General features: G+C 46.6%; 2 protein-coding genes, 4 long non-coding RNA genes and 1 other non-coding gene across 24 annotated transcripts; 5 read left to right on the forward strand and 2 right to left on the reverse strand.

Annotated features, from left to right (window-relative positions):
- Positions 1 to 2,742: 2,742 nt before the first annotated feature.
- Positions 2,743 to 20,033, forward strand: LOC140421691 (uncharacterized). 12 transcript variants are annotated; one of them, XR_011947009.1, is made up of 6 exons: positions 2,743 to 2,819; positions 3,989 to 4,072; positions 8,824 to 8,928; positions 13,509 to 13,670; positions 17,783 to 17,937; positions 19,476 to 20,033. XR_011947009.1 is itself a non-coding variant. In XM_072506503.1 (2 exons), the coding sequence occupies exon 1, from the start codon at positions 13,883 to 13,885 to the stop codon at positions 15,056 to 15,058; it is 1,176 nt and encodes a 391-aa protein (XP_072362604.1). In that variant the 5' UTR covers positions 13,677 to 13,882; the 3' UTR covers positions 15,059 to 17,937; positions 19,476 to 20,033. The 12 variants fall into 12 exon arrangements, 1 of the variants encoding a protein (XP_072362604.1); XR_011947003.1 differs by having other exon boundaries at positions 2,783 to 3,096; XR_011947005.1 differs by having other exon boundaries at positions 2,783 to 3,038.
- A 6,674-nt stretch (positions 20,034 to 26,707) lies between these two features.
- On the forward strand, positions 26,708 to 55,926 carry LOC140421730 (uncharacterized). Its single transcript, XR_011947045.1, has 4 exons — positions 26,708 to 26,788; positions 38,320 to 38,400; positions 43,725 to 43,796; positions 55,236 to 55,926. It is a non-coding gene; the product is annotated as an uncharacterized lncRNA (long non-coding RNA).
- On the reverse strand, positions 38,293 to 90,017 carry LOC140421697 (uncharacterized). Of its 6 annotated transcripts, XR_011947015.1 has the most exons (4): positions 89,831 to 90,017; positions 71,383 to 71,440; positions 52,714 to 52,820; positions 51,796 to 52,157 (listed from the first exon to the last, which is right to left on the reverse strand). XR_011947015.1 is itself a non-coding variant. In XM_072506525.1 (3 exons), the coding sequence occupies exon 3, from the start codon at positions 39,466 to 39,468 to the stop codon at positions 38,470 to 38,472; it is 999 nt and encodes a 332-aa protein (XP_072362626.1). In that variant the 5' UTR covers positions 39,469 to 39,584; positions 52,714 to 52,820; positions 55,219 to 55,365; the 3' UTR covers positions 38,293 to 38,469. The 6 variants fall into 6 exon arrangements, 5 of the variants coding, with proteins under 5 accessions (XP_072362626.1, XP_072362627.1, XP_072362623.1 ...); XM_072506525.1 differs by lacking the exons at positions 51,796 to 52,157; positions 71,383 to 71,440; positions 89,831 to 90,017 and adding exons at positions 38,293 to 39,584; positions 55,219 to 55,365; XM_072506526.1 differs by lacking the exons at positions 51,796 to 52,157; positions 52,714 to 52,820; positions 71,383 to 71,440; positions 89,831 to 90,017 and adding exons at positions 38,293 to 39,584; positions 44,367 to 44,482; positions 51,071 to 51,496.
- trnak-cuu (transfer RNA lysine (anticodon CUU)) lies at positions 54,032 to 54,104 on the forward strand. Its single transcript has one exon. It is a non-coding gene; the product is annotated as a tRNA-Lys (tRNA).
- Positions 59,654 to 69,929, forward strand: LOC140421722 (uncharacterized). Its single transcript, XR_011947037.1, has 2 exons — positions 59,654 to 59,870; positions 62,011 to 69,929. It is a non-coding gene; the product is annotated as an uncharacterized lncRNA (long non-coding RNA).
- On the forward strand, positions 72,320 to 79,268 carry LOC140421731 (uncharacterized). Its single transcript, XR_011947046.1, has 2 exons — positions 72,320 to 72,732; positions 77,563 to 79,268. It is a non-coding gene; the product is annotated as an uncharacterized lncRNA (long non-coding RNA).
- Positions 90,018 to 93,633: 3,616 nt separating the features above from the next.
- LOC140419588 (uncharacterized) lies at positions 93,634 to 106,673 on the reverse strand. 2 transcript variants are annotated; one of them, XR_011945885.1, is made up of 4 exons: positions 106,567 to 106,673; positions 105,972 to 106,026; positions 105,338 to 105,429; positions 93,634 to 97,292 (listed from the first exon to the last, which is right to left on the reverse strand). It is a non-coding gene; the product is annotated as an uncharacterized lncRNA (long non-coding RNA). The 2 variants fall into 2 exon arrangements; XR_011945884.1 differs by lacking the exon at positions 105,338 to 105,429.
- Positions 106,674 to 111,739: the final 5,066 nt, after the last annotated feature.

Raw genomic sequence — 111,739 nt, forward strand, 5'->3', positions numbered from 1 at the left:
GCTAAACCTTTATTCCATTTTCAATATTTTTAAATCCACTGAAGAGAAATGTTCAAAAATCTTTTTGACTGTCCTAATGATTTTCCAGACACCCAAAATTAATATTTTTACTGTCCTAATCATGTTCCAGAGTCACAAAAATATTTTTTACTGTCCCAATGATTTTCCACATACCCAGACATGAATCTCACCAAGGCAGAAGGTAAAATTTGAATTCATTGAAAGTTTACTTTGTTTTAATAAATTTTGAGTACGCAATTCATTTTTTCCAATTAAGGGGCAATGTAGCATGGCCAATCCCCCTACCCTGCACGTCTTTTGGGGTGTGGGGGCGAAACCCACGCAAACGGGGAGAGAATGTGCACACTCCACACGGACAGTGACCCAGAGCCAGGATCGAACCTGGGACCTCGGCGCCGTGAGGCTGCAGGGCTACCACTGCGCCACCATGCTGCCCTCATTAAAAGTTTACTGATGACCATGAAACCATTGTCAATTGTTGCAAAGACCCATCTGGTTCACTCATGTCCTTCAGTGAAGGAAATCTTCTATCCTTACCTGGTCTGGCCTACATGTGATTCCAGTCAGCTGGTTGATCCTTAAAATGCCCTGAGATGCCCTCAGTTCAAGGGCAATTAGTGATGGGCAGTGAATGCTGGCCCAGCCAGCGACACCCACATCTTGTGAATGAAGAGAAAAGAAAATTTGCCATCCTTACCTGGTCTGGCCGACATGATTCCAAACCACAGCAATGTGGTTGATTCTTTAAATGCCCTCCGAGATGGCTGAGCAAGCCGCTCGGTTTAAGGGAAATTAGGGATGGGCAATAAATGTTGGCCCAGCCAGTGACTCCCACAAATGATTAAAATAAAATCCTGGAGACTCCAGTCAGTCAATCCGGGAGGGTTGGCATCCGGTCCAGACTCGCAGCGCATAATAATAATAATAATAATCACTTTCTGTCACAAGTAGGCTTTAATGAAGTTCCTGTGAAAAGCCCCTAGTCGCCACATTCCGGCACCTGTTCGGGGAGGCTGGAACGGGAATTGAACCCGCGCTGGTGGTCTTGTTCTGCATTACAAGCCAGCTGTCTTAGCCCACGTGCTAAACCAGCCCCTTGCCTGTGGCACCTTGTCCTCTGTAAAGATGGCGGCCAGTAACCCGGGCCTGTCACCGCTCAGCTCTCACTCTGTTTGGTGCTGTTTAAGACGGGTCCGTTAACATTTTACTCTGGAGTTGAAGCCTCCACGGGATATTTATGAAGCCTCCCGGCTCACTCTGCAGCTTCTACTGCTCCCTGGTCACCACCGGCTCCAATCCTGAAAGTCGCTCGATTGTTTCTTTCCCGCTTCAATTGGAGGAGACTTCAATTGTGTTCTGGACCCTAAATGGACTGGTCTAAGCTGATTCAGCCACAACAAAAACATGAAAAAGGAATGAAACCAGACGGACCACCCGGCATCGACCCAGGCACCAGAAATGACAATGGCAAACCCAGCAAAAGATTTTCAAAAACTGTTCCCATCAGTAGATTGTAAAAGGATTACGGGACACAGATTTAAGATTGTGAACAAGATCTACAGGGGAGATGGGAGGTAGACATTTTATACAGTGAGTGATAATGATATGGAACTCAATGCTTACACACAAATATCCAGGTCCTGATAACCCTAATGGTGCTGTCAGAATTTGATGTGAGGATTGGTTGTGGGTTTCGTGTCTGCGAATCCCTTTCTAAGCCCCTGTGAAAGAAGTTTACAAAGGCATCACTGTCAGTCCAGAAATAAAATTCGGGAAAGATAAACATTTCTCCTGGTGCTGTGAAGCAACTGTGCTACCGTGCCGCCCTAATGATGCTGTTTGATGCGCAACGTTGTCACGATAGTGACCGATTGGCAGCAACCTCTTCCCAGTCATTATGATCAATGCTTATTACATAAGTGGAGAATGAAAAGGACCGGAGTAAATTCAGAGACAGGCAAGGCAGCACCCAGTTACTAGCTTTGACCAGAACACCAGCTTTTTCAGCATTGTTTCTCCAAAGTTACAAAAGTTCTCGATTGTCTCACAGGAAGGAAACACAGGTTCAGGTGCTGATGGAGATCCCGGTGCATCCTCAGCCACCAATAGTAATTATATATAAAATCGAGGTTTTGAAATACGTGAAGGTAGGAGGTATGATCAATAAGTTTGCAGATGGAAAATTGTTGGTGTGGGAACTAGCAAGTACAAACGCCTTAAATTAAGGTATGGTACAGATGGGCTGGTCATATGGGCAGAACAGTGGCAAATGGAATTTAGCCAGGAAATCTGGTAGCTCTTGTACAGAGTCAGTACAGACATGGTGTGCCGAGTGACTTCCATCTGTGCTGGATCATTCTAGAAAACACTGAACATTAAGTATCACGAGCAAGAGGGCAGAAGATGGAGGAATTACTCATTCTGGGATTGAACCCAGCAAGAGTTTGCATCTTCTGGGGAGGAGAGAGGAAGGATCCATTGGCGAAAAAAACCACCTTAAGTTCTTCATTGTTCCACGGGAGAGCAGCATTTCATCATTTTGAGAAATGGAGACTAGCAGAAGACCCATTGACAATAATTTGTTTAATTATTTTTATCGATTGGGATCCAAGCTATTTTGTATTTATTGTTTGCGGTTTCAATGGTGCGGCTATTACCCAGCATTCCATGCGGCTGTGAAAGTGCCCTATTCACTCCACAGGAGCCCAGTGCGCAGACGCAATGCTGGGCGTATCAGGAGGATGCGTAGTGTCGCTTTGTTCGGAGGTGTGCGAGTGTGGGAGCGGCTGTTTCGGGCGGTGAGAGGAATGGAGACAAACGTCGGGATGGGGAGGGAGTGAAGGCTTCATAAACACCTGCTGGTCACAAGGCCGGAAGAAGACCCTGCAAATTCCGCGTTTGCAGCTGCGGAGCTTTTATCCGGCATCAGGCCCAGTTCCACGGCCGCCATCTTTGTTTAGCGGAGCTGCTGAGGGGCCACCTTGATGACGTAAGAGAGACGGTGCTTCAGGATCCCGGTGACCAGGAGAGAAAATCATTGTCTCGATGATTGACAGGCCCCTCCAGAGGGGAAAGGTGCTACTTCCATGTGTGGCAATCCGAAGAACAATATCAGAATTAGCAGCAGGAGTAGGCCATTCGGCCTATTGACCCTGTTCTGCCATTCAATAAAGGCATGGCTGATCCGAATGTGCCATTAATTACATTTTCCTGCCTTCCCCAAAAACCTTTGACCCCCCCAGTAGATTTTAAAAAAGACTAACTCAGCTCTGAGTATATTCAGTGACCCAGCACCACTGCTCTCTGGGAAAGAGAATTCCACAAACTCAGGTTTGACAAAGAGTCATCCAGACTCAAAACGTTAGCTCCCTTTTCTCTCCACAGATACTGTCAGACCTGCTGAGATTGTCCAGTATTTTCTGTTTTTGTTTCAGATTCCAGCATCTGCAGTAATTTGCTTTTATCCACAGACTAATGACCCTCTGAGGGAAGACATTTCTGCTTATCTCAGTGTCAAACTGGAGAACTCTTTAAACTGTCTCCCTTAGTTCTTGAATCCCATGTGGAAAAATATTCTTTCATCATCTATCTTATCAAAACCCCTCAGATGTTTAAATAAGATCACCTCTCATTCTTTGAAACTCCCATCAGGTACAGACCAAACAGGCTCAATCTTGCTCCATAAAACAAACTCTCCCATCCCAGGAATCAGACTAGTGAAACTTCACTGAACTTCTTCCAAAGCAAGTATAACCCTCATTAAATAATCCTGGAACAGGCAACAAGGGAAGAGAATGTTTGGAACTTCTATCCTGGACTCGGAAGAGTGATGGATTTTTGAAACTCCTTTTACCGGGGTTAGAAGGGGGGATTTACACCCAGCAAACTCAAACCAAGATAAATATTTGTCTGATCTTAATTTCTAACCTCGACTAACATTTCTGACCATTGTAATTTCCTTTTACAGCTGCTTCCAAAGCTTCTGATATCTTTCCAGCTGAAGATTGTAGCAGGAGATTGTAAACTTGAAAACACCAAAATTGTGACAGAGGTGAGTAATATTATTAATTATAAATTTAGAGTACCCAATTATTTGTTTCCAATTAAGGGGCAATTACCATGGCCAACCCGAAGCCAGAACTCCCAGTGCAGACTTTGGTGTTGTGAGGTTGTTGCTGTGATGAAGAGTGGCTGCTGCTGTTGCTGCTCTCTCTCTCTTTCTCTCTATTGCTGCTGCTGAGTTTGCTGCCTGAGTCCAGTGCTGGTTGCTGCCTGGAGGAAGGAGAGGAGAGAAGGACAACAACAAGGAGGTAACTTCAAAAACAAGATGGGACTGCTTGTTTGCTGGGCCCCTCCCGGGTTGAGGGCCCGGCCCTGCCCAGTTCTCCCAACTGATAACATCTGCCTTCAGCAAGGACAAAACCGTCCTTATTCTATCCGGTGTGCTTGTTCCGGGGCAGGGGGGTCGAGTGGGCAGTGTGTTTGCTGAGCCCTCTCCCAGCCTGAAGACTCCACACATCAGCAGGGAGGAGTTGGAGGTCAGTGGTCGTTTCAGAGTGGGAGCACGGACTGTGTTTTTGCTGAGTCCTACTTGGGCCGATGACCTCACGAACCAGCGCCACTTACCTCCTTGTGAACCTGCTTCTGGGCCTGGCGAAGCCTGTCATTTATAGGTCCAGGCAGCGGGCGACCGAGGGGGTCATCTGACCAGACTGTTTGCCCCTTTTACACGGCTACTTCGCAGCTGGGTGTCCCTAGAAAGGGAGGATGCAGTGTCCATGGGCACCAGCGAGGCCTTCCATGCCCGGTGGGCACCGCAGGGGTTGGGGTGCTTTATTGACCCCTTTAAATGCACTCTCATTAGATGTTTTTAAGTTTCTGCTGATCTTTGTTACATTCGGGCAGTGCCCCTAACTGGAGCGGCCCTATTGCTTTGTCCCTAAGTTTGTTTCCTTTGTTCTATTTTGGTGGTGGACCTCAAAAGAGTGGCCAATCCACCTAGCCTGCACATCTTTGGGATGTGGGGGTCAGACCCATGGAGACATGGGTAGAATGTGCAAACTCCACACAGCTGTGACCTGGGGCTGGGATTGAACCTGGGTCCTCAGCACCATGAGGCAGCAGTGCTAACCACTGCTACCGTGCTATCCTTTGTCATGATGTTTCCATTCCCATTTTATCACACACCTCCCAGTGACACGCACTGTAACACAGAGACTTCAAAATATCATTGCTACCTTGCATTTTGCCCTCCTATTAGTGTCTAATGATAACAGTAAAGGAGTAACACACCAGAATTGGAATAACAGGCAGGTTATTGTCTAATTGGGTTGGATTGGATTTGTTTATTGTCACGTGTACCTTGGTACAGTGAAAAGTATTTTTCTGCGAGCAGCTCGACAGATCGTTAAGTACATGGGAAGGAAAGGGAATAAAAGAAAATACAAAATAGGGCAACACAAGATATACAATGTAACTACATAAGCACCGGCATCGGATGAAGCATGCAGGGTGTAATGTTAATAAGGTCAGTCCATAAGAGGGTCATTTAGGAGTCTGGTGACAGTGGGGAAGAAGCTGTTTTTGAGTCTGTTCGTGTGTGTTCTCAGACTTCTGTATCTCCTGCCCGATGGAAGAAGTTGGAAGAGTGAGTCAGCCGGGTGGGAGGGATCTTTGATTATGCTGCCCGCTTTCCCCAGGCAGTGGGAGGTGTAGATGGAGTCAATGGATGGGAGGCAGGTTCATGTGATGGACTGGGCAGTGTTCACGACTCTCTGAAATGTCTTGCAGTCCTGGGCCGAGCAGTTGCCATACCAGGCTGTGATGCAGCTCGATAGGATGCTTTCTATGGTGCATCTGTAAAAGTTGGTAAGGGTTAATGTGGACATGCCGAATTTCCTTAGTTTCCTGAGGAAATATAGGCGCTGTTGTGCTTTCTTGGTGGTAGCATCGACGTGGGTGGACCAGGACCGATTTTTGGAGATGTGCACCCCTAGGAATTTGAAACTGCTAACCATCTCCACCTCAGCCCCGTTGATGCTGACAGGGGTGTGTACAGTACATTGCTTCCCGAAGTCAATGACCAGCTCTTTAGTTTTGCTGGCATTGAGGGAGAGATTGTTGTCGCTACACCACTCCACTAGGTTCTCTATCTCCCTCCTGTATTCTGACTCGTCGTTATTCGAGATCCGGCCCACTATGGACGTATCGTCAGCAAACTTGTCGATGGAGTTGGAACCAAATTTTGCCACTCAGTCATGTGTGTACAGGGAGTAGAGTAAGGGCTAAGTACGCAGCCTTGCGGGACGCCGGTGTTGAGGATTATTGTGGAGGAGGTGTTGTTGTTCATTCTTACTGACTGCTGTCTGTTTGTTCAGAAAATCGAGGATCCAATTGCAGAGTGGGTAGCCAAGTCCTAGGTTTTGGAATTTTGATATGAGCTTGGCTGGGATTATGGTGTTGAAGGCGGAGCTGTAGTCAATAAATAGGAGTCTGATGTAGGAGTCCTTGTTGTCCAGATGCTCTAGGGATGAGTGTAGGGCCAGGGAAATGGGGTCTGATGTGGACCGGTTGCAATGGTATCGAATTGCTGTGGATCAAGGCATTCTGGGAGTATGGAGGTGATGGGCTTCATGATCAACCTCTCGAAGCACTTCATTACGACTGAAGTCAGGGCCACTGGACGGTAGTCATTCAGGCACGTTGCCTGGTTCTTCTTTGGTACCGGTATGATGGTGGTCTTTTTGAAGCAGGTGGGGACCTCGGAGTGGAGTAGGGACAGGTTAAAAATGTCCGCGAATACCTCTGCCAGCTGGTCCGCGCAGGCTCTGAGTGCAGGGCCTGGGATCCCGTCCGGGCCCGTCGCCTTCCGAGGGCTCACTTTCAGGAAGGCCGATCTGATTTCGGAAGCTGTGATGTTGGGTATGGGTGAATTATTGGCTGCTGGGACACGCGACAGCGGATTGTTGGTTATCTGCTCGAACAGAGCATAGAATGCATTGAGTTAATTGGGATGGGGTGCGCTGCTGCCAGAGATACTGTTCGGCATCGCTTTGTAGCCTGTTACGCTGTTTAGTCCTTGCCACAACCGTCGAGAGTCTGTCTGTGACTCTAGATTGGTTTGATATTCTCTCTTGGCATATCGGATGGCTTTGCGGAGGATGACATCACGACAGAGTTACGGGGGTGGCTCGGTAGTTAGCACTGTTGCCTCAAGCACCAGGTACCTGGGTTCGAATCCGACCTTGGGTCACTGTCTGTGTGGAGTTTGCCCATTCTTCCCGTGGCTGCGAAGATTTCCTCCCACAGTCCAAAGATGTGCAGGTTAGGTGGATTGTCAGTGCTAAATTATCCCTTGGTGGGGTTAGGGTGGGGGATTGGCCAAGGTAGGGTGATCTTTCAGAGGGTCGGTGTCGATTCACTGGGCCGAATGGCCTCCTTCAGCACTGTCGGGATTCTATGATTCTACATTGGATCCAATGATACGTTCACTCACACACTGCAGCCTGACTTATTGGAGCAGACACTGTGTTTGTTCCTCTCAAAGTGAGTGAATCCTTTGCTGTTTCTCCTCTGGGCCCCATCTCCACTATTATTGTCTGATTGTCCCACTGAGACTCTCACTGTTATTATTGGACAATCAGCGAGTCAGCCTGAACCTGTGGCCGCTCTCACCATCTGGATGTCACAATGCCCGGGTGATTGACGGCAGCTCCGGACCAATAGGAAGAGGAGGGGCGGTACTGAAGGACCAACCGGGAGCAGGTAGTCCTCCAGCCAATCGGAGTGAATGAGGGGCGGGGTCCGCTGTGATTGAAGCATACGCGGTGTGGGTAATGGCGAAGGAGAAGTGCCTTATTCAGATCCGAAATTGGTGAGAGGCGTTTAACAATATGGAGGGAGCGAGAGATCTCGGGGATGGGCGGAAACGTTGTGTAAAGCTGTTGTGAGCTGCAGTCTTCAGAAAAGAGTTTCCGGGACCCCGTTTGTACCGAGCGGAGCTACAGCTCCTCATGTTCGGCTCGGGTTATCGGCCGCCATCTTTATTGGATGTGCATCACGGCGCATGCACGGTTGTCATCTTTGTCGGGGTGATGTTTCAATGAGTGGGAGGAGCTTGTTCCCCATTGTTCAGAATGGAGACAACTTGTCCATCAAACTGGATTAGTCTTTGAGTCCCAATGTCTTATTGATGAGGCAAAGCGGTGGCAAAGATGGAAAGAAAAGGAAGACAATCCTGCTCTCCGGATTTCACTGTCTTATTAGACATTCTGTCCCATGTATTCAAAGCTCTGCGGCTCTGTTCAGCCACATGAAGACCCAGGGTAGAAACTCACAACCCTGAGACAACATCACCCTCAAATCAGGGGACTGCTGACGACAAGAGGGTCAGTGTGCAGCGGGGGGGCCATGAGCGGTCATCCTGGACCAGGAAGCAGGAGGGGAGAATGTTGTGAATTTGAAAAAATGGAAATCGCTTCTTGTCACAAGTAGGCTTCAAATGAAGTTACTATGAAAAGCCCCTAGTCGCCACATTCTGGCGCCTGTTCAAGGAGGCTGGTATGGGACTTGAACCGTGCTGCTGGCCTGACTTGGTCTGCTTTTAAAAGCCAGTGATTTAGCCCAGTGTGCTAAACCAGCCCCTTTCAATACTTGACTGACTGATTAATTTTGGAAACTCCTTTTACAGGGGATTAGAAGCGGAGGATTTACACACATCAAATTCAAACCGGGAGAAAGGTTTATCTTTCCCGAATTTTATTTCTGGACTGACAGTGATGCCTTTGTAAACTTCTTTCACAGTCTTAGAAAGGGATTCGCAGACAGAAAACTCACAACCAATCCTCACATCAAATTCTGACAGCACCATTCGAGTTATCAGGACCTGGAGGTTATCAACATTTGTGTGTAAGCATTGAGTTCAGATCATTGTCGCTCACTGTATAAAATGTCTACCTCAGACCTCCCCCGTCGGTCTTGCTCACAATCTTAAATCTGTGTCCCGTAATCCTTTCACAATCTGCTGATGGGAACAGATTTCTTTATCTTTTGCCGGGTTTGCTGTTATCGTTTCCGATGCCTGGGGCGTGCCGGGTGGTCCGTCCAGATTTCACTCCATTTTTGTTTTTGTAGCGGTTGAATGGGCTTGGACCAGTCCATTTAGCATCCAGTACACAATTTGCCCCAAGAATCAATTTATGTGTAGTCAGGTCTGGGATGGATCCCAACAATTATTGTACAAATGACACATCGTCCCAGTTAGGGGCTTAGCCATTCACCAGCACCACCAATATACCCGCCAATGACCCACTGACCACCACGTATCTCCCATTAGTGTCCGCAATGATCCTAGTGACCGAAAGAGGGACCCGTTTATTGATTAGAATTGCAGCACCTCGAGCCCTTTGTCAAAGCCCGAGTAAAACACTTGGCTCACCCCTCCGCAGTCTGGTCAGATGTCTAACCCGCAAGTGAGTCTCCTGCAAGAACACCACACCAGAATTTAGAATCTTTAGGTGAGCAAAAACCCTCCACCTCTTCACTGGTCCACCCAATCCCCTTATGTTCCAGGTGACCAGCTGAATCAGGGGTCCCCCATCACTGAATCAGCCATGAGGGACTATCCAGTAAATCTTCAAAATGTGCAGGCCAAGAGTCCACCCAAGATGGCTGCCATACACGCACCCATACACTCTCAGAGTAAAACAAAAACAGTTCTTTAGTCATCAGTTAGCTCACCCGTCTCCACCTGCCCCCCCCCCCCCCCCCCCCACCCCACCCCCCCCTATATATATCTACATTGTGCTTCATAAAGAAAATCTCCCTTCACCCCGAACAGAAAAACAGATTTTATCACAAAATATCAAAACTATATAGAGGATATCACAACACCCATCCCACCCCACAGGCAATGTAGATCTTGTCCAATACAGATAACTGGACCCCAGTCCATGCTTTACAATGATCACCTCCTCTGGTCTATCAAAATGGATGTCTTTGGACTCGTGTGTGAGCCGCAGCTTTGCATGGTATACCGCCCCAAATCAAACTTCTTTCTTACACAGAGCAGCCTGAACCTTACTAAAGGCCACTCACTTCCTCACCAGCTCGACTCCCATATATTGGTAAATCCTCACTCGGATAACTGAGTGAGTCCCTTCCCACACTCAGTGAATGGTTTGTCGCCGGTGTGACTACGGTGATGAATCTCCAGCTCACATGGGGATCTGAATCCCTTCCCACAGTCCCCACATTTCCATGGTTTCAGCATGCTGCTGATGTCCTTGTCCCTCTCCACGTTTGACGATCAGTTTATGTCTTGTCCCCACAGAGAGCATGTGTACGGTCTCTCCCCGCTCTGAATAGTGTGATGTTTTTTCAGACTGTGTAACTGGTAAAAGCTCTTTCCACAGGCAGTTCACTGGAACACTCACTCGAGTTGAGTGTGTATTGGGTTTTTTTCAGTGACACTGATCATGAAAATGTTTTCCTGCAGACAGACCAGACAAACATTTCTTCTTAAATAAAAGCAAATTACAGCGGATGCTGGAATCTGAAACAAAAGAGAAAATGCTGGAAAATCTCAGCAGGTCTGGCAGCATCTGTTGGGAGAGAAAAGAGCTAATGTTTCGAGTCCGATGACTCTTTGTCAAAACTCAAACATTTCTTCTTCCACATTCACAGGCCAATGATATTCAGGTCCTGATGAATGGAGTGACTGTTAGATCTTGATGTGAAGTTTGATTTGAGTTTCCATCAGTAAATCCTCCCCTTGTAATATCCAGTAAAAGGAGTTTACAAAAGTCATCACTAGGGGCAGGTACAGTGGCTCAGTGGTTAGCCGAGGACCCGGGTGTGATCCCGGCCCCGGGTCACTGTCCGTATGGAGTTTGCACATTCTCCCCATGTCTGCGTGTGTCTGGCCCCCACAATCCAAAAAGATGTGCAGGGTAGGTGAATCGGCCACGCTAAAATTACTCTTTAATTGAGGAAAAAAAGAATTGGGTACTCTAAATTTATTTATTTTTTAATTTGAAAAAAAAATAAAAGTCATCACTGTCAGTACAGGATAGAAATTCTGAACAGACAATTCTAGTTTCTCTGGAACAGTTTTCCCTTTGCTCACACTCTCCCTCCTCCCTGGGCTGAAATCCAAACCCATCTCACCATCTGCACCATTTCTTTCCTTCACTCCCAGTTTTCTCCCTCCCTCTCCTCTGCCTGGGTTCCATTCTCCAGCTCCTGTCTGCAGACTGACAATAAAATCAATGGGTCTTATTGGGGGTTTGGGGCCTCCAGCGGGTGTTTGTGAATCCTCCCTGCCCACCTGCCAGGGTTTCCTTCCTTGCCAGAGATCAGAGTCCTCATTGATGATTTGAGCCCAACCTGGAACCACGCTAAATTGCCCCTTAATTAGGAGAAGAAAATTACATGAAGATTCGCGGCTCCACAAAGTGGTTCCAACTCCTCATACCTATCCCCTTAACACAGGCATTGTCAAAGTCGGGGGCGCGACCCGTGTGTGGGTCACGGGCAGGTGTCGGGTGTGTCGCGGAGCCGTCAGTCGCGGCGCTCCCGATTGCGCAAATCCGCACGCAGCAGCCGGCTTCTAATAATGCCGGCTGCAAGCGGCCTTCAAAATGGCCACGAACATATTTTAAAAATGCCCGCTCATCGGTACGCATGCTCAGAGTTTTGCGCCTGCTCAGAGTTTTGCGCATGCTCAGAGTTTTGCGCCTGCTCAGAGTTTTGCCGGCTGCAAAATGTTCGGGGGGGAATGATGTGATTGGTTGCTTTCTGAACTTTGAAGTCTCTTACTCCAAGAATGGTGAGTGATCCAACGATGGTTTCACCGCAGCTGTAACTTCAACAAAGAGATGTCAACGTTTTTAATCTTGAGTTTTAAACATTCCAAAACAAAATGCCTGCAGGTCGTATTTGGAAGCTTTCTCAATTAATTGATTTTTAAGTGTCTATTATTTTTTTAACGTTTTTAATTGTAATATTTCGGTGAAATGTGGGGAACCTCCAATTTGTAGAGGATGTAAACATTTTTTTCTGTTAAACTTTATCAAGTAAACCCCCCCACCCCGAACTTGTGAAAAAAAAAGCCGGCTGCTGCAGCTGTTGCCCGCGAATTTGCGCAATCGGAGACGCGGAAGATTTTTTCAAAAATTCTCTTGTTATCTTCCTGCCTGAAGGGAGGCAGAGAGCAGGTCACGCCCCCCGAACATCGACATCACGGGCTTTGGGCGCGATTGCGATTCCTCCATTTTGTCAGCAGCAAACAAAGTAAGAGAAAGTAGTGGGTCGCGAAGGTCGGACTGCGTGGGTCGTGAAATTCGGCCGGGTTGGAGCCTGAAGGTTGGCCGGTTGGGTCCCTGGAAAAAAAGTTTGAAAACCATTGCCTTAACAAGTTGACGCATTTAGTTGGCTGACTAAAAGCATGGTGCTTAGCATAGCTGCCTCACGGCGCCAAGGACCCGGGTTTGATCCCGGCCCCGGGTCACTGTCCCTGTGGAGTTTGCACATTCTCCCCGTTTCTGCATGGGTCTCAGCTCCACAACCCAAAGATATGCAGGGTAGGTGGATTGGCCACGCTAAACTGCACCTTAATTACTGTAAATTTATTTCAAAAAAGGATGGTCTCTTTCCTAATGTTCACAATTAAAGGGGTGGGTTCCCCAGGAGATGGCTGACATTTAAGGGCAATTAAATTAATAATGGACAGAGATATGTCTCGTGTTGTTGCATGGTCCAGATTTGATATATTATTTACCGTTCTGTAATAAAGTAAATGTATTATTATTTCTCGTAATATAAGACTGTAGCTCCGTTATAGATTTCCAGTCATCTCTTCCCTCAGAGCGTTGTTAGTCTTTGGATTTCTCTTCCACAGTGACCAGTTGTATCTGGGGGTCATTGAATATATTGAAGTACCAGGTTGACAGATATTCTATTGACAAAGGAGTTGAGGGTTATGCGGAACAGGTAGGAAAATAGAGAGAAAGCTGAGATGAGGAGGGATTTCTTCACTCGAGAATCTGTTGAAGCTTTGAAATTCTCTACCCCAGAGGAATGTGCAGCCTCAGTCATCAGGTATGTTCAAGACAAATGTTGACAGGTTTCCAGATACTGAAGATGTCGAGGGGTATGGGGAACTTGTGGAAAAGTGGTGCAGAGGTAGAACGGCCAAGGATCGCATTGAAATGTTGAGCAGACTCGGTGGCCGAATGGCCTACTCTTGCTGCTATTATACTCTGCCCCCTGGTCAGGAAACAGTGAGCTGAGCTTGGATCTGTCAATCAACATGAATCAGCACCTTCAGGAGAATTGGGAGGGTGAATATTGGATACAGCAGAGTGAGAATGGAGGGAGATTGTGTGGGATGGAGATTTACAGCTTTTGGAGAATGAGAGAGGAACTAGAAATGTCTGTTCTGAATTTCTATCCTGTACTAACATGACTTTTGTAAATTGTTTTGAAAGGATATTGGAAGAGGAGGAATTATAGACAGAAATCTCAAACATCACATCTCGATGTGACAAACTCACTCGATTCCTTCTGATCTGAATATCATCGGGCTCTGAATATCATCAGCGAGAAGGAGAAATGTTTGTCCGATCTGATGGCTTCAAAAGATTTTAAACGTGAGTGTGACTGGAAAAGCACCGAGACCCACACAACAGACACCCGAGTGAGAGTGTTTCTGTGAACTGACTGTGGAAAGAGCTTAAACCAATTACACAGCCTGAAAAAACATCACACCATTCACAGTGAGGAGAGACAGTGCACATGTTCTGTGTGTAGACAAGGCTTCCACTGATTGTCCAACCTGGAGAGACACAAGGAGACCCAAAACATGGAGGAACCGTCGATATGCGGGGACTCTGGGAAGGGATACAGAGTCCCATCAGAGCTGGAGACTCATCGACGCAGTCACACTGGGGAGAGGCCGTTCACCTGCTCTCAGTGTGGGAAGGGATTCATTGATTCATCCACCCTGCTGAGACACCAACGAGTTCACACTGGGGAGAGGCCGTTCACCTGCTCTCAGTGTTGGCAGAGATTCACTCAGTTATCCAGCCTGCAGAGACATCAGCAAATTCACACTGGGGAGAGGCCATTCAGCTGCTTTCAGTGTGGGAAGGGATTCACTCAGTTATCCAGTCTACAGACACACCAGCGAGTTCACACTGGGGAGAGGCCATTCATCTGCTCTCAGTGTGGGAAGGGATTCATTGATTCATCCATCCTGCGGAGACATCAGCGAGTTCACACTGGGGAGAGGCCATTCACCTGCTCTCAGTGTGGGAAGGGATTCATTGATTCATTCAACCTGTGGAAACATCAGCAAATTCACATTGGGGAGAGACCGTTCACCTGCTCTCAATGTGGGAAGGGATTCACGCAGTTATCCACCCTGCAGAGACATCAGCGAGTTCACGCTGTGGAGAGACCATTCACCTGCTCTCAGTGTGGGAAGGGATTCATTGATTCATCCACCCTGCTGAGACACCAGCGAGTTCACACTGGGGAGAGGCCATTCACCTGCTCTCAATGTGGGAAGGGATTCATTGATTCATCCACCTTGCTGAGACATCAGCGAGTTCACACTGGGGAGAGACCGTTCACCTGCTCTGTGTGGCAAGGGATTCACTCAGTTATCCAGTCTGCAGACACACCAGCGAGTTCACACTGGGGAGAGGCCATTCACCTGCTCTCAGTGTGGGAAGGGATTCACACAGTTAACCAATCTGCAGACACACCAGCGAGTTCACACTGGGGAGAGGCCATTCACCTGCTCTCAGTGTGGGGAGGGATTCATTCATTCATCCAACCTGCAGTCACACCAGCGAGTTCACACTGGGGAGAAGCCATTCACCTGCTCTCAGTGTGGGAAGGGATTCACTTGGTTATCCAGTCTGCAGAGACATCAGCGAGTTCACACTGGGGAGAGACCATTCACCTGCTCTCAGTGTGGGAAGGGATTCATTCATTCATCCAACCTGCAGAGACACCAGCGAGTTCACACTAGGGAGAAGCCATTCACACGCTCTTAGTGTGGGAAGGGATTACATCGCAAATAGGAGCAGGAAGAGACCATTTTGCCCTTAGTACTTGCTCTGCCATTCATTATGATCATGGCTTATCATCCAACTCAATAGCCTAATCCCGCTTTCCCCTCTATCTCCTTTGATCCCCTTCGCCCAAAGTGCTATATCTAACTGCTTCTTGAAAACATACAATGCATTGGCCTCAACTATTTCCTGTGGTAACAAATTCCACAGGCTCACCACTCTCTGGTTGAAGAAATTACTCCTTATCTCTGTCCTAAATGGTCTACCCCGTATCCTCAGACTGCGACCTTTGGTTCTGTACACTCCCACCCTCGGGAAAATCTTTCCTGCATCTCTCCTGTCAAGTCCTGTTAGAATATTCTAGGTTTCTATGAGATCCCCCCCGCATTCTTCTGAACTCCAGTGAATACAATCTTAACTGATTCAATCTCTCATACGTCAGTCCCACCATCCCAGGAATCAGTCTGGTAAACCTTCGCTGCTCTCCCTCTGGAGCAAGAACATCCTTCCTCAGATCAGGAGACCAAAACTGCACACAATATTCCAGGTACAGCCTCGCCAAGGCCCTGTATAATTGCAGCAAGATATCCGTGCTCCTGTACTCTAATCTGCTCGCAATGAAAGCTAGCATAGCATTTACCTTCTTTACCGCCTGCTGCAGCTGCATGCTTACCTTCAGTGGCTGGTGTACGAGGATACCCAGGTCTCGTTGCACATTCCCCCTCTCCTAATCTATGGTCGTTCAGATAATAGTCTGCCTTCTCATTTTGTTACCTTATCTAAATAGTTAATATATAGGGTAGCACAGTTGTTAGCACTGCTGCCTCACGGCACTGAGGATCAGTGTTCAATCCTACCCCGGGTCACTGCCTGTGTGGAGACAAGTTCTCCCTGTGTCTCTGTGGGTCTCACCCCCATAACCCAAAGATGTGCAGGGTAGGTGAATTGGCCACACTAAATTGCCCCTTAATTGGTAAAAAAGAATTGGGTACTTTAATTTTTTTTAAAAATCATTAATATATCATGTGAATATCTGGGGTCCGAGCACCGATCCCTGAGGTACCCCATTAATCACTGCCTGTCAATTTGAAAAAGACCCATTAATTCCTACTGTTTGTTTCCTGCCTGCCAACCAGTTTTCTATCCATCTCAATATACAACCCCGAATCCCATGTGCTTTTATTTTACGCACTAATCTCTTATGCGGGGCTTTGGTCAAAAGCCATCTGAAAGTCCAAATATGCCACATGCACTGGCTCTCCCTCGTCAACTCTACCAGTTACACCCTCAAAGAACTCCAGGAGATTTGTCAAGCATGGTTTCCCCTTTAAAGATCAATGCTGAGTCTGTCCAATCCTGCCCACTGTTTTCTAGGGCTGCACGGGAGTACTGTTGCTTTACAGCGCCAGGGTCCAAGGTTCGATTCCTGGCTTGGGTCACTGTCTGTCCGGAGTCTACATGTTCTCCCCGTGTCTGTGTGGGTTCCTCCGGCCCCTCCGGTTTCCTCCCGCAAGTCTCAAAAGACGTGCTGTTAGACAATTTGGACATTCTGAATTTTCCCTCTGTACCCGTACAGGCGCCGGAGTGTGACGACTCAGGGCTTTTCACAGGAACTTCATTGCAGTGTTAATGTAAGCCTACTTATGGCAGTAAAGATTATTATTATAAGTGCTTTGCTATAAAATCTTTGAGAATGGATTCTAGATTTTTCCTCTTGACGATATCAGGCTTACTGGTCTATAATTCCGTTTTCCCTCTATCCCTTTATAAATAGTGGAATTACATAAGGTACCTTCCAATCTGCAGGAATTGTTCCAGAGTCTATAGAATCCTGGAAGATGACCACCAATACATCCACTATTTCTCGAGCCATTTCTTTAAGTACTTTGGGATGCAAATTATCAGGCCCTGGGGATTTATCAGCCTTCAATCCCATCAATTTCCCCAACTCCATTTCTCTCCTAATATTGATCTCCTTCAGTTCCTCCCTCTCACTAAATCCTGTGTTCCCCAAATTTCTGGTGCTGATTTGTGCCCTCATTTGTGAAGACAGAACCAAAGTATTATTTATTTGCTCAGCCATTTCTTTGTTCCCTATTATACATTCCCCTGTTTCTGACTGTAAGGAACCTACATTTGTGTTCACCAATCTTTTTCTGTTCACATTCCTGTAGAAACTTTTACAATCAGCCTAATTTCCTGTTTTATGCCATTCCCAACATCACCACTGCAGTTTGCGGTCTATATACGATGCCCACTAATGCTTTTGCACCTTGGTGTTTCTCAGCTCTACCCATACAGATTCCACATTGTCGGAGCTAATATCCTTCCTCACTATTGCATTAATTTCCTCTTTAACCAGCACTGCCACTCCACTGCCTTTTCCTTTTTGTCTGTCCTTCCTAAATACTGAATATATTCAATTCCCATCCCTGGTCATCCTGCAGCCATGTCTCCATAATCCCCATTATCTCACACCCGTTTACGTCTATTTGCACGATTCACTTGGTTATGCCATCTGCAGTCGCACCAGGGGTTCATACTGGGAGGAGGCCATTCACCTGCCCTCAATGTGTGAAGAGATTTAGTAATTCATCGCACTTTCTGAGACACCAACAAGTTCACAACTGATTACAGGGATTGGCTTCTGCTGTTATTGTTTCTTTCTCAATTACATCCAGGACTGTTCATTCTGTTGGTCAATGGGGATGGTCAGAGGGTTTCTTTCTGCTGGACTGGCCGGTCTCACAACTTCGTCTCCAGTGGCCTGATTTGCTCTGAGCCTTCTTCCGAATATCTGGTTTCACATTTCGCAAGGATCAGAGTGAAAAGTGAGGTTAGCAAATGTTTCATTACCATTTCTGTTTGGAAACCTCAAAATCATGCCACGTTGTCATGAAGATGGGCTATGGTGGTTACATGGTTCTTTTGTTTAATTGACCTTGGTGCTTCTCATAGAAAAAAACTTCTATCAGGGTATGAGGGGCAAGTTGTCTGAGGTGCCCTGGGAAACTACATTAAATAGTATGGTGGGAGAAAGGCAATCACCAATATTGAAGGAATTATTACAGATTTACACGGGGATCGGTTAGCACATTTGGCTTGATGGCTGGTTTGTGCTGAGTGACACCAACAGCACAGATTAAATTCCCATATCGGGGGCAGCACGGTGGCGCAGTGGTAGCACGGGAGCCTCATGGTGCTGAGGTCCCAGGTTCGATCCCGGCTCTGGGTCACTGTCTGTGTGGAGTTTGCACATTCTTCCCGTGTTTGCGTGGGTTTCGCCCCCACAACCCAAAGATGTGCAGGGTAGGTAAATTGGCCACACGAAATTGCCCCTAAATTGGAAAAATGAATTGGGTACTCGAAAAAAAAATTTTTAATTGCCATATCGGCTGAGGTTAGCTGTGGTCTGTGTCGGTATTTATGCTCCACATGATCCTCCACCCGCCCCTCTACATCTCCCCCATCAGCATCTCCTTCTATTGTTTCTCTCTCATGTATGTATCTAGCTTCCTGTTCAATGGATTCATGCTGTTCACCTCAACCACTCGCTGTGAGAGTGAGTTCCACATTATCACCACTCGCTGGGTAAAGAGGTGTCTATTGAAATTCCTATTGGATTATTGAATCCCTTCATAATCTGAAAGACTTCCATCAGGTCACCCATCAGTCTTCGCTTTCCCAGAAAAAAGCAGCCCCAGCCTTTCCTGAGTGTTAAATGCTCTCAGTTCTGTATATTATGAATCTTTCTTGCACCTTCTCCAGTGCCTCTATTTCCTTTTTCTAAATGGAGATCACCAATGTTGACAGAGCTCCCAGTGTAGTCTAGCCCTGGTTCTAAACAAATTGGACATTTCCTCTGTGCTTTTCAATTCTATCCCTCTGGAATGGAACCCTATATATGGGCCTCACACTTTAGGAAAGATGTGAAGTTCTTGGAGAGGGTGTAAAGGGCATTAACGAGAATGGCACCAGAGATGAGGGACTCCAGTTAGTTGGAGGGACTGGAGCAGCTGAATTTCTCTCCTGAGATCACAGCATCTGGAGGGTGGGGAATGGGGCCATTCAGCCCTTTGAGACCCTGTCGGCTCCCTGTGGAGGAAGCCAGTCTGTCCATTGCCCCGTTCTATCTCCAAATCCCTGTGGGTTTATTTCTCTCAGTACCCGTCCAATTTCCGATTGAAATCCTTCCGTTGTCTCTGCATCTCCTACCCTCATAGGCAGTGGGTTCCAGGTTGTTACCACTCCCTTTACATGTACACAAGGCTGCGAGAGCACAGAGGAGTCTATTTGGCCCATTTTCCCTGTGCCAGCTCTTTGTACAGCGACCCACTTAATCCCAGATTTCGACTATTTTGTTTTCTTTTTCAGAATGCATCAAATTCCTTTTTGGAAGTTACAGTCCAATGAGATTCCAGCACCATTTATAGACCGTGCATTCCAAATCACAACAACTCGCTGTGTTTTAAAACAAATAATTGTGGATATGGTGTATCTGGAGGTTTACAGAGTGTCAATGACGTGGTTATTACACAAAATTAAGACTCAATCTTCATCACTGATTCTGGTGAGGACACCGAGTGTAAGATATCCTAGTTTGCGGACAATTAGTACAAATGTACATTTCTATAAAACCTCTCATGACTACTGGACCTCCTAAAGTGTTTTAAAGCCAATGGAGTACTTTTGAAACATATTCACTGTTGTAATGTAGGAAGCTGTAAGTGCACATGTGTAATCACATTTAATCTTAAAATTGTTATTTTCATAGTGTATTCACTCATTAATAACAAGGTCAAGGAAGCCCTTTTGTACCTTAAACATGTGGCTTCCTGCAGCCATTTCACCTTCTGTACCTTTTCTATATTAACTATGTATTGATTTCATAGCAAAAAACAACAAATAAATGAAAGATTATTCAGTCGTGAACATTGATTATCATTAGTGAATTGGTGTATGTGGTAATTATATTCCAAAGACGAGGGGCGAAATTCTCCCCCAACGGCGCGATGTCCGCCGACTGGCGCCAAAAACGGTGCCAATCAGACGGGCATCGCGCCGGCCCAAAGGTGCGCAATGCTCCGCATCTTTGGGGGCCGAGCCCCAACATTGAGGGGCTAGGCCGGCGCCGGAGGGATTTCCGCCCCGCCAGCTGGCGGAAATGGCGTTTGTTGCCCCGCCAGCTGGCGGAAATGGCGTTTGGTGCCCCGCCAGCTGGCGCGGAAATGCGGCGCATGCGCGGGAGCGTCAGCGGCCGCAGACAGTTTCCCGCGCATGCGCAGTGGGGAGAGTCTCTTCCACCTCCGCCATGGTGGAGGCCGGGGCGGAGGTGGAAGGGAAAGAGTACCCCCACGGCACAGTCCAGCCCGCGGATCGGTGGGCCCCGATCGCGGGCCAGGCCACCGTGGGGGCACCCCCGGGGTCAGATTGCCCCCACCCAGGACCCCGGAGCCCGCCCATGCCGCCTGGTCCCGCCGGTAAATACCAGCTTTGATTTACGCCGGCGGGGCAGGCAATTTCTGGGCGGGACTTCGGCCCATCCGGGCCAGAGAATTGAGCGGGGGGTCCCGCCAACCGGCGCGGCCCGATTCCCGCCCTCGCCCAATCTCCGGTACCGGAGACTTCGCCGGGGGCGGGATTCACGGCGGCCAACGGCCATTCTCCGACCCGGCGGGGAGTCGGAGAATGACGCCCTAGATCTTTATTTTAAAAAATAACACTATCACCAAAAATGTTTCCAGAAACTACAGAGCCATCAGAATTTGTTTGGAAAAAAAAAAATTCCTTTATAATTTTGAGATGTTACAAGACATCAAATTCTATCAAGACAATGTGGGCTAGGCAATGGGGTAATGGTATTGTTACTGGGCTAGTAATCCTGAGACCCAGGTTAATACTCTGGGGATCTGGGATCGAATCTGCCTATGGCAGATGCTGAAATTGAATAAAAGTCTTGAATTAAAAGTCTGATGATTGTTGTAATAACCGGTCTGGGTCACGAATGTCCTTTTGGAAATATGCTCTCCTTACGTGACCTAGCCTACATGTGACTCCCGATCCACAGTAATGTTGTGGTTAACTTGTAAGTGCTCTCTGAAATAGCCTCACAAGACATGCAGTTCAAGGGCAATTGGAATGAGCAGTAAATGCTGGCCCAGCCAGTGGCGCCCACCTCCCATGAATGAATAATTTTTAAGGCGGCTCATTGTTCAATTTGAAGCTTAGTAACAAACTGTCTCTTTGATTGGATTGGATTTATTGTCACGTGTACAGAGGTGCAGTGAAAAGTATTGTTCTGCGTACAGTCCAGACAGATCGTTCCATACATTAAAAAACAAAGTGCGGATCTTGGCAGTTTGCTCAGTTCACAAAAGAATTTAATGACTTTGTAGATGCAGATTAATATTTTAATCACCATCCAAAACATACCTAATGGTAATGTGTGCTCATATAGACAGACACAAACAATACTGTAACTGAATTCGAGGAAACGTCAGAGATGTAATTAAAACACCTTGAATAATTTGGCCTTAATGTTAGAGAAATAGGAAATTCATCACTCTGGGTGATGAGGAAATCCAGGCTCAGTGCGGATTTGCTGTCACCCCTCCTTTCTTATACATGAACGGGATTTAGGCTGCAGAATGTTTCTCACCAAAACACAGAGGGGTCAAATATAAGCAACTCATAATTCTCAATTCACTTCCATTTAACTATATAGGACTTTGTTTAAAATCTGACTGTGGTCAATCTCAACAAAGCACCATGGGATTTGTATTACCCAGTGAAACGCTTTCTTTTGTTGGTCAGTCATGTTTGCAATTCAATGGTGTATATTTCAGTTATTCAGGGTGAAGACTCGAGACCAATTCAATTCAAAATGAAGTCATATATAACAAATAAATATGTTCAACATTGAATAATGAAACAGATATTGAGTAAGCTGGTGGAAATTTTCTTTCGGAAGATAAGAATGATGCATTAATGATTGAACATTGTTCTGTTAGATATTTGCTGAACAAATGCTAAAGTTCAATATAAGTTCTATATCTTATGGTCTTATGAGGTAAGACATCTGTTTTAAAGAAACAGCTGTCTTCATGTAATCAGTGGCCTGGCCTCCCAGCTGAAAGCTGCAGCAAGACTGTGCAGTTGAATGGTGCACAGGGGCATTGGGTAATGTGCCGCCAGCTGTTTCTGTCGCGTAGAGGTTATCCCAGTCAGCTAACAAGCGAAAGGAGCCTGGTTAGAAACTGTTTCTCATTTATGATGTGGCGATGCCAGCGTTGGACTGGGGTGGGCACAGTAAGAAGTCTTACAACACCAGGTTAAAAGCCAACCGGTTTGATTTGAATCACTAGCTTTCGGAGTGCAGTTCCTTCCTCGGGTGAATGAAGAGGTGGGTTCCACGAACACATATATAGAAAAATTCAATGATGCAAAATGGTACTTTGAATGGGAGTCTTTGCAGATAATTAAGTCTTTACAGGTCCAGATGGTGAACTGGAGGGAGGGATAATCACAGATTAAAGAGGTGTGAATTGTCTCAAGCCAGGTCAGTTGGTAGGATTTTGCAAGCCCAGGCTAGATGGTGGGGGGTGAATGTAATGCGACATGAATCCAAGATCCCGGTTGAGGCCGTACTCGTGTGCGGAACTTGGCTATCAGTTTCTGCTCGGCGATTCTGTGCTGCCGCGCATCCTGAAGGCCGCCTTGGAGAACGCTTAACCGAAAATCAGAGACTGAATGCCCTTGACTGCTGAAGTGTTCCCCGACAAGAGGGGAACATTCCTGCCTGGCGATTGTTGCGCAATGTCCGTTCATCGGTTATCGCAGCGTCTGCATGGTCTCGCCAATGTACCACACCTCAGGACATCCTTTCCTGCAGTGTATGAGGTAGACAATGTTGGGTGAGTCGCACGAGTATGTACCCTGTACCTGGTGGGTGGTGTGCTCACATGTAATAGTGGTACCTATGCTGTGATCTGGCACGTCTTGCAGAGGTTGCCATCGCAGGGTTGTGTGATGTTGTGGTCGCTATTCTTCTGAAGGCTGGGTAGTTTGCTGCAAACAATGGTCTGTTTGAGGTTGCGCAGTTGTTTGAAGGAGGGGTGTGGGGATGGCCTTGGCAAGATGTTCGTCTTCATCGATGACATGTTGAAGGCTGCGAAGAAGATGTAGTTTTTCTGCTCCAGGGAATTCATCAGGCGAATGAGGCTCCAGGAGTTCTTCCACACACCCCAAGAGGCCTACAGCGCACTCAATGATACAACCAATGAACTGGAACAGCGTAGAACAGCAGATCGAGAGATCTGTGGGACTGGAATATCCAGCCAGCAGGCAGGGCTGGAAAACCCCACTCATTGAAACAATCCGATCAGCTGATTCTGCTGCTCGTCTTCCACAAAACCACTCCGTGAAACTGCCTCGAAAGTCCTTTCTTTTCCAAATTCTGACTCATCTTTCCCCTCTTTTCTTGCTCTCTCTCACCATGCTCTCTCAGAGCTCATCTTGTCTCTGAGACTTACCCTTTGCTCCTTTGACCTGATTCTCACTAAACTGTTGAACATCCAACTTCCAGAATCATAGAATCTACAGTGCAGAAGGAGACCATTCAGCACATCGAGTCTGCACTGGCCCAAGGAAAGAGTACCCGACTCAAGCCCACACCTCAACCCTATCTCTGTAACCCAGTAACCCCACTTAGCCCTTTTGGACACAAAGGGCAATTGAGCAAGGCCTGTCCACCTAACCTGCACATCTTTGGACTGTGGGAGAAAACCGGAGCACCCGGACTAAACTTATGCAGACACGGGGAGAACGTGCAGACTCCGCACAAACAGTGACCCAAGCCGGGAATTGAACCTGGGACCCTGGAGCTGCGAAGCAACTGTGCTATCGTGCTGCCCCTGATTTATTGGATCCAAGTTCAAATACAAGCCACAATGAAGCATCTGCCGTGGTGGGGTTTGAACCTGCATTCTCAGAGAATTGTGCTGGGTCTCAGGATTACTCATCCAGTGACAATACCACTACACCATCACGTCCCCAGTCAAGTACTTTGCAGAGCTCGTCCGGGATATGAACCCGGGACCTCTTGCATTTTGTAAACCCCCTAAGCGAAAATCATACCCCACGGTTTCCATGGTATCTCCATGGAAGCAGTGTCTTTGTGTGTTTCCTCTTTAGACAATCAAGTGAAGCTTGGTCCTCACACAGAACACGTGTATGGTTTCCCCCCTTCGTGAATGGTGTTGGGGTTTTTTCAGGCTGTAACTGGTTAAAGCTCTTTCCACAGTCAGTTCACTGGAACACACTCACTCGGGTGCGTGTGTGTCTCGGTGCTTTTCCAGTCACACTGATGTTTGAAATATTTTCCCACAAACAGAACAAACATTTTTCATTCCACATTTATAGTCTGAGGAGATTCAGGCCCTGATCAATTGAGTGACACTGTCGGATCTTAATGTCATATTTGCTTTGTGTTTCCTGTCTGAAAATCCTCTCCTAATGCCCTGTAAAAGGAGTTTACAAAGGCCACACTATCAGTACAGGATACAGATTCAGAACAGACAATCCAGTTTCTGGGGAATATTTTTTTTCTCTCTTCTGTCGCCAAAGCTGTAAATCCCCGTCCCACACACTCTCCCTCCTCCCTGGGGCTGAAATCCAAATAAAGTATCAGATCATTATTTCTGTGTCCTTTTAGCAAAGTTATATAATTAGAGGTAAGAATATGCTTTACAAGTCACTTCATTCATGAATTGTGACAGACATTAATCTGAACACCCTGACTGAGCAGCCAGAATAACAGATCTTAACCTTGTGTCCAGAACTGGCTGGGTGGAGATTTGATGAGCAATCGCAAAGGTCGTTTCACCAAATCTTCCAGGGTTTCCTTCTCAAACTAAGTTATACCGGATATCAGACTCTGGGTCCATTCTGGTTCTCTTCCTGCTGACTAAATAACTTCAATCAAATATGGAGAAGACTGAATCCACTGTTCGGTCCCTGCTCCAATCTCCATTCCTGACATACTAACTGGATAGCACAATTGCTTCACAGCTCCAGGGTCCCAGGTTCGATTCCGGCTTGGGTCACTGTCTGCGCGGAGTCTGCACATCCTCCCCGTGTGTGCGTGGGTTTCCTCCGGGTGCTCCGGTTTCCTCCCACAGTCCAAAGATGCGCAGGTTAGGTGGATTGGCCATGATAAATTGCCCTTAGTGTCCAAAATTGCCCTTAGTGTTGGGTGGGGTTACTGGGTTATGGGGATAGGGTGGAGGTGTTGACCTTGGGTAGGGTGCTGTTTCCAAGAGCCGGTGCAGACTCGATGGGCCGAATGGCCTCCTTCTGCACTGTAAATTCTATGATTAACATACTATGATTAACTCTATCCCTCTCCCTCGCAACAGTCTGAGACTTAGCCAGTCTCTTCGTAAACTTTGTTTCGCATTTGATCCCAATATGAGCTTCTGACCTCATAGAATCATAGACTTTACAGTGCAGAAGGAGGCCATTCAGCTCATCGAGTCTGCACCGGCCCTTGGAAAGAGAATCCTACCTGAGCCGTCATCTCCACCCTATGCCTGTAACCCCACCTACCCTTTTTGGACACAAGGCAATTTAGCATTGCCAATCCACCTCACCACATCTTTGGACTCATGTCTGTGCTATCACTATGACGTCCTGTTTCCACCTACGTTACATTATCCGGCTGCTCTACTGGGTCTGTGCATCTGGGGCTGAAACCTCGGTCATGCCATCGTAACCTCCCGATTCGACAACTCCATTTCACACCTGGCTGCTCTGCCACATTCTACCTCTGTAAAAGTAAAGCCATCCAAACGTCTGCTACCCATGTCTTAATTCACAGCCAGTTCCTTTCCCCTATTACCCCTGTGCTCCGAGACTCGCATTTGCTCCCAGTCTATTCCCACCCTTGTTTTCAAATCCCTCCATGGCCTCGTCTCTCCCTGTGTCTGTCATCTCCTGCAGCCCCACAACCCCCTGAGATGTCTGTACAGCTCTGATCCTGGACTCCTGTGCACTCCCGATTCTAATTACTCCGCCATGGTTCGAAGTTCTTCGGCCCCAAGCACTGAATTCCCTCCCTAAACCTCTCCGTCTCCATCTCACTTACCTTTTTTAAGACTCTCTTTAAAACTCACCTCTTTGACCAAGTTTTGGTCACCTGTCCTAATATCTCCTTTTGTGTCTGGGTCACTTTGTTTTATAATGTTCCTGTGAGGTTGACTGGGATGATTTATGATGTTAAAGGTGTTATAAAAATAGAAGTTGTTGTTGTTGACTGTAACCCTGACCTCCTGGAGCAGGCCGCAGCTGTCTCCATGGAGCTCGATGTAAACCCTGGCCGGAAACAACTTGTTGAGGTTTGGAGTCTCCACCGGGTTTCATTGAAACCTCCAAGCCTGGTACATCATCGGCACTGCGCATGCTCCAGTTCACAATTCCTGGGGAGTGATTGACCGCTGCTCTCGACCAATTGCAAGAGAGGGGCGGATCTGGAGGACCGAGCGGAGCAGCTGATCCTCCAACCAATCAGACTGAATAAGGGGCGGGGCTGGGCCCCAATCTCAGAGGTAGACTGGAGCATGCGCAGTGCCGCTGACAGTTCAGGGTTCAGGCTGTCGGGTGGAAATCTTCAGCCGGTCAGATCCTATGCGGTAAGGCCTGAGGGAGGGATAGGGGCGGCGGGTGGGTCGGGATGCTTCATAAACACTCCGTGTCGACCCCAAACCCCGAATACGAAGCTTGGTTACGGCAGTTGAATCGGCGAAAACTGCTCCGGCTTTTCCCCGAGACAGGCCCAGGTGGACCAAGAGAGCCCCGGCCTTGCCCCGCCTCCCATTCACTCTGATTAGTTGGAGGACCAGAAGCTCTTGTTCGGTCCTCCAGCATCGCCCCCTCTTCCTATTGGTCCGAACCCGCTGTCAATCAGTCCCCGGGCATTGTAAGCTGGAGCAAACCCTTCACCATCATTGTCAGCTCCCTGGTTTGCAGCTGCGGAGCTTCTCCCTCCCTCCAGGGAACAGGCCCAGGTTAATGGGCACCATCCTGCAGATACTGGAGGATGGTTCACATCAGAGGATGGGGATAATAAATAAGAGCTTACACTTTGCACTCAAATCATTGAGGACTCTGATCTCTGGCAAGGAAGGAAACCGTGGCAGGTGGGCAGGGATGATTCACGAACACCCGCTGGAGGCCCCAAACCCCCAATAAGACCCATTGGTTTTATTGTCAGTCTGCAGACAGGAGCTGGAGAACTGAACCCAGGCAGGGGAGAGGGAGGGAGAAAACTGGGAGTGGAGAAAAGAAATGGTGCAGATGGTGAGATGGGTTTGGATTTCAGCCCAGGGGGAGGGAGAGTGTGTGCGACGGGGATTTACAGCTTTGGGGGAACAAGAGAGGAAAAAATGTTCCAAAGAAACTAGAATCGTCTGTTCAGAATTTCTATCCTGGACTGACAGTGATGGCTTTTGTAAACTCCTTTTACAGGGGGTTAGAATTGGAGAATTTGCACACAACAAACTGAACCCAACAGAAAGGTTTGTCTCTTTGCGAATTCTATCCTGCATTGACAGTGATGACTTTTGCAACATGAGAAATTACAGCTCTCAGGAAAGATTAAATGGAGTGGGGCCTTTTTTCTATCGACAACAACAAATTAAGCAATGAACTGCTCTGAATCTTTTAAATTATCAGTAGTTTGGAGAGAGGCGATGTGAGAGAGTGATCATCAATACACAACGAGTCATAAATACAAGATAGTTACGAATAAAGGGGACAATACGGACAAAATTATTTATCACAGGTTCAGAATGTGCAACTCATTACCATGGAAAGGAGTTCAGGAAAGTGCTGAGATGTTTTCAAAAGGAAACGGGACAAGCACATGAGAGAAAATGGAATTGAAAATCAGCTGAAAGTCTGAGATTTGATCGATGTGACAGTCGGATATGTGTGCCGAGTATTGACAGCAGCAGAATCTGTGACAGAATGGCCTGATTGTATCTTATATATTCACAGTATTTCAATGTAATCTCCTTTTACAGAATATTTGCAGATGCAAACATCATGTCGAGATCTGACAGAGTCACTTGATTCATCAGGACCGGCCTTTCAACGTGGAAGGAGAAATGTTTGTCTGTTTTATCTTTTGGAAAAAATTTCAAAAATCACTGTGATTGGAAAAGCACCGAGACACAGACATCTAAGTAATTTTCCACAGTTAGCTGGAACTGAGTTTTAATCAGTCACACAGCATGAAATTAAATTGCAGCATTTATATCAGGGAGACACCGTACTCAGGCTTCAACTGATGATCCAAGTTGGAGAGACACAAGGACATTCGCACCAAAGGAATCAAAAAGCAGCAATAGGACATTCAGCCCCGTGAGCATGTTCCACCATTTAATAACATCACGGCTGATCTGACAGTGACCTCAAATCTGCATCCCACCTGATAACTTGTCGAGAACTATAATGAAACCGTGGAAATGTGGGGACTGTGGGATGGGATTCAATTACCCATCTGAATTGGAAACTCATCGACGTATTCACACTGGGGAAAGGCCGTTCACCTGCTCCGTGTGTGGGAAGGGATTCACTCGATCATCTCACCTCCTGACACACCAACTTGTTCATAATGATGAGAGACCTTTTAAATGTGCTGACTGTGAGAAGAGCTTTAAAAGCAGAAATGATTTACTGACACATCAACGTATTCACACTGGGGAGAGGCCATTCACCTGCTCCGAGTGTGGGAATGGATTCAGTCTGTCATCTGAACTCCTGAGACACCAACTTGTTCATAATGATGAGAGACCTTTTAAATGTGCTGACTGTGAAAAGAGCTTTAAAAGCAGAAATTATTTACTGACACATCAACATACGCACACTGGGGAGAGGCCATTCACCTGTTTGGAATGTGGGAAGGGATTTAATGATTTGTCAAACCTCCGGGCTCACCATTAGGTCCACTCTGACCAGAAACCGTTTCAATGTGTTGACTGTGAAAAGAGCTTTAAACGCAGAATGGATCTACTGACACATCTACGCACTCACACTGGGGAGAGGCCATTCACCTGCTCCGTGTGTGGGAAAGGATTCACTCAGTCAACACTCCTCCTGAGCCACCAACTTGTTCATACTGATCAGAGACCTTTTTAAATGTGCTGACTATGAGAAGAGCTTTAAAAGTAAAAAGTATTTACTGATACATCAACGCACTCAGACTGGGGAGAGGCCATTCACCTGCTCCGTGTGTGGGAAGGGATTCACTCAGTCATCACCCCTCCTGAGACACCAACATGTTCATACTGATCAGAGACCTTTTAAATGTGCTGACTGTGAGAAGAGCTTTAAAAGTAAAAAGAATTTACTGGTACATCAACGCACTCACACTGGGGAGAGGCCATTCACCTGCTCCGTGTGTGGGAAGGGATTCACTCAGTCATCAATCCTCCTGAGACACCAACTTGTTCATACTGATCAGAGACCTTTTAAATGTGCTGGCTGTGAGAAGAGCTTTAAAAGTAAAAATAATTTACTGGTACATCAACGCACTCACACTGGGGAGAGGCCGTTCACCTGCTCCGTGTGTGAGAAGAGATTCCCTTGTTCATCCCAGCTTCTGAGACACCAGCGAGTTCACACTGGGGAGAGACCGTACACTTGCCCGTGTGTGACAAGAAATTCACTCAGTCATCCCACCTGACGAGACACCAACTTGTTCACGCTGATCAGAAACCTTTTAAATGTTCTGATTGTGAAAAGAGCTTTAAAGAAATCCAAATCTGCAGAAACACCAGCGAGTTCACACTGAAACAGAATCATAGCATTTACAGTGCAGAAGGAGGACATTTGGCCCATCAAGTGCACCGTCCCTTGCAAAGAGCACCTTTACTTAAGCCCATACCTCCAACCTAACCCATAACCTCACCTCACCTTTTTAGACAGAAAGGGCAATTTATCATGGCCAATCCATCTAACCTGCACATCTTTGGACTGTGGGGGGAAACCGGAGCACCCAGAGGAAACCCACACAGACACTAGGACAACGTGCAGACTCTTCGCAGACTCTGCACAGACAGTGACCCAAGCCATGAATCAAACCTGGGACCCTGGAGGTGTGAAGCAATTGTGCTAACCACTGCGCTAGTGTGTCACCCAGACGTAGGAGTGGTACTTGGGAGAAGTTGTTCAACTGCTCCGTGTGTGGGAGGAGATTCACTCAGTCAAACAACCTGCACAGACATCAGCAAGTTCACAGACAAAAGCAGGGTTTGGATTCAGCTGTTGTTGCTGCTGTTAGTCACATCCAGGACTGAATGATGCCTGGACGTCTGTTTCCAGTGGGGCTCCACAGTTTCCGGTATATATCAATGATTTAGACTTAAATGTATGCACCAGAATTATACAAAAGATGCTGATGTGTTTTAGACAATGAGGGAGAAAGCCATGGACTGGGTCAGGTGGACAGAAAAGTGGTGAATGGAACTTTAGATAATGAGAGGTTCGGAAAAAACTTCAGTTAACTCCCGATAAAAATAAGGTAACTTAAGGATAATGGAAAAAACTGATTGGTGGGGAAGCTACAAATAATCCTTTAAAAAAAAAAAAATTCAAAGTACCCAATTATTATTATTTCTTTTTCCAATTAAGGGGCAATTGAGCCTGGCCAATCCACCTAACCTGCACATCTTTGGGTTGTGGGGGTGAAACCCATGCAGATATGCGGAGAATGTGCAAACTCCACACGGACAGTGACCCAGGGCCGGGATTCAAACCCGGGTCCTCAGCGCTGTAGTCACAGTGCTAACCACTGAAAAGTGTGAGGTTATGGACTTTGGAAGGAGAAATGGAGGCATAGACTATTTTCTAAATGGGGAAATGCTGAGGAAATCACAAGCACGAAGGGACTTGGGAGACCTTGTTCAAGATTCTCTTCAGGTTAACGTGCAGGTTCATCGGCAGTTAGGAAGGCAAATGCAATGTATTCATGTCGAGAGGGCTAGAATACAAGACCAGGAATGTAATTCTGCGGCTGTGTAAGGCTCTGATCAGACCCTATTTGGAGTATTATGAGCAGTTTTGGGCCCCGTATCTAAGGATGTGTTGGCCTTGGAAAGGATCCAAAGGACGTTTACAAGAATGATCCCTGGAATGAAGAGCTTGCCGTATGAGGAACGGTTGAGGACTCTGGGTCTGTACTCGTTGGAGTGTAGAAGGATATGGGGATCTTATTAAAATTTACGGGATACTGCGAGACCTGGGTAGAGTGGACATGGAGAAGATGTTTCCACTTGTAGGAAAAACTAGAAGCAGAGGACACAATCTCAGACTAAAGGGCGATCCTTTAAAACAGAGTAAGAAGTCTTACGACACCAGGTTAAAGTCCAACAGGTTTGTTTTGACTCACTAGCTTTTGGGGCACCGTTCCTTCCTCAGGTGATGAGGAGGAATTAAAACAGATGAGGAATTTCTTCAGCCAGAGGGTGGTGAATCTGGGGAACACTTTGCCACAGAATGCCGTGGAGGCCAAATCACTGAGTGTCTTGAAGACAGAGATAGATAGGTTCTTGATTAATAAGGGGATCAGGGGTTATGGGGAGAAGGCAGGAGAATGGAGATGAGAAAAATATCAGCCATGATTTACTGGCGGAGCAGATTCGATGGGCCGAGTGGCCTAATTCTGTTCCTATGTCTGTTACTGGATGTGAAGAAAAACATTCTGTGCTGCATGTGGGATCATGAATGCACTGCTCGAAAATGTGGTGGAGGCAGATTCAATTGATGCCTTGAAAAGAGAATTGGACAACTATCTGTTACTGTCAGATCAGCCATGACCTTATTAAATGGTGGAGGAGACTGAGCTAATAGCCAACTCCAGCTCCTTGCTCATCTGTTTGTATCCTTTGAGGAGAAAAATATCTGCAGAGTTCAGGGCCAATGACAGGGGATTATGACTGTTGCAGAAAGTTGGCACAGATACAATTTGTTGAGTGCCTTTGTTTTGTGCTGTCATCTTTCTATGCCACTGTGTTATGAGGGAAATGCAGTACACCAATGCAAGAGAGGCAGATTGCTCCCTCGATATGGATTGGATTTGTTTATTGTCACGTGCACCGAGGTACAGTGAAAAATATTATTCTGCGTGCAGGTCAAACAGATCATTTTGCACATGAAAAAGTAAACTAAAAAGAAAGTACATAATAGGGCAACACAAGGTACACAATGTCAATATATAGACAAAGGTATTGAGTGAAGCATACAGGAGTGTATTATTAATCAGGTCAGTCCATAAGAGGGTTGTTTAGGAGTCTGGTAACAGCGGGGAAGAAGCTGTTTTGAATCTGTTCGTGCGTGTTCTCAGACTTTTGCATCTCCTGCCCAATGGAAGAAGTTGGAAGAGTGAGTAAGCTGGGTGGGAGGGTCTTTGATTATGCTGCCCGCTTTCCCAAGGCAGCGGGAGCTGTGGACAGAGTGAATGGATGGGAGTGAGGTTTGTGTGATAGACTGGGCTGTGTTCACTACTCTCTGACGTTTCTTGTGGTCTTGGGCCGAGCAGTTGCCATACCAGGCTGTGATGCAGCCTGATAGGATGCTTTCTATGGAGCATCTGTAAAAGTTGGTATGAGTCAGTGTGGACATATCAAATTTCCTTAGTTTCCTGAAGACGTAGGCGCTGTTGTGCTTTCTTGGTGGTAGGGTCGATGTGCGTGGATCAGGACAGATTTTTGGTGATGGAAACCCTCTGCCCAGTGCCAGAGAGGCTGGTTGTTGGGCAGTGTGAGCTGATCATGGCTGGATAAAGACTAAGGCAGATGTCAAGACCCTTGGAGTGAAAACAGCTTTGGAGGGAGTGGGTCAGTGAACCTGGGGAGCTGCATTTTGCCTGAATCGTGAGTGTGACGCAGTCACAATTATGAACAGTAAACAAACCTATCACTGATTTGATGAGATGATGTATCGTGTCCCAGGTGTTGTAAATACTGTACATACTGTAGATCAGCCTGCTTGCTGCCCATGTCTAAGTGATATCTTATCAGAATAATGTGCTTATGTATTAAATAAAGTATCCAAACCCCTCATTGTGCTTCATGCCCAGCATCTTGCCTAACTGTGGATCTTCTGTTTTGCTGACTGGGAAAAATAATCTTCCGGTTTACTAATTGCTCTATGGCGGCTGCATTACCCAGAATCCCCTGCACTGCAGAAAGTTCCCGATCAGTGAGTGTACGAGGCCAGTGCGCAGGTGCAGTGTGGGCGTGTGCTCTGAGCATGCTCAGTGTCAGTCATGGTGAGAGAGTGAGGAGGAGCTGGGTTGAACACAACAGTGAGCTGTACCCCTGTGAGAAGGGCATCTCACAGTCTCTGACTCTCCTGCAGCTTCCTGTCATGGTTGAGTTGGACAAGGGACTCTCATCATTTGAGCTGGAAAAGGCCATTGATTGCTGAGCAAGCAGAAAGGTGCCCGGCAAGGATGGAATTCCAGCTGAACTGCTCACACACAGAAAGTCCCATCGAACGTCCCACCTTCCTGCCCTCCCCTTTTGGGCTGTGAGACTGGTCCACGGAACATGTGTGATGCAATAAAAACAGCAGTGTCAGAGAAGACAGCATCAACTACAGGGACAGGTCAGGGGAAGATGTTTAAAAGATTGGGTGATGTTTAAAAGATTCATCTACTTGCAGACTGAGTGTATCCAGAAGCACAGTGCGGTCTCTGTGCTGACAGATCTACAGTGAACATGATCTTCTCCACACACCAGCTACAAGGGAAGTGAACAATTGGGATTTGGTCTAAAGTGTTTGTGCTGAGAAAGTGAAATGTTCTAATTACTGAGTGAAAGTAAACCTTTCAGTGTGAATTACAATTTACTGGTCCAATTGGAAAAGGCACCAAAACGTTTCAATCTCTGAAGATAAATTTCAGCCTTGAAGTTCTGTTTCGGAGCTCACAAGCTGTGGGAAGCTTTGTGAATGTTTTCTGTTCCCTTTTGTAAACAAGCAGAGAAGTTATCCCTTTTTGCTGACAGCACAGCAATGATTTGAAATAAAGACTTTGACTTTTAAAGATTTGGCTTCATCCCGTTTGTCGGGGTCATATTCCCGTGCAAATCAGCGCGGGCGGGATGGAAATTTGTCAAATTTTTTTATAATCCTAATCTTCATTGTCACAAGTAGTCTTACATTAACACTGCAATGAAGTTACAGTGAAAAGCCCCCAGTCAGCACATTCCGGAGCCTGTTCAGGTACACAGAGGGAGAATTCAGAATTGTCATGTGAGAGTACCTTTAAGAACTGGGTGTTTATCAAATAGCTGCAGTGAAGACAGTCAGCCCAGCTCCACCCACACTCTGATATCACTGCAGCTATTTGATAAGCACCCAGTTCTTAAATGTACATACACGACAGCTATTTGATAAACACCCAGTTCTTAAAGGTACTCTCACATGACAGAATGTCCAAATTACCTAACAGCACATCTTTCGGGATTTGTGGGGGGGAAGCCGGAGCACCCGGAGGGAACCCACACAGACACAGGGAGAACGTGCTGACTCCGCACAGATCGTGACCCAAACCGGAATCGAACCTGGGACCCTAGCGCTGTGAAGCAACAGTGCTAATCACTGTGCTACTGTGCCAAGGTCCTTTACCTTGGGCAGGAATTTCCAGTCTTGGGTAGGGGAGGAGGGGGTGGCGGTGGAGGAGGGTGGGGGGGCGTAATCGGAAAAAAACTTCCCACTCTCGGAGCAGTGAACGGTCTCTCTCCAGTGTGAGTGCGTTGGTGAGTCAGCAGATCCATTTTGCTTCCAAAGTTCTTCTCACAGTCAGAACACACAAAATGGCTTCTGTCAGAGTGAACAGGTTGGTGTGAAGTGAGATGGGTTCGAGTTGTAGAGTTTTACAGCACAAAACACGGCCCTTTGTCCACTGTGTCTGTGCCGGCTATCAAGCACCAATCTATTCTAATCTCAGTTTCAGGGATTATTAACATCAACTCAAACAAACTCCAGCTGTCAGAATGAACATGGTTCTGTCCTGGATGTGATTTAGGTTCTGTCCTGGATGTGATTAACATCAATAACAGCAGAGTCCTGGAGGCACTTGTGAACTCGCTGGTGTGTCTGCAGGGTGGATGACCGAATGAATCCCTTCCCACACAGGGAACAGATGAACGCTCCCTCCCTGGTGTGAATGCGCTGGTGTTTCAGCCGGAGGGAATGCTGAGTGAATCCCTTCCCACACATGGAGCAGGTGAACGGTCTCTTTCCAGTGTGACTGCGCTGGTGAATCAGCAGATCCATTTTGCTGTTGAAACTCTTCTCACAGGGGGAACATTTAAAAGGTCTTTTGTCAGAGTGACCACGTCGGTGTGAAGTGAGGTGGGCAGACTGAGTGAATCCCTTCCCACACTCTAGGCAGGTGAATGGTCTCTCCCCAGTGTGAACGCGCTGGTGTCTCATCGGGATTGATAACGGAGTGAATCCCTTCCCACACACAGAACAAGGGAACTCGCTGGTGATCCAACAGTTTGCAGAACTGAGTGAATGCCATCCCACACTTGGGACAGGCAAATGGTTTCTCCCCAGTGTGAACTCACTGGTGTAACAGAAAGCTGGATAACTGAGTGAATCTCTTCCGACACTCAGAGCAGGTGAATGGTCTTTCGCCGGTGTGACTGCAGCGATGATTATAGATTAACATAGAATTTACAGTGCAGAAGGAGGCCATTCGGCCCATCGAGACTGCACCGGCTCTTGGAAAGAACACCCTGCCCAAGGTCAACACTTCCACCCGATCCCCATAACCCAGTAACTCCACCCAACACTAAGGGTAATTTTGGACATGAAGGGCAATTTAGCATGGCCAATCCACCTAACCTGCACATCTTTGGACTGTGGGAGGAAACCGGAGGAAACCCACGCACACACGGGGAGGATGTGCAGACTCCGCACAGACAGTGACCCAAGCCGGAATCAAACCTGGGACCCAGGAGCTGTGAAGCAAATGTGCTATCCACGATGCTACCGTGCTGCCCATATCCAGCACAAACGGGGATATGAATCCCTTCCCACAGTCCCCTCATTTCCACGGTTTGTCCATGGTGCCGGTGTCCTTGTGCCTCTCCTTTTGGGGTTATGGGGAGAGGACAGGGTAAGTACACCTGGGTGGGGTGCTCTTTTGTCGGGTTAGTTCTAACTCGATGGGCCTAATGGCCTCCTTCTGCACTGCAGGGATTCTGTGATGCTGCCAGACCTGTTGAGTTCATCCAGCATAGGGCAGCACCGTAGCATAGTGGTTGTCACTGTTGTTTCGCAGCTCCAGGGTCCAAGTTTTGATTCCCGGCTTGGGTCACTGTCTGTGCAGAGTCTGCACATTCTCCCCATGTCTGCGTGGGTTTCCTCCGGGTGCTCCGGTTTCCTCCCAAAGTCCTGAAAGACGTGCTGTTTGGTAATTTGGACATTCTCCCTCAGTGTATCCGAACAGGCGTCGGAGTGTGGCGACGAGGGGATATTCACAGTAACTTCATTGCAGTGTTAATGTAAGCCTACTTGTGACAATAATAAATATTATTATTTCCTGTTTTTGCTCTATATTACACACATTTTTAATCCACAAATTATATTTATTGACCCACTATACCATCAACTACCAGGACCAGGGGCAGCACAGTAGCATGGTGGTTAGCCTTACGGCATCGATGTCCCAGGTTCGTTCCCGGCCCTGGGTCACTGTCCATGTGGAGTTTGCACATTCTCCTCATGATTGCGTGGGTTTCGCCCCCACAACCTAAAGGTGTGCAGGGTAGGTGGATTGGTCACATTCAATTGCCCCTTAATTGGAAAAAATGAATTGGGTTCTCTAAATTTATTTAAAAACTACTAGGACCAGTGTGTTGATGTTTCAGCAATTCTGTAGGATCTCAGTCTGATCCGATGGGTCTGTCTGGTGGTGTTTCCCTGGTACTGTCCATGCGTTTGGTGTTTGTGTATTTTAGGGAGCAGGTAGAACTTCCTTGGTTCTGCCTGTTGTACCTCAGATATTCCATCTGTTTTTGGTTAATGTATCTGGAATCTTTGAGTTCTTCCAGTCTGTCTCCAATTCTCCTTCCTGTCTCGGGTATATGGGTCTAGGTAGCTTGGTGTTATGATTCGTGTTGTCTGGTTGTCTGTCTTATCTCCAGCATGTATTGTTGTCTCTCAATAATGACTGTGCTCCTTCGGCTCTGAGGACCTGGGTTCGATCCCGGCCCTGGGTTCCAACCTGGCCGTGGGTCACTGTCTGTGTGGAGTTTGCACATTCTCCCAGTGTCTGCGTAGGTTTCACCCCCCCAACCCAAAGGTGTGTAGGTTAAGTGGATTAGCCACGCTAAATTGCCCCTTAATTATAAAAAAATATAATTGGGTACTCTAAATTTAAAAAGATAAAGTAATGACTGTGCTGTTGTCCTTGTCTTCTGGTCTTATGAACATATCCGTGTTGGATCCAAGCTCCAGGACTGTCTGTCTTCTCTCCGGGTAAGATCCTGTTTCCCTCTTGTATTTCACTGTGACAGGGCAGAGACCTGATTGAAGGGATTCAAACATGGGAGTTCTGGGAAAGATGGGCAAGGATTTGGGAGGGACAACATGTTCAAAGCGTTTGGAGAAGAGAGGGAGGTTGAAGATGGGGCAGTAATTTGTAAGGATGGCAGGGTCAAGGGTTTGTTTTATTGAGGAGGGGTTGATGATGGCAGATTTGAAAGACAGAGGGACAGTAGCTGAAGAGAGAGAAATGTTGACAATTTCCATGGACACAGGGTAGTTGGCTGATCAGTAGCAATAGAGTCGATGGAGCAGGAGCTGGGTCTCATGGACAAGATGAGCTCTGAGTGGGCATGAGGGGAGATGGGAGAGAAACTAGAGAGAGATGTGGGTTCAGGGCTCGGGAAAGGATGAAATTTAGAGACAGTTTGGTCCGGTGGGCTCGTGGAAGGGAGGGAAGCAGCAGAGGCAGCTGATCTGATTTACTCAATCTCAGTCACAAAGAAGCTCCACAAGCTCCTCACACTTCTTGTTGGAGGTGAGGATGGAAGAGACGGGAGAGCGAGAGTACTTCAAAAGGAACTAACTTGTGCAAGAGATATTAAAACGTTTCAACACACTGCGTATTTAACACAAATCTAATTTATTTGACTTTTAGCCAGAATATTAGCCCCTGTAAATGGGCTGGAGTTTGTTATCAGCAGAAAGAGACCCAAATGAACATGGTTCAGTCCTGAATGTGAGTAACAGTAAAATCCAATCACTGTCGTTACTTGTGGCCTCGTTGGTGTCTCAGCAGGTTGGATGATCAAGTGAATCCCTTCCCACACTGGGAGCAGGCAAATGGTGTCTCCCCTGTGTGAACTCGCTGGTGTGTGGACAGAGTGGATGACTGAGTGAATCCCTTCCCACACTTGGAGCAGGTGAATCGTCTCTCCCCAGTGTGACTGCGTCGATGTACAGTGAGGTCAGATGATCGTCTGAACCCAGTCCCGCAGTGAGAGCACCTAAACGGTCTCTCGTCAGTGTGAACACGTTGATGGCTCAGCAGGTGGGATGACTGAGTGAATCCCTTTCCACACTTGGAGCAGGTGAATGGTCTCTCCCCAGTGTGAACTCGCTGGTGTCCGGACAGAGTGGATGACTGAGTGAATCCCTTCCCACACTTGGAGCAGGTGAATGGTCTCTCCCCAGTGTGAACTCGCTGGTGTGTGGACAGAGTGGATGACTGAGTAAATCCCTTTCCACACTTGGAGCAGGTGAATGGTCTCTCCCCAGTGTGAATTCGCTGGTGTGCGGACAGAGTCGATGAGCGAGTAAATCCCTTCCCACACTTGGAGCAGGTGAATGGTCTCTCCCCAGTGTGAACTCGCTGGTGTCCGGACAGAGTGGATGACTGAGTGAATCCCTTCCCACACTTGGAGCAGGTGAATGGTCTCTCCCCAGTGTGAACTCGCTGGTGTGTGGACAGAGCGAATGACTGAGTGAATCCCTTCCCACACTTGGAGCAGGTGAATTGTCTCTCTCCAGTATGAATTCGCTGGTGTGTGGACAGAGTGGATAACCGAGTGAATCCCTTCCCACACTTGGAGCAGGTGAATGGTCTCTCCCCAGTGTGACTGCGCCGATGAATTTCCAGCTTGGATGGGACAGTGAATCCTTTTCCACAGTCCGCACATTTCCACGGTTTCTCCTCAGTGTGACTGCATTTGTGGCTTGTGAGGCCCGATGATTGACTGAATCCTCGCCCACACACACAACACGTGTACGGTTTCTCCCCACTGTGAACGATGCCTTTTCCTTCCATGTTCACAATCCACTGATATTCAGGATGTGATAAATTGAGGTCTCTGTCTAATCCTGATGTGATGCTTGGTTAGAGTTTCCGGACTTTGAAGCCTCCCCTTCGAACACTCTGTGAAACTGATTTAAAACAGAAAATAGGGAGTGAGAGAGAACCCACAAAAACAGGTTGTGAAATTGAGCTGCCTGAATCTGGTCATTTGTGGGGCCGACACTAAGAAAAAGTGACCATGAAAACTGATGGATTGTCATAAAAACCCAACTGGCCTCTTTGGGAGGAGAGAGAACGAGGTGAAGAGGGATTTTGTATATCTACAAGACATATTAAGAGAGTAGTTGGCAAAGCAAATTCGATCTTGAGCTTCATAAACAATAATATTGATACAGAAACTATGCTCTGGTGGCACAGTGATTAGCACTGCTGCCTCACAGCGCGACCCGGGTTCAATTCCGGCCTTGGCGACTGTCTGTGTGGAGTTTGCACTTTCTCCCCGTGTCTGTGTGGGTTTCCACCCAGTGCTCAGGTTTCCTCCAACAGTCCAAAGAAGGGAAAGTTAGGTGGATTGGCCTTGATCAATTGCCCCTTAGTGTCCAGGGATGTGTAGGTTAGATGGGGTTATGGGGTGGCACAGTGGAACAGTGGTTAGCACTGCTACCTCACAGCTCCAGTGTCTCAATTCCAGTCTCGGGTGACTGTGTGGAGTTTGCATTTTACCCCCGTGTCTGTGTGGGTTTCCTCCGGGTGCTCCAGTTTCCTCCCACAGTCCAAAGATGTACAGATTGTGTGGATTTGCCTTGCTAAATTTCTTCTCAGTGTTGAAAGGTTAGTTGGAGTTGTGGTTACGGGCACAGGGTAGAGGTGTGGGCTTAAACTTAAGTAGGGTGCTTCTTTCCAAGGGCCGGTGCAGACCCGATGGGCCGAATGGCCTCCTTCTGCATTGTAAATTATACGTTTCTATGATTCTGCAGTCTAGGAGTTCTATAAATGTTTATAAAGCTCTGGTCACCACTCTTCAGGAAGAATGTGAAGGGTCTTAGAGAAGGTGCAGAGGAGATTTACCAGCAAAGGAGGTTGAGGGGAGATTCGATTCAGGGACACAAGATTATGCCAGATTTCCATCGGGTGGACAAAGAAACTGTTTCCATTCACTGATCGTACAAGCAGTCGGGACAAAGATTAAAAGTTTTGGGTAAAACCTGGATTGATCTATATAAGATCCTGAGGGGTCTTGACAGGGTGGATGTGGAGAGGATGTTTCCTCTTGTGGAAGAATCTAGAACGAGGGGGTCACTGTTACAAAATAAGGAGTCGCCCATTTCAGATAGAGATAAGGATATTTTTTTCTGTTGAGGGTTGCAAGACTGGGTGTCGCAGTGGTTAGCACTGCTGTCTCACAGCACCATGGTCCCGAGTTCAATTCCGACCCTGGGTGACTGTGTGGAGTTTACACGGTCTCTCCGTGGTCTGCTTGTGTTTCCTCCGGGTGCTCCTGTTTCCTCCCACAGTTTAAAGGAGCTTTTCACAGTAACTTCATTGCAGTGTTAATGTAAGCCTACTTGTGACAATAAAGATTACTATAAGATTATTATTATTATCGATATGTGGGTTAGATGGATTGGCCATGCCAAATTGCCCCTTTGTCTTCAACGATGTGGACGTTGGTGGGGTTACAAGGATGGGGTGGGCCTGGGTGGGGTGCTTTTTTGGAGGGTTGATGCAGACTAGATGGGCCGAATGGGCTCCTTCTGCACCCCAGATTCTATGACTTTGGAACTTCCGTTCTTAAAATGAAGTGGAAGTAGTGTCCTTGAATATTGTTAAGACAGAGATGGATAGATGCTCAATAAGCATGGGAGGGTGAAAGGTTATCAGGGTCGGCAGGAATATGGAGTTGAGGTTAGAATTTTTGTATGATGGAGCAGTCTCGAGAGGCCGACTCCTAGTTTGTGTGTAAGGAGCAGGCTCGAGGGGCCGACTCCTAGTTTGTGTGTAAGGAGCAGGCTCGAGGGCTGACTCCTAGTTTGTGTGTAAGGTGCAGGCTCGAAGGGCCGACTCCTAGTTTGTGTGTAAGGAGCAGGCTCGAGGGGCCGACTCCTAGTTTGTGTGTAAGGAGCAGGCTCGAGGGGGCGACTCCTAGTTTGTGTGTGAGGGGCAGGCTTGAGGGGCCGTCTCCTAGTTTGTGTGTAAGGTGCAGGCTCGAGGGGCTGACTCCTAGTTTGTGTGTAAGGAGCAGGCTCGAGGGGCCGACTCCTAGTTTGTGTGTGAGGGGCAGGCTTGAGGGGCCGTCTCCTAGTTTGTGTGTAAGGAGCAGGCTTGAGGGGCCGACTCCGAGTTTGTGTGTAAGGAGCAGACTCGAGGGGCCGACTCCTAGTTTGTGTGTAAGGAGCAGGCTCGAGGGGCCGACTCCTAGTTTGTGTGTAAGGAGCAGGATCGAGGGGCCGACTCCTAGTTTGTGTGTGAGGGGCAGGCTTGAGGGGCCGTCTCCTAGTTTGTGTGTAAGGTGCAGGCTCGAGGGGCTGACTCCTAGTTTGTGTGTAAGGAGCAGGCTCGAGGGGCCGACTCCTAGTTTGTGTGTGAGGGGCAGGCTTGAGGGGCCGTCTCCTAGTTTGTGTGTAAGGAGCAGGCTCGAGGGGCCGACTCCTAGTTTGTGTGTAAGGAGCAGGCTCGAGGGGCCGACTCCTAGTTTGTGTGTAAGGAGCAGGCTCGAGGGGCCGACTCCTAGTTTGTGTGTAAGGAGCAGGCTCGAGTGGCGACTCCTAGTTTGTGTGTAAGGAGCAGGCTCGAGGGGCCGACTCCTAGTTTGTGTGTAAGGAGCAGGCTCGAGGGGCCGACTCCTAGTTTGTGTGTAAGGAGCAGGCTCGAGGGGCCGACTCCTAGTTTGTGTGCAAGGAGCAGGCTCGAGGGGCCGACTCCTAGTTTGTGTGCAAGGAGCAGGCTCGAGGGGCCGAATGGCCTGCTCCTCGTTTGTCTGGAAGCATGCAGGTACAGAAGGTGGTAAAGGCGGCAAATGGTATGTTGGCCTTCATAGCACGAGGATTCGAGCAGAGGAGTAGGGATGTCTTGCTGAAATTGTACAGGGCCTTGGTGAGGCCACACCTGGAATATTGTGTGCAGTATTAGTCTCCTTATCTGAGGAAAGATGATCTCGCTAAAGAGGAAGTGCAAAGTTTTGCCAGTCTGATTCCTGGGATGGGAGGGACTGACGTATGAGAGATTGAATCGGTCAGGATTGTATTTGCTGGAGTTCAGAAGAATGAGGGGGATCTCATAGAAACCTATAAAATGTGGTAGACATGGTGGCGCAGTGGTTCACACTTCTGCCCGACATCACCGAGCACCCAGGTTCGATCTTGGCCCCGGGTCACTGTCCGTGTGGAGTTTGCGCATTCTCCCTGTGTTTGCGTGGGTCTCACCCCCATAACCCAATGATGTGCAGGGTAGGTAGATTGGCCACGCTAAAATTGCCCTCTAGTTGGAAAAAAATGTAATTGGGCTCTCTAAATTTATATTAAAAAAAAGAAACGGGGCAGCACGGTGGCACAGCGGTTAGCATTGCTGCCTCACGGTGCCGAGGTCCCAGGTTCGATCCCGGCTCTGGGTCACTGTCCGTGTGGAGTTTGCACATTCTCCCCATGTTTGCGTGGGTTTTGCCCCCACAACCCAAAGATTTGCAGGCTAGCTGAATTGTTAAATTGCCCCTTAATTGGAAAAAATGAGTTGGGTTCTCTAAATTTATATTAAAAAAAAGAAAAAAAGAAATCTATAAAATTCTGCAGGATTAGACAGAGTAGATTCAGGAAGGATGTTCCCGATAGTGGGTGTCTCCAGAAATAGGGGTCGCAGTCTGAGGATACGGGGTAGACCATTTAGGACAGAGATGAGGAGAACTTTCTTCACCCAGAGAGTGGTGAGCCTGTGGAATTCATCACCACAGGAACTAATTAAAGCCAAAACATTGCATGTTTTCAAGAAGTAGTTAGATTCAGCACTTAGGGTGAAGGGAATCAAAGGATATGCGGGGTGAAGCAGGATTAGGCCAATCAGCTCTGATCGTAATGAATGGTGGAGCAGACTCGATGGGCCAAATGGCCTCCTGCTCCTATTTTCCATGTTGCTCCGTATCTATGCATGTAAATGGTCCAGGAGGTATGAGGAAGAATGTTTTTACACAGCCAGTGGCAATGACCTTGAACTTGCTGCCTCTGACGGAGTTTGGAAATAAACACAATAAATGATTTTTTTTTTTTTTAATTGGACAGAAACCTGAGAGAAATACAGCTGTAAGGATACAGAGACAGAGCAGGAGAATGACTCTGACTGGATTGCTCCAGGTAATAATAATCTTTATTAGTGTCACAAGTAGGCTTACATTAACACTGCAATGAAATTACTGTGAGAAATTCCCTAGTCACCACACTCTGGCGACTGTTCGGGTACACTGAGCGAGAATTCAGAATGTCCAAGTCTCCGAACAAGCATGTCTTTCGGGACTTGTGGGTGGAAACTGGAGAACCCAGAGGAAACCCGTGGTGAACGTGCAGACTCCGCACAGACACTGACCCAAGCCGGGGTCCCTGGCGCTGTGAAGCAATAATGCTAACCACTGTGCTACCGAGCTATCATGGACTCAATGGACCGAATGCCCTGCTCTGTCCCATAATGACTCTGACTTTTTTGTGTAATCTCGCCTTGTAATTTAAACCCGGGGGGTTCAGATATCACTCAGGTAAATCTGTGCTACACTCTCTCCGAGGCCATTCTATCCTTCCTCAGGTTTGTTGTCCAGAACTGAACACAGTTCTCCAGGTTTGGTCAAACCAGGGTTTGTGAATCCCGGGGCTTTTCCAGTCACACTGAGGCCTGAAATCTTCCCTCACAGACAGAACAGACAAACCTTTTACCTTCCACACCCAGGTGCTGCTGATATTCAGTTTCTAATGAACCGAGTAACTCTGTCACATCGCAATGTGACGTTTGGTTCGCGTTTCCCTTCTGTTAAACGTCCTCTTCCGGTATCCTGTAAATTTACAGATGCCTCACTGTCAGTTTAGGATAGAAATTCACAACATTCTCTCCTTGCCAACTTTGATTAAATGAATTCCTGGAGGTTTGATCACATGACCTGCCCCATCCTCCAGCCATTAATCGGTCAACACATCCATCCTTGTGACACACTGACTTCCTCGGCCAATTGGGAAGCAAAAGGACTCAAGAAATCTTTTTTACTGTCTTAATGATTTCCTAGGTATGAATCTCATCAAGGTAGAAGGTAAAATTTGAATTCATTGAAAGTCTACTGATTACCCTGAAACCATTGTCGATTGTTGCAAAGACCCATCTGGTTCACTCCTGTCCTTCAGTGAAGGAAATCTTCTTATCTTACCTGGTCTGGCCTACATGTGACTCCAGATCCACAGTCAGCTGGTTGACTCTTAAAAAGCCCTCTGAGATGCCCTCAGTTGAAGGGCAATTAGTGATGGGCAGTGAATGCTGGCCCAGCCACGACACCCACATCCCGTGAATGAATAGAAAAGAAAATCTGCCATCCTTACCTGGTCTGGCCGACACGATTCCAAACCACAGCAATGTGGTTGACTCTTTAAATGCCCTCCGAGATGGCCGAGCAAGCCACTCAGTTCTCGGGAAATTAGGGATGTGCAATAAATGTTGGCCCAGCCAGTGACTCCCACAAATGATTAAAACAATCCTGGAGACTCCAGTCAGTCAATCCGGGAGAGTTGGCAACCGGTCCAGCCTCGCAGTGCATGCGCCCTGCGGCACCTTGTCCTCTGTAAAGATGGCGGCCGGTAACCCGGGCCTGTCACCGCTCAGCTCTCACTCTGTTCGATGCTGTGTAAGACGGGACCATTAACATTTTACTCCGGAGTTGAAGCCTCCACGGGGTATTTATGAAGCCTCCCGGCTCACTCCGCTGCTTCTATTGCTTCTTGCACCGTCAGCGACAACTGCACTGCGCATGCGCTAATCACAGCCCGAACGGCACATGCTCCAGTCACAGACGGACTCTGTGCATGCGCGAGGAGCTTCTGTTATGTGGATAGAGCACGTTCTCAGCTGCAACGCATGTTGGGTAATATACCCGCCATTGAAATGGGTATTTTTGGTATAAATTATGCTTTGCGAACTGATTACGATTAGCAACATTTTGGGCCAAGGTAACAAATGTATGAAATCAATTAATACAGCACCTACATAGTACGGGCCCTCCACCACAGTTCTCTCCTGGGTGTGATTGACAACAGTGACGACAGTGAGATGTGAACTCATTGGGGTCTCAACAGGTTAGGGTGAACAAATGATTTTTGTCCCCATAAACCGAACTGTTAAACTGTCCCTCGCCAATAACAATGTGCTGAAATTGGATCAAATAGTTTGAGCTTTTAAAGTTGGAGTGTTAACCGGTGGGAAAACTGAGGAAATCCCTTTGCACACGTGAAGTGTGAGAGTGGGCTCCCTCTGAACTGCTCCTGAACTGCACATTAGATTAACTAATGACAAATTCATATTTATTCTCTTCCAATGGAAACATCTTCCACTTGTCGATCATGTCAAACCTTTTTATAATCTTACAGGATCAGGTCATCCTTCATTCCCTTTTCCAGAGAAAAGGTTTACACCCTGTCCAATCTTTCTTGCCAGGTATAACCTGCCAGTTCAGGCATAATTCAAATATCTTTTCCTGCATCGTCTCCAATCCTTCCAGATCCATTTTACAATATGGAGACTTTAACTAATCTGAGCAGCAAACTCACAATTGCCCCCAAATGCCTGTATGTTGCAGTATTTTAATCATTTTACCATTAGCTGAATATAAGATGGGAAAGAAGCAGATCCAGTGAGTCTGTAACACTGTGGAGCATCGACAAACTTGCCTCTTCCCCTTACTGCTAAACAGTTGACTTTTTCACTCTTAACCCATCAGTTAAGGCAATAAGAATAATGTGTCAGAGAAAGACTGGATTTCAGCTCAGTGACACTAGGCCAGACTAAATTAGTTCACAGGATTGTTGAGCTAATGTATCCATATCATAAAATGGATCTAGAAGGACTGGGGAAGATACGGGAAAGTGTCCCAGAATGATGCCTGATTGGGCAGGTTACAGCCAGCAAGAAATGCAGAGGCTCGATGAGCCATATGGTCTCCACCCGCCCCCATTTCTTGTGTTATTCTGAACATCACTGTAAATCATTCCATGCAGAAACAACAGATGCAACAACCACCAGTTCATCGCCATCCTTCCCATATTCCAGAATTTCAAACACACTTTCCAGGTGACAGTGATTTACTTGTACTTCTTGCGATCCAGTATTGTGTATTCACTGCTCACGATTTGCTCTCCACTACACTAACAAAGAACAAAGAAATGTACAGCACAGGAACAGGCCCTTCGGCCCTCCAAGCCCGTGCCGACCATGCTGCCCGAATAAACTACAATCTTCTACACTTCCTGGGTCCGTATCCCTCTATTCATGTATTTGTCAAGATGCCCCTTAAATGTCACTATCGTCCCTGCTTCCACCACCTCCTCTGGTAGCGAATTCCAGGCACCCACTACCCTCTGTGTAAAAAACTTCCTTCGTACATCTACTCTAAACCTTGACCCTCTCACCTTAAACCTATGCCCCCCAGTAATTGACCCCTCTACCCTGGGGAAAAGCTGCTGACTATCCACTCTGTCTATGCCCCTCATAATTTTGTAGACCTCTATCAGGTCTCCCCTCAACCTCCTTCGTTCCAGTGAGAACAAACCGAGTTTATTCAACCGCTCCTCATAGCTAATGCCCTCCATACCAGGCAACATTCTGGTAAATCTCTTCTCCACCCTCTCTAAAGCCTCCACATCCTTCTGGTAGTGTGGCGACCAGCATTGAACACTATGCTCCAAGTGTGGCCTAACTAAGGTTCCATACAGCTGCAACATGACTTGCCAATTCTTATACTCAATGCCCTGGCCAATGAAGGCAAGCATGCCGTATGCCTTCTTGACTACCTTCTCCAACTGTGTTGCCCCTTTCAGTGACCTGTGGACCTGTACTCCTAGATCTCTTTGACTTTCAATACTCTTGAGGGTTCTCCCATTCACTGTATATTCCCTACCTGCATTAGACCTTCCAAAATGCATTACCTCACATTTGTCCAGATTAAACTCCATCTGCCATCACTCCGCCCAAGTCTCCAAACAATCTAAATCCTGCTGCATCCTCTGGCAGTCCTCATCGCTATCCGCAATTCCACCAACCTTTGTGTCGTCTGCAAACTTACTAATCAGACCAGTTACATTTTCCTCCATATCATTTATATATACTACAAACAGCAAAGGTCCCAGCACTGATCCCTGTGGAACACCACTGGTCACAGCCCTCCAATTAGAAAAGCATCCTTCCATTGCTACTCTCTGCCTTCTATGACCTAGCCAGTTCTGTATCCACCTTGCCAGCTCACCCCTGATCCCGTGTGACTTCACCTTTTGTACTAGTCTACCCTGAGGGTCCTTGTCAAAGGCCTTACTGAAGTCCATATAGACAACATCCACTGCTCTACCTGCATCAATCATCTTTGTGACCTCCTCGAAAAACTCTATCAAGTTAGTGAGACACGACCTCCGCTTCACAAAACCATGCTGCCTCTCACTCATCCGTCCATTTGCTTCCAAATGTGAGTAGATCCTGTCTCGAAGAATTCTCTCCAGTAATTTCCCTACCACTGAAGTAAGGCTCACCGGCCTGTAGTTCCCTGGATTATCCTTGCTACCCTTCTTAAACAGAGGAACAACATTGGCTATTCTCCAGTCCTCCAGGACATCACCTGAAGACAGTGAGGATCCAAAGATTTCTGTCAAGGCCTCAGCAATTTCCTCTCCAGCCTCCTTCAGTATTCTGGGGTAGATCCCATCAGGCCCTGGGGACTTATCTACCTTAATATTTTTTAAGACACCCAACACCTCGTCTTTTTGGATCTCAATGTGACCCAGGCTATCTACACACCCTTCTCCAGACTCAACATCTACCAATTTCTTCTCTTTGGTGAATACTGATGCAAAGTATTCATTTAATACCTCGCCCATTTCCTCTGGCTCCACACATAGATTCCCTTGCCTATCCTTCAGTGGGCCAACCCTTTCCCTGGCTACCCTCTTGCTTTTTATGTACGTGTAAAAAGCCTTGGGATTTTCCTTAACCCTATTTGCCAATGACTTTTCGTGACCCCTTCTAGCCCTCCTGACTCCTTGCTTAAGTTCCTTCCTACTTTCCTTATATTCCACACAGGCTTCGTCTGTTCCCAGCCTTTTAGCCCTGACAAATGCCTCCTTTTTCTTTTTGACGAGGCCTAAAATATCTCTCGTTATCCAAGGTTCCCAAAAATTGCCGTATTTATCCTTCTTCCTCACAGGAACATGCCGGTCCTGAATTCCTTTCAACTGACACTTGAAAGCCTCCCACATGTCAGATGTTGATTTGCCCTCAAACATCCACCCCCAATCTAGGTTCTTCAGTTCCCGCCTAATATTGTTATAATTAGCCTTCCCCCAATTTAGCACATTCATCCTAGGACCACTCTCATCCTTGTCCACCAGCACTTTAAAACTTACTGAATTGTGGTCACTGTTACCGAAATGCTCCTCTACTGAAACTTCTACCACCTGGCCGGGCCCATTCCCCAATACCAGGTCCAGTACTGCCCCTTCCCTAGTTGGACTGTCTACATATTGTTTTAAGAAGCCCTCCTGGATGCTCCTTCCAAACTCCGCCCCGTCTAAGCCCCTGGCACTAAGTGAGTCCCAGTCAATATTGGGGAAGTTGAAGTCTCCCATCACCACAACCCTGTTGTTTTTACTCTTTTCCAAAATCTGTCTACCTATCTGCTCCTCTATCTCCAGCTGGCTGTTGGGAGGCCTGTAGTAAACCCCCAACATTGTGACTGCACCCTTCTTATTCCTGATCTCTACCCATATAGCCTCACTGCCCTCTGAGGTGTCCTCCCGCAGTACAGCTGTGATATTCTCCCGAACCAGTAGCGCAACTCCACCACCCCTTTTACATCCCCCTCTATCCCGCCTGAAACATCTAAATCCTGGAACGTTTAGCTGCCAATCCTGCCCTTCCCTCAACCAGGTCTCTGTAATGGTAACATCATCATAGTTCCAAGTACTAATCCAAGCTCTAAGTTCATCTGCCTTACCCGTAATACGTCTTGCATTAAAACATATGCACTTCAGGCCACCAGACCCAACTTCTCCCCGTCTGCTCTGCCTCAGAGCCCCACTGTCCCTATTCCCTAGTTCTCCCTCAATGCTCTCACCTTCTGACCTATTGCTCCCATGCCCATCCCCCTGTATTACTCGTTTAAACCCTCCCGTGTGACACTAGCAAACCTCGCGGCCAAGATATTTATGCCTCTCCAGTTTAGATGCAACCCGTCCTTTTTTTTTAGGTCACACCTGCCCCGGAAGAGCTCCCAGTGGTCCAGATAACGGAAACCCTCCCTCCTACACCAGCTGTTTAGCCACGTGTTTGTCTGCTCTATCTTCCTATTTCTAGCCTCACTGGCACATAGCACAGGGAGTAATCCCGAGATTACAACCCCAGAGGTCCTGTCTTTTAACTTTCTGCCTAGCTCCCTGAACTCCTGCTGCAGGACCTCATGCCCCTTCCTGCCTATGTCGTTAGCACCAATATGTACAACAACCTCTGCCTGTTTGCCCTCCCCCTTCAGGATGCCCTCTACCCGTTCGGAGACATCCTGGACCCTGGCACCAGGGAGGCAACATACCATCCTGGAGTCTCTTTCACATCCAGAGAAGCGCCTATCTGTGCCCCTTACTATAGAGTCCCCTATGACTATTGCTCTTCTGCGCTTTGACCCTCCCTTCTGAACATCAGAGCCAGCCGTGGTGCCACTGCTCTGGCTGCTGCTGTTTTCCCCTGATAGGCTATCCCCCCCGACAGTATCCAAAGGGGTATACCTGTTCGAGAGGGGGACAACCACAGGGGTTTCCTGCACTGACTGCCTGCCCATTCTGGTGGTCACCCATTTCTCTGCCTGCACCTTGGGTGTGACCACATTTATATAACTGCGATCTATGACGCTTTCCGCCACCTGCATGCTCCTAAGTGCATCCAATTGCTGCTCCAACCGAACCATGCGGTCTGTGAGGAGCTCCAGTTGGGTGCACTTTCTGCAGATGAAGCCATCCAGGACGCTGGAAGCCTCCCGGACCTGCCACATCTCACAGTGAGAGCACAGCACCCCTCTAACTGACATTGCATCAGTTAATTAAAATTAAAAGTTTAAAATTTTTTTTTTAAAGTTACTTTTAACTATCTGTTTCCTAGCACTAGATTTCTAATATAAGTGTGAAAGCGAAATATAGTACTCTCCGATCTCTGGCTTAGATACCCCTCTAAATTATAATTAAGTAATTATGTTTAATTAGTTACCAATGCTTAATTTTTTTAATTTAGTGTAGATTCCCAACCAGCCACTCGGGTCACAGCTTTTCTATGATGTCACTTCAGTTTCCCCCCGACACACACAATTTGAAAAAGGTATAAAAGTAAAAATGAGTAAAAATCACTTACCTACCTTCTTACCTTCTGAGTGTCTTAGATGTTCTTAGGTTCTCTCCCTGGCAGAGACTGCTCCTCCTCCTCCGAACAGCTCCCGAAACTAGGCCACGATCTTTTTAAATCTCCGCTCTGACTCGCAGCTCCCGCGCTTTTTAAATCTCCCGGTTCTCTCTCCTCTTGCGCTGTTTTCATTGTCCCGGCACTCTCTCCTCCCGCGCTTTTTAAATCTCCCGCACTTTTTCAATCTCCCGGCTCTCTCTCTTCTCACGCAGTTTTCAATCTCCCGGCTCTCTCTCTTCTCGCGCTGTTTTCAATGTCCCGGCTCTCTCTCTTCTCGCGCTGTTTTCAATGTCCTGGCTCTCTCTCCCCTCGCGCTGTTTTCAATGTCCCGACTCTCTCTCCCCTCGCGCTGTTTTCAATGTCCCGGCTCTCTCTCTTCTCGCGCTGTTTTCAATGTCCTGGCTTTCTCTCCCCTCGCGCTGTTTTCAATGTCCCGACTCTCTCTCCCCTCGCGCTGCTTTCAGTGTCCCGGCTCTCTCTCTTCTCACGCTGTTTTCAATGTCCCGGCTCTCTCTCCCCTCGCGCTGTTTTCACTGAGGAGATTAAATCTGTATTGATGACTGTGGAACATCACCATTCAGTCAGCAAGTATAATCCTGAGCTTCTGATCATTTAATATTTTAATTCCCTGCCCCACTCCCACTCTGTCCTCGGCCTACTGCACTGCTCCAATAAAGCTCAAAGGAAACTCGAGGAACAGAATCTCATCCTTGATCAGGCAATTTCTGACCTTCCAGACACAACATTCATTTCAGTAATTTCAGATTATAATCATCACTCCGATATTTTTAGACAGTTGGTGCTGGTAACGGTTCTGCTGTTGCCATTTATACCTCACCTGGACCTGTCTTTTATTTCTTCTCTTGTCCTATTAGTTTATTTACTTATCTCATTGTCACCCAGTTTTGTCTTGCACCATTATCCCCTTTGTCATTTAATCACTTCAGCCTCACATCCTCCCAAACTGCCCCCTCTGAGATGGCCCAGCAAGCCGCTCAGTTCAAGGGCAATTAGGGGTGGGCTCAGCCAGCGACACCCACATCCTAAGAACAAATAAAGGAAAGTTGGCAGTTAGAAAGGCAAATGCAATGTTCGCATTCATTTCAAGAGAGCTACAATACAGGATGAATGGGGATGAGAAACATATCAGCCATGATTGAATGGTAGAGCAAATCGAAAATTCGATGGGCTGAATGGCCTAATTCTGCTTCTATATCTTTTTTTTTTTTTAAATGAGGGGATCTCATAGAAACATTTGTAAAATAATTGTTGGAATCCATCCCAGACCTGGATACAGATCAATTGGTTCTTGGAGGAGACTTCAGTTGTGTTCTGGATCCTAAATGGACTGGTCCAAGCTGATTCAACCACAGCAAAAACATGAAAAAGGAATGAAACCAGACGGACCACCCGGCATCGACCCAGGCACCAGAAACGCCAACGGCAAACCCAGCAAAAGATTTTTTTAAACTATTCCCATCAGTATATTGTAAAAGGATTATGGGACACAGATTTAAGATTGTGAACAAGATCTACAGGGGAGATAGGAGGTAGACATTTTACGCAGTGAGTGATAATGATATGGAACTCAATGCTTACACACAATGGTCGATAATCTCCAGGTCCTGATAACTCGAATGGTGCTGTCAGAATTTGATATGAGGATTGGTTGTGAGTTTCCTGTCTGCGAATCCCTTTCTAAGCCCCTGTGAAAGAAGTTTACAAAGGCTTCACTGTCAGTCCAGAAATAAAATTCAGGAAAGATAAACATTTCTCCTGGTTTGAGAATGCTGTGTATAAATCCTCACCTACTAATCCCCTGTAAAAGGAGTTTCCAAAATTAATCACTGTTAGTCCAGGATAGAAATTCACAACATTTTCTCCTCCTGCTCCCCGGTCCAGGATGACCGCTCATGCCCCCCGCTGCACACTGACCCTCTTGTCATCAGCAGTCCCTCAATTTGAGGGTGACATCTACTCAGGGTTGTAAATTTTTATTCTGGGATTTCATGTGGCTGAACAGAGCCGCAGAGCTTTGGACACATGGGACAGGATGTCCAATGAATCATAGAATTTACAGTGGAGAAGGAGGCCATTCGGCCCATCGAGTCTGCATCGGCCCTTGGTAAGAGCACCCTACTTAAGCCCACACCTCCACCCTATCCCTGTAACCCAGTAACCCCACCCAAATCATTCGGACACTAAGGGCAATTTAGCATGGTCAATCCATCTAACCTGCACATCTTTGGACTGTGGGAGGAAACCAGAGCACCCGGAGGAAATCTACACATAAAGAATGTACAAACTCCACACAGACAGTGACCCAAGGTCGGAATTAATCATAGAATCTACAGTGCAGAAGGAGACCATTCGGCCCATCGAGTCTGCACCGGCATTACCTGATCTGGCCAACTCACTGAAATGTGGTTAATTCTGAATTGCCCAGCAAGCCACTCAGTTTAAGGGCAATTAGGAATGGGCAACCAAGCTGATTTGCCCGTGACACTCACACCCCATAAAGAATAGAGAAAATCAAAGGGCTGTTTCCAGTGCCGGTTTCAAAGGAATCAGTACTGGGCCCTTCACTCCTGGTTAAATTGATTTGAAAGTAAATGTAGGAACACGTGGAAGAAGTTTACCTGTGACACAAAAATGATTGAACACTTGAGGAATGAGGAAGAACGCTGGAGGGAAAACAAGGCAAGGGATTACATGATAAATGGCAGGACAGGACTAGTATGGCCAGAGCAAGATTCCTGTGCACAGGAAGATTGCACCAGAGAGAGTACAGAGGGGATTTAACAACATCAGCCAGAAATTGACAATGTTTGCTCTGGGGAAAGTTTGGATAAACTGGGACTGTTTTCTTTGGAACAGAAAAGACTGAGGGGAGACCAAAATGAAATTGTGAAAAGCAGCCTGGCTAGCTCAGTCGGTAGAGAATGGGACTCTTAATCCCAGGGCCGTGGATTCAAGACCCACGTTGGGCGCTTCAGCTTCTTTAATCTGAGAATATTGAGCTCAACTGTTTTATGGGTGGCACGGTAGCACAGTGGTTAGCACTGTTGTTTCACAGCGCCAAGGTACCGGGATTAAATTCCCACTTGGGACACTGTCTGTGCAGAGTCTGCACGTTCTCCAGTGTCTGTATGGGTTTCCTCCCACAAGTCCCGAAAGACGTGCTTGTTAGGTGAATTGGACATTCTGAATACTCTCTCTCTCAGCCCGAATAGGTGCCAGAGTGTTACTACTCAGGAATTTTCACAGTAATTTCATTGCAGTGTTAATGTCAGCCTACTTGTGACAATAATAAAGATTATTCCAAATGTATAAAATTCTGGGGGATCATGGTGGCACAGTGGTTGTGTGCCTGCGTGCTGGGGACCCAGGGTCGATCCTGGCCCCGGGTCACAGTCTGTAAGGAGTTTTCACATTCTATCATTGTCTGTGTGGGTTTCACCCCCACAACCCAAATATGTGCAGGGTAGGTGGCTTGGCCAAATTAAATTGCCCCTTGATTGGAAAAATATATAAATTTACATTTTTTTAAAATTCTAAGGGATCTAAATAGATTGGATAGGAAGGTCCTATTCCCTTTGGTTGAGAGATACATATAAAAGGGGGCAGAGATTTAGGGAAGGACTAGGAGGTTTAGAGGGTGGTGAGGATCTGTGACATGCTGCCTGAAATGATGGCAGAAACCCTCATAACATTTAAAAAGTAATTAGATAGACATCTGAATTGATGTAACTTAAAAAGCTACAGACCATAATCTGGAAGTTGAGATTAGGCTGAATACCTACTTTGCTGCCACGATGAGCTGAATGAAATGCAACAGGAACAACAAACTTTAACAAAATCCGGGATAGTAACTCTCACTACTAACAAGGTCAGCAGTTTGCCCACTTTAGCTGCCAAGTATGCTAATGTGGTAATTTGAAAATTTACCTGCATACATAAGAGTACAACAGCAAATTATTTAACTTCCCCAATGTGATCAGTGTAATTAGTCTCAAATTTAACCCGGAATGGTCCTTTAAATTTTCCCAGTCACTCTGATATCTGAAATCTTTATCGACGGACAGAACAGACAAACCATTTTACCTCCCAATGATTTTCAGGTCCTGTTGAATCGAGTAACTCTGTCAGATGATGATGTGATGTTTGGGTTGAAGTTCCCGTTCGCAAATCCTCCTCTTTCTAAAGGAGTTTCCAAAGGAATTTCACTCTCAGTCCAGGAGAGAAATTCACAAGGTTCTCTCTTCCGGCTTCCGGGTCCTGGACACATGGGACAGGATGTCCAATGAATCATAGAATTTACAGTGGAGAAGGAGGCCATTTGGCCCATCGAGTCTGCATCGGCCCTTGGTAAGAGCACTCTACTTAAGCCCACACCTCCACCCTATCCCTGTAACCCAGTAACCCCACCCAAATCATTCGGACACTAAGGGCAATTTAGCATGGTCAATCCATCTAACCTGCACATCTTTGGACTGTGGGAGGAAACCAGAGCACCCGGAGGAAATCTACACATAAAGAATGTACAAACTCCACACAGACAGTGACCCAAGGTCAGTGTGCTAAACCAGCCCCTGTTTGGCCACTTTGGGGATAAAGGTCGACGTCCCAAAGGACTTCCTTGCTGGCCAAGTACTGAAGACTCTCGAGGCCGAGTTCCAAGGAAATTACTGTCAAAGAAGGAGCCAGGGAGGGTTACGCTTCCACAGACTGATCACCTGCATGAAGTTGTAAACGTCAATGTCTTCAAGTCGTTCAGTAAACCTTTTTCTTTTAATAAACATTTTAAATTTACTATACAGAGAATTCTGCCTTTTCTTTAATTGGTTAAAAACGTGACTGGAACAGTGAAACAAAGTGAATTTATTCAATGGTATGTTGGGGGTGGCTGAGATCAATTAAGTTATAGATAAGAAGATCAGATATCATCAATCTTCGATTTTAAAACTTGCATTTCTGTAGCGCCTTTCACAATCACAGGACATCCCAAAGTGCTTTACAGCCAATCGAGTACTTTTGAAGGGTAGTAACTGGTGTGATGTAGGAAAAACAGCAGCAAATTTATACACAGCAAGATCCCACAAATAGCAATGTGATAATGAGCAGATGATTTGATTTTAGTGATGTTGATTGAGGGATAAATATTTGCCAGGACACCGGGGATCACCCCCCCCCCCCCCCCAACTCCTCTTCACAATAGTGGACATGGGAACTTTTACAGGACCTGAGAGGGGCAGACAGGGTTTCAGTTGAACATCTTATTTGCAAGAAGGAACCTCCGACAGTGCAGCATTCCCTCAGTGCTGGCACGAGGAATATTGGATGTCATTTTTGTCCTCGGGGCCCCTGGATTGGGATTTAATCCCACAACCTTCTGATTCAGGGTGAGAGGGCTACCCACTGAGCCATGGTTGACACAATAGACAATACAAAGTTAGAAAGGGAAAGTTACCCTTTAAAACCCCCCAACTTTTACCTAAATCTAATAATAAAGACCCCAGTCTAGATAACATGGATTTAACTTCAACAAATGTGAGAGCGTTGGTTTAGAGCCACAGTTTTCGACTGAGACTCGCGCACCTTTTTGTCTCTATTGCTCGTGTCAATGACAACCAGGCGATGGAGCTGAGGGCTGCATTTGGAGGAGAATAACAGGGCCTGCACCCCAGTTGGGAAACTGCCATGGGCATCGCACTAATAGAGAGACAGGAAGGTGCTGGAGGACTGAGTGGGAAATGGGCCTCCAACCGGTTACATCAGTCACTCAGAGCGAACGAGAAACACTTCTCTTACAATACATATACAGGGAAGAGGCTGCAATGAAATCTGTCCCTTTTAACCTGCATGAAGGCAGGAGGCTCAGATGCACACGCTGAAGGAGGAGTCTGTTTGGCCCATCATTCCTCCTGCTTTCTCTTTGAAAAGACTAATTCATCTAACTGCTCTGCTCTTCCCCACAGCCCTGCAAATTATTCCCTTTCAAGTATTTATGTTTGGAAAGATACCATTGAATCTGCTTTCAGGCAGATCAGAACAACTCGCTTCAAAATATTAAAATAAAATCTCCCTCATGGATAAGGCTGGCAGGGCTGAAAGGCAGAGGTTGGTAGATTTAATGTTGGAGGTGGATCGGCAGTAATCCACGGCCCCTACGGCAGAGTTGTTGGCAGAGAGAAAGATGTACAAATGATGTTTGAGTTTGAATCGACGGGGAATGCGGTGAGCCAGCTTTACAGTTTGCGAGGAGCATTTTATGAGTACGGGGATAAAGCCAGTTGATTATTGGCTCACCAATTGAGACGGCAGGCAGCCACACAGGGAACAGCTCAGGTTAAAGATGAGGGGGGGGGGGGGGGGGGGGAGAGCTGGTTACTGCCCCGGATAAGATTAATGGAGCTTTTGAGGTTATTCATTGAGGGCTATACAAGTTTGAACCACTGGAGGATGGCTCGGAGACGGGACAATGTTTAGATGGATTGGACTTCCCAGTGGTAGAGAGAGTGATGAGCAATGGGGTTGGAGGAAGTTATTGACTGTATTCGTTCCTAGCAATCGGGAAAGTCCTGGGGCCAGATGGTTTTCCGGTGCAATTTTACAAACAGTTTGCGGCCTCGTTGGTGCCGTACTTACTGGGAATGTTCAATGACTCTCTGCTGAGGGGGGTGCTGCCGGCCACACAGAAGTTGGGCCTGATTTCTCTCATCCCTGGAAAAGGACAAAGATCCCCTTGAGTGTGGGTCTTATCGACTTATTTCAGTGTAAAATACTGATGTGAAAACACCAGCTAAGATTCTGGCAAAATGTTTGGAGGAGTGCACACCAGAAGTGATCTCTGAGGACCAAACAGGGTTTGTCAGGGGCCACAGTTATCGTCCAACATCAGGAGGCTTTTGAATGTGGTCATGTCGCCCCCTATGGAGCAGGTGCCGGAGGTAACCATCTCCATGGATGTGGAGAAGGCCGTTGACCGTGTGGAGGGCAGCTACTTCTTCGAGGTCTGGGTGATTTGGGTTTGGTCGTACTTTTATTTCCTGGGTGAAACTGCTGTATAATTCCTATGGCTAATGTCCGGACCAATGCTGTGAGCTCAGGATATTTCTGACTACACAGGTACGAGACAGGGATGCCTGCTGTCTCCACTATTGTTTGCGCGAGCGATTGAACGGTTGGCCATTGCGCTTAGATCGTCAGTGAAAAGGAAAGGATTGAGAGGGGAGAGGGGGAGGAACATAGAGTGCCCCTTTATGCAGATGATTAGTTGTTATACGTTTCTGATCCTCTCTCAGGTATGGGAAATATGATGAAACTGTTGAAAAGAATTGGACATTAAACTGTGGGTAATATTCGATTCTGTGACCAATATTTAGTTAAACACGGACCTGAATAAGGAAACTTTGCAGCCACCTGTGAAGTTTAAATGTCTCGTTGTGTCAGGATGAACCAGCATTTGAGGAATATAAAATCTCTGGACTGTTGGTCTCCAAGTGCCGTATTGAACACCGGAGAATGAGCTTGAATTGGAACAGAGTGAGTGAGTGATCATCGTTATCTGCTATTGTATCGCGGTGTTCTGGGTCTCAGACTTGTAACCCTCTAGTTAATTGTCAGGGATGCAGTATAATAAACCCTGAACAAATCAAATGTGTGTGTGAGAAGCATCTGAAGCACCAGGAACCAGCTGGACCAGCAGAGCTGAATGTTTTCTAGTGCAGCCACAGTACTGTACTTATTCCAGCTTCCAAGTCCACCTGAGAACCAACCTCCTGGCTATTCATCTACAATAAGCTTCAGAGCCTCATGAGAATTATTTGTTTCTAAAAACGCTTCACTCCAACTAAAGGACCTGCTCAACAAGAAGACAATAGGCCTGCAGAGATATAAAGATTGCAGTCTACATTCCATTTTCATCATTACAGCTTCAACTTGATCTGTACCTAATTTCTGTGTATGTGTCAGTGAGTGTGAAAGAGATGAGGAGCTGAGATGTTCAAACATACAGGGAAATATTGTGATAATAAATAACCTTTATTCCTTTAAAAATTACCAGTAAGCCTGCTGCTGAAATGTATTTTAAATAAAGAAATGATGTGGAGATGCCGGCGTTGGACTGGGGTGAGCACAGTACGAAGTCTTACAACACCAGGTTAAAGTCCAACAGGTTTGTTTCGATGTCACTAGCTTTCGGAGCGCTGCTCCTTCCTCGGGTGAATAAAGAAAAATCACACTGAGAGTAAGGAAATATCACACAAACATCCTGATAATGGAATGGAAAGGACCACGAAATGTAATCAAACGCTGTATAACCCCCTTCAGGTAGCCATACAGAGGCTGCAGCCTCTCACACTGAATGTCTACGTAATCCAGAGACACCTCCAGGCTACAAACATCAGCTGCAGCCTGAGATTGAGTGAAACATTTTAAAAACCTGTTGCACGGTATCTTACGGGCGGGCACTAGGACCCGGCTGGGAACAGAAACTTTCAGGTCCCGCTCACTAGCTTCTGCATCACCAAGAGGCCAGCGCATGCGCTCTGCTGCCTCGGTGAACCAAGATGGCGGCTGTGAACCAGGGCCTGGTCCCGGGAGAGAGCTGACCGGCGGTGATGTGACCTGAGGATCACCGCACCTCAGGCAAGGGGCCAGGTTGGGAAGGCGGTGCCTTCAGGAATAACTGGGAAGGTGATGTTTGGTCAGTTGCTGCAGTCTGTGTAGTGAAGGTGCTGTCACAGTGGTGTGAGGTGAGGGAGTACAGGATTATCACCCAGCAATGATCAATTAAGGGGAATGTAAATCCAGCTCAGGCTGCTTTCAGATTGGAAAGGGAGCTAAGGTGTGTCCTCAGTGCTGGTGAATGTTGTGGCTTTGGCAGTTTCTCTATCAATTCAATCCCTCCCTCTCCCACCTCTATCTTTAGAGTCAGAGAGTTTTACAGCACAGAAAGAGGACCTTTGGCCCATTCATAATCTTTATTATTGTCACAAGTAGGCTTACATTAACATTGCAATGAACTTATTGTGAAAATAACCTAGCCACCACATTCCGGCGCCTGTTCGGGTACACAGTGTACAATTCAGAATGTCCAATTCCTCCCACAAACACATCTTTTGGGACTTGTGGGAGGAAACCGGAGCACCCGGAGGAAACCCACATCGTCAGAGGGAGAATGTGCAGACTGCACAGACAGTGACCCAAACCGGGAATTGAACCGGAACTGAACCAGCCCTGATGCCGTGAAGCAACTGTGCTACCGTGGCACCCAGCATGGCAGCCAGTCCTCGAATAACCTAACGGGAGCCTTACCCTCCACACTTTCTGACAGGCCGACGACTCGGATGTTCTTTCTCCGACCCTCGGTTCTCCAAGTCATCCATGACCTCCGAAGGCCACTCGGTTGGTTTTCAAAGGATTGAATTTCGACGGAGGCATCTTGCTGAACGTTCAGGATTCTCTCCTCCGGTTCATGGAGTCTTTTTTTTATTTAAAAAAAATAAATTTAGAGTACCCAATTCATTTTTTCCAATTAAGGGGCAATTTAGCGTTGCCAATCCACCGCCCCTCCACATCTTTGGATAGTGGGTGCGAAACCCACGCAAACACGAGGAGAATGTGCAAACTCCTCACGGACAGTGACCCAGAGCTGGGATAGAACCTGGGACCTCGGCGCCGTGAGGCAGCAGTGATATCCACTGCGCCACCGTGCTGCCCAGATCATCGAGCCTCTTCATGGTGTTTTGCAGCTGGTTCCCATGAGCTCACAGATATTGAGTCAGCACACTCCACCTCTGGTCAGTAACACGGATAATGCCGGCAGTCATCATTTTTGCCGCCTCCATGAGAGCCCCAGAGAGCATGGGGTCGAGAGACCTACTGAGGGTCAGGCCGCCATGTTGAAAAGGTGGCTCCACCCCCACTGAATCCACCTGCGCTGTTTTGTCAACAGATTTCTTCACTTTATTTGGCAGAATCCTACTAAACTGAAGCCTGACGTCTTATTAATATTAATTTAAAGATCAGATTATAGGTGAGTGGCACCAGAACCTGCGGAAAAGCAGCTACTCCCGCACCACAAGCCCGACGCCCCGGCACAGACAGATTTCTGATCGATGAGGATGCCGAGGGTTATGGGGAACTGGCAGGTAAATGGAGAGAAAGCTGAGATGAGGAGGGATTTATTTTCTCGAGGATGTGGTGAAGCTTTGAAATTTTGTACCCCAGAGGATTTACAGTGCAGAAGGAGTCCATTTGGCCCGTCGAGTCTGCACCGCCCTTGGAAAGAGCACCCTACTTAAGCTCAAGCTTCCACCCGATCCCAGTAACCCCACCTAATCTTTTTGGACACTAAGGGCAATTTAGCATGGCCAATCCACCTAACCTGCACATCTTTGGACTGTGGGAGGAAAGCGGAGCACCCGGAGGAAACCCAAGCACACACGGAGAGAACGTGCAGACTCCGCACATACAGTGACCCAAGCCGGGTATCGAACCTGGGAACCTGGTTCTGTGAAGCAATAGTGCTAACCACTGTGAAATGAGGGATAATGTGGGAAAACGGTGTTGTGGTAGATCAGCCAATGATCCCATTGAATGGTTCAGGCTCGATGGGCCAAATGGCATACTGCAGCTCATATTTGTTGTGATCTCCTGGACAGGAAGCTGTGAGCTTGGATCTGTCAATCAGCCTGAATCAGCACCTTCAGGAGAATAGGGAGGGTGAATATTAGATACAGCAGAGTGAGAATGGAGGGAGAGTGTGTGGGATGGTGATTTACAGCTTTGGGGGAATAAGAGAGGAAAAAATGTGACATAGAAAATAGAATTGTCTGTTCTGAGTTTCTATCCTGTACTGACACTGAAGAATTTTGTAAATTGTTTTTACAGGATATTAGACGAGGAGGAATTACAGACAGAAATCTCAGACGTTACGTCTCGACCTGACAGAGTCACTCGATTCCCTGGAACCTGAATATCATCAGCCTTTGAATCTAGAAGGTGAAATGTTTGCCCGAACTGTCAGCTAAAGATTTCAAACATCAGTGTGACTGGAAAAGCCCCGAGGCCCACACAACACACACCCGAGTGAGAGTGTTCCAGTGAACTGACTGTGGAAAAAGCTTCAACCAGTTACACAGTCTGAAAAACATAAGAACATTCAGAGTGGGGAGAGACCGTACACGTGTTGTGTCTCTGGACAAGGCTTCAACTGATTGTCCCGCCTAGAGAGACACGAAGAGACCCAAAACATGGAGAAACCGTGGAAATGTGGGGACTGTGGGAAGGGATTCAAAGCCCCGTCAAAGATGGAAACTCATCAACGTAGTCACACTGGAGAGAGGCCATTCACCTGCTCTCAGTGTGGGAAAGGATTCACTCAGTTATCTGACCTGCGGAGACACCAGCGAGTTCACACTGGGGAGAGACCGTTCACCTGCCCTCAGTGTGGGAAGGGATTTACTCAATTATCCAACCTACAGACACACCAGCGAGTTCACACTGGGGAGAGGCCATTCACCTGCTCCCAATGTGGGAAGGGATTCAGTGATTCATCCACCCTGCGGAGACACCAGCGAGTTCACACTGGGGAGAGGCCATTCACCTGCTCCCAATGTGGGAAGGGATTCAGTGATTCATCCACCCTGCGGACACACAAGCGAGTTCACACTGGGGAGAGGCCATTCACCTGCTCTCAGTGTGGGAAGGAATTCAGTGATTCATCAAACCTGCGGACACACCAACGAGTTCACACTGGGGAGAGGCCATTCACCTGCTCTCAGTGTGGGAAAGGATTTACTCGAGTATCCAAACTACAGACACACCTGCGAGTTCACACTGGGGAGAGACCGTTCACCTGCCCTCAATGTGGGAAGGGATTTACTCAATTATCCAACCTGCAGACACACCAGCGAGTTCACACTGGGGAGAGGCCATTCACCTGCTCTCAGTGTGGGAAAGGATTTACTCGAGTATCCAAACTACAGACACACCTGCGAGTTCACACTGGGGAGAGGCCATTCACCTGCTCTTAGTGTGGGAAGGGATTCAGTGATTCATCCAACCTGTGGACACACCAGCGAGTTCACACTGGGGAGAGGCCATTCACCTGCTCTCGGTGTGGGAAGGGATTTACTCAATTATCCAACCTGCGGACACACCAGCGAGTTCACATTGGGGAGAGGCCGTCCACCTCTCACTGTGAGACGGGATTGCATGTTTCACCACACCTGCTGTGACACCAACAATTTCACAATCGATTACAGGGGTTGGATTCTGCTGTTATTGTTTCTGCTCTACATCCAGGACTGCATTTTGTTCATTCTAACAGGTGGTCAGTGGGGATGGTCAGAGGGTTTCTTTCTGCTGGACAGGCCGGTCTAACCACTTTGCCTCCAATGGGCTGATGCTCTTTGAGCCTTGTTGCTAATACCTGGCTTCGAATTGTACAAGGATCACAGAGTGAAAGGGTGTTTGGAAGTGTGAAGATATTTAGTTTCCATTTCTATTTCAAACCCCCTAAAGCATGCCACGTTACCATGGAGATGGGCCCTGGTGGTTACAAGGTTCTTTTGTTTAATTTATCTGGGTGTTCCTCACAGAAGAAAACAACACGGTATGAGCGGCAAGTTGTCAGAGGTGGACAGGGAAACTGATTGGTACAGGGAATGCCTAATATTTAAGGAATTATTACATATTTATCAGGGGGTCGGTTAGCTCAGTTGGCTGCACGGCTGGCTTGTGATGCAGAGCAAGGCCAACAGTGAGGATTCAACTTCCGTACTGGCTGAGTTTATTCATGAAGGCCCCGCCTTCGCAACCAGGTCCCTCGCCTGAGGTGTGCTGACCCTCCGGTTAAATCACCTCCAGTCAGCTCTCTCTCTAACAAAGGAGAGAGCAGCCTACGGTCCTCTGGGATTTTGTGACTTTTATTTCACATATATACAACAAATATAGATTCCTTTAAGGAACAAAAATCCAACAGGAAAAGTGATGTAACCGTGACTAACAAGAAAAGTTAAAGATTCCATGAGATCCATTAGAATTCAGCAAAGGAGGATCAAGAAACTGATGAGAGCAAACTGGCGAGAAACATAAAAACCGACTGGAAAAGCTTCTCCAGGAGTGTGAAAAGGAAAAGATTAGCAAAGACCAATGTGGGTCCATTCCAGCCAGAGACAGGAGAGTTTAGAATGGGGAGTAAGGAAATGGCAGATAAACTAAACAATGTGTGTCTGACTTCACAGAGGAAGATACAGAAATTGTCCAAAAAACACCAGAGAACCAAGAGACTGGCAGAGATTAGTATTGGTGAAAAAGTTGTACTGGAGAAATTAATGGGCTTTAAAGTGAATAAAACTCCAAAAGCTGATGATCTACATCCCAGAGTGTTGAACGAGGTGGCTGTAGAGATCTCTATTCCACATTCTACATTCTCTTGACACTATCTATAACGGACAAACCTTTTGTCTGAGCCAAACGTTTCCTTTTTACGTAGCCACAGAAGCTTTAACAGTCCATTTTTAAGTATTTTGCCAGTTCACATTCTATTCTATTCTCCCTTTGTTTCTCAGTGTCTTGGTCGAAGAACTGAAGTAAATCCTCGGGAATGAATCATCACTTTGGACAGGTTCTGAGACAATTAAGTTTTGACTTCCAGGACAGAGTAACTATAATTGTGGAGTGTGATTTTAGATTGTGTAAATGGGCAAAGTTCTGTTTTATAGTTTACTGTATAGGTTTCCGAGTTCAAGTAGCTTCTAGTTTGTTTGTTGTATTAAAAGTCATAAAACTTGAAGTCCCGTCGTGTGATCCTTTAATTTGTGGACTGGAAACTTGATTTTTTATAAGAAGTTGCTGACCTTTATGGAGATCCTTATCGACGAGTTTTGATTTCCTATTTGAGCCTCGGGCACCTTTCTGTCTCTATTGCTCGTGTCACTGACAGCCAGGTGACGGAGCTGAGGGCTGAATTTAGCTGAGAATAACAGGGCCTGTGTCCCAGTTGGGAAACTGCCATGGGCATCGCTAATAAAGACAGGAATATGCTGGAGGACTGGCTGGGAATTGCAATCCAACCAATCAGGGTTCAGGGGCGAGGGTCACTGAGGCTGACGGTGATGTGACCCCCCAGGGTTCAATGCCCCAGTGTCCAAAGCGGGGAGTCACGGGAACACAGTACAGAGGAGCTAAAGGGAACCATTTGGGACCAGAACATTGTGAACATCCTGTTACTCTGGTTTTCTTTGATCCTCAAGTAATTTTCTGTTAGTTTTTTTTAACCATGTTCCGTTTCATCAATAAACTTTTAACAGGAAAATATTTGAATTGGTTGGACCTTTCCTGATTAAATTTGTTCACTTTCGGGTAAGTGGGTGAGATGGATTGACAGGCTCTTTAACAGAAAGTGAGTCCCTCTAAGGTAGTTGGCAAAGGAGCCAGAGGGGTAGAGGAAATTTGATTTTTCTTTTGACACAGTGTTTGAAAATGGAGTTCAGGAAGTCAATTGTGACTGACTAATTTATCAAGGTTCTCTGAGGAAGTAACAAGGGATGTCAATAAAGGGGAACCTGTGGATGTGCTTTATCTGGATTTCCAGAAAGTATTTCCCATTGTGCCACATCAAAGGTTATTACACAAAATAAGAGCTCGTGGTTTGGGGGCAACATATCAGCATGGATAGAGGATTGGTTAGCGAACAGGAAGCAGCCAGTAGGTATAAATGGGTCATTTCTGGTTTGGTAAGATGGGACAAGTGGAATGTCACCAGGATCAGTGCTGGGCTCTCAACCATTTACAATCTGTATGAATGTGTTGGATGACGGGATTGAATGATGGCGGCTAAATTTTCTGATGCCTCAAAGACAGGTAGGAAAGTAATTTGTGAAGTGGATTTAAGGACTCTGCAAAGGACTACGAACAGGTTAAGTGAGTGGGTAAAAAACTGACAGAGGGAGCATAACTTTGGAAAATATGAATTGTCCACTTTGTCAGAAAGTATTAAATAAAACAATATTATTTAAATGGAGAGATTGCAGAACTCTGAGTTACAGAGAGATCGGGGGTGCCTGATCCCAAGTTAGTCTGCAGGTATAGCCAGTGATTAGGAAGGTCAATGGAATATTATTGTTTATTGCAAAGGAAATGGAATATAAAAGCAGGGATGTTTTGCTGCAGTTGTACAAGGTCTTTAGTGAGACCATATTTCGAGCACTGTGTACAGTTTGGGTCTCCGTATTTCAGAAATGAGATAAGTGCATTAGAAGCAGTAGAGAGAAGGTTGACACCCCGGATTCCTGGGTTGAGGGGGTTATCCTCTGAGGAAAGGTTTGACAGGTTGGGCCTGTATCCATTGCAGTTTAGAAGAATGAGAGATGATGTTAGAGACGCTGAGTGGAATTGATAGGGAGAATGCTGAGAGGATGTTTCCCCTTGTGGCAGAGGCTAGAACGAGGGGACACCATTTACAAATAAGGGGTCTCCCATTTAAAATGCCGATCAGGATGATTGTTTTTCCCCTGATGGCTGTGAGTCTGTTAATCTTTCTTCCCCAGAGAGTGGTGGAGGCAGGGCCATTGAATCTGTTTTAAGGCTGAATTTGATCGATTCTTGATTGACAAGGGAGTGAAAGGGTGGAGGAAGGAAAGGAGTTGAGACCACAATCAGATTAGCCCTGATTTCATTGAATGGTGGAGCAGGATCAAGGGGCCAAATGGTCAACTCCTAATTTGTATTGACCCTTAACACCCCCACTTTTCCAAACTCTGAACTGATTCACAGTTAGAACCCTTATTGGTGGCAGTGGTTAGATTTTATTCAGTATAAATAAGAGCTGACACAGTCTAATGTCTGAGCAATAGTATCAAAGTGCAGCAGCATTACCATTGCATTCTGGGTAGAAGCCCCATCTCCATTGATTGTTTTAAAGTCAGTTTCTCTCTGGAGTGTGTGTCAATGCCTTGATGATGTCACAATGTTGTCTCAATCCCTTGGACACATTCACCATTTCATCTCCTGCTGGGTCTCAAGTAGCTGTGCGTTTGGGACCCGGTCTTCAGTCCGTTTCAACATGAATTTACACTTGCTGTTTTTCACGTGTACCAAATCTGCACACTCACACCGGTATCCCCAAATCATGTCCCACATTCTTAACTCTCAGATGTGCTGATGAAAAGACCAAAGTGAGTGTCTGTCTTTGTTACCGTCCCCCTTTTATTGTCACAAGTAGGCTTACATTAACACTGCAATGAAGTTACTGTGAAAAAACCCCAGTCGCCACATTCCGGCGCCTGTTCGGGTACACGGAGGGAGAATTCAGAATGTCCAAATTACCTAACAACGTGTCTTTCAGGACTTGTGGGAGGAAACCGGAACACCCGGAGGAAACCCACGCTGTCACGGAGAGAACGTGCAAACTCCACGCAGACAGTGACCCAAGCCGGGAATCAAACCTGGGACCCTGGTGCTGTGAAGCAACAGAGCTAACCAGCGGTTTCTGAGGCACGTGGGACTGTGGGTAATCTGGCTGCCAATTCAGACCCGATTCTCAATTAATCTTTGAATCTGGATAAGTGAGGATGACATTCGGCCGACAACGATTGTAAAATAAGCATCATCAAGATCCATCTCCTACCTGCTCTTTCAGAGGGTCAGTGCAGACTTTATAATTCTGCTGTAGTAATACACTATTGTTCTGCTATAAATAAAGTCAGCAGAGTGCCAGATGACCATCGGGTGCTCTCCGCTTTGAGGGGAAGAGCTGACTGGTGTAACCTGAGCAACACCACAACTCAGGCGAGGGGCAAGGTTGAGAAGGCTGGCCTTCTGTACGAGAATTATAGATCATAGAATTTACTGTGCAGAAGGAGGCCATTCGGCCCATCGAGTCGACATGGCCCTTGGAAAGAGCACCCTCCCCAAGCCTACACCTCCACCCTATCCCTGTAACCCAGTAACCCCACCCAACCTTTTTGGGCACTAAGGGCAATTTAGCATGGTCAATCCACTAACCTACTACACATCGTTGGACTGTGGGAGGAAACCGGAGGAAACCCACGCAGACACTAGGAGAACTTGCAGACTCCGCACTGACAGTGACCCAAGCCGGGAATCGAACCTGGGACCCTGCAGCTGTGAAGCAACTGTGCTAACCACTGTGCGGCCGTCCACACTGTTGACCTTGCTCTGCATCATGAACCAGCTGTCCAGCCAACTAAGCTAAACCGGCCCAGCTAGCCATTCAGCTCTGCTTTATACCTGAATGGGTATTGTCAGATATTTTTACCACTGTGAGCTTGGGTTGTGGATTTTAACTTCTTCACTCTACTCTGTTCATATTGATCTTCTCAAGTAGGGCTGATTGGTGAAGAGAACTTTGCGAGATACAGTGACAGTGATTATGGAATATGTTTGTTTCCAAGTGCACTGACACCTGATCTCTGACCAACGAAGTGAGTTTGTGACAATGTAACTCATAATCATAGCTACTGCAGGTGAGTCTCTGGCTACAACTGTATTGAGAAGAAAGAAATTGGAGAGGAACATTGCACCCAGCGTGACAGCAGTAGATTACAGGAGGATGGTTTGGTCAATGGTGTCAAAGGTGCAGACAGGCCAAAAAGAACAATAAAGAACTGCTTATCCTTGTCAAAGTCACATTGGAAAGTTACTTCGATAAAGAGTTGTTGCAATGCTGTGGGATAGGCAGAAATTTTACTGGGGAATTCAAAATATAGAATTCCTGGGCATGGATTTCAGAGATGACAAAACTTTGGAGAGGAAAGGTCGGTTAGAAATAGGGCAGTAGTAATCAGGAATTCTTTTTGAGGATGGGTGATAATGATGATTTAAAGTCAAGAGGGACAATAAATGAAGAGGGAGAGAGGTCAAACCATCAACAGTATCAGCAAACATGGGGAAGTTGGGAGATCTGGGATTAGAACAGGAGGTGGGTCTCATGGTCATAATGAGACGTGAGATGGCATGCGGGGATATAGGAGAGATATAGAGGGTTCAGATGTCTGTTAAGGGGGATCTTTAGAGGCAGTGTGGCACAGTGGGCCAGTGCTAGGGAAACAGCAGAGGAAGCTGACCGGATGCTCTCAAGGAGACAAGGGATGAGAGATACTGGCAAAAGGAGCACATTTGTGTTAGAGATTTTGTAAACCCTCATTACATTGCATCTAACACAAGGATGATTTATTTGACATTTATCCTTAATATTCGTACCTTTAAGGGCGCTGGATGATTAATATTAGCCAAGAAATATTGTAAAGGGAAATTTACATTAGAGGTTATTCATTTAATCTCTTTATTTTATTATGTTTAAGTATTAGCTTATGCCTGCAATAATGTGGACTGCTGAGTCACTTGATACTAGCTTATGCTTGCAATAGTGTAACTGACAACCACAGCAATCTAATTCTGCAATGACCTGATAAGTACGGTTAGTGGCAAGTCATTCTCTAACTGACCTACTAACACATCTGCAATGTTCCGATTAATTGCTGAGTAATTCTGTAACTGACAAACTGACCATTAACGATTGAGACACCTGTTATCCTTGTAATTGTGAACAAGGAGTTGCGAGCATTCGATAATGAATGGTTTCAGAGGAATGTGATTGGAAGCTAATTGTTGCGAGGGGGGCCTAATGTAACCCCCCCCCCCCCAAGCTAATTAGGAACTAACCAAGTGTACGTGTATAAAAGAGGCTAATTGCTGTTGTACAATTGAGAAGGTGACCACGAGCACTGCGGAGTGCCTGGCTGTCTCCCAAAAGCTTTTGCCAATAAATTGACTTGACTCAACTCTTTGGTGTGAATAAGTTATTTACCACTTCAAATATGGTTCAGCACTGGATGCGAGGAGCAGCAAAATCCTAATCAAATTTGTTACTTGCGAACTCGCTGGTGACTCAGCAGGTTGGATAATTACACAAATCCTTCCCCTTATTCAGAGTGGATGGAAGACTCTCTCCCTACTGCACATTCACTGGTGCGAGGGCATGGCAGATGAATGGATAAATCCATTTCCACACACAGTTTAACATCCTTTCCCCAGTTCAAATCTGCTGGTGTGCAATGAGTTCAGATGGTTTTCTCAACCCGAATGGTCTCGTCAGTTTGAACTTATTGATGAGACATTAGTTTCTAGGCACTTGAAAGGTCTTTCATCTTGATGAATTCGCTGGTGTCTCAGCAAGCTGGATAACTGAGTAAATCCTTTCCCACACTGAGAGCAGTTGAACGGCCTCTCCCCAGTGTGAACTCGCTGGTGTGTCTGCAGGTGGAAGGACCGCGTAAATCCCTTCCCACACTCAGAGCAGATAAATGGCTTCTTCCCAGTGTGAAGTTGTTGGTGTATCATTAGGCTGGAGGACTGAGTGAATCCCTCCCCTTGCTCAGAATAAGTGAACGGTCTCTCCCTAGTGTGAACTTGCTGGTGTTTCAGCAAGGTACATAACTGACTGAATCCCTTCCCACACTTAGAGCAGATGAATGGCCTCCCCGCAGTGTGACCTTGCTTGTGCTTCAGAAGGCTAGACAACTGAGTGAATCCCTTCCCACACTCGGAGCAGGTGAACGGTCGCTCCCCAGTGTGAACCCGCTGGTGTTCCAGGAAGTTGGGTGAACGAGTGAATCCCTTCCCACAGTCAGGGCAGGCAAACGGTCTGTCTGCAGTGTGAGTTCGCTGATGTACAGTGAGGTCAGATAATGTCTTGAACCCAGACCCACAGTGAGAGCATCTGAATGGTCTCTCGTCACTGTGAACACGTAGATGGGACTTCAGTTCCCAGGAACATTTATAGCACCTCTCACATTCCAAGCATTTAAAAGGTCTTTCCCTATTGTGAAGCCGCCGGTGTGTCAGCAATGTGGATGAAGAAGTGAAGTGCTTCCCACACTCGGAGCAGTTAAACAGTCTCTCCCCTGTGTGAACTCGCTGGTGTGTCAGCAGGTTGGAAGAGTTAATGAACCCTTTCCCACACTCTGGGCAGATAAATGGTTTGTCCCCAGTGTGACTGCGTCGGTGAGTTTCCAATTCAGATGGGGTTCTGCATCCCGTCCCACAGTCCTCACATTTCCATGGTTTCTCCCTGGTGTGGCTGCACTTGTGTCTTGCCAGGCCAGATGATTGGCTGAAGCCTCGTCCACACACAGAACACTTGTACGGTTTCTCCCCACTGCGAATAGGGCTATTCTCTTTCATCTTCAAAATACGATATTCACGTTACAGCAGGTTGAGAAATTCTGTGCGTACCTGATGTGAAGTTTTAATTTCCTGACTGAAAATCTGATCCTTCGAACACCCTGTGAAACTGATTGAAAACAGAAAATAGGGGGTGAGCGAGAACCCACAAAGGCAGGTTGTTGAATTAAGCTGAATGAATCTGGTCATCTGTGGGGCCGGCACTGGGAAAAAGTGACTATGAAAACTGCTGGATTGTCATAAAAACCAAACTGGTTCGTTAATGTTCTTCAGGGAAGGGAACCTGCCACCCGGTCTGGGCCAACACAGGGCACTGGTTTCTATGGGTGAAGGGAGAGTCAAGGTTGGTCATAAAATGTTGAATTTTCTCTGAACAACCTCTCCATATCACTTTCCTTAATAAGATGCTCCTTAAAACGTACCTCTTCAACCAAACCTTTGGCCATCTGCCCAAATATCTCCTTATGTGACTCCGTGTTAAATATTGCTTTGTAACATTCCAGTGAAACACATTGGAATGATCCATTGCATGAAGCGTGCTGCGTAAATACACTTGTTATTGATTTGGACATGTATCAGAGTTGTGTATCCGGCTGTGGGCTTGCACAACATGTTTCTGAAGCCTCTCCACCCAGCCGCCAGATCCATGACTCCCCACATCACTGATATTTCTCTCACCGTTTGTGGATCCCAGAGAAAAGCCTCTCTCCGTCGCCATTACCCGCACTGCGCATGCTTCAGTCAAACCATGGCCCCACCCCTCATCAACTCCGATTGGTTGGAGGTCCAGCCGCTCCCGCTTGGTCTTCCAATCCCGCCCCCTCTCCCTATTGGTCCGTCAATCACTCCCCGGGCATTGTGACCTGGAGCATGCGCAGTGCGGCACATGTCGAGGGACAAGCTCTTGTTTGTCTCATTTTCAGATGGGAAGGGGGCGGATAAGCGGAGGCAGCGTTCGGGGCAGTGGGTGGGAGGGGAGGCTTCACAAACACCCAGTGGAGGCCTCAACACCCACAATAACAAACTAGCCGCACCGCCTCAACACTCAACACCCAACACAACGGCAGCTGCCGCTTTCTCCCGGTCCCGGGCCCCAGTGGACAAATGTGGCTTCAGGAAGGAAATGCAGCAATGGATTTGTTCAGGAGAAATTATCTTTAACTTACTTCATTGATCATGGAGCAGGAGGAGAGAATGGGGGCAATTTCTATCCTGCACTGCAGTCCATTTGTCCTTTGCTTCTGACAATCAAATTTGGTAATTCTTCAAACCTTGAAATGTTTACTTTGTGCGTCTCCGCGTGGATAAAATAATATATTGCCAGTTGCGTGTGGGGAAGATGATTTTTGACCTTGAACCACTGAACTCTATGTGGTGAAGGTGCTCCCACAATACTGTCAGGTAAGGAATTACAGGTCATTCACCCAGTGATGACGAAGAAACAGTGATTATTATTATTATATACGTCCAAATCAATGACATTAATTTCTATTTATAACACACTTTTGATGCAATGCAACGTTCCAGTGCATTTCAGAGAGATGTTACATGGCAACATTTGACACCGAGCACAAAAGGAGATATTAGGGCAAGGGACCTAAACATTGGTCAACGAGGTAGGAGGTAAGGAGCATCGTAAAGGAAAAAGTAAATTAGATGGAAAGGTTTAAGGTGGAAATTCCAAAGCAAGGGTCCCAGGCAACTGAAAGAACGGCCATCAATGGTGGAGTGATTATTATCGGGAATACTGAAGGGGCCGGAATTAGATGAACACATATTTTGGAGGATTGTGCGGGTGGTGGAGATTACAGAGATCGGGATGACCACAGGATGAAGGAAATCATGGCTGAGAATGTTGGAATTTACTTGTTTATTGACTGGAAGCCTTTGTAGCCACTCTTGCTCCCAAAATTTCAGACATTTCATCCAAAAACCCGTCAACTTCAGTCACACCGAAAACATATGCACATGGTTCGTCGCCCCCATATCCTGCACACTAGGTACTCTAGATTTATAATGGGTACTCTAAATTTATAATCAAAAACTGTTTCCCTTAGGCAAGTGATACAACTCCTCAAGCTCCTCCAGGCCTGCAAACATTTCTCCCAGAAACAAGTCCCTGAAGTACTCTATCCCCAACCTGCCACCACATGCGAACCTCGGGTCCAGCCCTGCCAGCGCAAACCTATGGTTTTCACATATTATCATCCACAGTGACATGCCTTTCAGTCCGAACTGTTGCCTGCACTGGTTCCAAACCCTCAACGCAGATACCACCACTGCTCTTATGGAGTATGGACCAGCGAGAACAGCATGAACACCAACAACAGTGCCCTCAAACAGCATCTTATCCAGTCCCCAGACTGACCCAACCTCCCACACCCATTTCCTAGTAATTGCCCAGTAGTCATTCAACAGGCTTGGCAAAGCCAACCCCCTCCCCCCACCCCCACATTTACATAGATGATTTGGAGTTGGGGACCAAGGGCAATGTGTCCAAGTTTGCAGACGACACTAAGGTGAGTGGTAAAGCAAAAAGTGCAGAGGATAACGGAAGTCTGCAGAGGGATTTGGATAGGCTAAGTGAATGGGCTAGGGTCTGGCAGATGGAATACAATGTTGACAAATGTGAGGTTATCCATTATGGTAGGAATAACAACAAAAAGGATTATTATTTAAATAAAGTATTAAAACATGCTGCTGAGCAGAGAGACCTGGGTGTGCTCGTGCATGAGATACAAAAAGTTGGTTTACAGGTGCAACAGGTGATTTAAGAAGGCAATTAAATTTTGTCCTTCACTGCTAGAGGAATGGAGTTTAAGACTAGGGAGGTTATGCTGCAATTGTATAAGGTGTTAGTGAGGCCACACCTGGAGTATTGTGTTCAGTTTTGGTCTCCTTATCTGAGACAGGACGTACTGGCGCTGGAGGGTGTGCAGAGGAGATTCACTAGGTTAATCCCAGAGCTGAAGGGGTTGGATTACGAGGAGAGGTTGAGTAGACTGGGACTGTACTCATTGGAATTTAGAAGGATGAGGGGGGATCTTATAGAAACATATAAAATTATGAAGGGAATAGATAGGATAGATGCGGGCAGGTTGTTTCCACTGGCGGGTGAAAGCAGAACTAGGGGGCATACCCTCAAAATAAGGGGAAGTAGATTTAGGACTGAGTTTAGGAGGAACTTCTTCACCCAAAGGGTTGTGAATCTATGGAATTCCTTGCCCAGTGAAGCAGTTGAGGCTCCTTCATTAAATGTTTTTAAGATAAAGATAGATAGTTTTTTGAAAAATAAAGGGATTAAGGGTTATGGTGTTCGGGCCGGAAAGTGCAGCTGAGTCCACAAAAGATCAGCCATGATCTCATTGAATGGAGGAGCAGGCTCGAGGGGCCATATGGCCTACTCCTGCTCCTAGTTCTTATGTTCTAAGTACATAAGCTGTGCAATTCTCCAGTCGGCCAGCAGCTCCAGGAAAGACCGGGAGATTATTGCCAGCACCCCTGTAATTTACATCCTCAGTTCAACACTTCCTCCAAGCTAATTTTGAACCAATCTTGGGATAGGGTTTCCTAGTCCTGCTCCATCGGGCAGCAGGTAGCACAGTGGTTAGCACAGTTGCTTCACAGCTCACGGGTTCCACTGTCGGTGTGGAGCCTGCACGTTCTCCCCGTGTCTGCATGTGTTTCCTCCGGGTGCTCCGGTTTCCTTCCACAGTCCAAAGATGTGCTGGTTAGGTGGATTCACTAAGCTAAATTGTCCTTAGTGTCCAAAAAAGGTTCGGTTTTGGTGGGGTTACGGGGATAGGGTGGAGGTGTGGGTTCAGGTAGGGTGCTCTTTCAAAGACCCAGTACAGATTCATTGGGCCGAATGGCCTCCTTGTGCTCTGTAAATTCTATGAGTCTATGATTCCATGGCTTGTGCAGCAGCGACCTTCTTGGTGAAGCCAAACAATGGGTGTAGTTTCATATTGAACAGAGCGACAGTTTTTGTGTCTCATTCTTTAAATGCCCCTTCTTCACCTTTAATCAGATAACGTTACATGAGAGAAAACAAAAAATGGGATTAGAATGGATGGTTGTTTTTGACCGATTCATATGCAATGGGCAGAAGGGCCTTTTCTGTGCTGTGTGATTCCATTTTCTTCTTTTCTTTAAATAAATTTGGTTAACCAATTCTTTTTTCCAATTATGGGGCAATTTAGATGGTCAATTCACCTACCCAGCACATCGTTGGGTTGTGGGGGAGAGACCCACGCCCACGGGGAGTATCCACGCAGACAAGACTTTGTCTATATAAATGTTTCCGGAACCTACCTCTTCATTCACCCGAGGAAGGAGCTGCACTCCGAAAGCTAGTGATTCGAAACAAACCTGTTGGACTTTAACCTGGTGTTGTAAGACTTCTTACTGTTCTAATGGTGACATTCCCTGGCTGTCCAGTTGTTCCTTTAAATGAGTCCTTGAATTGTTTCGGCCTTGCTGCATTATGCTGCCAGTTTACGGGGGCGAATGTTGAAATGTTTGCTCCCCATCCAGTCGGTTTCCTCTGTTCTCTCATCCACCCTGTTCCCCAGTCCCACCCCCTCTTCCTATTGGCCGGGAGCTGCCGTCAATCACTCGAGCATTGTAAGCTGGGGCATGCCCAGTGCGCACGCGCAGTGACAGTGATGGTCCTGAACAGAGTACGAAGTCTTACAACACCAGGTTAAAGTCCAACAGGTTTGTTTCGATGTCACTAGCTTTCGGAGCGCTGCTCCTTCCTCAGGTGAATGAAGAGGTCTGATCCAGAAACACATATATAGACAAATTCAAAGATGCCAAACAATGCTAGGAATGCGAGCATTAGCAGGTGATTAAATCTTTACAGATCCAGAGATGGGGTAACCCCAGGTTAAAGAGGTGTGAATTGTATCAAGCCAGGACAGTTGGTAGGATTTTGCAGGCCAGATGGTGGGGGATGAATGTAATGTGACATGAATCCCAGGTCCCGGTTGAGGCCGCACTCATGTGTGCGGAACTTGGCTATAAGTTTCTGCTCGGCGATTCTGCGTTGTCGCGGGTCCTGAAGGCCGCCTTGGAGAACGCTTACCCGGAGATCAGAGGCTGAATGCCCTTGACTGCTGAAGTGTTCCCCGACTAGAAGGGAACATTCCTGCCTGGTGATTGTTGCGCGATCACCTGAACAGAGAGACGGGTCTCTGTCCCGGAGAAGCGGAGTCAGCGTCAGGACGGAGGAGAATCCGCAAACCCTCCACAATCAATGTCAGCGCCTTGGTTTGTCAGCTGGAACATGCGCAGTTCCTGGCGGCAGACGGTAAGGGTCTCGAGCGAGCGGGTTTAAAATGGAGATTTTTACAAAGACCGAAATAACAACTTAAATGGAGCCGGCAGATGGGTTGCGAGTTGTTATAAACACCCGGCCAGAAAACCCTCAGTTTCCGAGGCAAAATCCTCGGGCCTTCCGAAGATTGTCAGGCCCGAGTTAACATCCGCCATCGTGAGAGAGGACAGTGAGCTGCAGGGCGCATGTGTGGCCGCCATCTCTATGAGGGGCAAAGAGGAATAGGACGCATGAGCGGCCACCATCTTTGTAGGGGTCAAACCCGGATGAATGACCTCGGGGACAAAATGAATCAGAGAATGAGTTTGTTGTGAAATCAATGGGTTTTGTAAAACAGGTCAGGGTTACAATCAACAACAACTTATAAACCATCCCAATACACATCACAGGAAAATTATAAAACAAAGTTTGACAAATCTGTCCTGATGAGTGCATGATGAAAATCTTCCACAGCATGTCTCTTTTTACAACAATACACAAGTGTCTTAACAGTGGAAAGTGAAGTAGACAGAAAGAGAAGTTGGGGAATGTCAGAGCTTGGAGCCAAGGGAACCGAAGGCCCGCTTGTTAATGATGGAGAGATTAAAAGGGGAAAGCACAAGAAGCCAGAATTAGAGCAGTGCAGATACCTTAGAGGGTTGTGGGGCTAGAGGAGATTCCAAAGAAAGGGAGGAATGAGGTCCTGGAGAGATTTGTTCAAATTGGTTGTAAGGATACAGAAAGCAATGTAACACGATATTTAGAATTCAGCCCAGGGAGAATGTCTGCGACGGGGATTTACAGCTTTGTGGGAACAAGAGAGGAAAAAATGTTCCAGAGAAACTAAAATTATCTGTTCTGAATTTCTATCCTGGACTGACAGTGATGACCTTTGTAAATTCTATCTGCAGGCGATAAGGGGGGGAGGATTTTCAGACGGGAAACTCAAACCAAACATCACGTCAAAATTTGACAGTCACTCGATTCATTAGGATCTGAATATCATCGGCCTTTGAATGTGGAAGGAGAAATGTGTGTCTGTTTGTGGGAAAATATTTCAAACATCAGTGTGACTGGAAAAGCACTGAGACACCCCCCGAGTGAGAGTGTTCCAGTGAACTGACTGTGGCAAGAGCTTCAACCAGTTACACAGCCTGAAAACACATCACGCCATTCACAGTGGAGAAACTGTACACGTGTTCTGTGTGAGGGCGAGGCTTAAACTGATCATCCAACATGGAGAGACATGACAACATGGATATCATGGAGAAACCATGGATATGTGGGGATTGTGGGAAGGCATTCACTTGCCCATCCACGTTGGAAACTCACCAACGCAGTCACACAGGGGAGAGACCCTTCACCTGCCCCGTGTGTTGGAAGGAATTTACTCAATCATCCTGCCTAACATTGCACCAGCGGGTTCACACTGGGGAGAGACCTTACACCTGCTCCGTGTGTGGGAAGGCATTCATTCAGATGTATAACCCAACATTACACAGGCGAGTTCACACTGGGGAGAGGCCATTCACTTGCTCCATGTGTGGGAAGCGATTCATCAATTCATCCAACCTAGTGACACATCAGCAGGTTCACACTGAGGAGAGACCTTTCAGCTGTACTGACTGTGGAAAGAGCTTCAGGCATTCATCCAGCCTTAAAGCTCACCAGCGACTTCACACTGGGGAGAGGCCATTCACCTGCTCAGAGTGTGGGAAGGGATTCACTACCTCATCCCACCTGGTGACACACCAGCGGCTTCACGAGTAACTGCAGGGAGTGGATTCTGCTGTTATTGCTGTTAACCACATCCAGGACTGAGCCACATTAATTCTGAGTTGGGGTTTGTTTCCGCTGATGTTAATCATCCCTGTAACTGGACTCAGGTTTAATATTCTGGATCTACAGCTGTATTCTCGGACCTGCAGTGTTCTATTACGAACCGCTGTCTGTGATCTTTCCCCATAATTCAGGAACTCATTCTATCAGCTTTACAGTACAGAAGGACGCCATTCGGCCCATTGAGTCTGTGCTGGCTCACTGAAAGAACATTCTGCAGAGTGCCACTCTACTGCCTTGTCCCATAACCTGGCACATTCTTTCTTTTCCTCCGCCCTCTCCGGAAGTTTGTTCCAGGCACCAACCACCCCTGGGTGAAAACTCTTTTCCTCGCATCACTTCTACTCCTTTTAGGATTTGATTTATTGTCATGTGTATTGGGTACAGTGGAAACTATTGTTCTGTGTACAGTCCAGACAGATCGTTCCATACATGAAAAAACCTAGGACATACGATAAATGGACAATATAAATACATAGACACAGTCACCAGGTGAAGCATACGGAGTGTAGTATTACTCAGTCGAGAAGATGTGTGGAGAGATCAGTTGAATCCAGTCCACCCGATTAATGTAAATCGGAGTCCTCTCGTTATTGATCTTCTCTTCAGAGGGAACAGTTTCTCACTGCTTACCCTGTTTATACCCCTCAGGATCTTGAACACCTCAATCAGGATTCTCTCAGCCATCTTCATTCTGATGTTAATAATCTCTGTAACTTAGCTGGCGTTTAATGTCTTGATGCCTGTTAAATAAATCAGTGTTGTTTCAAACACACAAGAGTGTCAAGTCCTTGTTTTCTCCAGGATAAGAGGTGATTAATTGATGTCCTCTCACCGATTGTTCCATTTCTGGATCTAATTTCCTTTCCAACTATCGACTCTTTCAAAGAACAGCACAGGAACAGGCCCTTCGGCCCTCCGAGCCTGCGCCGATCAGGCTGCCCGTCTAAACTAAAACCGTTTGCACACCCAGGGTCCGTATCCCTCTATTCCCATCTTATTCATGTATTCTTCACGATGCCTCTTAATCGTCGCTATCTTTCCTGCTTCCACCACTTCCTCCGGCAGCGAGTTCCAGGCACTCATCAGCCTCTGTGTACAAAACGTGCCTCACACATCTCCTCTCCACTTTTCCCCTTGAACCTTAAACCTAGTTGCCTAGTTATTGACCTTTCCACCCTGGGAAAAAGCTTCTGACTATCCACTCTGTCTATGCCCCTCATAATTTTGTAAACTTGATCAGGCTGTCTCTCAACCTCCGTCATTCCAGTGAAAACAATCTGAGTTTATCCAAGCTCTCCTCATAGCTAATATCGTCCAGACCAGGCCATGTCCTGGTAAACCAAATCTGTACCCCATCCAAAACATCCACACCCTTCGGGTAGTGTGGCGACCAGAGTTGCACACAATATTCCAAATGTGGCCGAACTAGGATTCTGTACAGCTGCAGCATGACTTGCCAATTTTTATACTCAATGGTCCGACCAATGAAGGCAAGCATGCTGTATGCCTTCTTGACTAACTTATCCACCTGCGTTGCCACTTTCAGTGATCTGTGGACCTGGATACACAGATCTCTCTGCCTGTCAATACTCCTCAGCATTTTACTGTATAATTCCCACCTGTATTCAACCTTCCAAAATGCCTTACTTCGCATTTTTTCACTCCATCTGCCATTTCTCCATCCAAGTCTCCAACCGATCTATATTGTACTGTATCCTCTGGCAATCCTCTTCACTATCCGCAACTCCATTAATCTTTGTGTCGTCTGCAAATTTTCAAACCAGACCTATATTTTCCTTCAATTCGTTTATATATACCATGAGCAGCAAAGGTCTCATCACTGATCCCTGCTAAACATCACTGGTCACATCCTTCCATTCGGAAAAGCACCCATGACTGAGCCAGTTCTGTATCCATCTTGCCAGCTCATGCCTGATCCCATGTGACTTCACCTTTTGTACAGTCTGCCAAGAGGGAACTTGTCAGAGGCTTTGCTGAAGTCTCTATAGATAACATCCACTGCCCTTCCTTCCTTCAATCATCTCCGTCACTTCCTCAAAAAACTCGATCAAGTTAATGAGACACAGCCTCCCCCTTGATAAAACCATGCAGCCTACCATTAATAAGTCCATTTGTTTCCAAATGTAAGTAAATCCTGTCCCTAAGAATCTTCTCCAATAAGTTCCCTCCACTGACATAAGGCTCACCAGCCTATAATTTCTTGGATTATCCTTGCTAGCCTTCTTAAACAATGGAACAACATTGACTATTCTCCAGTCGTCTGGGACCTCACCTGTACCCAATGAGGATACAAATATTTCTGTCCAGGCCCCAGCAATTTTCTCCCTTGCCTTCCTCAGTATTCTGGGGTAGATCTCATCAGAACTTGGGAACTTATCTACCTTAATGCTTTTTAAGATGCCAACACCTCCTTTTTGATATCGACATGACCCAGACTATCCAGACAGTCTCCCCAAGGCTCATCATCCACCAAGGCCTTCCCTTTGGTGAATCCTGATGCAAAGTACTCATCAGCACCTTGGTTATTTCCTCTGGCTCCAAGTATAGATTCCCTCCTCTGTCCTTGAGTGGGACAACCCTTTCCCTCTTGCTCTTAATATACGTATAAAATGCTTTGGGATTCTCTTTAATCCTGTTTTCGAAGAAAGTTTCATGACCCCTTTCAGCCTCCTTGCTCAAGTTCCTTCCTACTTTCTTTATATTCTTCAAGGGCTTCATCTGTTCTCACCTTTCCAGGCCTTATGAATGCTTCCTTTTTCTTTTTGACTAGGCTCGCAATATCCTTCGTAATCCAATGTTGCCGAAACATGCCAAACTTATCCTTCATCCTCACAGGAACATGCCGGTCCTGAATTCTAATCAACTGATGTTTGGAAGAGTCCCACATGTCAGATATTTATTATTATTATGTATATGTTCCTATTTCTTATGGTCTTATATTCCCGCACTCCATCTGAAACTACGAAAATAATGGATACAAGAAACAGAAGGATTTTCATCTACGTATGTGTTGATTTACCCTCAAACAGCCACTCCCAATCTAAATTCTTCAGTTCCTGTCTCATATTGTAGTAATTAGCCTTTTCCCAATTTAGCACCTTCACCCGAGGACTACTCTTACCCTTATACATGAGTACCTTCAGTTCTCATACATTTGGTGACTCTCATTGACAAATCGCAGCTTCCCAATCCTTTCAGAATATCTCTCCTAACATTTAGATCCACGGAGGCTTTCAGAATGATAAACAGAAAATGCTGGAGGTAAGAATCCATACTTTTCCAAGTGTCAGTTGATTTTGTCATGAACATTTTTCTTCATCTTTTCCCCACCACTGATGTTAAGCAAATTGGCTGTAATTGTGTTTTTGAACAGGGATGTAACATTTATAATGTCAGTCCTCCAGCAGCACTACTACATCAGGAGGTTTGGAAGATTGTGGCGAGAATCTTCACAAGCTCCATCTGAAGGACACAGTGTCTCACAGTACAGCAGTCCCTCAATGTCACACTGGAGTGTCAGCCCAGATACTGTGCTCAGGTTGATGAAGATTTCCTGTTGTTACTGATGTGGATTATTCACAAACAATGGACTCTGATGATGTCACAAAGACTATTACATAATACATAGAAGATAGGAGCAGGAAGAGGCCTTGGGGCCCTTCGAGCCTGCTCCGCCATTCATCACAATCATGGCTGATTCAGCTCAAGAGCCTAATCCTGCTTTCTCCCCATAGCCTTTGATCCCATTCTCCCCAAGTGCTATACCCAGCCGTCTCTTGAATATATTCAAAGTTTTAGCATCAACTACTTCCTGTGGTAACATTTCCACAGACTCACCACTCTTTGTGTGAAGTAGTGTCTCCTTATCTCTGTCCAAAATGGTTTACCCTGAATCCTCAGGCTGTGACCCCTGGTTCTAGACATACCTATTATTGGTGACATCTTCCCTGATTCTGCCCAGTCTAGTCCTGTTAGAATTTTATAAGTCTCTATGAGATCCCCCCTCATTCTTCTGAACTCCAGCGAGAACAATCCCAACCTCGTCAATCTCTCCTCATATGACAGTCCGGCCATTCCTGGAATCAGTCTGGTAAACCTTCATTGCACTCCCTTGAGAGCAAGAACATCCTTCTACTGCACACAATACTCCCAAGTGTGGCCTCACCAAGGCACTGTACAGCAGAGCCAGGGTGGTGAAAACAGTTTGTTCAAGATGGCAGCAAGTCCATTATAGATCTAAAAATAGAATTCATGGGAATAAAAGCGCAGCAGCACATGGACATCAGGAATTGCTTGACAAATAGTTTAGGGGAGATGTTGGTGCAGTGGTAATGTCACTGGACGAGTGATCCAGAAGCTCAGACTGAGGAAATGGCTTCAAATCCCACTCCAGCAGACACTAGAATTTAAATTAAAGTGATAAAATCAGGAATTGAAAGGTAGTCATGACATTTTTTTCCAAAAATGCATCTGGTACACTCAGTACTTTATGGAAGGAAATCTGCCATCCTTGCCTGGTCTGGCCTCCATGTGACTCCAGATGAGAAGCAATGTGGCTGACCCTAAACTGCCCTTTGATGTCGCTGAACAAGACACTCAGTTCAAGTACAATTAGGGATGGGCAACAAATGCTGGTCTTGTCAGCGATGCCTACATCCCATGAAATAATTAAAAAATATATTAACAACGTCTATGGTATCTGCTGGGTATGGTGTAACACATATCCTCGGCCATTCGGACAATAATGAAAATGGTCTCAGATGACAGAATCAAAACAACATTATATTCTTTCTCCTTGAAACCTATCTTAGAATTCTCTTCATCAACTGGACCATCAATGTGAGGGGAATTTGCATCTTAAATTATTCCAAGAACGAAGAAGAGACTGTGATTACCCAGGGATGTTGTTCTGTAATTTACACTATCTCCCACCAGGGCTCTTCACCCAGGCTGGCAAGAGACTGCTCAATGGTAATGTTTTGTCATTGCTGCTGTTCCAGATGTTGTTCAATATATAGTCAAGATTCAGAGAAAGGAGTGGAAATGGGTCATCAAAACTGCTCACAGTCCCTGGAGGATAATGTTTACTTGAATTTCTCAAACATATTTGTTTGCATTGGCCACATGATAGGACAGGAATTGTCTCTGTGTGTGCCTGTGTGGTCATGTCTATTTGTGTGCCTGTGTGTGTGTAAGAAAGGGAGAGAGGAAGTGTGTTTGGACCTCTGTGTTTGGGTATCTGTGTGTTGCTTCTCAGCAGCTGTAACACCAACATTCCTCTCCAAGCAGACAATGTTGGTTCTCTGAGTCCCATTGAGTGATTTCAATGGAACCTTTCAGAGATTCTCTATCCAGGGTGAAACCTCAGGCTGCCTGTGTGCTGTGTAAAACCTGAAATCAAATTTAGCTACACAAGATGATAAAAGGTATGGATAAAGTAGATGTGGAGTGAATGTTTCCTCTTGTGGGGCATTCGAGAACAAGAGGTCATAGCCTTAGGATAAGAGGTAGCAAACTTAAAACTGAGTTAAGGAGAAACTATTTCTCCCAAAGGGCTGAATCTGTGGAATTCACTGTCCCAGACTGCGGTGAATGCTGGGACAGTGAGTAAATTTAAAGAGGAGTTAGACAGATTTTTAATAGGTAATGAGTTGAAGGGTTATGGAGAATGGGAAGGACGGTGGAGTTACGGCCAGGATAAGATCAGCTATTATCGAATGGCGGAGCAGACTCGACCGGCCAAATGGCCTAATTCTGCTCCTATATCTTATGAACTTATCTACACAACCAGACCCCACTTCCCTTGGAACATCATGAAGTGTCTGCTGCTTTCCAGATCACTGTCGAAGCCAGGTATTTCTAATGCACCTAATATAGGTAAAAGATAGCTGTTTAAGCGTAAATATTAAGCCCCAGTCAACATTTTCAAAACATAAGTTTTCAACTTTGAATCAGTGTAATATACACAAATATGCAGAGACGCAACAAATAGAAGTAATGTTACACATTGAAGATGGACGGCTTGCCGTCAAATCAAATGTGTTTGAGTCTAACCCAAACCAATTAGGATTATATTGGGGTGTGATTAGATGACTTAAGACAGATATGAAAGAATATAACTGCAGAAGTTTCGGCCCGCCTCATTGAGTTTTAGTTGGGATTGGGTTTAGTTGTAGATTAGGGTAGGAATTTGTGGGTAGTTTGTTAGTTTCAATGGTTTGAAGCTGAAGATTAGCGCTCTCTCTCTTTTTCATATTTTATTTTCAGACTTTGACTTTTAAAAGTCATTGTCGAGCTGTTTCCCAAAGCAAGAAGATAATGTCTGTGATTCTTTGAAAGCTTCAAATTGTCTACAAATTGCCTTTTAAATGATTTTCAAATTGTAGTCAATAGAAGACAAACAAAACAATTCCTATTGGCACCCGAGAAGTTTTAACTTAAATTTCTACTGAGTTCCAGTAATCGCAAAGTGCTGCTGGTAACTGAATGGTAGAAATCCTTCCCTCAATTTATATTAGATTTCCTTTGCAATAAACAACAATATTCCATTGAGCTTCCTAATTACTTGCTGTACCTGCAGACTAACTTGGGATCGGGCACCCCAATCCCTCTGTACCTCAAGAGTTCTGCAATCTCTCTCCATTTAAATAAGATTGTTTTATTTAATACTTCCTGACAAAGTGGACAATTCACATTTACCAAAGTTAGGCTCCATCTGTCAGTTTTTGCCCACTCACTTAACCTATTTGTAGTCCTTTGCAGACTTCTTAAATCCACTTCACAAATTACTTTCCTACCCGTCTTTGAGGCATCAGAAAATTTAGTTGCCATACATTCAATCCCGTCATCCAACACATTCATACAGATTGTAAATGGTTCCGAGCCCAGCACTGATCCTGGTGACATTCCACTTGTCACATCTTACCCAGCCAGAAATGACCCATTTATACCTACTGGCTGCTTCCTGTTCGCTAACCAATCCTCTATCCATGCTGATATGTTGCCCTCAAACCATGAGCTCTTATTTTGTGTAATAACCTTTGATGGGGCACAATGGGAAATACCTTCTGGAAATCCAGATAAAGCACATCTACAGGTTCCCCTTTATTGACATCCCTTGTTACTTCCTCAGAGAACCGTGATAAATTAGACAGTCACAATTGACTTCCTGAACTCCATTTTCAAACACTATGTCAAAAGAAAAATCAAATCTCCTCAACCCCTCTGGCTCCTTTACCAATTACCTTAGAGGGACTCACTTTCTGTTAAAGAGCCTGTCAACCTCTCACCCACTTTCCTGAAAGTGAACAAATTTAATCAAGAAAAGTCCAACAAATTCAAATATTTTCCTGTCAAAAGTTTATTGATGAAACAACATGGTTAAAAAAAGTACAGAAACTACTTGAGGGTCAAAGACAACCAGAGTAACAGGATGTTCACAATGTTCTGGTCCCAAATGGTTTCACCTCGGCTCCTCTATACCCTGTCCCCGTGACTCCTCGCCTTGGACACAAGGGCACTGAACCCTGGGGGTCGCACCACCATCAGCCCCGGTCACTCCCCCCCCCCCCCCCCCCCCCCCCCGGGAAACCTGATTGGTTGGAAGTGCAGTTCCCAGTCAGTCCTCCAGCACCTTCCTGTCTCTATTCGCGACGCCCATGGCAGTTTCCCAACTGGGGCACAGCCCTGTTATTCTCAGCTAAATTCCACCCTCAGCTCCATCGCCTGGCTGTCACTGACACGAGCAATAGACACAGAAAGGTGCCTGAGGCTCAAATAGGAAGACAAAACTTGTGGATTTGGACCCCCATAAAGGTCACCAACATCTTATAAAAAATCAAATTCCCAGTCAACGAATTAAAAGGATCACACGACGGGACTTCAAGTTTTATGACTTTTAATACAACAAACAAACAAACTAGAAGCTACTTTAACTCTGAAACCTACACAGTAAACTACAAAATAGAATTATTCCCTTTTACATAACTTAAAATCACATTCCAAGATTATAGTCACTCTGTCCTGGAAGTTGAAACTTAATTGTTTCAGAACCAGTCCAGAATGATTCATTCCCGAGGATTTACTTCAGTTCTTCGACCAAGACACAGAAACAAAGGGAGAATAGAAGCGAACTAGCAAAATACATGAAAATGGACTGTAAAAGCTTCTGTGGCTACGTAATAAGGAAACGTTTGGCTCAGACAAAGGTTTGTCCGTTCCAGATAGAGTCAGGAGAATTTAGAATGAGGAATAGAGATCTCTACAGCCACCTCGTTCAACACTCTGGGATGTAGATCATCAGCTTTTGGGGTTTTATTAACTTTCAAGCCCATTAATTTCTCCAGTACGACTTCTTCACCAATACTAATCTCTGCCAGTCCCTTGGTTCTCTGGTGTTTTGGGGACAATTTCTGTATCTTCCTCTGTGAAGTCAGACACACATTGTTTAGTTTCTCTGCCATTTCCTTACTCCCCATTCTAAACTCTCCTGTCTCTGCCTGGAATGGACCCACATTGGTCTTTGCAAATCTTTTCCTTTTCACATTCCTGGAGAAGCTTTTCCAGTCGTTTTTTATGTTTCTCGCCAGTTTGCTCTCATCAGTTTCTTGGTCCCCCTTGGCTGAATTTTAATGGATCTAATGGAATCTTTAACTTTTCTTGTTAGCCACGGTTCCATCACTTTTCCTGTTGGATTTTTGTTCCTTAAAGGAATCTATATTTGTTGTATATATGTGAAATAAAAGTCACAAAATCCCAGAGGACCGTAGGCTGCTCTCTCCTTTGACAGAGAGAGAGCTGACTGGAGGTGATTTAACCCGAGGGTCAGCACACCTCAGGCGAGGTGCCTGGTTGCGAAGGCGGGGCCTTCATGAATAAACTCAGCCAGTACGGAAGTTGAATCCTCACTGTTGGCCTTGCTCTGCATCACAAGCCAGCCGTGCAGCCAACTGAGCTAACCGACCCCCTGATAAATATGTAATAATTCCTTAAATATTAGGCATTCCCTGTACCAATCAGTTTCCCAGTCCACCTCTGACAACTTGCCCCTCATACCGTGTTGTTTTCTTCTGTGAGGAACACCCAGATTATTTAAACAAAAGAACCATGTAACCACCAGGGCTCATCTCCATGGTAGTGTGGCATGCTTTGGGGGGTTCCAAACAGAAATGGCAACTAAATATCTTCAAACTTCCAAACACCCTTTCACTCTGTGATCCTTGTGCAATTCGAAGCCAGGTATTAGCAACAAGGCTCAAAGAGTATCAGCCCACTGGAGGCAAAGTGGTGAGACCAGCCAGTCCAGCAGAAAAAAACCCTCCGACCATCCCCACTGACCACCTGTCAGAATGAACAAAATGCAGTCCTGGGTGTAGAGCAGAAACAACAACAGCAGAATCCAACCCCTGTAATCGATTGTGAAATTGTTGGTGTCACAGCAGGTCCGATGAAACAGACAATCCTGTCTCACGTTGAGAGGTGGACCGTCTCTCCCCAGTGTGAACTCGCTGGTGTGTCCGCAGGGTGGATAATTGAGTAAATCCTTTCCCACACTGAGAGCAGGTGAACGGCCTCTCCCCAGTGTGAACTCGTGGTGGTGACGTTTAAGGGGCATCTTGATAAATACATGAATAGGATGGGAATAAAGTAATATGGACCCCCGGAAGAGTAGAAGGTTTTAAGTTAGATGGGCAGCATGGCCAGCACAGGCTTGGGAAGGCCGAAGGGCCTGTTCCTGTGCTGTACATTTATTTGTTCTTTGTTTGTTCTATCCAACCTCTCTTCATAACTCAAATGTTCCATCCCAGGCAACATCCTGGTGAATCTCCTCTGCACCACCAGTTCAATCATATCCTTCCTCTAATGTGGTGACCAGAACTGCTCACAGTAATGTCCCATATGTCATTTTCACCACCCTATTAACCTGCCCTTCCGCGTTCACAGATCTTTGGACAAACACATCAAGGTCCCTTTGTTCCTCAGAACATCCCAGTGTCACGCTGTTCATTGAATACTTCCTTGTCACATTACCCTTCCAAAATGTGTCACCTCACACATTTTAGGGTTAAATTTCATTTACCACTTATTCGCCCATTTGACCAACCCATCAACATCTTCCTGTAACCCAAGACACTCAACCTCACTGTTAACCACCCGGCTAATCTTTGTGTCATCCACAAAGCACTGATCCTACCCCTCACATAGTCATCCATGTTGTTTGTATCAATGCTGAATATAGGGGACCCAGCACAGATCCCTGTGGTATGCCACTGGTCACTGGCTTCCAGTCACTAAAGCAGTCGTCACCCTCTGTCTCCTACATCTAAGTCAATTTTGAATCCACCTGCTCAATTTCAAGTCTCTCATGTGGGATCTTGTCAAAGGCTTTGCTGAAATCCATGTATACTACATCAACTGCACTGCCCCCATCTGCACACCTGGTCACATGCTCAAAAAATTCAATCAAATTTGTTAGGCATGACCTCCCTCTGACAAAGTCATGCTGACTATTCCTGATCAAACCTCCCCAAGTGGAGATAGAGTCCATCAGAATTTTCTCCAATAGTTTCCCTAGCAGTGACGTGAGACTCACTGGTCTGCAGTTCCCTGGCTTATCTCTACAACCTTTCTTAAACAGTGGGACCACATTAGCTGTTCTCGAGTCCCCTGGCAATTCCCCTCGTGGCCAGAGAGGAATTAAAACTTTGGGTCAGAGCCGCTGCATTCTCTCTCTCGCCTTCCACAGCATCCTGGGAAACAATTCATCCAGATCTAGTAATCTAATAATCTTATGGGTGGCACGGTAGCACAGTGGTTAGCACTGCTGCTTCACAGCAGCAAGGACCTGGGTTTGATTCCCAGCTTAGGCCACTGTCTGTGCGGAGTCTGCACGTTCTCCCCGTGTCTGTGAGGGTTTCCTCCGGGTGCGACGGTTTCCTCCCACAAGTCCCGAAAGACGAGCTTGTTACGTGAATTGGATATTCTGAATTCTCCCTGTGTATCCGATCAGGCGCCGGAGTGTGGCGACTACGGGATTTTCACAATAACTGGCAGTGTTAATGTAAGCCTACTTGTGACAATAATAAAGATTATGAATGGGCTGAAGGGCCTCTTTCCATGCTGTAAAACTCTCTGACTCTAAAGATAGAGGTGGTAGAGGGAGGGAGGGAATGACTTTACAGAGAAAGTGCCAAAGCCTCAACATTCACCAGCTCTGAGGACACACCTTAGCTCCCTTTCCAATCTGAAAGCAGCCTGAGCTGGATTTACATTCCCCTTAATTGATCATTGCTGGGTGATAATCCTGTACTCCCTCACCTCACACCACTGTGACAGCACCTTCACTACACAGACTGCAGCAACTGACCAAACATCACCTTCCCAGTTATTCCTGAAGGCACCGCCTTCCCAACCTGGCCCCTTGCCTGAGGTGCGGTGATCCTCAGGTCACATCACCGCCGGTCAGCTCTCTCCCGGGACCAGGCCCTGATTCACAGCCGCCATCTTGGGGAAACAGAGCGCATGCGCTGGCGTCTTGGTGATGCGACAGCTAGTGGGCGGAGCCTGAAGGTTTCTGATCCCAGCCGGGTCCTAGTGCCGGTGAAACAACTGCATTGCAACTGGTTTTTAAAAAGTTTCACCCACGCCTGGGCTGAAGCTGATGTTTGTGGCCTGGAGGCGTCTCTGGATTACGTAGACATTCAGTGTGAGGCTGCAGCCTCTGTATAGCTACCTGAAGAGGGCGAGACAGCGTTTGATTACATTTAGTGGTCCTTTCCAGTCTATTATCAGGATGTTTGTGTGATATTTTCTTGCCCTCAGTGTGATTTTTCTTTATTTAAAATACATTTCAGCGGCAGGCTTACTGGTTATTTTTAAAAGAAAGGGTATTTATTATCACACTATTTCCCTGGATGTTTGACCATCTCAGTCTCTCGTCTCTTTCACACTCACTGACACATACACAGAAATTAGGTACAGATCAAGTTGAAGCTGGAATGATGAAAATGGAATGTAGACTAATCTTTATATCGCTGCAGGTCTGTTGTCGTCTTGTTCAGCTGATCATTTAGTTGGAGTGAAGGGTTTTTAGAAACAAATAATTCTCATGAGGCTCTGAAGCTTCTTGTAGATGAATAGCCAGGAGGTTGGTTCTCAGGTGGACTTGGAAGCTGGAATAAGTACAGTACTGTGGCTGCACTGGAAAACATTCAGCTCTGCTGTTTCAGCTGGTTCCTGGTGCTTCAGATACTTCTCACACACACATTTGTTCAGAGTTTGTTGTACTGCATCCCTGACAATTAACTGCAGGGTTAAAACTCGAAGACCCAGAACACCCCGATACAATAGCAGTTTACGATGCTCACTCACGCTTATCTCTGTCCCAATTCGAGCTCATTCTCCAGTGTTCAATACGGCACTTGGAGACCAACACTCCAGAGATTTCATATTCCTCAAATGCTGGTTCATCCTGACACAAAGAGACATTTAAACTTCACATGTGGCTGCAACGTTTCCTTATTCAGATCCGTGTTTAACTAAATATTGGTCACAGAATCGAATATTACCCACAGTTTAATGTCCAATTCTTTTCAACAGTTTCATCATATTTCCCATACCTGAGAGAGGATCAGAAACGTATAACAACTAATCATCTGCATAAAGGGGCACTCTATGTTCCTCCCCCTCTCCCCTCTCAATCCTTTCCTTTTCACTGACGATCTAAGCGCAATGGCCAACCGTTCAATCGCTCGCGCAAACAATAGTGGAGACAGCAGGCATCCCTGTCTCGTACCTGTGTAATCAGAAATATCCTGAGCTCACAGCATTGGTCCGGACACTAGCCATAGGAATTATACAGCAGTTTCACCCAGGAAATAAAAGTACGACCAAACCCAAATCACCCAGACCTCGAAGAAGTAGCTGCCCTCCACACGGTCAACGGCCTTCTCCACATCCATGGAGATGGTTACCTCCGGCACCTGCTCCATAGGGGGCGACATGACCACATTCAAAAGCCTCCTGATGTTGGATGATAACTGTGGCCCCTGACAAACCCTGTTTGGTCCTCAGAGATCACTTCTGGTGTGCACTCCTCCAAACATTTTGCCAGAATCTTAGCTGGTGTTTTCACATCAGTATTTTACACTGAAATAAGTCGATAAGACCCACACTCAAGGGGATCTTTGTCCTTTTCCAGGGATGAGAGAAATCAGGCCCAACTTCTGTGTGGCCGGCAGCACCCCCCCTCAGCAGAGAGTCATTGAACATTCCCAGTAAGTACGGCACCAACGAGGCCGCAAACTGTTTGTAAAATTGCACCGGAAAACCATCTGGCCCCAGGACTTTTCCGATTGCTAGGAACGAATACAGTCAATAACTTCCTCCAACCCCATTGCTCATCACTCTCTCTACCACTGGGAAGTCCAATCCATCTAAACATTGTCCCGTCTCCGAGCCATCCTCCAGTGGTTCAAACTTGTATAGCCCTCAATGAATAACCTCAAAAGCTCCATTAATCTTATCCGGGGCAGTAACCAGCTCTCCCCCCCCCCCCCCCCCCCCCCCCCCCTCATCTTTAACCTGAGCTGTTCCCTGTGTGGCTGCCTGCCGTCTCAATTGGTGAGCCAATAATCAACTGGCTTTATCCCCGTACTCATAAAATGCTCCTCGCAAACTGTAAAGCTGGCTCACCGCATTCCCCGTCGATTCAAACTCAAACATCATTTGTACATCTTTCTCTCTGCCAACAACTCTGCCGTAGGGGCCGTGGATTACTGCCGATCCACCTCCAACATTAAATCTACCAACCTCTGCCTTTCAGCCCTGCCAGCCTTATCCATGAGGGAGATTTTATTTTAATATTTTGAAGCGAGTTGTTCTGATCTGCCTGAAAGCAGATTCAATGGTATCTTTCCAAACATAAATACTTGAAAGGGAATAATTTGCAGGGCTGTGGGGAAGAGCAGAGCAGTTAGATGAATTAGTCTTTTCAAAGAGAAAGCAGGAGGAATGATGGGCCAAACAGACTCCTCCTTCAGCGTGTGCATCTGAGCCTCCTGCCTTCATGCAGGTTAAAAGGGACAGATTTCATTGCAGCCTCTTCCCTGTATATGTATTGTAAGAGAAGTGTTTCTCGTTCGCTCTGAGTGACTGATGTAACCGGTTGGAGGCCCATTTCCACTCAGTCCTCCAGCACCTTCCTGTCTATTAGTGCGATGCCCATGGCAGTTTCCCAACTGGGGTGCAGGCCCTGTTATTCTCCTCCAAATGCAGCCCTCAGCTCCGTCGCCTGGTTGTCATTGACACGAGCAATAGAGACAAAAAGGTGCGCAAGTCTCAGTCGAAAACTGTGGCTCTAAACCAACGCTCTCACATTTGTTGAAGTTAAATCCATGTTATCTAGACTGGGGTCTTTATTATTAGATTTAGGCAAAAGTTGGGGGGTTTTAAAGGGTAACTTTCCCTTTCTAACTTTGTATTGTCTATTGTGTCAACCATGGCTCAGTGGGTAGCCCTCTCACCCTGAATCAGAAGGTTGTGGGATTAAATCCCAGTCCAGGGGCCCCGAGGACAAAAATGACATCCAATATTCCTCGTGCCAGCACTGAGGAATGCTGCACTGTCGGAGGTTCCTTCTTGCAAATAAGATGTTCAACTGAAACCCTGTCTGCCCCTCTCAGGTCCTGTAAAAGTTCCCATGTCCACTATTGTGAAGAGGAGTTGGGGGGGGGGGGGGGGGGGGGGGGGGGTGATCCCCGGTGTCCTGGCAAATATTTATCCCTCAATCACCATCACTAAAATCAGATCATCTGCTCATTATCACATTGCTATTTGTGGGATCTTGCTGTGTATAAATTTGCTGCTGTTTTTCCTACATCACACCAGTTACTACCCTTCAAAAGTACTCGATTGGCTGTAAAGCACTTTGGGATGTCCTGTGATTGTGAAAGGCGCTACAGAAATGCAAGTTTTAAAATCGAAGATTGATGATATCTGATCTTCTTATCTATAACTTAATTGATCTCAGCCACCCCCAACATACCATTGAATAAATTCACTTTGTTTCACTGTTCCAGTCACGTTTTTAACCAATTAAAGAAAAGGCAGAATTCTCTGTATAGTAAATTTAAAATGTTTATTAAAAGAAAAAGGTTTACTGAACGACTTGAAGACATTGACGTTTACAACTTCATGCAGGTGATCAGTCTGTGGAAGCGTAACCCTCCCTGGCTCCTTCTTTGACAGTAATTTCCTTGGAACTCGGCCCTCGAGAGTCTTCAGTACTTGGCCAGCAAGGAAGTCCTTTGGGACGTCGACCTTTATCCCCAAAGTGGCCAAACAGGGGCTGGTTTAGCACACTGGGCTAAATCGCTGGATTTTAAAGCAGACCAAGCAGGCCAGCAGCACGGTTCAATTCTCATACCAGCCTCCCCGAACAGGTGCCGGAATGTGGCGACTAGGGGCTTTTCACAGTAACTTCATTGAAGCCTACTTGTGACAATAAGTGATTTTCATTTTCATTTCATTACCTCATGTCAGAGTTGGGCCTGTGGTAACGTGACCATTGGTCAATTGGGCACCAGTATAATTTAATTTGATCTCCAATTACTGATACCACCTTCTCTCATTAACTTTGACAGGAATACAATCAAACTGTTTCATACTATCCCTTTACCTGATTCTGCACAATTCTTTATTCATACAGTTTCGAATGTTGAGGCTAATCAGGGCTGGAAGGTCTCGCTTGCCGGTACATTTATCCTCATTGCCCACACACAGCAATTAAGCTTTTACAATTTTACAGCAAATAAAACTCAATCCTTGACTATAACTACTGATTCATTCATTGCTACTATTTTGACCACTTTATGAGTTCCATCCTTAATAATAATAATCACTTGTCACAAATAGTCTTCAAATGAAGTTACTGTGAAAAGCCCCTAGTCGCCACATTCCGGCGCCTGTTCGGGGAGGCTGGGACGGGAATTGAACCTGCGCTGCTGGTCTTGTTCTGTATTACAAGCCAGCCGTCTTAGCCCACTGTGCTAAACCAGCCCGTGTGCTAAACCAGCCCCTTTGATCAAATGGAATATTTCCATTTCCAAGGGATTGATCATCGATGGCTCAGAAGTGGAGATGGTCGATAGCTTTAAGTTCCTGGGGGTCACCGTGATCAACAGTCTGTCCTGATCCACTCACGTTGATGCAACAGTCAAGAAAGCCCAACAACGTCTCTACTTCCTACGGGAGCTAAAGAAAATTGGCATGTCTGCATCGACTCTCACAAACTTCTACAGATGTGCGATAGAGAGCATCCTATCCAGCTGCATCACAGCCTGGTATGGCAACTGCTCGGTCCAAGATCGCAAGAAACTGCAGAGTGTGGTGAACTCAGCCCAACGAATCACACAAGCTTACCACCACCACATTGATTCTGTATACACCTCCCGCTGCCTCAGGAAGGCAGACAGCATTATCAGAGACCCCTCCCACCCAGGCATTGCCTTCTTCCAGACCCTTCCATCAGGCAGAAGGTACAGACGTCTGAAGACCCGCACATCCAGACATAGGAACAGCGTCTTCCCCACAGCTATTAGACTCCTCAACGACTCCCCCTCGGACTGATTTGTTCCCTTCAAAAACGCTGTTCACGACGTCCTATGCTGCTCTTGCTCATGTATTTGCTTTGTTTGGCCCCTTGTTCCGCACTGTAACCAATCACTGTTTGATTGGTTGTACCAATTGTCAATGTTCTCTGTCGATTATTCTTTGTGCCTTCTATGTACGTACTGTGTACGTTCCCTCGGCCGCAGAAAAATACTTTTCACTGTACTTCGGTACATGCGACAATAAATCAAATCAATCAAACATTTAACTTTTCTTGTTCGCCACGTTTGAATCACTTTTCCTGTTGGAATTTTGTTCCTTAATAAAATCTAGATTTGGTGTATTTTTGTGAAATAAAAATCACAAAATACCCAGAGGACCACAGGCTGCTTTCCCCTTTGAGAGAGAAAGCAAGAGAGAGAGCGAGCTGACGGGCGGTGATTTAACCTGAGGGTCACCACACCTCCGGCGAGGGGTAATGTTGATAAGGCCGGGCCTTCATGGCTAACCTCAACCGGTGTGGGAGTCGAACTGTGCTGTTAGCCTCGCTCTGTATCACGAACCAGCCGTCCAGCCAACTGAGCTATCCGACCCCCTGGTAAATATGTAACAATTCCTCAAATATTAGCTATTCCCTGTCTCCCATCTGATTCCCAGTCCACCTCAGACAACTTGTCCCTCAAACCCTGATAGTTTTCTTGTGTAAGTAACACCCAGAAAAGTGAGTAACTCCCGGATATTTTGTTTTTTAAATTTAGAATACCCAATTCTTTTTTTCCAATTAAGAAGCAATTTACCGTGACCAATTCACCGACCCTGGGTTTTGGGAGCGGGACCCACTCAGACACGGCGAGAATGAACAAACTCCACACGGACAGTGACCCGGATCGCTGGTGGTATCCAGATCAATTAAACAAAAAAAAATGTAACACCAGGACCCATTTCCATGGCAACGTGGCACGTTTTGGGTGGGGGTGGGGGTGTTCCAAGGGGAAATGGAAAATAAATATCTTCAAACTTCCAAACACCCATTCACTCTGTGATCCTTGTGTAATTTGAAGCCAGGGATTAGCAACAAGGCTCAAAGAGCATCTGCCCACTGGAGGCAAAGTGGTGAGACCGGCCTGTCCATCAGAAAGAAACCCTCTGACCATCCCCACTGACCACCTGTCAGAATGAACAAAACGCAGTCCTGGATGTAGAGCAGAAACACTAACAGCAGAATCCAACCTCTGGAATCGATTGTGAAATTGTTGGTTTCACAGCAGATGCGATGAAACATGCAATCCCGTCTCACAGTGAGAGGTGGACGGCGTCTCCCCAGTGTGAACTCGCTGGTGTCTCTGCAGGTTGGGTAACTGAGTAAATCCTTTCCCACACCGAGAGCAGGTGAATGGCCTCGCCCCAGTGTGAACGCGCTGGTGTCTCTGCAGGTTGGATAAATGAGGAAATCCTTTCCCACACTGAGAACAGGTGAATGGCCTCTCCCCAGTGTGAACTCGCTGGTGTCTCCGCAGGGTGGATAACTGAGTGAATCGCTTCCCACACTGGGATCAGGTGAATGGCTTCTCGCTAGTGTGAATTCGCTGATGTGACTGCAGGGTGGATGAATCAATGAATCCTTTCCCACACTGACAACAGGTGAATGGCCTCTCCCCAGTGTGAATTAGCTGGTGTCTCTGCAGGGTGGATAACTGAGTAAATCCCTTCCCACACTGAAAGCAGGTGAACGGCCTCACCCCAGTGTGAATGCGTCGATGAATCTCCAGCTTCGATGGGACTCTGAATCCCTTCCCACAGTCCCCACATTTCCACCGTTTCTCCATGTTTTGGGTCTCCTCCTGTCTCTCCAGGTTCGACAATCAGTTCAGAATACGGGTAGGGTCTCTCCTCGCTGTGAATGGTGTGATGTTCTTTCAGGCTGTGTAACTGGTTAAAGCTCTTTCCACAGTCAGTTCACTGGAACACTCTCACTCGGGTGTGTGTTGTGTGGATCTCGGTGTTTTTTCAGTCACACTGATGTTTTAAATCTTTAGCTGACAGTTCGGGAAAACATTTCTTCTTCTAGATTCAAAGGCGGGAGATATTGAGGTTCCAGGGAAGGGAGTGACTATCAGATCGAGGCTTGACTATTGAGATTTCTGTCTGTAATTCCTTCTCATCTAATATCCTGTAAAAACAATTTACAAAATTCATCACTGTCAGTATAGGATAGAAACTCAGAACAGACAATTCTAGTTTCTATGTCACATTTTTTCCTCTTTTATTCCCCGAAAGCTGTTAATCTCCATCCCACACAATCTCCCTCCATTCTCACTCTGCTGTATCTAATATTCACCCTCTCTATTCTCCTGAAGGTGCTGATTCAAGCTGATTGACAAATCCAAGCTCTCAGCTTCCTGACCAGGAGATCACAACAAATATGAGCTGCAGTTGGCCATTCGGCCCATCGAGCCTGCTGAACTATTCAATGGGATCATTGGCTGATCTACCACAGCACCGTTTTCCCACACTATCCAGCATATCCCTCGACATCTTCAATACCTACAGGAGGGACATAGAGAACCAAGTGGAGTGGCGTAGCAACAACAATCTCTCCCTAAATGTCAGCAAAACTAAGGAGCTGATCATTGACTTCAGGAAGCGAAGTATCGTACACATCCCTGTCTGCATCAATGGTGCGACGTGGAGATGGTTGACAGCTTCAAATTCCTAGGTGTGCACATCACCAACAATCTGTCCTGGTCCATCCACGTCGACCATACGACCAAGAAAGCACAACAGTGTCTATACTTTCTCAGGAAACTAAGGAAATTCAGCATGTCCACATTAACTCTTACCAACTTTTACAGATGCACCATAGAAAGCATCCTATCTGGCTGCATCACAGCCTGGTATGGCAACTGCTTGGTCCAAGATCGTAAGAACCTACAGAGAACTGCGAACACAGCCCAGACCATCACACGAACCTGCCTCCCATCCATTGACTCTGTTTACACCTCCCTCTGCCTTGGGAAAGTGGGCAGCATAATCAAAGACTCCTCCCATCCGGGTTATTCTCTCTTCCAGCTTCTCCCATCAGAGAAAAGTCTGAGAACACGCACTAACAGGTTCAACAACAGTTTCTTCCCCGTTGTTACCAGACTCCTGAATGATCCTCTTATGGACTGAACTGATCTCTTCACACATCTTCTCTACTGAGTAGTAATGCACTCTGTATGCTCACCCCATGCCTGTGCATTTATGTAGGTCCTATGTTTTTTTTTCACGTATGGAACGATCTTTATGGACTGTACGCAGAACAATGCTTTTCACTGTACCCCGGTACATGTGACAATAAATAAAATAAATCAATCAATAATCTCTCATCGTAACCTAACCCCCGTAGTCCAGGTATCGTGGCGTATCGTTTTAGTAAACGTATATTGCACTCCCTCCAAGGCCACAATATCCTCCAGAAGGTGTGGTGCCCAGAATGGCTCACAGTTCTCCAAGTGGGGTCTTTCCAGGGTTTTGTATAACTGCAGCATAACCTCTGTGACTTTATACTCCAATCCTCTGGATATAAATGCTAGCATTCCTTTTTGATTATTTTCTGCACTTGTTCGGGGCATTTTAAGGATCAGTGCACCTTCGACATCCACTGTACTCAATATCTTTCCATTTAGAAAGTCCTCTGTTTTATTATTTTTTGGTTCAAAACGGATAACCTCACACTTGATTATATTGAACTCCACCTGCCACAAATTTGCCCATTCACCTGGTCTGTCAATATCTCCGTGCAATTTTATGCCATCGTCTGGGCTGTCAACAATGCCACTTAACATTGTATCAACAGCAACAGTGAAGAGGCCTTTCGCCCATCAAGTCTGGCCGAGTCAGAATCCAGGAGGGAGATTGAGAACCTAGTGGAGTGGTGCAGCGACAACTATCAATCCCTCAATGCCAGCAAAACTAAAGAGCAGGTCATTGACTTTAGGAAGCAAAGAACTGCACACACCCCTGTCAGCATCAACGGGGCCGAGGTGGAGATGGTTAGCAGTTTCAAATTCCTAGGGGTGCACATCTCCAAAAATCATCCTGGTCCACCCACATCGACGCTACCACCAAGAAAGCACAGCAGCGCCTATATTTCCTCAAGAAACTAAGGAAATTCGGCATGTCCACATTAACTCATACCAACTTTTACAGATCCTATCTGGCTGCATCACAGTTTGGTATGGCAACTTTTGGGTCCAAGACCATAAGAAACTTCAGAGAGTCGTGAACACCGCCCAGTCCATCACACAAAGCTGCCTCCCATCCATTGACTCCATCTACACCTCCCGCTGCCTGGGGAAAGTGGGCAGCATAATCAAAGACCCCTGCCACCCGGCTTACTCAATCTTCCAACTTCTTCCATCGGGCAGGAGATACAAAGGTCTGAGAACACGCACGAACAGACTCAAAAACAGCTTCTTCCCCACTGTCACCAGACTCCTAAATGACCCTCTTATGGACTGACCAGGTTAACTACACCCCCTGTACGCTTCACCCGATGCCGGTGTTTATGTAGTTACATTGGGAGCTCTTCCGGGGCAGGTGTGACCTGTATAAGATGGACGGGTTGCATCTAAACCGGAGAGGCATAAATATCCTGGCCGCAAGGTTTGCTAGTGTCACACGGGAGGGTTTAAACTAGTATGGCAGGGGGGTGGGCATGGGAGCAATAGGTCAGAAGGTGAGAGCATTGAGGGAGAACTAGGGAATAGGGACAGTGTGGCTCTGAGACAGAGCAGACGGGGAGAAGTTGCTGAACACAGCGGGTCTGGTGGCCTGAAGTGCATATGTTTTAATGCAAGGAGCATTACGGGTAAGGCAGATGAACTTAGAGCTTGGATTAGTACTTGGAACTATGATGTTGTTGCCATTACAGAGACCTGGTTGAGGGAAGGGCAGGATTGGCAGCTAAACGTTCCAGGATTTAGATGTTTCAGGCAGGATAGAGGGGGATGTAAAAGGGGAGGCGGAGTTGCGCTACTTGTTCGGGAGAATATCACAGCTATACTGCGAGAGGACACCTCAGAGGGCAGTGAGGCTATATGGGTAGAGATCAGGAATAAGAAGGGTGCAGTCACAATGTTGGGGGTATACTACAGGCCTCCCAACAGCCAGCGGGAGATAGAGGAGCAGATAGGTAGACAGATTTTGGAAAAGAGTAAAAACAACAGGGTTGTGGTGATGGGAGACTTCAACTTCCCCAATATTGACTGGGACTCACTTAGTGCCAGGGGCTTAGACGGGGCGGAGTTTGTAAGGAGCATCCAGGAGGGCTTCTTAAAACAATATGTAAACAGTCCAACTAGGGAAGGGGCGGTACTGGACCTGGTATTGGGGAATGAGCCCGGCCAGGTGGTAGATGTTTCAGTAGGGGAGCATTTCGGTAACAGTGACCACAATTCAGTAAGTTTTAAAGTACTGGTGGACAAGGATAAGAGTGGTCCGAGGATGAATGTGCTAAATTGGGGGAAGGCTAATTATAACAATATTAGACGGGAACTGAAGAACATAGATTGGGGGCGGATGTTTGAGGGCAAATCAACATCTGACATGTGGGAGGCTTTCAAGTGTCAGTTGAAAGGAATACAGGACCGGCATGTTCCTGTGAGGAAGAAAGATAAATACGGCAATTTTCGGGAACCTTGGATGACGAGTGATATTGTAGGCCTTGTCAAAAAGAAAAAGGAGGCATTTGTCAGGGCTAAAAGGCTGGGAACAGACGAATCCTGTGTGGCATATAAGGAAAGTAGGAAGGAACTTAAGCAAGGAGTCAGGAGGGCTAGAAGGGGTCACGAAAAGTCATTGGCAAATAGGGTTAAGGAAAATCCCAAGGCTTTTTACACGTACATAAAAAGCAAGAGGGTAGCCAGGGAAAGGGTTGGCCCACTGAAGGATAGGCAAGGGAATCTATGTGTGGAGCCAGAGGAAATGGGCGAGGTACTAAATGAATACTTTGCATCAGTATTCACCAAAGAGAAGGAATTGGTAGATGTTGAGTCTGGAGAAGGGGGTGTAGATAGCCTGGGTCACATTGTGATCCAAAAAGACGAGGTGTTGGGTGTCTTAAAAAATATTGAGGTAGATAAGTCCCCAGGGCCTGATGGGATCTACCCCAGAATACTGAAGGAGGCTGGAGAGGAAATTGCTGAGGCCTTGACAGAAATCTTTGGATCCTCGCTGTCTTCAGGGGATGTCCCGGAGGACTGGAGAATAGCCAATGTTGTTCCTCTGTTTAAGAAGGGTAGCAAGGATAATCCCGGGAACTACAGGCCGGTGAGCCTTACTTCAGTGGTAGGGAAATTACTGGAGAGAATTCTTCGAGACAGGATCTACTCCCATTTGGAAGCAAATGGACGTATTAGTGAGAGGCAGCACGGTTTTGTGAAGGGGAGGTCGTGTCTCACTAACTTGATAGAGTTTTTCGAGGAGGTCACTAAGATGATTGATGCAGGTAGGGCAGTAGATGTTGTCTATATGGACTTCAGTAAGGCCTTTGACAAGGTCCCTCATGGTAGACTAGTACAAAAGGTGAAGTCACACGAGATCAGGGGTGAACTGGCAAGGTGGATACAGAACTGGCTAGGCCATAGAAGGCAGAGGGTAGCAATGGAGGATTGCTTTTCTAATTGGAGGGCTGTGACCAGTGGTGTTCCACAGGGATCAGTGCTGGGACCTTTGCTCTTTGTAGTATATATAAATGATTTGGAGGAAAATGTAACTGGTCTGATTAGTAAGTTTGCAGACGACACAAAGGTTGGTGGAATTCCGGATAGCGATGAGGACTGTCTGAGGATACAGCAGGATTTAGATTGTCTGGAGACTTGGGCGGAGAGATGGCAGATGGAGTTTAATCCGGACAACTGTGAAGTAATGCATTTTGGAAGGTCTAATGCAGGTAGGGAATATACAGTGAATGGTAGAACCCTCAAGAGTATTGAAAGTCAAAGAGATCTAGGAGTACAGCTCCACAGGTCATTGAAAGGGGCAACACAGGTGGAGAAAGTAGTCAAGAAGGCATACGGCATGCTTGCCTTCATTGGCCGGGGCATTGAGTATAAGAATTGGCAAGTCATGTTGCAGCTGTATAGAACCTTAGTTAGGCCACACTTGGAGTATAGTGTTCAATTCTGGTCGCCACACTACCAGAAGGATGTGGAGGCTTTAGAGAGGGTGCAGAAGAGATTTACCAGAATGTTGCCTGGTATGGAGGGCATAAGCTATGAGGAGCGATTGAATAAACTCGGTTTTTTCTCACTGGAACGAAGGAGGTTGAGGGGCGACCTGATAGAGGTATACAAAATTATGAGGGGCATAGACAGAGTGGATAGTCAGAGGCTTTTCCCCAGGGTAGAGGGGTCAATTACTAGGGGGCATAGGTTTAAGGTGAGAGGGGCAAGGTTTAGAGTAGATGTACGAGGCAAGTTTTTTACGCAGAGGGTAGTGGGTGCCTGGAACTCGCTACCGGAGGAGGTAGTGGAAGCAGGGACGATAGTGACATTTAAGGGGCATCTTGACAAATATATGAATAGGATGGGAATAGAAGGATACGGACCCAGGAAGTGTAGAAGATTGTAGTTTAGTCGGGCAGTATGGTCGGCACGGGCTTGGAGGGCCGAAGGGCCTGTTCCTGTGCTGTACATTTCTTTGTTCTTTGTTGTACATTGTGTACCTTGTGTTGCCCTATTATATATTTTCTTTTATTTCCTTTTCTTTTCATGTACTTACTGATCTGTTGAGTTGCTCGCAAAAAAATACTTTTCACTGTACCTCGGTACACGTGACAATAAACAAATCCAATCCAATACTGACACACGAAAAACACCTGACCTACCGACCTAACCCCATTTGCCAGCAGTTGATCCATAGCCTTGAATGTTATGACGTGCCAGTCTTCATCCAGGTACTTTTTAAAGGATGTGAGGCAACCCGCCTCTACCACCCTCCCAGGCAGTGCATTCCAGATTGTCACCACCCTCTGGGTGAAAAGGTTTTTCCTCAAACCCCCTGCCCCTCACCATGAACTTGTGTCCACTTGTGACTGACCCTTCAACTGAGGGGAACAGCTGCTCCCTACCCACCCTGTCCATGGCCCTCATAATCTTGTACACCTCGATCAGGTCGCCTTTCAGTCTTCTCTGCTCCAATGAAAATAACCCACACCTATCCAACCTCGCTTCATAACTTAAATGTTCCATCCCAGGCAACATCCTGGTGAATCGCCTCTTCTCCCCCTCCAGTGCAATCACATCCTTCCTGTAATGTGGCGACCAGAACTGCACACAGTACACTAGCTAATAATAATAATGATAATCTTTATTAGTGTAACAAGTAGGCTTACATTAACCCTGCAATGAAGTTCCTGTGAAAATCTCCTCGTCACCACAGTCCGGCGCCTGTTCGGGGACACAGAGGGAGAATTCAGAATGTCCAATTCACCTAACAAGAAGCCGTTCCCCATTTAGAAAATAGTCGCCTCGATTATTTCTTCCAAAGTGCATAACCTCACACTTTTCCATATTCTAATACATCTGCCACATCTTTGCTCACTCTCCTAACCTGTCCAAGTCCTTCTGCAGCCTTCCCGTTTCTTCAACACTACCTGTCCCTCTACACATCTTTCTATCATCTACAAGCTTAGCAACAGTGCCTTCTTTCCTTCTTCCAGATCGTTAATGTATTGAATAGTTGTGGTCTCAACACTGACCCCTGTGGAACACCAATAGTCCCCGGCTGCCATCCTGAAATAGACCCCTTTATCTCCGCCTGTCAACTAATCCTCTAACCATTCCAGTACCTTGTCCCGAACACCATGGGCTCTTATCTTATTTAGCAGCCTGTTGTACGGCACCTTGTCAAAGGCCTTCTGGATCATATCCACTGGCTCTCCTTTGCCTAACTTCCTTTTTACCTCCTCAAAGAATTCTAACAGATTTGTCAGTCATGACCTCCCCTTGATGAAGCCGTGCTGACTCAGTCCTATTTCACAATGCAGTTCCAAGAACTCCGTAATAATGGACTCTAAAATCTTGTCAACAACCAAAGTCAGACTAACCGGCTGATAATTTCCCATCTTCTACCTCTTTCCTTTCTTAAACTGGGGTGTGACATTAGTCACTTCCCTGTCCCCTGGGAGCCCCTTGACTCCAGTGAATCCTGAAAGATCACCACCAATGGCTCCACAACCTCCGCAGTTATCTCCTTCGGTACCCTGGAGTGTAGTCCATCCGGTCTGGGTGATTTATCCATCTTCAGACCTTTCAGCTTCCCCAGCACCTTCTACTTAGTGATGGCCACTACACTCACCTCTGCCCCAGACTTTCTTTGCCCCACTCCCAGTTTTCCCCTTCCCTCTCCTCTGTGGGGCCTCCCTCCTTGCCCCTGGATTTGGAGCATCTTGTGAAGGCACTGCTGGAAGTACTGCTCCAGTGCTTTTGAGGTGCCTGCTCTAGGCTTTCCAAGTTTCTGAAGCCGTTTGAGGGTAGAAAGAGTGAGGGATAGCCAACAGCTCATGGAAAGCAATGACATGCACGGTTTCATCAGCGCTGCCAATACAATTGATGACCTAAGCAGTCAATGGCCCCACCCCACTGAGAGCAAAGTGTGGAGGGGAACTCATCAAGGACAGAGTGTCAGTCAGTGCTCACTGGAGGGAACATTCTGAAGAACCCCTCGACCGAGACTCTGTCTTTGGCTTTAACGTCCTCAAGTCCATTCCTCAGTATCCTGTCCAGCCCAGTCCCCGTGGTACCCAGATCTGGAGCGGAGTGAAAAAGCCATTCAACAGCTGAAAAACACCACGGCCTCTGGAGCAGAACAAATTCCTGCTGAAATTCTGAAGCATGGCGATGTTACACCCCTGGCATAGCTACACAATCTCATATTCTTCACCTGGGAAGAAGGATGCATGCCGGGGATCTCAGTGACACTGTGACTATATTCAAGAGAGACAAGTCTGATTGTGGTAACTGCACAGGCGACTCCCTGCTGTCTGCCACAGAGAAGATCATTGCCAGGATCCTCCTCAATGATCTCATCTTCGTGGCCAAACAGCTCCTTCCAGAGTCACAGTTAGGTTATCTCCCTTCACGAGGCACCAAAGACATGATCGACACTATTTGACAAACACAAGAAAAATATACGGAACAGCAGCAATCGCAGTTCTTTGTCTTTTCTGACCTCACAAAAATGCTTTACGCCGTCAAAGTGATGTTTTTTTCAGTATGTTCTTCAAATTTGGCTGTCCTCAGAAATTGGCCACCATCCTCCGCCTGCATAATGAGGACACACAATCCATGATCCTCATCAATGGAAACACCCCAGACACTATCTCAGTGAAGACTGGGATCAGACAAGGATGTGTCACTGCACCAACCCTCTTCCCCTCCACGGTAACACAGTTGTTAGCACTGTTGCTTCACATCACCAGGGACTTGGGTTTGATTCCCACTTAGGTCACTGTGCAGAGTCTGCACGTTCTCCCCGTGTCTGCGAGGGTCTCCCACAAGTCCCGAAAGACGTGAGGTGATTTGTCAGTTGAACTGGACATTCTGAATTTTCCCCCAATTTACCCAAACAGGCGCCGGAGTGTGGCAACTAGGGGATTTTCACAGTAACTTCATTGCAGTTTTAATATAAGCCTACTTGTGACAATAATAAAGATTGTTATTATGGTGTTCATAAACTCCAGCCTTGTTATAAGAAATTAAATTCTGAATAAAAATCAAGTGAAGTCAATTTGTGTTAATCATAGTTAATCACTGCAGTGTTAATGTAAGCCTACTCATGACGCAAATAAAAATTATGATCTCACCTCCGGCAAATTACCAGCGGGTGTGGAGATAAACAGGACAGGAAACCGACAACACCTTCAAAACAAAACCAGAATCAGTTCAACCTCAGACATTAAGCTCCAGTTTGCAGATGCCTGATCTGTTTTTCAATCCATCCATCTCCCTTGATTCTATAACCACTCATACTCTTGTCTCACAAACTTCAATCAATCTCAGTTTTTATAGTTTCTATTGACAGAATCTGAACAGAATTCCAGATTTCACTATATTTTCTGTGAAGTGATTTCTGACATTGCTCCTGAACAGCCCTGTCTCAGTTAAACAAATAAATATCACTGATTTGGACATTTAAATGGTGACAATTGCTTTACTCTTAACTGGTTATGTAACCGTATTTCAAAAACATAATAATTTGAGTAAAACTCTGCAGAAGCTGGAAATGTGAAGTGAAAACAGAAAGTTGTGGAAATCCTCAGCAGGTTTGGCAGCTTCTGTGAAGAGAGAGAAAGAGAGTTAATATTTCCAATGCAATCTGATTCTTCTTCAGAACTGAGTGTTTGCAGCATTGTGATTTCATTTGGCAAACATACTGAATGTGAACTTTGTGGTTCTTACAGATATCTGGCTGTAAATCTGATTTCAGACCTTCCTCTGAACACTTTCCAACCTCAGCTCCAGCTCATTGTCCTTCACTAAAGACCCGGATAGAAATTCACCGCCACAAGATGGCGGCGGCCATCGGGTGACCCGGGTGTTGTCACCGGACAGGAAGTCCCGCCCATTCCCTCTTCCCTAACCAAGATGGCCGCCCCAGCGCTCTGCTCCAAGAACAAAAGACCCGCTTTCCACTCCCAAGATGGCGGCGGTCGCCGGTTTCCCCGGGGCCTGTCAGTGAGGAGGAAGCCCCGCCCACTCCCTCTTCCCATACTAAGATGGCCGTCTAAGCGCTCCGCTCCAAGAACAAAAGACCTGACTCTCTTACCCAAGATGGCGGCCGGTAAATTCAGTGAAAAGCCACACCCGGATTGCTCTCCTCCTATTGGTCAACAGCCACCGTCAATCACTCCCCAGCTGTTGTGAGCTGGAGCATGCGCAGTGCGGACATGAAGCTGGACTCAGGCGGGTGAGCGGAGGCCCCAAACCCCCAATAAGACCCATTGGTTTTATTGTCAGTCTGCAGACAGGAGCTGGAGAACTGAACCCAGGCAGAGGAGAGGGAGGGAGAAAACTGGGAGTGGAGGAAAGAGATGGAGAGATGGGTTTGGATTTCAGCCCAGAGAGGAGGGAGAGAGAGTGTGTGGGACGGGGATTTACAGCTTTGGGGGAACAAGAGAGGGAAAAATGTTTCCGAGGAACTAGAATTGTCTGTTCAGAATTTCTATCCTGGACTGACAGTGATGGATTTTGTAAACTCCTTTTACAGGATATTCGAAGCGGAAGATTGGCCGAAAGAAAACTCAAACCAAACATCAAGATCTGACAGTCACTCAATTCTTTAGAACCTGAATATCACAGTCTTTGAATGTGGAAGGAGTAATGTTTGTCTGTTCAGTTTGTGGGAAAAGATTTCAAATATCAGTGTGACTGAAAACGCACCGAGACCCACACAGACAGTGAGTGTTCCAGTGAACTGATGTGGGAAGAGCTTTAACCAATTACATAGGCAGAAAAACCATCACATCATTCACAGTGGGGAGAAACATACACGTGTTGTGTGTCTGGATGAGAGTTCAACTTGTCATCCAACCTGGAGAGACACAAGGACACCGGCACCATGGAGAAACCGTGGAAATGTGGGGACTGTTGGAAGGGATTCAGTTACCCTTCTGAACTGGAAATGCATCAACGCAGTCACACTGTGGAGAGGCCATTCACCTGCTCCACCTGTGGGAAGGGATTCACTCAGTCATCCAGCCTGCTGACACACCAGTATGTTCACACTGATCAGACACCTTTCAAATGTTCTGACTGTGAGAAGAAATTTAAAAGCAAAAAGTATCTGTTGAGACACCAACTCATTCACAGTGAGGAGAAGCCATTCACCTGCTTCTTGTGTGGAAAGGGATTCACTGCTACATCTAACCTGCAGAAACACCAGCGAGTTCACACTGATAAAAGACCTTTTAAATGTCCAGACTGTGGGAAGTGCTTTAAAACGTCCGGGGAAGTGACCTGTCATCAACGTGTTCACACTGACGAGAGACCATTCAGGTGCTCTCACTGCGGGACTGGCTTCAGGCGATCATCTGAACTTACTGTACATCAGAGAATTCACACTGGGGAGAGACCATTTACCTGCTCTGTGTGTGGGAAGGGATTCATTCAGTCTTATCACCTCCTGAAACACCAACAAATTCAGTCTGATATAAAACCTTTTAAATGTTTTGACTGTGAGCAGAGCTTTCGAAGCAGCAATGGTCTAGTGATGCATCAGCGAGTTCACACTGGGGAGAGACCGTTCACCTGCTCTGTGTGTGGGAAGGGATTCACTCAGTCATACAACCTGCTGAAACACCAACAAATTCACTCTGATATATAAGACCATAAGACATAGGAGCAGAAGTAAGGCCATTCGGCCCATCGAGTCCACTCCACCATTCAATCATGGCTGATTTCAACTCCATTTACCCGCTCTCTCCATAGCCCTTAATTCCTCGAGAAACCTTTTAAAACCTTTTAAATGTTTTGCCTATGAACAGAGCTTTAGAAGCAGCAATGAGCTGATGATTCACCAGCGAGTTCACGCTGGAGAGAGATCGTTCACCTGCCCCAAGCGCGGGAATGGATTCACTGACTTACAACTTATGCTGAGACACCAGCGACTTCATGAGTCTGTCCAGGGATTGGATTTGGCTGTTTTTGCTGCTGTCAATCAGATCCAGGACTGAATGTGTGGGTTAACCCTGAGGTGTGTAAGAAACATGCCCCAGTCACTCTCTTCCATGGTTCAGAGCTCCGAGATACAGACAGAAGGCTCCTTTACAACTGTGTTTAGAGTCAACAAGATTAATTCCCATACCAGCCTCCCCAAAGAGGCACCTGAATGTGGTGACTAGGGGCTTTTCACAGTAACTTCATTGAAGCCTACTTGTGACAATAAGTGATTTTCATTTCATTTCGTGATGAATGCTGAAAACTGAAAGATTTTAGTCCAGGAGTCAAGAGTTTACCCAAAAAGGGGATCCAAGTCATTGGTGATTTTAAAGCAATTTATGAAAAAGCGACTGTGTAGATTTGGTACACCAGCTAAATCGGCAGGAAATACATGTGACCCACAACATGTGAGAATGGTTTACTGGTCCCGGATCAGGGAGATGCTGATCTCCGAGGCTGGAAGTGACAGTCTCCTCGGAATGGTTTACTGATCCCGGATCAGACACTCGGACAGATGGAGACGATCTCCGAGGCTGGAGGTGACGGTCTCCTCGGAATAGTTTACCGATCCCAGCTCAATCACTCGGACAGATGGAGCTGATCTCTGGGGCTGGTGGTGACGGTCTCCTCGGAATGGTTTACTGATCCCGGATCAGACACTCGGACAGATGAAGCTGATCTCCGGGTCTGGAGGTGACAGTCTCCTCGGAATGGTTTACTGGTCCCGGATCAGACACTTGGACAGATGGAGCTGATCTCCGGGGTTGGAGGTGACAGTCTCCTCGGAATGGTTTACTGATCCCGGATCAGACACTCGGACAGATGGAGCTGATCTCCGGGGCGGAGGTGACGGTCTCCTCGGAATGGTTTACTGATCCCGGATCAGACACTCGGACAGATGGAGCTGGTCTCCGGGGCTGGAGGTGACAGTCTCCTCAGAATGGTTTACTGATCCCGGATCAGACACTCGGACAGATGAAGCTGATCTCCAGGGCTGGCGGTGACGGTCTCCTCGGAATGGTTTACTGATCCCGGATCAGACACTCGGACAGATGAAGCTGATCTCCGGGGCTGGAGGTGACGGTCTCCTCGGAATGGTTTACTGATCCCGGATCAGACACTCGGACAGATGGAGCTGTACTCCGGGGCTGGAGGTGGCAGTCTCCTCGGAATGGTTTACTGATCCCGGATCAGACACTCGGACAGATGAAGCTGATCTCCGGGGCTGGAGGTGACGGTCTCCTCGGAATGGTTTACTGATCCCGGATCAGACACTCGGACAGATGGAGCTGATCTCCGGGGCTGGAGTCTCTTGTGTTCTCCTTCCACTGGATCCAGTCAGAGTGTTTGGTGTTAGTCTGAATCCAGCACCGATCACTTTGAAAATCTTTCCTGTCCAAAGTGATTTTCCTGTCGAACCGTTTTAACCTTTACTCAGACAGTTGGTTTATATTTGGGTCGTCAGATCCAACCTTCTCCAGTTTAGAAATCTGGTTCCAGGGTTTGTGACAGAGAGAACAGGCCTGTGCTGTGTGTGTCACCCAGCAAGCTGCTGTGGAAGCTTTGTTACTGAGAGCCAGAGAGAGCTCATTCTATTCACAGTCAATGAATTTCTGACATTTTATAAACATTATTAGATGGTGAATTTTTTTACAAAATGTGCTGTCCAATGAGAGATGATGCAAAGCTGTGATCTGTTCCTGACTGAATGTGAAGTTTCCAGCTGAGAATTTTTATTTTGAGGATTTTTATTTTGATTGTTTTATGGGATGTGGACGTCACTGGAAAGGCCGGGATTTGAACCCATCCCTAATTTCCCTTCAGCTGAGTGGCCTGCTCGGCAGTAGAGTCAATCACATTACTGTTGGTCTGGAGTCACATGTAGGCCAGACCAGGTAAGGAGGGCAGATTTACTTCAGTTCACTGAAGGACATTAGTGAACCAGATGGGTTTTTCCAACAATCGATGATAGTTGTCACGGCCGCTGAGACTAACTTTAGAATTCCTGGTTTGTTAATTGGATTTGGGATTTGAATCCGTGTCTCCAGAGCATTAGCCTGGGCCTCTGGATCACTAATCCAGTGACATTACCACGATGCCACCTTCTCCTCTATTTGGAGGAGTGACGAAGCTTGGAGAGTTGTAGGGCTGGAGGAGGTTCCAGAGACTGTCTGCCATGGAGAGAGTGGCTGCCTCTATGGAGCTTCAAGCACGGCTCTGAAATGGGTCGGTGCAGGTCATGACCTCGGCCGTGCAGGAGATGTCTGCTGCCTTGAACAGGATGACAGATACTGTCAACACGTCACTGATCTCCAGCAAAGGGCTCCCACCTTAGACCCATTGTCCCCAAACCCACAGGCAGTATCCAACACGCCGCCCCGTCTCCAGCTGAATCTGCCCGGCACAGGTACAGATGGGTCAGTCTTTCCCAAGACTCTCTGGAGCTCTGAAACCCAGAGGGTGGAGACCCTCCAATGATGTGCAGGTTAGGTGGATTGGCCATTCTAAATTGCCCTTAGTGTCCAAAAAGGTTAGGTTGGGTTATGGGGATAGGGTACAGGTGTGGGGCTTGAGTAGGGTGCTGTTTCCAAGGGCCGGTGCAGACTCGATGGGCTGAATGGCCTCCTTCTGCACTGTAAATTCTATGATTCTGTGACAAGCCTCTGGGCAGTGAGAGCAGGGATGTGAGCAGCCTGTCTCTACCTCTGCTGAAACCACACAGGGCAGCACGGTAGTATAGTGGTTAGCACAATTCCTTCACAGCTCCAGGGTCCCTGGTTCGATTCCCGGCTTGGATCACTGTCTGTGCGGAGTCTGCACGTTCTCCCCATGTGTGCGTAGGTTTTCTCCGGGAGCTCCGGTTTCCTCCCACAGTCCAAAGATGTGCAGGTTAGGTGGATTGGCCATGATAAAT

This window comes from Scyliorhinus torazame, chromosome 5 (genome assembly GCF_047496885.1).
Source record: "Scyliorhinus torazame isolate Kashiwa2021f chromosome 5, sScyTor2.1, whole genome shotgun sequence".
Taxonomy (NCBI): domain Eukaryota; kingdom Metazoa; phylum Chordata; class Chondrichthyes; order Carcharhiniformes; family Scyliorhinidae; genus Scyliorhinus; species Scyliorhinus torazame.

Bases quoted from the DNA above. Each gene is read 5' to 3' on its own strand.
- LOC140421691 (XM_072506503.1), top strand. From the start codon at position 13,883: ATGGAGGAACCGTCGATATGCGGGGACTCTGGGAAGGGATACAGAGTC.
- LOC140421697 (XM_072506522.1), bottom strand. From the start codon at position 71,331: ATGAAAGAGAATAGCCCTATTCGCAGTGGGGAGAAACCGTACAAGTGT.